Source organism: Dromiciops gliroides, chromosome 2, assembly GCF_019393635.1.
Source record: "Dromiciops gliroides isolate mDroGli1 chromosome 2, mDroGli1.pri, whole genome shotgun sequence".
Taxonomy (NCBI): Eukaryota; Metazoa; Chordata; class Mammalia; order Microbiotheria; family Microbiotheriidae; genus Dromiciops; species Dromiciops gliroides.
Window position 1 is genome coordinate 352,614,583 of NC_057862.1, and position 137,505 is coordinate 352,752,087.

General features: G+C 37.4%; 3 protein-coding genes and 1 pseudogene across 3 annotated transcripts; 1 reads left to right on the plus strand and 3 right to left on the minus strand.

Moving 5' to 3' along the window:
* Positions 1-16,116: 16,116 nt before the first annotated feature.
* Positions 16,117-36,368, minus strand: LOC122738869 (double-headed protease inhibitor, submandibular gland-like). The gene is made up of 6 exons (XM_043980759.1): positions 36,311-36,368; positions 34,645-34,749; positions 31,906-31,994; positions 23,327-23,448; positions 21,717-21,759; positions 16,117-16,230 (listed from the first exon to the last, which is right to left on the minus strand). Exons 1-6 carry the CDS (start codon positions 36,366-36,368, stop codon positions 16,117-16,119), a joined length of 531 nt encoding a protein of 176 aa, XP_043836694.1.
* Positions 36,369-43,921: 7,553 nt separating this feature from the next.
* Positions 43,922-58,694, minus strand: LOC122742930 (double-headed protease inhibitor, submandibular gland-like). The gene is made up of 6 exons (XM_043987533.1): positions 58,593-58,694; positions 54,127-54,149; positions 48,440-48,558; positions 47,850-47,892; positions 45,502-45,611; positions 43,922-44,081 (listed from the first exon to the last, which is right to left on the minus strand). Exons 1-6 carry the CDS (start codon positions 58,657-58,659, stop codon positions 44,036-44,038), a joined length of 408 nt encoding a protein of 135 aa, XP_043843468.1. The 5' UTR covers positions 58,660-58,694; the 3' UTR covers positions 43,922-44,035.
* Positions 58,695-73,583: 14,889 nt separating this feature from the next.
* LOC122742931 (double-headed protease inhibitor, submandibular gland-like) lies at positions 73,584-88,400 on the minus strand. The gene is made up of 5 exons (XM_043987534.1): positions 88,243-88,400; positions 85,831-85,868; positions 84,206-84,330; positions 83,580-83,622; positions 73,584-73,782 (listed from the first exon to the last, which is right to left on the minus strand). The coding sequence occupies exons 1-5, from the start codon at positions 88,307-88,309 to the stop codon at positions 73,774-73,776; spliced, it is 282 nt and encodes a 93-aa protein (XP_043843469.1). The 5' UTR covers positions 88,310-88,400; the 3' UTR covers positions 73,584-73,773.
* Positions 88,401-94,801: 6,401 nt separating this feature from the next.
* On the plus strand, positions 94,802-95,792 carry LOC122744327 (annotated as a pseudogene).
* Positions 95,793-137,505: the final 41,713 nt, after the last annotated feature.

Below are 137,505 nucleotides of genomic sequence, written 5' to 3' on the forward strand. Positions count from 1 at the left end.
CTCTGATGAGTTTAGGTCTTTGAGCTAATTCTGTGTTCCAAACTTTCTACCTCCCTTTCTCCTCAACCCTCCCTATGAAATCAAGCAATCCAATATGTCATACTTGTGCAGTTATGCAGAACATCTTTACCTTCCTCGAAAGTATTTTGCTTTTTACTGCTCTGTCCCCCAATCTGCCCTTCCCTCCTTCCCCTCTTCCCCGCCCCTTATCTCCCTCCCCTCCCTCAGGGCAAAAATATATTACTATATCCACTTGAGTATGTATGTTAGTCCTTCTTTGAGTCAGTTCTGATATTAAGGTTCACTCACTCCCCAATTCCTTCCCCCTCTTCCCCTCCCCTCCATAAGCTTTTTTCTCATTTCCTTCATGTGAACAACCTCTCTCCAGACCATCTCTCCCCTTCCCCCTTCCCCAGTCTATTTCTTCTACACCTCAACCCTATTTTAAAGATGTCATTATGGGTTAGTTAGGTGGTACAGTGGACAATGTACCAGCCCTGGACCCAGGAGTCCCCAATCCCAAATCTGGCCCAAGACATAAGACACCCCACAAAAAACAAAACATAAATGCTTTACAGATATCATCCCTTTGAATTTAGTTCAGGCCTGTGTCCTCTGTTAATTCCTTACTGAGATTGAAGTATTCCTTATGAGTTTGAAGTATTATCTTCCCATGTATAAATATAAAGTTTGATCTTTTAATATCCCTCATGAAGTCTTTTTCCTGTTTATCTTTTTATGCTTCTCCAGGGTCTTGTATTTGAAAGTCAAATTTTCTATTCAGTTCAGGTCTTTTCATAACAAATGCCTGAAAATCTTCTTTCTCATTGAAATTCCATGTTTTCCTCTGTAAGATGATGCTTAGTTTTGCTGGGTACATGATTTTTGTCTGTACTCCCAGTTCCTTTGCCCTCTGGAATATCATATTCCATGCCCTCCGGTCCTTTAATGTAGAAACTGCTAGATCTTGCTTTATCCTTATTGGAGCTCCACAGTTTTTGAATCCCTTTTTTCTAGCTGCTTGCAATATTTTCTCCTTGACCTGGGAGTTCTGGAATTTGGATATAATATTCCTGGAGGTTTTCCTTTTGGGATCTCTTTCAGGAGGTTATCGGTGGATTCTTTCCATTTCTATTTTAGCTTCTGTTTCTAGAATATCAGGGCAATTTTCCCTCACAATCTCTTGGAGGATGGTGTCTAAGCTCTTGTTTTGGTCATGGTTTTCAGGTAGTCCAATGATTTTCAAATTATCTCTCCTAGATTTATTTTCCAGGTCAGCTGTCTTTCCAAGGAGATATTTCACATTGCCTTCTATTTTTTCATTCAATTGGATTTGCTTTACTGTGTCTTGGTTTCTCATAAGGTCACTAGCTTCCATTTATTCAATCCTAATTCTTAGGCAATTATTTTCAGCAGACAGTTTTTTAATCTCCTTTTCCATTTGGTTTTTCAAACTGTTGACTTTTTTCTCATGACTCTCCTGCATTGCTCTCAATTCTCTTTCCATTCCTTCCTATCTTTCTCTACATCTTCATTCTATCTCTCCTTTCTCTTCAAAGTCCCTTTTGAGAGCTTCCATGGCCTGAGACCAGTTCATATTTTTCTCGGAAGCTTTGGATGTTGGAGCTTTGACCCTGTTATTATCTTCTTCTTCTGAGGATGTATTGTGGTCTACCTTTCCCCCAAAGAAGTTTTCGATGGTTTTCTGCTTTCTCTGCCTACTCATCCTGGCTTACTATTTCTTGGCTTTTTACTCCTTCTTAAAGTGCATTGCTGCTTCCAGGACACACTGTTCGTGTTACAGCATGGCCCAGGGGGTGATTGGGCTTCTTCTCAGCCTGCCTGGCTTGTGAGTAATCACAGCCGCTTTCTCTTTGACCCAGAAACAGAAATCTGATCGAACTCTGATTCTCTATGGTTCGGAAGCTTGGTATGCTTTTGCCCCTTCCCCACTCAGCCACCACCACTCAATTCAGCCCACTGGTTCAGACCCAGGGCGCTTTGCCCCAACTCCAGTAGATACTGCCTCCACTTCACTGCAACCTACTGCCGAACCCTCCCACCAGTCCGTGATTGGAGCCTCAGAAGCTGCTGGTGCTGAAGACTCTGACATGCGCTGGAAGCAATGTCCCTGGCTGGGTCCAGACTGTGTGGTGAACTGTTCAGCCTGATCAGTAGATGATCAGAATTGCCCTCTTTTGCGGAGAAATAGTCTCACTCTGTTCTTATGTGCATTAGGCTGTTCTGGGTTTTGATTTTTTACCACATTATTTGGGTGTGAATGGACGGATTTATCTGGAGCTTGTGGGAGTCACAGCCTGTCCTCCGCCATCTTGGCTCTGCCCCCTCTTCCTCAACTTTTTAAACATTTTCTTTATTGTTCTTAAGAATTGATCTTATTGGGGGCAGCTAGGTGGCACAGTGGATAAAGCACCAGCCTTAGATTCAGAAGGACCTAAGTTCAAATGCAGCATCAAACACTTGACACTTACTAGCTGTGTGACCCTGGACAAGCCACTTAACCCTCATTGCCCCACAAAAAAAAAAAAAAGATGATCTTATCTTCTTCGTACTTTTCATTTTATCTATTCTAAAACTTCCTTCTTTGATTCATAGTCCTTATTCTTACTTATTCTATCTTCCTTATGGATTCAAAGCTTCTAAAGTTCTGAGTTCCCTTTTGTAAACAATTTCTATATAATTGCCTCATGGTTATTGTTTCTTCTTTTCTTTTTTGTCATGTCTCACTCTTAGAAATATCAGTCCTGCAAGAAATAGACATGATAGAAATATTGGATCATGGCAAAAGATTTTCCGCATCTCATCATTATATAAATAAATTCTGCCCCCTCCCCTTCCTATCATGCTTTTCTTTCCAGAAAATCACCTCTCCCTTCTAGATGCCAGTTTCCCAAAGCTCTAATTCCTCTTCTCCTGAAACAGGATGCTATCCATGAAAGCACAACATGATCTCAGAGGTAGTTGTCTCTTTGAGTACTAATTCCTTATAGATATAATTGTTTATTAATCACTTTTGTCTTACAGATTTTCCAAAATTGTAGTGGAAAGATGTAGAACTAAGGGTCATTTCCCCTAGGCTAGAACAAAGTTCTTTGCCATAGATGTAAGTTCCTTTAAATGTGGGTAGCTTTAGGTAATCTTCTACCTTGAATGTGAGTGAAGTGAATCAAAGGCAAGGTCACTCATTAGAACTGGACTCATCACAGGGACACAGGCAGGCTGAGAGAAATCAACCTGTTTCTATTAGGAAAAGAAAATTTAAAGCAGAGTGCCCAGCCAGGCAACTTTGCTCCATAGTGACATCTGCTGGCTACATGTAAACTGAAGGTGTCTAATCAAAGGATGTATAAAACCCCAGCCAATTAAATATTCTGTAATTCATTAATAGGGGGTCACATATCCATGTATGGGTTTTGTATGTACAGTAGAATTGTTTTCAGAAGACCTGTGTTTTAATCCCAGTGCTCTCATTTACCTGTTGTGTTAACTTTAGTATATTTCCTCTCTCTGGACCTCTGTTTCCTTCTCTAGAAAACAGTTTTAACAAAGCTTATAAAGCTCTAACCTCATAGAACTAAAATAGTTTTTAACATCCCTTTCAGATCAAATTCTATGATTCAATGATCCTTTAAAATTCTTATGGTGATGTAGAAGGGACAATATAAAATATAAAATGAGAGCATTTGATCAAATAATTTCTTATTTCTTTTTCTTTGAACACCCATAATCCTAGTATTATCTAGTCTAATTCTGTTTTTTGTTTTATACATGAAAGAAGTTTCATATACAAAACCCAGAGAGTGAGTTTTACACGAGGTCCAGAGAAAGTAACTTGCCCAAAGTCAAATAAGTGAAAGAATAAAAATTTTAAACTAGATCCTGCCTCCAAATTCAGTTCCCTTTGGTTGTGACTGAAAAGCACTTTGTGACAATGAAGAGTTTGATTTTTTGTATTTTTGTGATTATTTCCTGAGATATGACCTGTTCACCTCTTAAAAATTAGAAAATGATGACTTTTGATTATGATGAATTGTGCTAAGTACATTGATAGAAGAAAAATATCCAACTCTGAGAACTCCTGCAGAGAATTATTTATTGAAGAAGAAAATCAACAAGCAGATCTCAGGTTACCATTATTTGCAGCTCAGACTAATGCTAGAGGGTGACCCATGGTGTATATATCAGTCCTATGCTGGAAAAATGATTGCAGACAGGAATCTGTAGCTACTGTCCCGAGTGGAGATTCAGCATTTTCCAAGATTCTTTAAGGTCAGTGTACCATGACTTCTCCTAAAAGAGAAGCATGTGATTAGGAAAGGAATACTTAAATACATGTTATTTATGGAAAGGATTGGGATATCTTTGTAACTGTAGGGTGGCAGTATGGTAATGAGAAATTATCTATATTATCATATGGGTACAATTATAGAATTATAGGCTACATTCTATGATATCAATTTTGTCAGATATTGACTGTGTTCCCTATTACCACACTGGTACAAATACAGACAAATATGATAAAGGAGAACAGACAATCTCCTTTACTATATTGGCCAAACATAGGCTACAATATCTATTAAGTATTATTGAACTTTAGTAAGATAACATATTAAACCAAATAAGCCGGACTTCCCCTTAAACATCCAAAGCATAGCTTGTATAAAACTTTATCACAGTTTATGATGAATACTTTTTTTAGTGTATACCCATATTAATTTTCTGTTTAAACTATCCATTTAGGAAATTGGTTTCTATTCAAGGATTGTCTATATCCAGAGCAACAGAGTAATTGTACTACCATGTATTTTTATTATAAGTAAGTTTTCAATCATCAAGTAAATAGGTAAATAATGATCATTCTTGATTGGTCTGAGATGTGATATAGATTTTAAAAGGATAAATAGTTTAATATGTAAGTAGTAAGAAGCCAACCCTACACTAGGAAGGAACATCAAGAATATTCGAATAAGTCTGAACAAAATGGCAGACACCTTATAGTTAGGGAACAAAATGATTATCCAGCAATCAATCAGTAGCCATTTATTAAGGGCCTATTATGTGCTAAGTTCTGGGGATATAAAAAATAGGCAAGGCAAAGTCAAGATGGCAAAGAACATTTGCCTGAACTTTCTCAAATTCCACTCCAAATTACTTTACAATAATTCTGAAAAATGATTTCTAGAGTGGCAGAACCAACAAAAGGATGTGCTGAAACAATTTTTGAGCCCAAGACAACTCAAAACGGTCATTGGTAAAGATATGTTTCACATGGATGAGAATGGAGCTCAGTCCAGCAGAGGCCCTGCTTGCCAAGCCGGCAAGCTGCTTTGGGGGCAGCTTCCAGAACTCACAGGTGATAGATGGTAAGGGGTGGGGGGGGTATTCAAACAACTGGTCAGAAAGATTTTAGACCCTTTGCTGGCATTGAATGTAGGACTCTGTTGCAGTGACCATACAGAGTTCTAGTTGCAGTCCCAAGACAAAAAGAACCATTAACACACTAGAGGAGGTGCCATGGTCACAGTTTCAAGGAAGAAAAGAGTGCTTGGTGGTTGTTCACAAACTACAGCACAGTCCAGGAGAGCAGTGACCACACCTCTCATACTAACTTGGAAGAACTGAAAACTTAGAGACCCTCATCACGAACTATGAAAACAGCAGCATAAAAATCCAAACCTTGGAACAGTAGCAATTCCACCCTAGGAGCAGAGCTCAACTTTAACATAAAGTTAAAAGTAATAATAATAATAATAACAACAACAATAACAACAGTAACAACAACAACAAAATCAATAATAAATAGGCTGAGAAATGAGCAACTAACAACAACAACAACAACAATAAATAGGCTGGGAAATGAGCAAGAAAGCAAGCAACAACAACAAAAAGAACCTTACTATAGAAAGTTACTATGGTGACAGAGAATATTGACAAACTCAAAAGACATCAAAGTCAAAAGAGTTACATCCAGAGCCTCACAGAAAAAATATTAAATTGTTTCAGGAGCAAAAATGATTTCTGGAAGAGTTCAAAAAAGATTTTAAAGATCAAATAAGACAAATAAAGGAAAAAATTGAGAAATAAAATGACAGTTATGCAAGAAAATCATGAAAAAAGAATCAACAGCTTGGTAATAGAGATATGCACACAAATAGTAAAGAAAATAACTTAAAAATAGAATAGTTCAAATGATAAAAATCTTCTGAATGATAAAATGATTAAATCTACTGAAGAGAGGAACTCCTTAAAAAGCATAATTGATCAAATTGAAAAACATGTACAAAAATTCACTGAAGAAAAGAACAACTTAAAAAGCAGAATTAGCCACACTGAAAAGGTCTAAAAGCTCACTGAAGAAAATAATTCCTTAAAAATTAGAATTGAGCAAGTGGAATCTAGTGACTCCATGAGAGATCAAAAAACAATTAAACAAAATCAAAACAACAAAAATAAAGAAAATGTGAAATATCTTATTGGGAAAACAAATGACCTCAGAAATAGACTGAGGTGAGATAATTTAAGGATTATTGGACTACGTGAAAGCTGTGTTAAAAAAATCTAGGCATCATTTCTCAAGAAATTATCAAGGAAGCCTATCCTGATATCCTAGAACTAGAAGGAGAAATAGAAATTGAAAGAATCAATACATCATCTCCTAAAAGATTCCAAAATGAAAACGCCTAGGAATACTAAAACCAAATTATAGAGCTCCCAAGTCAAAGAAAACTACTGCAAGTAACCAAAAATAAAAAATTCAAATATCATGGATCCACAATCAGGATTTCACAGGATTTAGTAGCTTCTCCATTAAAGGATCAGAGGGCTTGGAATATGATATTACAGAAGATAAAGGAGGTAGGATTACAACCAGGAATCACCTACCCAGAAAAAATATGAATATAATCCTCTAGGGGGAAATGAATATTTAATTATTTAATACTATAATTAAAATAATATATATAATAAAATATAATATAAAATACTCTATTTAGAGTATTTTCAAGCATTCCTGATGAAAAGGCCACAGCTGAAAAGAAATTTTGGCTTTCAAATTCAAGATTCAAGAGAATCATAAAAAGGTAAACATGAAAGAGAAATCATAAGCTATTAAAAAAATCTATACCATTTACATTCCTACTTGGGAAAATGATACTTGTAACTTCTAAGAACTTTATCTTTGTTGGGGCAATAAGAAAGAGAATACATAGTTAAAGGACACAGGTATGAACTGACTATGATGGGATAATATCTTAAAAAATAAAATTAAGAAATGAAAAAGAGAGATGATTATGATGGGATGCTGTATAAAATTAAGAGGTGAGGAAGAGGAATATTCTGGGAGAAGTGGAGAGATAGAATGGAATAAATTATCTCACATAAAAGAGGCACAAAAACTTTTACTGTGGAGAGGAAGATGGAGGGGGTGGACAACAGCTGAACCTTACTCTTATTGGAATTAGTTCAAAGAGGGAAGAACATACACACTAAATTAAGTATAGAAATCTTTCTTATCCCTAGAAGAATGGGAAAAGAGAAAGGAGGAAAGGCAGATAGAAGGGAGGGTGGATTGGGGGAGATGATGGCCAGAAATACAAAAAAGAGGAAGATAAGGATAAGCAGGGGGGAAATAAAATAGAGAAAAGTAAAGAGTAATCACAAGAGTGAAAAAAATTACAGAATTTTTCTGAAAAAGACCTCATTTCTCAAATATATAAAGAACTAAGTCCAATTTATAAGAATATAGTTAAGGGATATGAATAAGCAGTTTTCAGATGAAGAAATCAAAGTTGTCTATAGTCATATAAAAATGCTCTAAATCACTATTAATTAAAAGAAAGGGAAATTCAAACAACTCTGAGGTACCACTTCACATCTATCAGATTGACTAATGTGACAGAAAAGGAAAATTACAAATGTTAGAGTGGATAGAAAAATAAGGACACTGATGCATTGTTGATGAAGTTGTGAAATGAGCCAACCATTCTTTTTTTTTTTTTTTTTTGGTGAGGCAATTGGGGTTAAGTGACTTGCCCAGGGTCACACAGCTAATAAGTGTTAAGTGTCTAAGGCCAGATTTGAACTCAGGTCCTCCTGACTCCAGGGCCGTTGCTCTATCCACTGTACCACCTAGCTGCCCCTGAGCCAACCATTCTGAAGAGCAATTTGGGACTATGCCAAAAGGTTATAAAACTGTGCATATCCTTTGGCCCAGCAATACCACTATTAGGTCTATATCCCAAAGAGATTTTTAAAGGGACATATATGTACAAAAATATCCATAGCTGCTTTTTTCTGGTAGCTAAGAGTTCAAAATTGAGGGGATGCCCATCAATTGGGGAATGACTAAGCAAAATCTGGAATGTGATTTTGGTGGAATACTATTGTGCTATAAGAAATGACAAGCAAGATATTTTCAAAAAACCTGGAAAAACATACATGAACTGGTACAAATCAAAGTGAGCAGAACCAGAAGACCATTGTACACAATAACAGCAATATTGTACTATGATCAATTGTGAATAGCATAGCTATTTTGATTAATACAATGACCCACGACAATTCCAAAGAACTTGTGAAAAAAAAAATAAATGCTAGCCACATCCAGAGAAAGAACTGACAGTGTCTGAATGCAGAATGAAGCAAACTTAAAAAAAATTTCTTTTGTTTTTTGTCTGTTTTATATCACAATATAACTAATATGGAAATATTTTATATTATTATGAATGTATAACCTGTATCAAATTGTTTTCCTTCTCAGAGAGGAGTAGGGAAGGGAGTAATGGAGGAGAAAATTTGGAACTCACAATTTAAAATAAAAAATAACCACTAAATATTAAAGATTGTTTTACATGTAATTGGGAAAAATGTTCTTTAAAAAAGTGGCAAAAAGATAGTCCCTACCATCAAGGAGTTTACAATTTAATAGGGAAGATGATGTGCAAATAAATATATACAAAGTGAGATAAATACAGCATCAGCAAGAAATAATTAAAAGCCAGAAAGCACTGGAATTAAGAGGTGTTGAGGATATCTTCCTATAAAATGTTTGACTTTATTTGGGACTTAAAATAAGGCAGGGAGGGGGAGCTAGGTGGTGCAGTGGATAAAGCACCAGCCATGAATTCAGAAGGACCTGAGTTCAAATCTGGCCTCAGACACTTGACACTTACTAGCTGTGTGACCCTGGGCAAGTCACTTAACCCTCATTGCCCTGCAAAAGAAGAAGAAGAACAAGAAGAAAAAGAAGAACAAGAACAAGAACAAGAAGAAACAGCAGTCAAGGAAGTCAATAATCAGATTTGTGGAGGGAGAGCATTCCAGGTATGAGGAACACCTAGAAAAAATGCTCAGGGTTGAAGGACGGAGTGTCTTGTTTCTGGGACAGCCAGGAAATCAGAATCACTAGATCAAAATGTACATGTTGGAGTGTAAGGTATAAGAAAACTGGAAATACAGAATTAAGTTATAAAGGGCTTTGAATGACAAACAAGCATTTTTAACTTGCTCCTGGAAGCAATAGGAAGCTACTGGAATTTACTGAGTGGGGAACAGGAGTGGTGACATAATCTGGACCATGCTTTAGGAAAAACACTTCAGTGGTTGAATGGAGAATGGATTGGAGTGGGGAAAGCCTTGAGGTTGCCAGACAAACCAGGAGGCTATTGCAATGATTAAGGCATGAGATGATGGGGTCTATATTAGAGTAGTGGCAGTGTCAGAGAAGAGAAGAGGGCACATTTGAGATATGTTGCAAAGGTGAAATTGGCAGGCCTTGGTAACAGCTCAGATATGGGGCATAACAGATTGTGAGGAATCCAGGATGACTTTTAAATTGTAAACCTGTGGGACTGAGAAGACCTGTTGTCCTCTATATAATGAAAAGGTAGGAGAGGGGTGGGAGGTTTAGCGGGAAAGATAATGAGTTATGTCTTGGACATATGAAGTGTAAAATGTCTACTGGCCATTCAGTTTGAGATGTCTGAAAGGCAGTGAGAGATGTGAGACTGGAGGTCAGCAGAGAGATTGTGGCAAGAAAGGTGGATTTTAGAATCATCAGCATAGAAAGAATAATTAAATGCATGGGAGCTGATGAGATCACCATGTGAAGTAATATAGAGGGAGAAGAAAAGGAAGCCCAAGACAGAACCCTGAGGAACATCTATAGTTACAAGGTGTGATGTGGAAGAAGATCCATCAGAGGAGACAGAGAAAGAGCAGTCAGATAAGTAGGAGGAAAACCAGGAGAGAGTAGTATCTCAAAAATCTAGAGAAAAGTCTCAAGAAGAAGAGAATGACCAATGGTGTCAAAGAGAGGTCAAGGAGAATGAAGATTGGGAAAAGGCAATTGAATATGGCAACTAAAAGGTTATTAGTAACTTTGGAGAGAACATGTTTGGTGAACTAATTAGGTCAGAAGCCAGATGATATGAGAAAGACTGATTATCTGTGGAATCAAGATGGGGAAAAGAGGAGAGTGGCTATTGTAAAGAGATGACCTGAACTGGAAAGATTTAGCTATTCTCAGCAATACAATGATCGAAGACAATCCCAAAGAACTAATGATGAAGCATACTATCCACCTCCAAAGAACTTATATTGATTGAACACAGACTGAAGCATGCTATTTTTCATTTTCATTCTTTCATTTTTCCCTTTTATTTTTCTTATACAAAGTGACAAATATGGTAATGTCTTACATAATTGCACATGTATAACTTATATCTTATTGTTTATCACCTCAGAGAGAGGGGATGGGAAAGAGGGATATAATTTGGAACTCAAAACTTTAAATAAAACTGTTTATTAAAAATAGAGTGCTCGGGGGCAGCTGGGTGGTGCAGTGGATAGAGCACTGGCCCTGGAGTCAGGAGGACTGAGTTTAAATATGACCTCAGACACTTAATACTAGCTGTGTGTGACCCTGGGCAAGTCACTTAACCCCAATTGCCTCACAAAACAAAACAAAACAAAAAATAGAGTGCCCTATAAGTAAATGAATGAATGAATGGATTGATGGATAAATGAATGAATGAATGAATGAATGAATGAGAGATGGCCTGGGAGAAAATTGAGAGGTCCAGGGATTGGAAGTCATGACGCAGATGAAGAATAGGGTTATATAAGAGAAGGCAGAGGGAACTGTGAAGAGTCAATAGATTATATTCAGATAAAGAGATTTCAGAATTCTTGGAGATGGTACTTTTTTGGGTGATGGCAAAATCAAGAGTAAAACCATCTTTCTCTATGGCTGTGGTGAGATGGAGTACTTCATAGAAGGTGAGTAGGCTGAGAAACTGAGTGCTTAGGGAGTTTGAGGGAGAATCAATATGTAAGTTCAAATACCCTAGTATGAGGGCAGGAGTTGGGGAGGAAAAAATTTGTAATCTGGGGCAGCTAGGTTACACAGTGGATAGAGTACTGGCCCTGGATTCAGGAGCACCTGAGTTCAAATCTGGCCTCAAACACTTAATACTTACTAGCTGTGTGACCCTGGGCAAGTCACTTAACCCCAATTGCCTCACAAAAAAAAACCCAAAAAACAAAAACAAAATTTGTAATCAAGGTATGATCCTAGAGGGGAAAGAAATGAATCTTTATTGAAATAGAGGACGTTTAAGCATTCCTGATGAAAAGACAAGAGCTTAATCAAGAATGTGACATTCAAACATAGGACTCAAGAGAAACATTAAAAAGTGTTTATGAGTAAGAAATCATAAGGGATTAAACAAAATTTAACTGTTTACATTCTTATTTGTGGAAATAATATTCTTAACCCCTCAGAATTTTATCATCATCAAAGAGTCTTAGAGGGAGTGTAAATAGACAGAGAGCCAGAGTGCAATTCTATTCTGTTTAGATGATCTCAAAAAAGGAAGAGAAGAATGTGAAGAGGAGTGCACTTGGGCACGGGGGTGGGAGTGGGGCAGTTTAAAGGGAGAGGAAAAACAGAAAACTATTTCACATAATTAGTGTCCACAAGGAAAAGTTTAAACAATGGAAGGAGCCAATGGAATAGAGAGTGGATGACACTTGAATCTCACTCTTATCTGAACTGCTTAAAGAAGGGAGGAATAAATAAGCAAAACAAGTTTGGCACAGAAATTCATCTTACCCAACAAAAAAGTAGATCAAGAACATCAAGGGAATCTGTAAAAATGAAAGGGGAGGGGTGGGGGGCTATCACTACCAGATTTCAAACTATATTACAAAGCGGTAATCATTACAACAATTTGTTACTGGGTAGGAAATATAGAAGTTGATCAGTGGAAGAGATCAGGTGAACAAAATATAGAAGCAAAGGAGCAAAGTAAACTAAAGTGTGATAAACCCAAAGATTTTAGCTATTACAGCAATAACTTTTTTGTTGTTCAGTAGTTTCAGTCATGTCTAGCTCTTTGTGATCTCATTCTGATGTTTTCTTGACAAAGATACTAGAGTGATTTGTCTTTTCCTTCTCCAATTCATTTTACAAATCAAGAACTGAGACAAACAGGGTGAAGAGATTTGACAAAGGTCACACAGCTAGTAAGTATCTGAGGCCCAATTTGAACTCAGGAAGACAAGTCTTCCCAGCCCAGCATTCTATCCACTGTGCCAACTAGCTGCCCTTGACAAAATTTACTTGGAAAATTGGGAAGTAGACTGACATAAATTAGAATATCAAAGGAAACCATGAAAAACAATGTGAAAGGTGACCTAGAAGTACCAGAACTCAACTTATACTACAAAGCTGTAATTATCTAAACAATTGGGTAGTTCAGGAGTTGTTCAGTCATTTTTCTGTTATGTCTGGTGCTTTGTGTCCTGATTTGGACTTTCCTTGGCAAAGATACTGAAATGGTTTGCCATTTCCTTCTCCAGCTTAATTTACAGATAAGGAAACTGAGGCAAACAGGGTTAAGTGAATTGGTCACACAGCTAAAAGTATCCGAGATCAGAGTTGAACTTAGATCTTCCTGACTCTAGACCTGGCCCTCTATCCACTTCACCACCTTTGGCATTGGATAATAAATTAAAAATAAGAAATATAGTGAATGATCAAAAGAATATATTAGACACACAATACCCAGAAACAAATGAACATGGTAACATAGCATTTGATAAACCCAAAGGTCACAGGTATTAGGGCAAACATGCACCATTTGACAAAAATTGCTGGGAAAACTTAGAAAGTAGTCTGGCAGAAACCAGGCATAGATCAACATATCATGCCCTATACCGAGATAAACTCAAAATGGGTACATAAACAAAAAAGTAATTTAATAAGCAAATTAGTAGAGTGCAAAAGAAATTACCTTTTCAATCTATGGATAGGGAAAGAGTTTATGACCAAACATGAGGGGAATAGATGTTCATAGTAAGTAAAATGGATAATTTTTATTAAATAAAAATTTAAAGTTTTGACACAAATAAAGCAAAAGCAACTAAAATTAGAATAAAAACAAACTGGATAAAACATTTTCAAGTTTCTCTGTTAGAGGCATCATTTTGAAGGTATATAGAAAATTAAGCCAAATTTATAAGAAAAAAGAGCCATTCTCCAAATGATAAATGGTCAAAAGATATGATGAGGAAATTTTCAGAGGAAGAAATCCAAACTATCATTAGACATATGAAGAAATGGTCTAAATAATTAATCATTAGAAAAATCCAAATTAAAACAACTCTGTGTTCCCACCTCATATATTGGATAAAATGACAAAAAAGGGAAAATGACACATGACAGAGGTGATATAAGAAAATAGGTAAACTAAAATACTCTTGGTAGAGATATGAACTAGTCTACCCATTCTAGAAAGAAATGTGGAATCATGCCCCAAAAGCCATTAAATTGACTCAGAAATACTATTAGGTTTATACCCCAAAGTGATCAAAGAAAAAAGGAAAAAGAACCATATGTAAAATATATGCATGTATACACACATAATTTCCTTTTGGGGTGGTGAAGAATTGGAAATGGATGAGATGTCGAATAACTGGGAGATAGCTGAACAAGTTATGGTATAAGAATGTGGTAGAATTATATTATAATATAAGAAATGATGAAGGGGATGTTTTCAGAAAAACATAGGAAGATATATGAACTGAGCTGAAGAGAAATAAGCAGAACCAAGAGAACTTTTTTTACAGGAATAACAACATGATGATATTAATCACCTTTGAAAGACTTAATAACTCCAATTAATTCAATGACCAATCATAGTTCCAAAGTACTCATGATAATACATGTGTGATAAAATAATGGAATTTGGCAGATGCCCAGGGGTCCCACCTGATGGATTTAGTATTGTTTCAGAAACTAAATACCTACTTGGGATGACTAGATATAGGCCACACCTGGCCTGCCCTGAGTGATATATTCTACTGACGTCAGCAGGAAGACCACTCTCAGCCATTCAACTTGAAGGACCTCCCTTTTGGGTGAGGGAGAGAAAAGGTAGAAAAGAGAACACTGAGGCTGGGAGCTATCTCTTTCCTGTTGGTGAGCTTCTGAGAACAGACTGGAGAAGGGCTGCATAGCTGACTCCCATACATACTATGGACCCCAGGTGGTGAGTTAATAGAAACGAGGCCAACTCTTTGAATTAGCTGAGCTGGAAGCAAGTTTGGGGATTGAGTCAGTCTTTGCTAGAGCCAGGGAGCTTATCTATTTTTCTCTTCCCCTATTCCCTTGTCCCTGGCTTTATTAACTTCACCTTTGTTGTATGTTTTATTCCCATTAATAAAACCTTATTTGTTTGTGGAAAAGAGGCTGCTAATCTCCTTGGAAGGGAGGAAACTTTGGACCTAGAGGTCCCTCATCATTTTCTGAACTCCAATATTATGGTGAGTCACCCAATTAACTCTTCCCATATTAAATTTGGTCCTTACACATGCTTTCCACCATCAGAAATAATGCTAATTAATTCATAATGAAGATTAAAATATATTTTCTTCTCTTTCTTTTTTTGGATATGGCTAATAATGTAGTTTTCTTTTCATGACCATATATCCATATATATGTACATATATGTATGTATGTATGTATTTGTAAGGAGGTTTGCTTTTCTTGACTTCTAAATATGTGGAGGAGGGGAGAATTCATAGCTGAAAATAAAATGAAATTTGATTTATTATTAAACCAGACCAGAAAGAAAAGAACGACATGGTCTTATCAAGGTATACAGTCATGTAAAATGCAGTGGAGAGAGAATTTGTTAGTATTCAGAAATGCCTGGTAATTGTTATTTCTTTATTCTGAGTAAAATATAGATTACTCCCTTAAAATATCATTTCTTTAAAAGAGAAAGGAGTATAACTATACATTGATAAATAATGATTTAGTAGGAAAGTTGGAAAGTTGAAGGTCTCAGGAGCAGCGAAGTAGACAGAAGCTGCATACCAACATTGTGGCAAGAGGCACTACTAGCAAATTCACAGATGATTAGAGGAATGGAAAAATAATTCAGTGTCAACAGACCTCAAATTTTACACTCAATTTCTGCCTCTTATGGATGGAGTCTAAAATAGGATGGAAAGAAGTCAATCCCAGGGGGATTATATTATACTTAGATTTTGTATGAGCCAATTGGGGGAGGGGGGAAGGGGAAGTACATATATTTATGCATTAATTATTCCCTCATAATAAATCCACAGAAAGTTAACTTAATCTGAAACATTTAAAAAGGAGGAACTAGTAAGAGAAGGCAATGTAGAAGCTGAGAAAAAAGCAGCAGGTGATGGCAGTCATTTTAGGACTGCTGAGAGCTTAAATTATAAGTGAGGGCAGTAGGTGGTGAGGTCAGTAAAGCAAACATATCTTTAGGACATTTATTCCTCCACTGAGATGGATGGGCTCTTAATTCAGGGTTTTCTTCAAAGGTACCTTCTTGCGTTCTCACAATTCTGTACTGATGAAATTAAACTCTCTGCTTAAGGAACAGATACAAAGATGGTGAACCTCAGAGAAAACCCACAGTGAGATCCCATGGTGGAAAAGCTAGCATTTCATCAGCTTCCTCTAGAATTGGGGAGCTAAGCAGGTGGCCCAGCCCTAGCCCAATGCAAGCCCTATAAGAAGGGGTCTCACTAACAACAATGTTTTCATCTCAGTACTCACACAACAGCATTGCAGAAGGCACATTTGTTTGCATAAGTACGACCATCAGAGCCACAGTGGGGCATATATTCCATGGTACAAGCAGTCTGTTCTTGTCTTGGGCACTCAATCTGCATGTTCCTCCCCCAGGAAAAAACAACAACAACAACAATTTATTAGAGACTTATAGACACATAGAATTAAGAAAAGATATCAAAGGATATCAGAGGTCAACCCTCCCACCAAAGTAATCCACTTTATAAGATCCTCAACATGTGGTTATTCACAATCTGCTTAAACACTGTAGTGATGACAAGCTAACTATACCTCTAGGCATCTAGCTCCCCACTACTGGATAGTTTTAATTATTAGGAAACTCTTCCTTGTATTAAGCCAGAATCTTACTCCCTGTAACTGCTAAAAATTGCTCTGTGACCAAGTAGAGAAAGCATTAGCATCATTACAAACACACACACACACACACACACACACACACACACACCCCACCACCACCACCATCACTAAACAAATATTTATATTGTTCTTACTATTGCTAGGTTCTATGCTAAGCACTTGATAAAAATTAACTCATTTGATCCTCACAACAAATCTTAAAGGTAGGTACTATTATAATCCCTATTTCAAAGTGAAGAAACTGAGGCAAATGGAGATCCTATGGCTTGTCAAAGATCACACAAGTAGTAAGGGTACAATGCCAGATTTGAGCTCAGGTCCTCCTGACTCTAGACCTGGCACCCTACTCACTGTTCCACCTCACTGTAACAAGTATTTATATAGCACTTTAAGATTTGCAAATAGGGCCTATTACTATCCTTATTTTACAGATGAGAAAACTGAGGCAAACAGAGGTTAAGACCAAGGTCTCACTGCTAGTGAGTGTCTAGAACAGTATTTAAACTCAGGTATTCCTGATGCCAGGTCTATTGTCTCTTTCTTCCATATAAAGGCTTTTTGAACGTATGGAGATAATCATAACATACCAAGTAAGTCATCTCTTCTCTAGGCTAACTATCTCCCATTCTTTCAGATAAGTCTTATGACATAAGTCTTATGAGTCCTAGTTTAACTATTCCACAACTTACTTATTTACTTACTACATGATATAATCCTATGCTAAATAAGTTAGGCTGATGCTCAGGCAACAGACTACATTTATTGCTGGTTCATATTGAAAGAACTCTACTTTTTCCAGATTGGCACTACTTGCAAGACCATATGTGGGGGCAGCTAGGTGGCGCAGTGGATAGAGCACCAGCCCTGGAGTCGGGAGGACCTGAGTTCAAATCTGGCCTCAGACACTTGACACTTACTAGCTGTGTGACCCTGGGCAAGTCACTTAACCCCAATTGCCTCACTAAAAAAAAAAAAAAAAAAAAAAGACCATATGTGAACCCATAAGTGTGCTATAATGAGACACTGAAGAATCACAGCAATAACAAGAGAAGAAACAGAATTTTCTTGAACCAGAGCGTAAAATAGAAATTGAAAGAATCCACCAATCACCTCCTGAAAGAGATCCCAAAAGGAAAACCTCCAGGAATATTATACCCAAATTCCAGAGCTCCCAGGTCAAGGGGAAAATAATTCAAACAGGTAGAAAAAAGGAATTCAAATACCATGGAGCTACAGTAAGGATAAAACAATATCTAGTAGCATCTACATTAAAAAACCGGAGGGCATGGAATATGATATTACAGAGGGTAAAGGGACTGGGACTATAGCCAAGAATTGCTTACAGAGCAAAACTGATTATAATCTTTCAGGGGGAAATGAGAATTCAATGAAAAAAAGGACTTTCAGGAATTCATGATGAAAAGACCTGAACTGAATATAAATTTTTACTTTCAAATACAAGACCATAGAGAAGCATAAAAAGGTAAACAGGAAAAAGAAATCATGAGGGATATTAAAAGATTAAACTATTTACATTCCTACATGGGAAGATGATACTCCTAACTCATGAGATCTTTCTCAGTATTAAGGCAGCTGAAAGGAGTATACTTAAAGGGCACAGGTGTGAATTGTATATGAAGGGATGATATCTGTAAAGCATTTTTTGTTTATCCTTATTTATTTATTCTTTTGTGGAGCAGGCAGTTTGGGGTAGCTTCTGTCTGTGGACAGATGTGGGCTTAGGGCCTCCTGGGTCCAGGGCTAGTGCTTTTTTCACTGTGTCACCTAGCTGACCCATGATGACATCTTCAAAATAAAGTTAAGGGGTAAGAGGAATGTACTGGAAGGGAAAGGGAGAGGGGGATTGGGGAAAAGTAATTCACATAAAAGATATAAGAAAAAGCTTATGAAGTAGAGGGGAAAATAGGGAAGGAACAGGGGAGTGAATGATCCTAAATCTCATTATAATTGGCTCAAAGAAGAAATAATTTACACACTCAAGAGGGGATAGTATTATATCTTGCCATGTGGGAAAGTGGGAGGGGAAGGGGATGGGGGGGGTGAGGCAATGGAAGGAAGAGCAGAATGGGGGAGGGTGCAGTAAGAAGCAAAACAATTTCAAGGAGAGAGAGGGTGAAAGAAGATAGATAATAGAGTAAATATCAAGGGGAGGGATTAAGATGGAGGGTAATATAGTTAAGTATGAAAGAAATGATCAGGATGCTATCAGAAGGACATATGAAAAATGCAAACCATCAACAGAGATAGAACTGATGGTATCTGAATACAGACTGAATTATAATTTTATTTGTTAGCTCTGCTTTCTAAAGATATTTTGTCTATTTTCTTTCATAACCTGACAAATGAGATGTTTTGCATAACTGCACATGTATGACTTATATTGAATTGCTAGATTTCATAGGGAGGAATGAGGAGGGAAGGAAGAAAAATATCTAGAACACAAAGTTTTTAAAAATCAATGTGAAAAGTAATGATGAGCAGGGGGATTTTGGAAAGATCTGAAAGGACTTACATGAACTGATGCTGATTAAGAGGAGCAGAACCAGGAGAACAGTGTTTACAGTAACAACAGCATTGTGTGATGAACAATGGTGACAGACTTTGCTCTTTTTAGCAATGCAATGATCCAAAACAATTTCAAAGAACTTCATAATAGAAGATGTTCTCAATATCCAGAAAAAAAAAAGAACTATGGTTTAGGAATGCAGATTGAACAATACTGTTTCTACTTTTGGGATATTTTTTTTTATTCTTTTTTGAGGTATCCCTTGTGCTCTGACTCTTCTGTCAAAATATGACTAATGTAGAAATATGTTTAATGTGATTGCACATATATAGCCTATATTAGATTGCTTTTTGTCCTGGAGAAGAGGGAAGGGAGGGTGGGAGAAAAATTTGGAACTGAAAATCCTATGAAAACAAATGTTGAAAACTATCCTTATATGTAACTGGAAAATAATAAAATACTGAACAAAAATAAAATAAAATAAAATAAATAATTGATGAGTTATTTAGGACTTCATTCCAGACTTTTGTAAAATTTATTTCATTGTGAAAATAAAGCCACTACAAGGCTTAGAATTTTAAAGGGTGGGGTTTTACCCTGGCAGCAATTTGTATATTTGATCAATATTTTTTCTGTTTCTATACATATTTTGGTTATAGAATTTTCCTGCTTTATTGGATGCAAGTTTTGTTTGGTTGGTTGATTTTTGGTTTGGTTTGGTTTTAGGTATTTCATTTTTCTGGGAAGTTTATAATATGAATTCCATTAAATTCAGTTGCTTTGGCTTGTGATTAACTGATTTATACTTTTAATGTTCAGATTTTTACTTATTTATCTTCTCAGATTTTCTCCAGTTTCTGTGTTTTTGTGTTATAAATTTGTCATTCTCTCAGAATCATTGCTACTGTAACGATTGGAATGATGCCACCTGCTGGAGACTTACTGTAGAAAAGCTCCACCATGAGGTGAAGGTCTCTGAGGGCAAGACCATGCATCTTTTCTCTGGTGTCAGGAAGTGACGTTTGCTAGTGGGAGGAAGAAGGGGGAGCCTGGCACTCTGACTCAGGCTCTTTCCTGAGGACTCTGGTGGAGAAGGGAACTAGAAATGCATTCTCGCTTTAATAGATGAATGTAGGCCTTTCTTTCTCTCTTTACCAAATTCTTATTTTCCTTAATAAATGCTTAAAAGTCTATCTCTTGCTAAAGCTTATAATTGATTGGTGACCACTCATTAGATATTTTAGACAGACTAGCTAGAATTTTAGCCTTAACACTACTCTGAAGAGATTCTCCATTGTGTATTCCCTATATTTTCTTTTTAAATTTGGTGCCGGAAGCTCTTGTTTTTTTTTACCTAATTTCACACATGCTTCTTTAAAAGTTTTATTTCTCTTTTGAACTATTTAGTGGTTTCTTGCTGTTGTGTGATATTTGGACAGTCTGAAGATTTTTTTTTTTCATTAGGGACAACTTGGTTCAATTTCTTTCATAGTTTAATGCATTATTATGGTTTTTGTCTCTCTGTATTTTTACTAACTTTCCCTGTATTTTTTAGTCTTTTTCTTTTTAATCTGTTTATGAGATAACTTTATATTCAGTCTTTCTCCCTTGAACTAGTTTTAATTTTTCTTTCTTTTGGTCCTAAGAATTTGTCTCTGGTTTCTCACTTCATCCTTTAACCCCTCTGCCAACCACTGCTTCACATATTTTTCCCTTAGCCAAATTCTGAGAGAAGAGAACTGATCCTCATTAGCCAGACACTTTTGTGCATATTCAGAAGTCCTTTACCCTTTTGACAACTCTGGGCTTCACTCTGTGCAGCTTACATACATTTTTTAACCCCAAACCCTCAAGTTTCTTTCCATTTTCTTCACTTAGTTTGGTAGAACCAGAGTATAATGCATCTTATTGTTGGTTGATAAGGAGACAGGAAGTGGGGGAGGGGAGGGTAAGAAGATGGGTTTCATTCTATGTCATTTGTAGAAGGGAAATATGCAGGAAGCTCTGCCCCCCACCCCAGCTGAACCCTAGATGAGGGTGAGGTTTTATTTGGTGAGATTTAAGGGTGAGATTATTTGCAGAGTTCACCATCTTGTTACATGTGTGGTAACCTTTAATGAGAGCTCAAAGTACTTAGGCTCTCCAATATTATTTAATAAGGTCTTTACATTTACATTATTTTTGTCTTCTTGTCTCATTTATTCAGTTTTAGTTACTTTATGCATGACTTGATTCCTTTTGCTGATGTTTTTGAATTGGAGAACATTCTGGTAATCAACTATTGGTAATCTCCATCTTATACTGGGGAGGTTGAAGGCAATTTTGCATTTATACCAATCACATTTAGCCTTCTTAGACTTGGCTAATTATTTTAAGATTGTAACTCTATTATCGTAACTGAGCTATTTTAAGACTGTGACTCTATAAGTCATTGTGGTATTATATTAGCATTATATCACACTGCTTCTTACAGTCGTATTGAAAGTAAAAGTAACTAGATTTGAGTAGGTTGTTTCACGTTCTCAACGAATGCATCTGCATTTTTCTGTTTTGTTTTGTTTTATTTTCTGAGTCCTAGGTATTTTCTGCCTCATTGGAAGACTGTAGTGTAGTGACCTTCAGATAAACAAATCAACTATGCCAAGGTTAATTCACAAAACTAATATATGTACTTACACATTCCCCATTATGCAGCTTCTTGATATTCAACCCTTTTTCTCTGAAGGAAAAGAAGTTCACGATCAGTAAACCTTGTTAGAGAATATGTACTAATGCAGTTGACTCTACTTTGTCCCACAGATCTGAGATATGATGTGTATGGAAACATAATATATCCTGGTTGATCACTAAAGATGGAAGAGACCTTAGAGATCACCTAGTTCCACGTTTTCAAGTAATGGTCCCAAGGACATCCATAATATTAATAGTACAGCCCTGAGCTCCAACCATAATCTCTTGATTCCCTGAACAGTATTCTTTCTACTGCTTTGACTGTTAGCTTCGAGGAGGCATATCTTATTCCAATATGAGGAAGAACTTCATAGAAACTTGAGTGGCAGAGCAATGGAATAAGATGCTTCAGGATGTAGTACGCTCACTGTTACCAGAAGTGCCCAAAGAAAGGTTAAAGACAAGGTTGTGAAAGGGTCCCTGAAAGGTGTTTCTAATTCTAGGTAAGCATTGGACTAGATGCATTCAGCTGTCTTTTGAAATTAGGAGATTTTTGTGATTCCAGACTTTTTAGTTTCTTGTTGGCCTCCTTACCTCATGTCTCTCTCCATTTTGATCCATCTTCCACACAAATGCCCAAGCAAATTTTTCTAATGCTCAAGTCAGACCATGGCATCCTCTACTCAAGAAACTCCATTAGTTCCCTATCACCTTGAGGATAAAATTTTGACTCATCTGTTTGGCATTTTAAGTTCTCCATAACTTGGTGACTTTTTATATTGTCAAACTTCTAACAGTTTACTGCCTTCCTTCAATAATGCCATTAACTAGTGACATGGACTTATTTGTTGCTCACATACGATGCTCTGTTTCCTGCCCCATGTCTTTGTACTGACTGTTAGCCATTCATGGCACACTCTCCACCTCCACCTCTTAAAATCCTTGGCCTCCTTCAAGACCTAAGCACCATGCAGTCCATGAAGCCTTCCCCGGTCTCTCAAATTGCTAGTGCCTTCCACTCCTAAATTGCTTTGTGTTTTCTTTTATTCACTGTGATGGGGCTATATTTGTACATGGTCTCTTCCTCATTAGAATATAATGATGATATTGGCAGTGAAAGAGCTGGTAATGACAGTGGTTGTGATGATGGTAGTGTGGTGTTGGTGATAACTAGTTTTTAATATAGTGCTTTAAGGTTTTAAAAGTGCTTTACACATATTTTATTTTATCCTCACAACAACACTTGGAAATAGAGGCTATTATTACCCCCATTTTACAGATGAAGAAACCTAGGCAAACCAAGGCTTAATGGCTTGCCTAAGGCCATATGGGTAGTAACTGGGTGAAAAAGGATTTGGACTCAGTCTTCTTGACTCCATGTCCAAGACAGTATCCACTGTGCCTCCTACATGTCTAATGTATGTTCTTTAAGGACAGGGACTATATTCCCTTTTTCTTTGTATCCCCAGTGATTAACAAAGTATCTGGCAAATAGTGTTAAATAAATACTTACTGACAGACTGATTCATTGGCTTTTGAATCTGAGGATGAGAAGTAGCTCTCTTGAGGATTTAAACTAAGTAAGCCTGAGCTAGCTATTTTAACTTTGTACTCACGCATTAGCAGCACAGAGTGAACATTCATTCACATAAGTTTTCTTATCAGTACCACAGATTGGTTTGAAGTCATCAGAGCATATTACACTCTTGCTGGTGCTGGGATACATGGAGCAATCAACCTGCAGGTAAAAGAGAGGGTAAAGATGGTCCTCTACTTCCATTATACTTCTTTTTCAAACTCTCAAGCTAATGTAGAAAAGCCCCATTAAATCACTGATCATTTTTGTGACCTGGGATGAGTCTGTATGATATGATTATGGATTTGAGTCAGATTAAACTCTGAGGATGGGGTTTGGAAGGTACCCAGCCCTGCCCCAGTATAGTTCGTTTAGAAGTTTATTGCTTGCCAAATTCTCACTGTCTCCTTTAAGTTTTATTGCCAATTAACAGTATTTTTACTTCTGCTCAGTCTCCCCACTTGTCAGCTACATCTTAGTTTTATCTGGAATCCATCATGTGTCAGAACCTCAGTCCCTGTTGAGTGGGTCAGGGAGTTTGCCCACCAATTGAATACTCAGGACTCAAGAAGAAAGGACAAGGATCAGCACAGGATGTGGCAATTAAGTTGAGACCAGATGTTAAGTGACATTGTCTCTTTTTCTCAGAGCAGAATCCCCTTGGCCCTGGGGTCCCAACAATGGATTATTCTTTTCTTCCCAACATAGCCAAAGATAAATTTTAACCCTGTCATCCTTCTAGAATTAACACAACTACAAAACAATGCTAAAGCACCTGAGTGACTCTTCCTGTTATTCAGGTTGAATATTTTCAGAGACAGGGGCTGGGAGAGAGGAGTCAGTGGGAACTGTGAGATCTGAAACATCTGACTGTCACTCCCCTGTTTCCTCTTCCTTTGGTTTGACCTTGTTCCCCCTCCCCTTTTCCCCCTTGCTCCTGGAACACATATGCATGTCTCCGTACATTGATCACGAGCTGAACACGCACCCTGGGTGAGACAGGATTGGATGTTAGATTGTAAGCTCGACCTAGTGTGCATGCGGACTTCCCCTCTGACCAACATTCCTATATAAGGTCAAGGCATGTATTAGCTGGCGCGGTTCAGGTATTGAGCTTGCCCATTCCTATGGGAATGTAATAAATCTGTGTCTGCTTGACTTGGTGGTCTCCTCGAGTTATTTGGGTAAACTGAGGCAGTTTGCTCCATACAAGTCCCTTTCTCCCTCCTTCCCTCCCATTAGAATGGTGGTGATTATAGTTCTAAACTTGGAGTCAGGAAGACTGCCTCTGAGACTGACTTTCTGCGTGTTCAGTAGCAAGTCACAGCTTCTCACTTTCAACATCTGAAAAGAAGGAAGTTGTAATAGAAAGTCTCCAAAGTGCTTTTCAGCTCTATATCTATAAAATTGTTCTCTCTCTCTCTCTCTCTCTCTCTCTCTCTCTCTCTCTCTCTCTCTCTCTCTCTCTCTCTCTCTCTCTCTTTCTGTCTGTCTCTCTGTCTCTGTCTCTCTGTCTCTGTCTTCCCATCCCCCTGAGTTTCTTAGTCTGTAAAAATAACTATATAGTATTTCAGGATTGGACAAAGGATGTGAGAACTGAGCAGGAACCCTGAGAGACTATCTAGTACAATTCTCTCTTTTTACAGATGAGGAATGTGATGATGTCAAGAGAGATCAAGAGATCAAGGGGGGGTTGCCCAATATCACATGTTAAGTAACAAAGCCAAGACTAAGAAATATTTGCCTTCTGACAGCCAGGCTAAGGCTCTTTCTAATGCATTGTGCTACCCCCTGGAGACTATATTTATCAAAAAATCCTTACTTTTCATTGATCTGATAACAAGCACAGAACATTGTACTCACTTTTTGCCCCTTTGCATCATCTCCTGAGAAAGAAGAGAAAAAATAATTACAAAGAATTAGAAGTTGAAGAGATTGTATTTAAGAACAGAAATGTATTTCCTAATCTTATTAAATCCTAAAATGTAGCAAGTAAGGCTTCTCTTTCTTTACTAACTTCCTGGGCAAGGGTAGGGTCATAAAGGAAGGGAAAAGGAACACTTGTGCATAAAACTACCTTATTCAGGGGAAAGCTGGCATTTTCCCTAGCAGTCAATCAGACTCCTAGGTTGTTTTGGCATGCCTACTAGAAACAAGTATTTATGAGTTCTTTTACTTATCAAGTTTAGAAACTCTGCCCATAATTAGCCATTAATCTTAAGCCCTGCCCACCCTGTGATATTATTGCTCCCATACACAATACCCATCCCTCATGACATCATTGACCCTTCGCCAAGATTTTCCCACCCTGTGCCATCCCACATCTTGACCCTCAGATGCCCATGTAAGTCATTCATCCAATTAGTTCCTACCAATGCTAACATCTTTATGTTACTACTGTGACCCTGAAACCAACTTAACCTGTCTTCTAAGTTGCCATATTTTTTCAGAAACACTGGACCCAAGGTATGCAAGAAGCCCAGAACAAGTCAAGATTAAAGCCCCCTCTGAGCTGAGATAATTTGCTACTTTCAATCCTAACTGAATTCTCAGTGGGCCCTTGAAAGTCAAGCCAGACACAAGACAAGCACCAGTCAGTTTGCTCCAGACTGATAAACTGTTTGTGCATCTAGGAACCTTTTGGATAAGCAGACCCTCCTGTTTCATGGTCTGGCAGTTCCCAAGGAGGAGGGAAAAGAGACTGGTGTGTCTCCTCCTGCCCTTCTACTCACCTCTTGCTCCCCGTCTCCTTCTCTGCTTTTTTCTTCATTTGGGGAGGGGACTGGTACTTTCCCCTCCCATATGACTTTTTTTTTTTTTGCTGTAACCCTTAATTACCCAAAACTGTGCCTGCATTACTGGGCTCCTTTGTACTAAGTATAAGGAGCTCTGACATGCATGTACTTTTGCTTTCTTTTGAAATAAAATAAGTTATTGCTCATATATTTTGGAGTCATGACTATTGGTTGACACCATGCTTTCCCCACATTCTTTACAGTCTGTTGTCTCCACACATTTAAACTATGCACTTCATTCCTTATGGCACAAAAGAAAAAAAACACCTCTACTATATACCACAAAGAATATTATAACTAGAAAGGGACTAAAAGATCAAGTTCGCGTGCCACCACCCCTTCCTTCCACTTATGTTACATATGAGGAAACTGGAATCCAGAGAGCTTATGAAAGATTTAGGATATATACTCAGGGCTTCTCATGCTCAGTCCATTTCTCTTTCCATTTTGCCATGCTGGTTTGAGAGTTGACTTTAGACAAATAAAATGGAATATTGGTGCTGGAATGATCATTTTAAGACTAAGTATGAAATCTGGAAAGATTTTCATGAACTGATACAAAGTGAAGTGAGTAGAACCAAGAGAATATTTACATATAGATTAACATCAATAAAGCACAAAGAGGAATTATTAATGACTCAACTTTCCTCAGTAATACAATTATTGAAGACAGTCTCAAAGGACTAATGATGAAACATGCTGTCTGCCTCCAGGGAAAGAACTGATATCTGAATACAGACTGAAGCCTACCATTTTCCTTCTTTCCTTCCTTCCTTTTTTCCTTCAGTCTTTTTTTTTGTATAAAATGACTAATATGGACATTTTTGTTCATTATACATTTTACATTATGAATTATATATTTTTCATTATACATTTTTTCATTATACATGATTGTACATGTATAGTCCATATAAAATTGCTTACCATCTCAGGAGGGGGACAGAAGAGAGAATAAGGGAAGGATAGAATTTTGAATTTAATTTTTTAAATGTTTGTTTTAATATGTAATTGGGGAAAATAAAATGTTATTTAAAATGAAATTAAGTATGGAAAGGTGAAAATAGCATCTTTCAATGCCAGCCATCTGGCTAAGAGTGATAGGCCTAACCTTCTTATGCACACCACCTTCAGTGTTCCATTCCACAATTACTGGGAATCCTGCATTTGTTCTGTACCATTTTGGCAAGAAGTCATAGAAACTACAATGCATCTAACTTGTCACCTGTCTGTCTCTGTGAGAGCTGGGGGGGAGGGGGAGGTCTCCAATCTACATCACCCAATCAGGTATGAACAACATCACCCAAGCTGATATGTCTATGGGTCTCATCTAGGAAACATTGTATGTCTGCACTAACAGCCACAAAAATCTCAATGAAGTATTTTTTGTTTTCTATACGGATATACTAAAATTATGCATGGAGTTCTATAACATAGAAATACTTTATAGATGTTTTCCCCAGCCTTACTCTTTTTTGAGAGTTGGAGTAGTATTGTGAATTAGAGAGCTAACCTTAGAGGCAGAAAGAACTGAGTTCCAGTCCTGACTCTCACATATCCTGGCTGCATGACCCTGGACAAGCCAGTTAACTTCCCTATGCTCCAGGTAGCTTTATGCCTATAATTCTTAGAGATGTTGCTGACTTGCATTGGTATGGAGGGATGTCTCACTTATCATTTTTCTACACCAATGACATTACAGTTCTGCTCTGGTCCTTAGCCCCATTTCTCACTCTTACAAGAAAGACTTTATGTCTTGATCTTTACCAGGGATTACAGAGGCCTTAGTGTCAGAAGCTTGCTGCCTGGACTCCTGTGTCCCTGCATCTCTAGAAATATTTTCTCATCTTCAGAGGACTGGAATCAAGTTTCTCATCATTAGTTTCCAGGACCCATTTGTAATGTTCTGTGATAATGTGGTAGCCCATGACCCTTTTCCTTTAATGGCCTATGAAAAACCACTGTTACTTCCAGGAAAGGAGGAAGTGTTTTCAGGGAATCAATAATTACACTGGAACTAGGAACCATGACCTCTGTTAGATGCCCTCTCCATGCCTTCAACACCAGTTTGCTTAGTACTAATTATCAAGGCCAGAGCATGACTAGTTATCAGTGTTCACATAAATTATCTTGATTAATTCATGGTGACTAAGAATTAATATATAACCTATTTCAGAGGTCCTGGAGGTATTCAGTTGCTTGATTATAATCATTGAGTGTCCTATGGATTGGAACCAAGAATTTGTAATTGATGTGTTATAAATTCCCTGCAAAGCAATGGTCAGTTTGTTCTGTAAACTACACCCCCATACCCTTGTGGCCCTTTGTGACGTCCTTACAACTGAAGTTAGTTAATGGGTATAAGAGAATGATTATTTTGAAACACTTATTCACAGTGTTAGCCAATTCATAAAGGCTAATGATTTATTCTGAAAATTTGACCCCTTCACATGTAAACCATCTCTTCTGGAGAGTTTGAAGTTTATGAAAAATAGTACTGTGGATATGTCTCCAGGGTCTCTGTTGAGCACTTAAGAATAGGGTGTTTTATAGAATTTCTTATGATGCTGTGGTCAACCTTTCCAATTATTTGCTTATGTTCATTCATGGTATGACAATTCTCATCAAGGAACTATCTTGATACATGTTGGAAAGTCACCAGCTTCAGGGGCCTCCTAACATTTCTTTAGCCTTATTTAGTAAGGTTAGAAAGAGGATTGTTCCCTGTAGCTGCATTTGGTGTGCAAGGGGTGGGTTCTCCAAGATTTGGTGTCACGTGAAATTGTTTGTGTCAAAGATACTTAAAACAATGATCTAGATTTTTTTTTTACCAACGCACCCACAAACCAGAAGTCCCTGAAAATCCAGTCAACCTCACATTGTCCACACTTCACTTTTAAAGTCATTTTTCCTACTTAAATCAAGCCTATTATTCTCCATTCTCCTCGTCAACAGACAATATGGTCACAAACCAGCATAGTATAATGAAAGAGCAATGGATTTGGAACCAGAGGACCTGAGTTTGAATTTCTCAGTACCTCCATTTCATATCTGTATGACTTCAATAAGTCACTGTCTCTGAGCCTCAGTTTCCTCATCTACAAAATTAGGGGGTTGGACTAGACCTTTGAAGTGTTTTCCAGTTCTTTTACTGGACAGCTTGACAACAACAACAACAACAACAACAAACCACAATGTAGATTATTTGCAGCTAGGTGGCACAGTGGATAGAGTGCTGAGACTAAAGTAAGGAAGACTCATCTTCCTGAGTTCAAATATGTCCCCAGATACTTACTAGCTGTGTGACCCTAACTGAGTCACTTAACCATGTTTGCCTCAGTTTCCTCATCTATAAAATGAGATGGATAAGGAAAGGGAAAACTACTCCAATATCTTTGCCAAGAAAACCCCAAATGGTATAAAAAAGTAAGATGCAACTGAAATGACCAAACAACAACAAAGCTTACTTGCATTGGGTCTGTCTTCCATTCCTCAGCTTTGGTAAAGTCTGTGCAAATTGAATTTTACCAGATCCGCAGTATCTGTGCTTCAAATACCATTTCTTCAGCTTCAGTCTCCTTTTGAAAGACAGAAGGAGGAGAAAGGAGAACAGAGTTTGGGGGAGTTAGGTTGAAGAGGTAAGTTTTGTGTATATTGATCAAGATTGAGGGAGGGGACACATGGGTTTGGTTTTTTTTTGGTTTTTTGTTTTTTTTGCGGGGCAAATGGGGGTTAAGTGACTTGCCCAAGGTCACACAGCCAGTAAGTGTCAAGTGTCTGAGGCCGGATTTGAACTCAGGTCCTCCTGAATCCAGGGCTGGTGATTATCCACTGTGCCACCTAGCCACCCCCGACACATGGGTTTTTTAAAAGTGCTCTCAAAGAGATGGCGGCTGTAAGCTTCTTCCTGGGAGGTTCCTAGCAGTGTAGGCTCAGAATATTTTCCTTAGGTATGGCTTATTTCTTCTGACTGGCATTGGAAGATAAGGGAAATAGAGGCAGTAAGGAAGAGAAACATGACTCAAGGCATTCCTTAGAAATCTGGCCAAGGAAATTTGACTTGAAGCTGCTATGGGGTGGAAATCCAGGCCAAGGCATAGGACCTAAGCTTTCCTTAAGGTGGCATGGTCTAACATGGAAACTTAACAAGCAGAAAGACAGAAAGTCAACATAATAAAAGCTAAGCTAAAAACTACCCTTCCACCATGAGATGTCTTTGTACGGGTAAAAGGAAAAGAAATCAAGAATGACAACCTGGGTTTCAGGGCTTAAATATTTTTCACTTAATCTTTGAATATATTGGAACAATGGTGGAAATGTGTAAAACTTGGCAACCCCCTCTCCAAACTTTCTTTGTAGACATAAGGTAGAGGGGGAAAACTGGGAAACAGGCCCAAATTTCAAAGTGTGGTATGAACCAATTAGAGGAAGACTAAGAATCCTGTTGTGATATAGTAATATTGTCAGCGAAGCAATATTACCTTTGAAAATGGGACACAGAATCTCAGAGTTTGAAAGGGATCTTAGAACATTGATATCAATTTCTATCAACTTAGATTGTTTGTGTATACTTAAGATGTCAAAGGCAAGTGTGAATGAAGAAGAGTGCAAAAGCATGATGCAATGCTGTAATAGTGTCACTTAAGATCCCAAAGCTCATAATAACATGAGGAAGACGAGGATAACAAAGGACAACAAAAGAAGATTTTTAAAACTACATTGGAGGGGGGCAGCTAGGTGGTGGAGTGGATGGATTCAGGAGGACCTAAGTTCAAATCTGGCCTCAGACACTTGATACTTACTAGTTGTGTGACCCTCGGCAAGTCACTCAACCCTCATTTCCCCCAAAAAATTAAAAAAAAAAAAAAGACTACATTGGGAAAAACAGGAGTATTTCAAAAGGCATAATACAACCTCTGCTAAGTGTAGATAAGAAGATAATAAGTGACAAAAGAGAAAATAGAGTAACCTACCTCTTACTTTTCTGCCAAAGGAAAATGATCTTTGGATTATAATGGGCAGAATAAAATTTGTTCATCAGGAGTTCATACAGAAAATAATTAAAGCTAGAAAAATTAGAAATTTTTTACAAACTTAGTATGTGGCAGGCACTGTGATAATTGATATGGCTACAAAATAAAGGCAAAAATAATAGGATTTGGGGCAGCTAGGTGGTGCAGTGATAGAGCACTGGCCCTGAAGTCAGGAGGACCTGAGTTCAAATCCAGCCTCAGACACTTAACACTTACTAGCTGTGTGACCCTGAGCAAGTCACTTAACCCCAATTGCCTCACCAAAAAAAAAAAAAAATAATAATAATAATAATAATAGGACCTGTTCTCAAGGAACCCTGGAAAAGACCACATATAAAGCACTATACATTAAATATACATACATGTGAGCGTGCATACACATGTTCATATATGTACATGTGTATGTATGTTTATAGCCCTATGCCTATGCATATACATGTACATATACTTATACATATATGTATTCTCATGTGTGCATGTGTACAGTATAAATCTCTGAGGAATGGGTCTTGAGGGGTATGGAATGAAAGACCTCCAGGAGAAGGTGAGATCTGAGCTGAGTCTTAAAGGAAGCAAGGAAGCCAGAGTTGAGGAGAGGGTACCAGGAATGGGAGATAGCAAGTATAGTTGAATAGAGTTGGGAGATTGAGGGTCAATTTTTTTTTGGTGGTGCAATTGGGGTTAAGTCACTTGCCCAGGGTCACACAGCTAGTAAGTGTCAAGTGTATGAGGCTAGATTTGAACTCAGGACCTCCCGAATCCAGGGCCAGTGCTCTATCCACTGTGCCACTTACCTGCCCCCAAGGGTCATATCTGTACAACATCAAATAGGCCAGTGTGGATGGATTGTAGAGATTGTGGAGGGAAGTGAAGTATAAGAAACCTGGAAAGGCAGGAAGGGACCAGATTAAAAAGTAAAGGATTTGATATTTGATCATGGAGTTATAGGAGTCACAGAAATTTATTGAATTGGAAAAGTGTGGGGGATGATTCGTCAGACCCACGCTTCAGGAAAATTCTTTTGTCATTTGAATGGAGAATGGACTGCAGCTGGGAGAGACCTGAAGCAGGGAGACTAACCAACAGGCTATTGCAATAGTCCAGATGAACAGTGATGAAGGCCTAAATTTAAGTAGCTGCTGTAGGAATGTAAAGGGCAAATGTGAGTGATGTTGTGTGGGTAGAATCAGTAAGAGTTAGAAGCTAATCAAAAATGTGGATCATGTGTGAGTGATGAGTTAAGGCTGACGCTGAGGTGGTGTAATGATTGGAATGACACCACCTGCTAGAGATCTACTGTAGGAACGCTCCACCATGAGGAGAAGGCCTCTGAGGGCAAGCTATGAGGTCAAGATACTTGGCATCAGGAGGTGATATTTGCTCGTGGGTACTGTCTATCAAGGCTACCAATCAACTTGAGGAGCCTCCCATTTCTCAGAGGAGGACACAAAGTAGGAAGTGGGTGCTGGTAGAGGGCTTTTTTTCTTTTTTGGTTCCTGACCTTGCCATGGTGGGTCAGATGACGGGGTTTCTTAGAAATAGTTAGATTTTTACCTTTCTCTCTGATCCTAATGCTCTTTAATAAATACTTAAACACTTAAAGACTCTTGCTAAAGCTTATAATTTATTGGTGACCACTCATTAGATTTTAGATAGTATAGCTAAAATTTTAATCACTTACAGTGGTGAACCTTGATGACTGGGGGTATGGTGGTATCCTCAGTAACAAGAAAGTTGGCAAAAAGTGAGGGTTTGGGGAAAATTGTATTGAGTTTCATTTTGGATGTGCTGAGTTCGAGTTGCATTTAGGACATTTAGTTTGAGTTGTTCAAAAGGCAAGTGATGCATGTCTGCATGTCTAGAACTTGAGACAGAAACAGAGATAGACAGTTAGAGAGTTATGTTAGAGCTAGATATATAGATCTAGGAATCATCTGTCTAGAAATGATAATTTACCTCATAAAAGGAAAAGAGAAGACCCAAGAGAGAGCCTTGAAAGACACCTATGATGCATATGAATGAAAATGCAATTATTATTGGCAAGTGTCAATGTCATTAGGAGGAAGCCAAATCTAAAGTTCTGATGAAAGAAGGCATAGTTTACTAAGATTTTACTATGGTTTTAGCAAAGCATCAGTCAAAGGTCTCTCATGCTATTTATTTTTGGGGAAAAAAATGAATAGATATGTGCTATATGATAGCATAATTCATACATAAAGGGATTCAAAACAAGTTAAACTGAATCTACAGAACCAGATAATAGCCATGAATGGTTTAATGTTCTTTTGAGAAGAAATCTTTAGTGCAGTGCATCAAGATCCCCAAATATATTGACCATTAGGATGGATCTGAGAAGAACTTAAATTTAGACAAATTAACAAGTCTTAACTTTGAGTCAAAAAATGTACTTCGCAAGCTCAAGAAGGGAAGACATAGCTTCATATCTCTTTGAATTAAACAGATCTGGGGATTTTAGTGTACCACACACCCAACATGAATTAACAGTGTGTTGTAACTCATCAGACCACATTCAGTTCTAAGAATTATATTTGTGGAATTATTGACAAGGTAGAAAAAGTCATCAAATTTATATATTATGAAGATTAGTTGAAGGAACTTAGTTCACCTAGTTTGTCTCCAAGCTAAAATACATAGGAGAAATAACAGATATTTTCAAGTATTAGAAGGCTGTCACGTAGAAGAGGGAAATTAAAGGTATTTTTCTTGGCCTCAGAGGATAAAATCAATGGATATATGTGGAAGTTACAAAAAAAAAATCAAATTTAGACTTGAAGTTAGGAAAACTATCTGAACAATATGTACTTTTTCTAAAGTAAAATGAGTTGCTTAGGGATATAGCAGGTGCTCCCTCTTTGGAAGTCTTACAACAGTAGGTGGGCCATCTCCAGTATGCCTGATATATATATATATATATATATATATATATATATATATATATATATATATATATATATATATATTTCCACTGGACCCCAGATAGCTCTTGAGGAGAGAGTGAGTTTGGTGACTTTACATAGCCCTTCCTTTCCTAAATCCAATTCACTGCAAGTCATGATATTATCCTGATGTCACAGTCCTCTTCAAGAATGAAGGACAAATGGGGCAGCTAGGTGATGCAGTGGATAGAGCACCGGCCCTGGATTCAAGAGGACCTGAGTTCAAATCCGGCCTCAGACACTTAACACTTACTAGCTGTGTGACCCTGGGCATGTCACTTAACCTCAATTGCCTCATCAAAAAAAAAAAAAAAAGAAGAAAAGAAAAGAAAAAAAAAAGAATGAAGGACAAAAAACAACAATAGCTAAAGGATAACCTGCCAAGTGTTTATTAGTGATAGTGGGAATATACTTTTAAAGTCCCTATTGATTCTAGAATTCTGAATCCCTGAATCTCTGAATATTCTATATTTTATGTTCTAAGTTCTTTGTCAATTTTTAACATCCTATAATCCTATCCTTTTTTTATTAAGTTGTATACATAGTTTTAATTTTCATAGAGTGAACTCAACTTACCAGAGGCAAAGATAGCCCAGGTAGGAGCTTCAAGGGCAAGGAGAGCCAGGGATGTTGATGTCTTCATGGTGGTGGTGTCTATAACAGGTCTTGATGGTGACAATCCTTGAAGGTAAAAATATAGAAAGACAAGTAAAAGAGTTCTTCTTACCCCTTCCCCATAAATACAGTTGATGCCATATCCCTCTATAACAATGAAATATCCTTTGAGAAGCTTCAGAAATTAGAGACTGGTCCTTGTTTTAAGAAATGAAGAAAACTTTTTTGGGGGTTAGTAATGAAATGAGAGCAAATATTGGGAGTAATGTCCTGAAATAGCTCCAAAAGATTTTTTTTTTCCTGAAGTGCTCAGTAAATAAACAAGCTATTCACAAACAGGAGGGAATTGGGACATAATGCCATGGTAGCAACAAAATATTAAAAAATGATCACTAGATTTTTTAAAAATTTAAGTTTGGCTATCTTTTTTGCATTAATTCCCTAGGTGACTTTGGAAAAGACAACCTCTCTAGACCTCAGCTTCTTAATTTAAATGCAGAACCTCTTTACTTCCATATTCACTGTGGTCATTTCAGGGTCATCATTTATGTCATTCAGAGACTGCCCCCCTTTATACCTTTGCTAGAGCAAAGCTTCTTAAACTATGGGTCACGACACCATATAGGATCACATAACTGAATGTGGGGGTTGCAAAAAATTTGGCAATAAATGTTTGGTTTTGTATATTTATTTTATATATCTATGTATCCTGGGTCACATAACGATTTCTCAGGCAAAAAGGAGTAGTGAGTAAAAAAAGTTTAAAAAGCCCTGTGCTAAACTACACCATAATCACATAAAACTATCAATAAATTCAATTAGGACATGATACAAAGAAAATAACAAACATAGGGATCAAGTAATAAAACATTTTTGCACCCATATACAAAGGGATACAATCAGCCTATCAAAGACAGTTACAATACAGGGAATTCCAAAAGTCTTGGTGCAGTTATAAGCTATTAATGGTTTTGTGAAACCTTATATAATTCCAATTTAGAAAACCTATGCCCCAGAATGCCCAACAAGTAGGGAATGGCTAAACAAGTTGTAGTATATGAAAGTAATGGAATACTATTCTCCTGTAAGAAATGATGAGTAGGCAGATTTTAGAGAAACCTGGAAGGACTTATGTGAATTGTGCTAAGTGAGATGAGCAGGACCAGGATAACATTGTACACAGTATCAACAACATTGTGTATTGATCAACTGTGATAGACTTGACTCTTCTCAAAAATACAATGGTCCAAGATTGTTCCAAAGGACACATGATAGAAAAATGCTCTCCAAATCCAGAAGAACTGTGGAATCTAGATGCAGATTGAACCATACTACTTCTACTTTTCGTTTTTCTTTTTTTGAGGTTTTTCCCTTGTGCTCTGATTCTTCTTTCACAATATGACTAATGCAGAAATATGTTTAATGTAATTGTACATATGTAACCTATACCAGATTGCTTGCTCTCTTGGGGAGGGGGAAGGGAGGGAGAGAGGGAGAAAAATTTGAAACTAGAAATCTTATAAAAACAAATCTTGAAAACTATCTCTACATGTAACTAGAAAATAATAACATACTTTTATGTTAAAAAAGAAAACCTATGTCCCTAAGTAAATTATAATTTTATTACCTATGAGTCCTTCTAATTCCACACTATAGTGGGAAGACACAATAACTTGAAAATTCATAGGACAAACGGCAAATAAGGAGAATATAATATATGTTTCTTGGAACTTCTCTCCCGGAAATGCTATTTCACCTGTGGAGTCATGAGTCTACCAGCTACTCTATTCCATGTGGTCCTTGTCTGGTACCACATTCAATATTCAGGTCCACATATTTACTCTCTGGTAACCATGGCTTCTACTTCTTTGTCTGATCACATTCTAGTTTGTGCTGGCCCTTTGGAGGTAGCTATTTTTCACTTTTTTTTTTTAAGTGAGGCAGTTGGGATTAAGTGACTTGCCCAGGGTCACACAGCTAATAAGTGTTAAGTGTCTGAGGCCAGATTTCAACTCAGGCACTCCTGACTCCAGGGCTACTCTCACTAATGGGAATTCAAAAATTTTTTGACCTTTCAAAACTCACAAGATCAATGTGAATGGTGGAAAAGAATGAACTCAACTCTCCCTCACAGTCCCAAGGGCAGTTTCCTCAACCATCTTGAGACTGACCTGTTGATAGAATATCTTTCTGGGAGATTCAAGTTCCTAACTGGTTTGTTACAATTTAAAATTGCTCTAGAGTTGTGACTGATGCTTCAGGCCAATCCTAATACACTTCTGTGTTGCATCCTTTGTTTTCATTTAATGATCAAAGTACTTCACTATTCACAAACTAATTAAGGATTTTGTTTTGTTTTGATTTTTGTTGAGGCAATTGAGGTTAAGTGACTTGCCCAGGGTCACACAGCTAGTAAGTGACAAGTGTCTGAGGCTGGATTTGAACTCAGGTCCTCCCAAATCCAGGGCCTGTACTCTATCCACTGCTCCACCTAGTTGCCCCTAATTGAGGATTTTTTGCACTTATTTCGAACATTTGATTAATCAAAAAACTTGGGCCTTCTGTGTTTATATTTTTGTGTACTCCCACCTTGTACAAACTTACACAAAAATATAAAGAGAAAAGAATGCAATTTAATAAAACGTAGTTAAGTAGAGTTAGCACTATCAGTTGTAAGATCAGGGAAATCTCATACAAAATAATATTTGATCAGTGTTTTAAAGGAAGAAAGGGAAGTCCATTCCAACCATGGAGAAAAGCCAATACAAAATGAGCTCTAGCTACAAATCAAAATGTCATAACCTTCCAATTAAGTTGAATCATGAATGAAAAACATCGATGTGCAACAAAGAAGCATGTGAAGCTTTTCTTTCAAAATAAGGTAATTGATTTATCTTTCCTTAAAGTGATAGTAAATGTGTTGTAAGGAACAGAGAGAATAACAGTTTGATTAGATGACTGAATATTGGAGAAGGGAGGTAATAGAAAATTAGTCTGGAGAGATAGTTTGGGGCCACTTAACTAGATGACACAGTGGGATAAAGCAGCAGGCCTTGAGTCAGGAAAACTCATCTTCCTGAGTTCAAATCTGGCCTCAGACACTTCCTACTTGTATGACCCTGGGCAAATTACTTAACCATGTTTGCCTCAGTTCCCTCCTCTGTAAAATGAGTTGGAGAAGGAAATGGCAAGCCATTCCAGTAACTTTGCCAAGAAAACCACAAATTGGGTTGAGTAGAATTAGAGGTAGAAATGGCAAGATTTGGAAACTGATGGGTACATTTGGTAAAGATGATTGAGAAGTTGAGGATGAAGATGAGGTTTTGTAACTGAAAGACTAGAAGAATAATGGTGATTTCAATGGAAATAATAAAATTTCAAAGAACTATTTCAGACTGTTATAATATTCCATTGGGATATAGTACTTCAACCATACCACAATGCTGCTTAGGACTATATCAAAAGTAATAGAAAATAGAATCCAAGTATCTTATTTAGGATTCTCAGAGTAAATGTTTACATATTACACTTCATTGTCTGAGTTCTGGAGGACTGAAAATGCATTATAAGTGACTCTAAGATTTTTTAGAATGTATACTATGTTTGCTGTTAGCCCTAAGATCATTTATATTTACATATTTCCCATCATGCAACTTCCTGGTGTTCAGCCACCTTGAAATGGAAGGGAAAGCAGGATGTTGCAATGGAAAGAATGCTGCTGGATTCAGAGGTCCTAGGTTCAAATCCTAGTTCTCTCACTTACATGTGTGAAAGTAGCAAGTCATTTAAATTCTCTGGACTTCTGTTTCTTTATGTGGAGAATGAGGTTATAGGAATGACTTTTAAATTCCCTTATTGCCTTCAATCTAATGTTTCTAAGAAAGAAACATTGATGTTATTACATATATAATATAAAGTTAATGTTTTATGGCAAACTCAAATGCATGTCATTCCTCTCTGTTGCCCTAGATAGTTGGGGAATGTTGTATTTTTCTATACTTTTTATTACATATTATGGTTGAACATTGAACTGTTGAGCATTAGGTCTGGAAATGAACTGAGAGACAGTGTGGTCCCATTCTTTGCAGCAAAATAACTTGTTCTCAATTATATATAAAGTTAGTGGTAGAACCTGGACCTAAACCCTAATCTAGCTCTTAGAAAAATGCATTTTCCACTGCTTTTCATTGATTGTATTACCTACATGAAAGCAAGATTTTTTTTTAACCAGTTAAAGGTACTTAACAATATAATGGGCAGCCTCCTTAAGTAATGAATTCCTTGACACTGGGAGTGGCCAAGAAAGGATTAGAAGACCATTTATCAAGGATATTTTAGATAGATTTTCTGTCTTCAGGAATAGAGTGGCCTGTATGCCTGACCTCTGTAGACTCCTACTCTTATGGAATCTTTTCATTCTGAATATATCCATTTCCTTGACTATGGATTCCAGTGCTCATAAACTGTCTCTAGGGACATAAATTAGAAGATCACAAGGAAAGTGTTTCACATTCAGTACTCACATATCAGTGTCACAGAGTCCATATTTATTTGTTCATATAAATTTTCTCATCTATGCCATAGATTGGTTTGAGGGTATCCAGACATAATATAGCCTTACTTACACTAGGCCACCTATAGTAGCCAATTTTCAGACACCGATTCCTCAATCACTTTGGAGTCTTAGAAACCCCCCTTTATCTCTTACAATATTCATAGCTAAGTGAGGTGTCCCTGCTCCTACTGCTCAGGTCTTCTGACCTTGAGTGAATCACCTCCACTTTCTAAGCCTTCCTTTCTTATTTAAAAAAAATATATATGAATCACAAAATGCTGGAACCACAAGGGACCTTAAGAACACATAATATAGAATGGAAGCAAAGAGAAGGGACCCTAAGAATCCCTTTTATAGAATTTTAGCATAGTCATCTCATTTTATAACTGATGAAACTGTCACTCAGAGGGAGTAAGAGACTTGCTCAAATCACACAGTAAATCAATATCACCAAACAAAAGTTAATTACTTTTTTAGCATAAAATGTGGGTTCTTTCTAATGTATCAATATGGCCCTCCAGATCCCCACCACCACTAACTATTCAAATTCTCTGATGTCAAAAACAAAATATTAGACTCACCTATGTTCCTTTTAATTGATCATCTGAGAGAGAGAAAGAGAGAGAGAGAGAGAGAGAGAGAGAGAGAGAGAGAGAGAGAGAGAGAAGGAAGATTCCAAAGAATTAATTCGCTAAGTACCAGAAACACATTTTCTTAATCTTTGTAAACCCAAACATGAATTAAGTAAGGCTTTTATTCCTTCCTAATTTCATCCCAGACAAGTCTAGAGTCAGGAAAGGGGTACAAATATTAGTATAATTTTCATTAACAGTGCTAACGGCTGATACTCACAAGAGAGAGGGGTTGGACTTGGTTGTTCTAATACTTCCACTGGACAAATTCATATTCCAGAGGAAGTAGAATCATAGAGTGTGAGATCTAGAAGGATGCTAGAACATGGAACAGAAAATGTCAGAACTAAAAGGGCACTTAGAATATAGAACATTGGAGCCTGAGATTTAGTCGTATAAAAACATGAATTTAAAAAGATATACACAAGGTACAAGCAAGCTTAGATAATAGAGGATGATTACAAAAGTATAGGACATACCTAAAAGTACAGTATTGGAAATCCTAAAGATGGCAATGAACTAAAGTTAACGAGGAAAATAAGGAAAACAAAATGGTTTGTGTGAGTGTGTGGGGGGGTTTCTAAACTATATTGATTAAAAAAAAGAAGAGTCATATAAGTCAATCACTCAGTCAACTAGCATTTATTAAGTGCCCACAATGTGCCAGTTGGTGTCTCAGGGGATAGAGCACTGGGCATGTAATTAGGAAGATCTGACTTCAAATCTAGCCCCAGACAGTTCCTGTGTGATCCTGGGCAAGTCATTTGACTACTTTTTGCCTGACAAAAGGATCCACTGGAGAAGGAAATTGCAAACCACTTCAGTATCTTTGCCAAGAAAACAGCTATGATCCATGGGATCATGAAGAGTCAGACATGACTGGATGACTCAACAACAACAACGATGAATGCCAGGGTCTATGCTAAGCCTAGGGATAGAAAAAAGATAAAAGACAGTCCCTGGTCCTTTCCTCAGATGTCTGTGAGGGGATGATGATCAGTTGAGACCCACTGTTCAGAACAAAAGTCTGTTCCCCAGGTTCAGTCTTCATCACCTGTGTGTGGAATCCTATGAATAGAATCATAAGGAATCAATAATGTGGTCATTGTCACTGTACTCAAGTACCAGGGCAATATCCTTGCCTGTCCCCATCCCTTTTTCCTGATGCTACTTCAGGAAATAATAGTTTCTGTAGAACTAAGGCTACATGCTCACTACAAGTTCATTCAATATATGAAGGAATATTTAATCCACAATCTTAACATAATTTTGGTGTGACTCTCCAGTAATAAGAAGATGCAGGTATCTTCATATAAGTTCTCCACTGTAGCCATTATTAGTTCTTTACCTTTCCAAGGGGATCACTGATCCATCTTTTAATAGATCTTCTAATAAGGTCTTACCCCAACCTGTGACTAGGGAAAAATTAAACAAATTAACAAAGTTGAAGAAAGGAGATAAAAAAAAAAGAATGAGATCCCCTCCTTAGAAGGAACTGTTAGTCCCTAATGAGCTCCTAGAACTTGTGGCCCTTCTCCAAGAGGGATTAGGAACATGAGTTTAACTAGAAACTGCCCCATAACCTTTGGGTGAGAAACTAAATTTTCCTAGGTAACAATTCTTCCATGAGTATCTATGAAGTAGGGGAATTTGTACATTTCTTCAATGGATAAATTGCCAATTCCGAGGTCAATACAACTGAAGATATAAATTAAATCCCTCCAGGAGCCCCTGTAATACATAGGTATACCAAATAAAAACCCAAGCTTGGTTGACAAGAAAAGTAAGCTTAGTCCCAAAAGAAAGCAAATTCAGATAAGTCCTAAATATATGGGAGGCCCTCATGAAGAGACTAAACACTAAGGGTTGATTAGAATTAATCGTTTGGGTTTTATTTGAACCTTTATGTGCAATAGCACAATAATTCTGGCCTAAGGTGGCTAGAGCATTCATCTTTTCTTGCTAAGGGGTTGAAGCTCTAATATTATGTGGGTCTGGGTTCAATACTGGTAGAGAGCCCTACAAAGAGAGTCAACACTCTTTCTCACACTTTATAAAATTTTATATTCTCACCCCCATGAAAATCACCTAAAGAAAGCTTAGATTTGGCTTGTCTAAAACCTCACTAAAAGTTGAAAGGTACCCAAAGTAGAGGGTAAATCAATTATAGGACAGCTATTTATTTCTTTCACAGCAAAATAAATTCTTAAAACATAAAAGATTCCTAAGTGGGTATTGATAATGATTTAACACATGATATAGTAACCTATTACTATTATTATATTCTCCTGGGAAGGTCATACCTGGGACATTTACTGACTATTGAATAGGCATTTTAACTTCCTTGACTATTCTCTCTAAACAGTTTCCTTATGGTAAATATCTTCCACAAAACCAGGCCAGGGTTTAGGCTCATCCTGCTGTAAGTGGCCATTATCTCTTCTGAATAGCATTGTAGTAAGTGAGCTAGGTGGCTCAGTAGATAGAGTACTGGGCCCGGAGTCAGGAAGACCTGGAATCAAATGTGACCTCAGATACTTACTAGCTGTATGACTATGGGCAAGTCATTTAACCTCTTTGTTTTAATCCATTGGAGAGGGAAATGGAAAACCACTCCAGTATCTTTACTAAGAAAACCCCATGGACAATACTGACATGCTATAGTCTATGGGGTCACAACTGAATAACAATAACCACTGCAGGAAGCCAATTGTCCAGTGCAGCCAGCATTGATGAGGCCTAGGAATTCCTGACTTCTCCAACATATGAGGATTCTTCTAAACCTGGAGTGATACATTTCAGGGCAGTTGTCACTTATGTTCAGGAAAAGAAATACAAAGAAGAAAAGACCTTCAGGCCCTTGAGCTCCAGACTCGGTATCAGTTTAACACATACTCTAGCTCCCTTGGCCTTCATGTCCTCTTCCCCTACCCGGAGAGTCACAGAGAGTTCAAAGCCAAATTCAAGTGAAAGGAAGAAGAGACCAAGAGCAGAGATTCTCTCTCCCTTAGAGTCCTTCTCCCTCTCCCTTTTAAATAGATTTTATGGGAATACTTCAATAACTAAAATTCCAAGCCTTTTAGCACAGAGCATGTGTCACCAGAAGAAACTAATAGAACATAAGTTGGATCTATGCATGCTCATGGGATAATTCCTGAAGGTCCATCCCTACACATACTACATTGGGTGTACTCCAATTTAATCTTCGTCCCATCCCCACTGTACCAGCATTGTTTAGTGAACTATTTACTCACTTGGCAGAAAAAATAGGAACTAATCTCTCCCCAAAAAATTTACAAGGACCTATTTACATGCTGAACATAGGCCTAATAGAGAATTAGCATAAGAACATACAGCACAATATTGGAACCTGTTAGTGACTGACCAATGATCACCACACCAAATATTCTATCCTAGCCGATGATGACAGACACTTCTTCCTTTACAGACTCTAAAAGACATATTCATCAAAGAAGCAAACGGGGCAGATGGGTGGTATGGTGAATAGAGCACCAGCCATGGAGTCAGGAGGCCCTGAGTTCAAATATGACCTCAGTTACTAGCTGCGTGACCCTGGGCAAGTCAACTCCAAATGCCTCTGAAATAAATAGACAGAAGAAGAAGAAGAAGAAGAAGAAGAAGAAGAAGAAGAAGAAGAAGAAGAAGAAGAAGAAGAAGAAGAAGAAGAAGAAGAAGAAGAAGAAGAAGAAGAAGAAGAAGATTATTTATGTTTAGCTCAGGTACTAGATTCTTGCTATGTATCCTTTTGTAGGAAAATATATATATATATAAAGCACTTGCCATATCTTAACTCAGAATCTTCAGTCTTTCAATAAGAGTTGTAATGTCTTTTATAAGCATGATGAACTAAATGGATATGTACGTTGTGATTTTTCTCATCATTATGACCTATATGCCTTTTAGGAAATGAACAATAAATAATAGATATTAGGTTATAACTGCATCAGTAAAAGAGAAGAAAACAAAGCAAAATGAAACATTCTTTAGGGTTCTTGCAAAAAAAAATTTATTGATGAAGTATATCCATAAGCAAAGCTAAAGTGAAGAGGGACCACAGTCTACTCAAGTGAGGGATGCTCTAAAGATAATATATAGGGTCCCAACAAGGAAGTTTCTTGTAGAAAGAAATGTGTTGCCATCATCTTCAGCACAATCCATATTGCTGTAATGCCAGCTTACCCCGGCTTTTCCTGCAAGAGAAGCAAGTATTCATTGTTTTGTTCATTGTACCAGTTGTACACAGCTTGTGGCAAACAATAAGGTGAGGGAAGAATCAAGTTGGTAATGGGAAATTGTCCGAATTAGCATGTTATGTCCAAATATAGACCATACTCTACATAATGATCCAAAAAATGCTCTGTGTTACCAAACTAGTTTAAGTATATGGAGACTAGCACATTCACCATTACAATATTGCCAAAATGTAGGCCAAATTCTGCAATAGTAAATTGGTTCAAATATGCTTTTTGAACAATAATGTGCTTTGGTAGAATACTTTGGTATCAAAGCACCATAATGGTCCAAACATAGTTTATACTTGTTCCTCAAGTTGGACTTGCATAAAACCCAAGTGCAGATGATAATTAATGTATTTTTAGTGAATTTGTATTTTTTCCAAGGCTCTTTATTTTTAGGTTAAAAGAAATTAGGGTAAGTAGGATAAGGCAACTAGGTGGCACAGTGGATAGAGTGCCAAGCCCTAATGTCAAGATGACTTATCTTCATGAGTTCAAATCTGGTCTCAGATACCTAGCTGTGTGACCCTGGGCAAGACACTTAATCCTATTTACGTCAGTTATTCATCTATAAAATGAGCTAGAGAAAGAAATGACAAACCACTCCAGTATCTCTGCCAAGAAAACCCCATTGGTGTGACTTTTCAATGGAGCAATAGGCTAACACACCCAGATGAGAAAATCAATATTAATCACCTCAGCATAAAGAAAAAATTCAAGAAGTCTTAGGGCAGAGGGAGATAGAAATCCTATTCCTTCTGATAATCAAGGATTATCTACTTTAGAAAAAGAGGGATTAGGTAAGGTATGGTATTATGTTGTTAGCACTGGGAAGAAATTATTTTTAATGATTTAAAAATTATTATTTTAATTAAATTATTTAAAGCAACTTAAAACTTCCATGGTATTATATTGTTCTGAATATAGGTTGGTCCTCTATTATGAGATTTATTTGAAAGTTAAAAAAAATACAAATTTGCACCAATACATAGTTATATTGTGTATAGTACAAAGATCAATCTTTGTGCATTTGTCTTTGATCCCATCTCCAACTATTTTCTATAGCATATTGACCACACTACTATCTTACCCAATGTCTCTCTAATCTTCATTTCCCTTTGTCCACTAGTTCCTTCTCTGCAGTTTACAAACACTCAAAAGTCTCCCCCAATCCTTTAAAAAAAATTCTCCCTAGAACTTACCAACACTGTGATCTATCACCCTATATCTTTCTGCCATTTATCAGCCAAACTCCTTGAAAAATCCACTTTAGAACCCTAGAATTGGCAGATGCCACCAGCGGATCAATCATTAGCTGAAGGTTAATCTTTGGGAAAGGAGCTCTTACTCCCAAGTCACTGAATTCAGTACTTACACAACAGCATTGCAGAAGAGACATCTGTTGGAATATATTTGTCCATCAGAGCCACAATGTGGGTGGTATTCTAAAGTGCAAATGATCTGTTCTTCTTTTGGGCATTTAACCTGAAAAGCCCCAACCCCACCAAAAGAAAAAACGATTTATTTTTATTTCAGATACTTAAATCTCAGTTACTCTCTGAGATAATCAAAGCCACCCTCCCACTCAAAGTAGATGTCCCCATAGTCCCAACATGTGATTTATCAACCTTCTTCTTAAACACTCTTGTGATGAGTGATTCCCTATCTCCTCATGACAACCAGTTCATTTTTCTAGACAGCTTTAATTATTTCAAAGTCCTTTCTTATATGGATCCAAAACGTGTCTCCCTGTAACATTTACACCTGATCTCATTTTCTCCCAGAGCCAAGCTGAATGAGTCTAATCTGTCATCCTCATAAAGAGTCTCTAGGGGCATCTAGGTGGCCCAATGGATAGAGCAAATGCCATGGATTCAGGAGGACCTGAGTTCAAATGCAACCTCAGACACTTGACACTAGCTGTGTGACCCTGGGGGAATCACTTAACCCTCATTGCCCTGCAAAAATATATATATATATATATATATATATATATATATATATATATATATATATATATATATATATATATATATATATATATATATATATATATTTTAAATAAAATATAAAGAGTCTCTAAATAATAAAGTTTGCTACCAAATAATAAAATCATTGGATCAGAGTTTTAGACTTCCAAGGAATCTTAGAGGTCCTCTCCTCCAATTTTATGTTACGATTGAAAAAAAGAAGGGCAAGAGATGTTAAGTGACCTGCCCAAGGTAGTAAGGAACTATGTTGAAAACCAAACCATGGTCCTCCAATTCCATATCCCTCCTTAATGCCTTTTCAGCATGGAAGTATGTGCCAGATCTTTCAGGGAGCTGACATAGCCTTTGAGAATCCAGGGCCGTAGCTTTCATAACCTACTTTAGCAAGACATTTAAAATGTCATTTATTTTATCCAAATGATTATAGTGTAACTACTATGGCTCTTATATCATGGGATCATAAGATCACATAGCACACTGAGACCAACAGTTGAGAACTGAGACTAGGAAATAAATAGTGTTGGTTCAAATCCTGCTATAATAATAAGAGCAATGGCAAGACATATTTTGGGAGCATTTTAAGGTTTAAAAAAATTTCTTCTGCCCTTTACTACTTCTGTGCTTTACTATTATATAAGTAGCAAATGACCTTGGGGAAGTCATTGAAGCCTTCTGAGTGTCTTCTTCCTTGTTTGAAAAAAATCAGGCATCTTGACTAGATGCTCTCTCAGATCCCTTCAATGTCTAAATACAGTGTTACTTCAAATGGCCTTTTTGAGGTCTGGCCAGTCATTCTGGCCCATTGGGATATTTTTTTTTTTTTTTAGTGAGGCAATTGGGGTTAAGTGACTTGCCCAGGGTCACACAGCTAGTAAGTGTTAAGTGTCTGAGGTCGGATCTGAACTCAGGTCCTCCTGACTCCAGGGCCAGTGCTCTATCTACTGCGCCACCTAGTTGCCCCCTATTGGGATATTTTTAAGGTCCTGGTATTATCCTAAAATGGTGGAATGCTTCCACAATATGATATAGCTTCTCAGAAGAATATATAAAATTAAAGTAAATGAGCTCTAATTGACTGTGCTAAATTTTGGGTTCTCAGAGTATATTTGCACCTATTTCTTTATTGTCTGACTTCTGGAAGGATGAGGTTCAGTGGAAGTAACCTTCAGATAAGACAGGTCTTACTGTCACTGATCCTCTTTGGAATTCTTCCTTATCTGAAAAAATGAGATGAAACATCTTGACTAGCTGCTCTCTCAGATTCTGTCAAGATATAAATATCAGCCTATTTCAAAATCTGGGCTACTGAGATCTTCTTAGATCCTTCCTGTGTTGTTCAAGATGTTATGATCCTTCCACAATACGACATTGCTTCTTAGAGTAATATATAAAATAAAAGTATATTGGGGGGGGGGGGTGGCTAGGTGGCGCAGTGATAAAGCACCGGCCCTGGAGTCAGGGGTACCTGAGTTCAGATCCGGCCTCAGACACTTAACACTTACTAGCTGTGTGACCCTGGGCAAGTCACTTAACCCCAATTGCCTCACTAAAAAAAATATATATATATATATATATATGGGCTCTGAGTGAATGTCTATTTTGGGTTGCAGAGTCTGCGCTTATATATTTCTCTTTCTTGGCTGACCTTTGTAAAATTGAGGTTTGGTGTGAGTGACCTTCAGATGAGTCTTGCTGTATTTTACTTGAACCTAAAATAAATATCTATACTTACACATTTTCCATCATGCAGTTTTCTGATCTTCAAACCTTTTTCCCTGAAAGAGAGTATGTTCAGGATTAATAAACATTATCAAGAGGAAAACATGAATTGAGTTCCTTCTCTCTTGCCCCACATGGCTAGGGAGTGAGTGCACCAAATACCTTGGGAAAACAGAGACCAGAATAATGAACCTCAGAAAACACCACATCCCATCCTTAGCAGGGACGTAACTTGCCAAAGGCCAGACATTGAGTTAGTGGCAAAATCGAGGCTCAAACCCTCCCTACTCATGCTCAGGACAATACTCTTTCCACTACAACCTGCTGCTGCTTCTACCCACAGGGAGAAAGATTTTAGCTCAGGAAGAACTTCCCAACAATTAGAGCTGCTCATTGGTAGTGAGCTCCCTGTTCTTAGAATTATTTAAGCAATGCCTGGACCACCATTTGTAATTCATATAGAGAGGGATTTACTGCTTCGAACAGAGGTTGCATTGAGTAACCTTTGGAGCCTTTTCCAGTTCTGACATTCAGTGTTTCTCAGGTGCTCAGTTTCTTGGGTAATGAGGGTACTGGGGTCAGGGAAAAATATCCAGTACTCACAAGTTAGAGGCACAGAGTAAACATTCATTTTCATAAGTTATCTGATCAGTACCACAGATTGGTTGATAGTCCTTCTGACACATAACCTTGCCCTTGATAGAGGGCCTGGGGCAGTTAACCTGCAAGAGAAATAAGATAAAGGGGTATCTCCACCTTTTATTGGAAACTCAGATCATCTTTCTCCAGCCCCTACAACCACACTTAGGTGGATGTGCCCATTCACCTACTACTTTGTCTTGTGACCATGGGGTGAGTCACCTCACTTTTCTGAACCATAGTTTCCTCCCTTATAAAGTGCAAACCATGCATTTCATAACTGTCAGTCACCGAAGAGCACACACACACACACACACACACACACACACACATACACACACACACATCAGATGTAACTAGAAATTCCAGTTCCTGGTACACAATCAATGGGTTTAGGCATGTTAGGGTGGAGAAATAGGTGGTGGTGGGGGGTATTAATGTATTATTAATCCTTTAAGTAATTGAGGTAGACTAGAGATAGAGGTCATACAAGTTGAACAGTTTGAGAAAAAAGGAGACCAGGGTATTTGAAATTGAAAAAAGTTAGAATAGAGAACTAAATGGTAAATAAGAGACTAAACTTATTGGGGAGTAAAAGACATCTATAAACCCACTGATGATAGCAACAAGGGCCTGAACAAAATACAGTGAACTTGCAGTGAGGAGATATGGTTGCTGAGTGATATGATAAAGGGAGGAGCTGAAAGGAGAAGTGAGGGGCAAAGTCCTTCTCCCCTTGTATCTTGGTACCTTTGGAAAGACATGTGGCAGCTTCAGGAAAATGATGGTTTTTAGGGCCCAATAGAATATAAACAGATGAAGGAGTAAGAGATTTAGGATGATAGGGTATTGGTTAACAGAAGAGAAGGATTTCACAATGTTGGAGGAAAGAGAGGGAAAAGAAAAAGAGGCAAATACATGCCAAATGCATGAGTTGTATCTTTAAGTCCATTATAATCAATGGATATAGTCAATACCTAAAATGTGTAAACATCTCACACCACTCATTTCAGCATGGCCAACACCAACACTCTTTCTCTGGGTTTCTATTCATTTGCTCCAACATGTCCCGTTCTAAATTTCCAGATAGAGAACACCACCACACTGTTACATTCAAACTGACTAATATCCTAGGGCTAATGCTGTTAAGGGGAAATACACTTCCTCTATTCAATGATCAAATTCTTGAGGCCCCATCCAGTGTGTTTTCTAGTCATTCACAAAGCAACACATCTACACAATGTGCAATATTTACCCAACCAGATAAACACAACCATTTACTTAACAATAAAGTTTAAAAAGTAATATTTGTTATTGTATGACATGATTATGGATTTGAGTCAGATTAAACTCTGAGGATGGGGTGGGGAAGATACCCAGCCCCGCCCCAGTATAGTTCGTTTAGAAGTTTATTGCTTGTCAAATTCTCACTGTCTCCTTTAAGTTTTATTGCCAATTAACAGTATTTTTACTTCTGCTCAGTCTCCCCACTTGTCAGCTACATCTTAGTTTTATCTGGAATCCATCATGTGTCAGAACCTCAGTCCCTGTTGAGTGGGTCGGGGAGTTTGCCCACCAATTCAATACTCAGGACTCAAGAAGAAAGGACAAGGATCAGCACAGGATGCGGCAATTAAGTTGAGACCAGATGTTAAGTGACATGTCTCTTTTTCTCAGAGCAGAATCCCCTTGACCCTAGGGTCCCAACAATGGATTATTCTTTTATTCTTTATTCTATTTCTTTGATTTCCCAACGTAGCCAAAGATAAATTTTAACCCTGTCATCCTTCTAAAATTAACACGACTACAAAACAATGCTGAAACACATGAGTGACTTCCTGTTATTCAAACTGAATATCTTTAGAGATAGGGGCCTAGAGAGGGGAGTCAGTGGGAACTGTGAGAACTGAAACATTTGACTGTCACTCCCTCCCCCTCCCTTCTCTCTTCCTTTGGTTTGACCTTGTTCCCCCTCTCCTTTTCCCCCTTGTTCCTGGAACACGTATACATGTCTCCATACATTGATCACGAGCTAAACACACACCCTGGGTGAGACAGGATTGGATTTTAGATTGTGAGCTTGCCCTAGCATGGGTGGGGACTTCCCCCCTGACCAACATTCCTATAAAAGCTCAAGGCATGTATTAGCTATTGCGACTCAGTTATTGAGTTTGCCCATTCCTGCAGGAATGTAATAAATCTGTCTCTGCTTGACTTGGTGGTCTCCTCACGTTATTTGGGTAAACTGAGGCAGTTTGTCCCAAACATTATTATACTAAAAGTAACAATATTATAGATATTTACACATTAGACTATATAAACAATAAATTGTACCATAATACATGTATACATATGTACTAAAATATACATACACATGTGTGTATATAGACATGTATTGTACAAATATATCTTATATGCATTCTTTTCACCAATGTCCTCAATAACTATGGTGAAGAGTGAGCATTATCTTATAGGAACTTGGCAAGGAAGCTCATGCTGGAGCAGAACTCATGTGATTAAGATAACTTTTTTTTTTTTTTTTTTGGTGAGGCAATTGGGTTTAAGTGACTTGCTGTGTCAAGATAATGGAATGTGATAGATGAGATTTAGCAGATACTCAGGGGCCCACCTGGAGATTGGTTTAAACTGATTGAATTGGATAAAGCGACTGACTACTGACTGGATTACTGATTTACTTCCACTTAACTAGATTGTAAGCACATCTGGCTGGTACTTAAGGGTACTTAACAAAGTAATTGTTCTTAGAAGCTAAAAACTTTTAACTTTACATTGAGACCACCTTTGGGTCCAGTGAACCAATGAATTTGAATGACACTAGCCAATCAGCTTGAAGAATCTCCCATTTCTGGGAGGGGAACATGAAGCAGGAAGCAGACCCTGGGGAGAGAGGTTTTCCTCTTTGGCTGCAAGACATCTGCGTGGTGGCAGAGAACTTCAGAAGGGGGAGATTAGGAAGGCTAGATTTGCCAGGTTATAGGAAATCTATTCTCAATCTTTCTTTCTTTTACTATTTTTTCAATAAACCCTTAAAAAACCTAAACTTTTTTATCAGTGGTTTTAGTCAGTTTCCTCCCAAAACTGGGGGGACAGATTAGAACCCACATTTAGAATTTTAAATTACACATTGCCCAGGGTCACACAGCTAGTAAGTGTCAAGTGTCTGAGGCCAGATTTGAACTCAGGTCCTCTTGAATCCAGGGCAGACGCTTTATCTACTGCACCATCTAGCTGTTCCAGGGTAACACTTAATTCTGGTCTATAGGCTTCAATGTTATTGGTCCATTCAGGACCAATGTGCTCACTACATGACTATAAATCTTTACTGCTCTTTAGCTGGGGAAAGTCTCTTTTCTTATATGCTTATAGCCTTAAGCAAAGGCTTTTAATGAACTATACTCTCTAAAAGTGTGTCCTGAAACTATTATCTCTTGGAGCAGCAAAGTGGTGCAGTGGATAGAGCACCCTGGAGTTAGGAGAACCTAACTTCAAATCTGGCTTCTAATACTTACTAGCTGTGTGACACTGGGCAAGTCACTTAACTCTGATAGCAACCCTTTTTAAGCCAGAGAACAGCAAAGTTTATGAAAATGGCAGTCTCTGGACTTTATAACCTACCCTGGCTGGTTGTTTACTCACCCAGATACACTGTTCAATCTGAAAGGAGACCACAGAAAAACAGCTCCAGCTCACCAATTTATAAGTGATTGCTCAGGTCCCTCCACTTTTCCTTCTAAAGTTAGAGGTGGCAGCAGAGAGCAGCAAGTCTTTATCTTTATCTAACTTTAACTAGCTTCAACTCAAGGTGGTGCTAAATTACAATTGCTGTCCCTTGATCGATGAAGTCAAGAGTCGAGCTCTTGTTCGATGAAGTCAATTCTCCTCTACCAAAGGAATCAGGCACCTGAAACCTTTTTAACAGGTAATTGCATCTAACTTTCACAGCCATGAGAATGCAGCTTTTCAGCTATGCTACAACCTCAGTTCTCCTCAAGATCCTCTTCCCCCTCTACTGCAGTTGTGATCAATGGCTTAAAGAGGGTCTCCTGAATCTCTATAACTCCCCTTTTACTTAAAAAGTCAAGTCTCCCCAAATTTCTCCTATGAGATTGTAGTTATTTTTAAAGTCATACTTATCTCCAAATATTTGTGACTTAATTGTTTAGTCTCACCTTCTTTAGTCAAATGAAATATACATACTTTATATATGGCCAAAAGGTTATCTCCAATGCCCCTATAACTGTTTCTTCACGCTCACATTTGTATCCTTTTGATTAAATAAAATATCGTATCGAACTTCTATTTCACCAGTGAGGCATCACTCTTCTTGATAGCAAAGGTATCCAAGTCCTCATATCTATACTATAAACCATTTTCTTTCCAAAACTCTTCAAATCCCATCTGATAATTTTTCTTCATATATCTATATCATCAGTATGCATTTTTTATTTGTCTATTTGTGCTAGACATCAAAATGTTTATCCATAAAAGTAATAATGTGCCATACCATTTGACAATCATTATACATCTTCTTTTACACAAAACTTTTTTTTTTCCCTAGCGCTTTCATCATAAAATTTCTCCAGGTATCTTAAAGGTTCAATGTAACTTACCCTAAAGAGGGTTAGGGCTGTGTTTACTGTAGGGAAGGGGGAGTAGCAGATTTATGATATGTGCCCCACCCCCTTTGCTGCTGCTGAATTCCTGTTCATTCCAAACTTATCTTTGAATACCTTGTGGTGTGGCATCTCAAGCCAAGTGACACATTGGGGACAGCCCATTTTTTTTTTTTTTAGTGAGGCAATTGGGGTTAAGTGACTTGCCCAGGGTCACACAGCTAGTAAGTATTAAGTGTCTGAGGCCAGCTTTGAACTCAGGTCGTCCTGACTCCAGGGCCAGTGCTCTATCCACTGTGCCACCTAGCTGCCCCCGGGACAGCCCATTCTTGTGGGAAGCAGGGTCCCTGGGAGAGGTATGACTGGCTATTGAATTGTAGTAAATGACAATCCACAGGTCACTATACTTGTTTTTACTGTGTTTTAATGAGGAGGAAAGGGGAAAAGAAGCATGCCGGAAACTACCCTCCACCTAAATGTCAGCTATTGTTCCAAAGCTCAGGATTCCTCATACTGCTTTTGACTCTTCAGGACATTGAATGTTAGAATATAGAAGAAATCTTTACAGGGTTGTGCCACAGCCATTTCAGTCCAGCCTTCAAAAGACAATTTTTAAATTGCCAGTGTGGGCATTTACACTTTAGAAGTTAGCAGATGCTATGAAATAGGACTAATTTTTTATTGGTTTCTAGACAAAGTAATTTATTTAATACAGATAAAATTGATTTTACATATGTTTTATGTATACATTCTTTTTGCTGGTTGTCAAACACTTACCAGATTGTCCTTAACCATTGAGATCATCAAGGGAAACCTCCTCAGTTTATTCGTGAGAAAATCATGTCCCAGAGAGAAGGGATTTGACCAAAGTTACAGAGTAAATCAATGGAACATACCTCCTAGAACTCTTATCTTCTGACACCAGTCTAGACCTCTTTCCAATGCATTATGCTGCTCCATACCCACCCAAAATGTCTTTTTCGGCCTCTGATAGCTATTACAGAAAATTATGCTTACCTCTGTCCCTTTTATTTGATTACCTGAAAAAGAAAAGATTCCAAGTAATTAGAAAATAAAATTTGGGGCTTCAGTAACTGAAAAACATTTCCCAATCTTACAAGCCATCCAATGAAATAACTAAGATTTCTTTTCCTTTCCTAACTTCTACTGGGCAAAGATAGAATCAGGACAAAGAGAAGGAAGCTACAATGTTCAAACAATCTTCTTTAGCAGAGGAAAAAAAAGAGAACTCACACTGCACATGGATCAGGCTTATGGTTGCAGCAACACTCCCTCTGGCCAAACCCAGAAGCCAGGGGACTATGAGAGCTGGGAGAACCTTTAAATATACACTACAGATTTTCTAAGTTGGGAGGAACCTTGGAATATCAGAATTTGGAGAGATCTTAGAATATCAAATGTCAGAACAGAACCTGAAAACAGAGATCTCAAGTTCCAACAGCTTAGATTTCTAAACAAAATATACAGAAGAAGCAAGTAAGTCAAGCGAACATAGAAGATACAAAAGATCGTGTAAATACAGTATCAGGAAAGTTAATGGTCAAATGAAGCCGGCAAGGTATACTAAATTTTTTTTAAAAATGACTTTTTAAAGACATGCTGATGATAAACAGGAGGACACATATCTTTTACAGATTGGATGAAGTAGTAGAACAGAAACAGCTAAGTAAGACCTCTCCCCCACTCTACTCCCAGACCCCCTTCCCCCCCACACACAAAAACATAAGGAGCTAGAAACATAGTCAAAAGTAGCAGGGGTATGCTGCTAAATGTTTAACATCCAGCTCTCTGAAAAGGTATAACATACTTTTAAGTTTATTATGCATTATTTACATTTTCCCATGCTCTTTCACGTCTAAATAATCAACAAAACAATAAATCAAGCACTTATTTGTAGCATTTGCTGATTTCTGAACTATTTGAACTATTTGCTCTCCAGAACTAGTAAGAGCTGGTTCCAGCACAAGATAGAATGTAATCCATCTTTTGAATTCTACCCTTCAAGGCTTAACCACAGAGCAAGGGAGAGTTGGGGGCAGGGGATGGAGGTCTGCTTGTGGGCAGCTTTGTTTTAAATTTTCTCCTAAAAATTTGTCCTAGGGACAGACTACTGAGGATGGCACTGACCTAAAACTTGGGCAGAGTCTTGTTTGTAGGAATATATAGGGACCAAACAAGAAGAGGAAGAAAGGCAAGAGAGAAGGATGAAGCTGTAACAAGCTGAGAGACTCCATGAAGTGGCTGTGGAAAGATAGGCCTGCATGAGGGTAACTAATCCTGTGATACCTTCAACTTTCTTGCCAAGCCATTTGTCCACTTTGTAGTAATTAGTCAAAGTAAGCCCTATTCCATGCATCTCCATTTCTTATCAGTTGCTTTCAATTTAGATCCTCTTTGCCTGACATAAAAAAGACAAACAAACAAAAAAACTTGTAGGCTGGCAGAAATTCTTAACTGTATGTCTTATGGTATTTATTCCTCATTAATCTCGTTTCAGTTATGTCCCACTCTTCGGGGGTTTTCTTGGCAAAGATACTAGAATGATTTGCTATTTGTTTGTCTAGCTTATTTTACAGTGAGGAAACTGAGGCAAAGAAGGTTAAGTAACTCGTCCAGGGTCACCCATCTAGTAAGTTTCTGAGACCACATTTGAACTCAGGAAGATGACTCTTTCTAGCTATAGGCCCAGTACTCTATCTACTTCATCACCCAGCTGCCCTGTTTATTCACCTACATGAAAGAAAAGAACACATTCTCTGTTTTAGGAGAAAAATTGGGACCAAACACTCAGGTATGTAGCTCAGAGAGTAGAGCTGTTAAGGCAAAATTGTGGGGAATAGTATTGAACTGCTACAAGAAAGAAAGGAACCCCAAAACCCAGATGCCATGAGAAATAAAAAAACTGATTGATAATAGTTTCAGTCTGTGAACAAGCAAAAGAATGTTTCTCACCCCTTTCACACACACACACACACCCACTTTTGTTTTTAAAGTAATCATTTATTACAGCATATTTGAAAAGAAAGCCCCACAGTCACACAAAGGAAGATTGTTTGGAAAGTTAAAGCCACATCTCTGAATGAGGAAGTGACTTTACCTTGTTGTTTGTCCTTTGTTCTTGAAAAGAACTGTGACAGATGTCATGACTTGCAATATATTAGATTTAAGTAAGGAAGGGCTGTGCAGTTACCAGCTTCACTTTCTCCTCCAAAGCCATCTGGGTTCAGTGGTAAAATATGTATTAGGGCAACTGGAGATGGCGCTGTATGTTTAAGGCAATTGGGATAAAGTGACTTGCCCAGGATCACACAACTAGTAAGTGTTTCAAGTGAGATTTGAATTAAGGTCTTCCCAACTCCAGGGCCAGTGCTTTATCCACTGCACCTCCTAGCTGCTTAACACGGCTGCTTTACCTAGTCCAAAGAAGGGGGATGGATTGCTTGCATAGACTCAAAAAGGTACTGAGGATTATTAACAGTTTATCCTCCCTTGCTCTCCAAATGCCACTTATTACATATAGTAAGACCTGGCAGTTGTGACTTAAGTTATTGTCAGATCTGTGGATGACAAGGATCTGAGGATTTTAAAAACAAGAGAGTAGCCTCCACACTCTAAGTCAGTGAGCTTGGTTGGATTCCTTGCAAAATTCTAAAACACATTAAAAGAGTGTTTGGTGGACACATGAAACGAACGAGTAGTGGCAAAGAATCATCATGGCTTCATAAAAGTCAGACCATGCTAAACCAACCTCAGTTCTACTTTTGCCAATGTTCTTAGATGGGTACATTAAAGGACTAGAGATCTGAGTTATTGTTTAGATTTTAGCAAAAAATAAACTTGCAAAAGTCTCAACCAATTCTTATAGAAAAGTTGAAGAAAAGCAGGCTAGAAAACAGTTTAATGGCTTCAAAACATGTTGAATGGACAAACCAAAAAGATTGCCTTTAAATATTCAGTGTTAATTTGGAAGCTGTTTGGTGGGTTGTCCCAGAGATTTGTTTGGTCAGATTCTGCTCAATATTTTTTCAATAAATTTTGTCACTGATAAGTCTTTTTTCAGTCATATCTGACTCTTTTTGTGACCCCATTTGAGGTTTTCTTCACAAAGATACTGGAGTGGTTTGCCATTTCCTTCTCCAGCTTATTTTACAGATGAGGAAACTGAAACAAAGTTAAGTGGCTTGTCCAGGGTCAATCAATTAGTAAATGTGTGAGACCAAATTTGAACTCAGGAAAATGTCTTCCTGACTCTAGGCCCAGCAGTCTATCCACTTCACCACCTAGCTGCCCCTTATTTCAATAATTGGATAAAGTGGGCAGCTAGGTGACACAGTGGATAATGCACTGGCCCTGAATTCAGGAGGACCTGAGTTCAAAATCAAGCCTCAGACACTTGACACTTACTAGCTGTGTAACCCTGGGCAAGTCACTTAACCCTCATTGCTCCTCAAAAACCAAAATAATAATTGGATAAAGTAATTGATAACACATTTATCAAATCTGCATCTGACAGGAAGCCAGGCTATGATATTGAATAAAACAGTAAGAGCCAAAGAGATATTAGCAGGGTACAACATGGGCCTAAATCATATAATATTAAATATAATATAGTTAATTATAAAATCGTATACTTTGTTGAAATAAATGTCCTTCACAAATACAAGATAGGGAATGCCTAGATTGTAGTCTGTATTTTAAAGAACTTGATGCTTTAATAAACTGTAAACTTGATATAGTACAATGGAATGATTTTATAGCCAGAAAAGGTAATATAATCTTAGGATGCTATAAGAGATTTTATACCTAGAAATATGACAATCTCACTGACCTCTGTCCTGGTCAGAATATAGCTAGAAGATTATGTTGACTTTTGGACAACACATGCTATAAAGGCCATTGATAACCTAGAGAATATTCAAAAGAGAGTTCCAAACATAGTGAAAAAAAAGCATTTTGTGCCATAGGAACATTGGCTAAAGCAACTGGGGATGAATAAAAACACATATTAGAAAGTTGATTGCTTTCATCATGTATTTGAAGGGTTGCCACATGTATTATGCATATTCTTCAAAAGCCAGTGAGTAAAACAAGAGGAATGCATGTGAGTTAAATAGTAGCAGACATAGGCCTCAAATATATAAACATTTCCTAAAAAGTAAAGGAATCTTGAGGGGAATGGACAGAAATAGTGGGTTTTGCCCTTCACAAAAGAAGCAAAGCCTGGGTCCCTCTCAACAACTTTGTTACAGAGGTGATTCCTATTCAGGTACAGGGTTGAACTAAGTGGCCTTAGATGCCCCACCAGCTCTGGGATTCTATGATTCTGAATCTCTACTTGCCGATAGCCTGGAAAGTATTTTCTGTGTTGTAAGGTTCTTCTCTGTTCCAGCATTATGTTAGCCCATAGTCCCATTGCTAATTAATCTATGACACCTAGTTCCCTCACAAAGATCCTGACTCACCAGCAGCACAAAAAGCCCAGGTAGATGCGACCAGGGCCAGTAAGGCCAGAGCTGATGTATTCTTCATGGCAATGGAAGCTGGAATAGAAGATGGTGGTGATAGTCTTTGAAAGCAAAGGCAAGGGTAAGAGACCTTCCTTTGGCTTATAAATACAATGAAACCGGGAAGTGCCCTTTGAGAGTCATGGGTAATAAACATGTCTTTATTTCAACTGATAAGGAAAAATTCTTTGCTATCATGACTTAAAGAGACAGGACAAATATTTGAGAAAATTCATGAAACTTTTAATGCACAAAATAATCTCTTTTCTGTAAGGCTTAGAACACATAACTGGAACCAACACCCAGTAGGCAAGATGATAGAAGAGGTACATGAAAAATAGTGGGTTTTTGCATGGCAAAATTATCTTTAGATTTTGAGTCAGAGAGCACAGAATGTAGTCTTGACTCTTTATTCTACTTATACTCTCTGAGACTCTCTGAGAGATCATAAAATTTCTCCCATGGAGCGCTTATTCTATCTGCATTACTTCATGAGGTGATATTTCTAAGAATAACACACATACAATAACAACAGCAACAAAAACAGTGGGGCAAGATCTATAAAGGCAATAATATAGAAGTTGGTTAGAATAGGGAGCTCAAATATGGTACCATACTTCAGATGAATTAATTCTTTGAGGAACACAAATAGGAGCAAATAAATAAGCATACAGCCTATGAATCAGGGAATAAAATTTCAAAATAGACACAAATCATAAAACTAGAAAAAAAATTGAAAAAATTGAAATAGAGACACACTGGGAAAAAAAACAAACCTAACTCTCATAACTTTAAGTACAAATGGACTAAATAATAAAATAAAATTGTATCAAAATACTCAAGAAAAAACCCTAAAATTCATTGTTTAAAAGAAACAGATTTAAAAAGTACCATAAAAAATCAAGTAATGTCAAAAATCTTTATGGCAAGTTAATCTGATAAAGGTCTCTATTTTCAAATATACATGGAAGTGAGTCAGATTTATAAAAATAAGGGTGATTCCTTAATCGTTAAAGGGTCAAGAGATATGAAAAGGCAGTTTCTAGAAGAAGAAATCAAAGCCATCTATAGTGATATAAAAATTCACTATTAAAAATCACAATTAGTGAAATGTAAATTAAAATAATTCGTAATTATCAGAGATGAGAAATGTTGGAGGGGATGAAGGAAAATAAGTACACTAATGAACTGTTGGTGGAACAGAAACTCATTATTTGACAAAAACTGCTGGGAAAACAGTATGGCAGAAACTAGGTATAGATGAACATTTCATACTGTATACTAAAATAAGGTCATGATGGGTAAATGATTTACACATAAAGGGTGATACCATAAGCAAATTAAGAGAAAATAGAATTATCTGTCAGATTTATGGTTAGAGGAAGAATTTAGAACTAAAGAAGATATAGAGAATAAAACAAAATATAAAATAGATCATTTTGATTACATAAAATTAAAAAGTTTTTGCACAAACAAAACTAATGTAACCAAGATTACAAGGGAAGTAGAAAACTGGGTAAGAATTTTTTAAACAAATATCTCTGATAAGGGCCTCATTTCTCAAATATATCCAGAACCCAGTCAAATTTTAAAAATACAACTCATTCCCCAATTGACAAATGGTCAAAGGATATAAACAAGTGATTTTCAGACAAAGAAATCAAAGCTATCTATAATCATATGATAAAAAATTCTCTAGATCACTAATGGTCAGAGAAATGCAAATTAAAACAACTCTGAGGTGTCACCCCACACCTCTCAGAGTGGCAAATATAACAAAAATGGAAAATATTGGATGTTGGAGGGAATGCGGGAAAGCTAGGATGCTAATCCACTGTTGATGGAGTTGTAAAAAGATCCAACATTCTGGAGAGCAATTTGGAACTATGCCCAATGGGCTATAGAATGGTGCATACCCTTTGATCCCGCAATACCACTGCTAGGTTTATATCCCAAAGAAATCCCCAAAAAGAGAACAAGACATATATGTACAAAAATATTTATAGAATCTCTTTTTGTGGTGGCTAAGAATTGGAAATCTAAGGAATGCCCATCAATTGGGGAATGGCTAAACAAGCTGTGGTGTATGATGGTGATGGAATATTATTGTGCCATAAGAAATGACAAGCAGGATGATTTCAGAAAGGGCTAGAAAGACTTGTATAAACTGATGTATACTGAAGTGAACTATTCTCAGCACTACAATTATCTAAGAAAATCCCAAAGGACTATTGATGAAACATACTATCTACCTCCAAAAAACAAACAGATATTGATGGAACACAGACTGAAGCATGCTATTTCTATTTTCTTCCATTTTTGTCTTTTATTCATTTTCTTGTACAAAAGGACTAATATGGTAATGTTTTACATGATCATACATGTATAACCCATATCTGATTGCTTACAGCCTAAGTGGGGGGGGGCGGGGCAAAGGGGAGGGGAGGGAGAGGAGGAATAAAAATTGGAACTTAAAACTATAAATAAAAATGTCTATTACCTAATTTTTAAATGCTGGTTCAATTTGGAACACAAAGTTTTAAAAAATAAATGTTCCCTAACCCTAACCCTAATTCTTTTTACATATAATTGGAGAAAAAACAAAATTCTAAATAAATAGGATGTGTAATTTAAGATTCTAAATGTGGATTCTAATCTGTTCCCCCAGTTTTGGGGGAAACTGACTAAAATCACTGATAAAATGAGTTTAGGTTTTTAAGGGTTTATTGGAAAATAGAAAGAAAAAGATTGAGAATAGAATTCCAACAGCCTGGCATTCCTATCTTTGTTCAAATTTTCTGTGAAGTCCTCTGCCACCACCACCATCCAGTCAGGAACCCCAAAAAGCCCCAGAGCTCTCCGCGCAGGCTCCCTTTCCTCCTTCCTGTCTCCTCCCAGACCATAGGAGGCTCCTCAAGTTGATTGGCTGGTAGCCTTGATAGACAGCCCCCATGAGCAAACGTCATTTCCTGACACCAAGGAAAAGCCACAATGCCTCTGAGGCATTTTCCTCATGGTGGAGCTTTCCCACAGCAAGTCTCCAGTAGGTGGCATCATTCCAATCATTACAAGGAAAAACACTATAAATATAACTACAGGATGAGATGGCAAATGACCCCAGTATTTTGCCAAGTATAACATGGTGTCCAGTTTTCATCTAAGTTGGAGAACTTTGTTGATTTTATGTGAAGTGAAAGAATGGAAAAAAGTTAGAGCCCTTTATGAATCTAACAAAAACCCGTGTTGCAAGAGCATTGGATTTAGTGTCAAAGACCTAAATCCACTTCTGACTCTTACTATAACTTTTGGGATAACGAAGATAAAAATCTTCTTAAACATTTCAAGACTTTATTTCCTTTTAAAAAATTCTTTTTTAACCATCAATGAAAATCTCTTCTCTCTCCAACCCACCCCTCTCCCTCATTGGGGGGGAAAAGAAGAAGGAGGAGGAGGAGGAAAAGGACGAGAAGGAGAAGGAGGAAGAGACACTTGAAAAAATTGTGGATAGTCAAGCAAAACAAATTCCCTCAATTATTTATATAGATATAATTACATAGAGAGAGACACATATATATTATACTATATTCTTATATAATATATAATTATATATAATGAAATATACATAAAATATGTGAGTATGTATACACAGAGATACTAGAAATATATGTATTTATATATATATGTGTGTGTGTGTGTGTGTGTGATTTTGTATCAAGTCCATCATTCCTATTATAGAAAGTGAATAATATTTCATTACCTGTCCTCTGAAATCATATTTAGTTATTGTATGTATCAGTTCTTAATTCTTTTTTTTTTAGTGAGGCAATTGGGGTTAAGTGACTTGCCCAGGGTCACACAGCTAGTAAGTGTTAAGTGTCTGAGGCCGGATTTGAACTCAGGTACTCCTGACTCCAGGGCCGGTGCTCTATCCACTGCGCCACCTAGTTGCCCCCCCCATTTCTTAATTCTTTGAATCAGAGTTCAAAGTTTGTTGAATTGTTTTTATCATGTTCTTGTATAAATTGTTTCCAATGAGCACATTATAATAATTTTACTCTGTATCAGTTTATAAAAATTCTCTCAGGTTTCTCTATAATCTCTTCTATTGCTTCTTACAACATAATAATATTCCATTATATTGCTATACAATTCATTAACAATTTGACATTGGTGGGCAACCTCTTTAGTTTCCAATTCTTTAGGTTCCAATTTTCAAAAAAAGAACCACTATAACTATTTCACATATATGGATACTTTTCTTCTTTCTTTGATCTAGGCCTTCCTTTGATCTAGGCCTTCCTTTGATATAGGTCTAGTAAAACTATTCCTGGATCAGAGGGCATGGTCAGTTTAGTACATTTTCAGGGATAATTCCAAACTGCTTTCCTGAATAGCTATAGTAATTTATAACTCTATCCACAATGAATTAATATGCCTTTTTGGTGCACAGTCCCTCCCACATTAGACATGATTCTCTTTTTGTTATTTTTGCCAATCTGATGGGTATGGAAAGAACTTCGGAGATTCTTTCATTTATACTTCTCCAATTATTAGGGTATGGGATATTTTTTCATATGGCTTTTGATAGCTTTGATTTCTGTCCTTGAGAACTGACTTCATAACCTTTGATCATTTATCAATGTAAATGGCTCATTCTTATAAACATGAATAAATTGTTTGTATATCTTGGAAATGAGACCTGCAAACTTTCATCCCCTCATTTGCCTGCTTATAAAAAAATAGCTCCGTTGGTTTTGTTTGTGCAAAAACATTGTGATTTGATGTGATCAAATTTGCTCTTTCTTCTGTGATCCTATATAATATATCCCTTGTTTGGTCATAAACATTTCTTTATTCATAGATCAGACAGATAATTTTCCTTTACACCTCTAATTTATTTATGATGTCACCCTTTACATATAAATCATATTTCCATTTGAAGCTCTACTTTATATATGATTTTAGAAGCTGATCTATCCCTAGTTTCTAACAGACTGTAGTCATAGTTTCCAATTAGGTTTTATTGACTACTGAATTGTTGCAAGCTGTGGTTTGCGGGTTTATCAAACACTAGGCTATTACTGTGTTTGGTGGCTTCTGTTTGTTACATACCTAATATGTTCCACTAATCAACCTTTTGTTTTCAATTAATACCAAATTATTTAGAAGATTATGGCTTTGTAATGCAATTTGAAATCTAATACTATCTCCCACGTTTTTTATTGAATATGGATTTGTAAGTAAACAATGATAATATTTGCAAAAGGCCACAATCTTCTTTCCTTTTTTCTTATGTTTATTCCTGTCATTTCTTTTTCTTGCTTTATTGCCATAGTTATCTTTTCTAGCCACATATCAAATAATGGTGATAATAATTGACAACTTTGTTTTACCTTTGATGTTACTGAAAAGGATTCTAATTCATTCTCATTACATATAATGTTGAGTCATGGATTAAGGTAGCTACTACTTATAATATTAAGGGAAGATCCATTTTTCCCTTTTTCTAGTATTTTTTTTTTAACATAAATGGGTAATGTATGTTGTCCAAAGCTTTTCTCCTGTATCCATTGATACAATTACATTTTTATTATTATAATATATGGTAGCTTTTCTGCTATTAAAATATCCTTGCATTCCTGCCATAAATTCATCCCAATCATTTTATATAATATCTCTGATATCTTTCTGTAGCCACCTTACTAATAATTTATTTCAAAATTTTATATCTATTTTCATTAGAAATATTGGTTTAGGGGGCAGCTAGGTGATGCAGTGGATAGAGCACTGACCTTGGATTCAGGAGGACCTGAGTTCAAATTCGGTATCAGACATTTGACACTTACTAGCTGTGTGATTCTAGGCAAGTCACTTAACCCTCATTGCCCCACCAAAAAAAGAAAGAAAGAAAGGAAGGAAGGAAGGAAGGAAGGAAGGAAGGAAGGAAGGAAGGAAGGAAGGAAGGAAGGAAGGAAGGAAAGAAAGAAGGAAAGAAAGAAAGGAATATTGGTTTATAGCTTTCCTTTTCTATTTTTTCTTCTCTATGGTTTAAGTATAAAGACCATGTTTCAATTAAGAAGGAGAAATAGGAGAACACTCTCATTTTATGTAATATTGAAATGAATTTTTCTTTGAATGTTTTATAAAAATTTGTTTTAAATACCATTGAATCACAAGGAATTTTTTTCCTTGTGAACTTATGTTTTTTTAAAATTTCTTTTTCTGAGATTTGAGCTATTTAAATTCACTATTTCTTGTTCCGTTTAATCTGAACAAAGGGAGTGACCTTGTTGATTCTTCAGTGATTTTTCAGCTTAGAATCATGTCACTAATAAAATAAATCCTCTCCATTTGAACTTGGGGGTGTCAAGTCCTTAAATCAAATTCATAAGTGGAGAAATAAAGAGTCTTTAACTTGAGATAACAAGGTAGCAAACCTGCCACCCTGGGAGATGTCCCACCAGGAGATTCACAGGAAAGGATCTTATATTTTTACAAGAAAATGGGGTGGGGTCACATTAGGTAACAAGGCCTGGTCAGGAGATGCCAGCTGACCTCAGCAATCTAAGCAAGGATAAACCACTTCATTCTTGCTGTTTTGTCCTTCATTCCATGAATCCCAAAGGAAGGATTGAAGACATTAGAAGCTAATTTGGAAGCTGGTCTGGCTCAAGCTGGCTTTGTTTACAAGAAAAGGTGCAAGAGTGGGGGATTTAGGGTGTAGTTCAATGTTCAACTTAATCTCAAGGGCAGAAATGCAACGACATTACTGATACTCTTACATTATTAGGAGCCATTAAGTGGAAGTAGCCGGTAATATTAAACTTGGTATTAACAATTTTCTGTCATATTAACAATTTTTCTGTCAGGGGTAATTAAAAAAAACTTGAAAAATTATAACTTCAGTGGAACTTGGAAAAAGGTCAAATTCTTGTTTGAGATTATCAGAAAGACATATATAAAGAAAATGCAGCTCTTGCAATTATATCAGCAATAGCAGCTGCTAAGATGAACTAACAAATCTTGAAGAAGGTTTTAAAAAAGTAAATTATAAAATTATTACTAAATGTGTGAATCAAACTGAAAGAAAAGACTATATTTGGACTCTTCTCAGAGCCCTAAAGGCAGAGAATAAATCTGGTTTCGGGCCCTACAGCTTTGTTGCCTAAACCTCCCAATAGGGGGCCGCTCAGCACAGGAGGTTCTGAGGAGCAGAGGCTCCTGGGCCTTAGGCTTGAGCAGGGCCTGAAGAGGGCCTGGGTTTTGTGGGAGTCAGGCTGGGCTGGGAGTTCACGTTGAGGTGAACCAAGGTGATCCACATATGACCCCAATGTTCAAACCCTGACTTAAGTTTTATTTCTTGACAAGTTATGTATGGTTATGTGTGTTCACACAGCATTGTTCTAGTTAGGAATGGAGACATTCTTGCCCAGAATAAGGTTAAAGCCTCCAGCCACTATCTGATTGGTTCACCAGTGCAATCTGATTGGTTGTTAATGGGGCAGTCTGATTGGCCAACTGATACAATCTGATTGATCCTTACAGTTACTATATATGGGAGGTTGGTAACATATGCTGTGATTGGTTGTTTTTGTAATGCTGTATGTAAATGGACACTACAATGTGATTGGTCCACAGGGACCCTTGAGAGGTATAAATGGAGGTGAGGGACCTCACTTCAGTTCACTCTCTGGCACATTCAGAAGAGTGCCCATCTTCACGAAGATGAATAAAGAAGCCTTTACCCACCAACTGCTGCCTGCTTGGATTCTTTGAGTGGTGACCTGCTAGCAACACTAGAGCTGCCAACACTGGAGCTGCAACACTAGAGCTGCTAACACTAGAGCTGCACAACACTATTTGAGTGGTTAGCTGCATTTCTAACAAAACACATTCAAGTACAATTCTTTTAAAGCAACTTCCATTTCCTGCACAAAAGATAAATCCATTATCACCAGTTGACCTGCAATAGATTTAGTAGGTGATATGCATGAAACATATAGTTAAGAGAATTGTCTGACTTATCTATTAAAGACAAGCTAAACAGCATTAAATATGTTACCAAAATGAACTAGTTAGGTGGTGCAGTAGTTATAGCCTTGAGCCTGCAGTAAGAAAAACCTAAGTTCAAATTGGCTCCAAATATTTGCTAGGTCTGTGATCCTGGGCAAGTCCCTTAAACTCTGTTTGTTTCAGTTTCCTCATCTGTAAAACGGGGAAGAAAATACCTTACCTCCCAGAATTGTCATAAGAATCAAATGAGATATTAATTTTAAAGAGCTTAGCATAGGGCTTGGCAGATGGTGGGCACTATATAAATATAAGCTATTGCTATTATTATTACTATTACAAATATTAGTGCTTGGGCATTTGCTCTACCTGTCAGCTTGGGAGAAGTGAAGTCAAAGTTATGTTTCCATGCTTACTGGGTAAAGGGCTGAACAAAATGAAATAATTAAATAGATATTGTAATATTATACCATGCTAAATATATTGAATATTTTATAGAATTCTGGTTTGATGGGTATAAAATCAGAGATCATTTGTATGCATAGCAGTGGTTGTATATTCACTGATGAAATTTAGAATCTTGTTTCTGTGAGTTAGAATTTATCAGCCTTTCTTAGATAATATGATAATTTTGGTAATTGATAGCAATAGTTGAATGTGTTTTTTAATAATTGAATAATTTCATTTTCCCTTAATCATGCTTGGTTTGTTCTCTTTCATAATACAAAACAAATTCAATATACTATTTTAGGACTTACTGTGAAAATGTATTTTGACTTTTTAAATTAATTTTAATCATAAATGGATATAAAGATATATTTCATATTTCAATCTTGTTCTTTTTAATTCTTCCAAATATGTACAATAGTAGGTAAATTTGTCTTTTCCTATAAATTCCTATAATAACTAAAATTCAAAGTGATAATGTTGTTGATTAATATTAAACTTTTTGTAGGAGTATCTACAAAATTTGGATAAAACTAAATGAATATATCACATAAAACTAGTATTTTGTTCTCTTGTTTAAAAAGCTGTGGGTTTTTGCCTCAAAATTTAACCAAAATAAGAGTAGCAATATTTTACATATTATAGTTTCACATCATTGCATTAAACAATGTATAAATAAACCTGGCAGGATGTTATCGATAGCAGTATATATTGGACAAAAGATTTGAAGGATCTGGAATAGGAAAAATTATTTAAGCTAAACTGTTCACTTATCAACAAATATTAACTGAGGGGCTAGCATTGTTCATTATTTTGGATCTCGGGCATCTAGATATTTGTTTTAGGCATTCTACTAATTTAAATTCCCAATTGGTCATCTCCTGCCTCTTTCTTCCCAGGTTTTCTCGTGGCCAGAATTCAGTAAGGACAATAGATCCCATATACATTGACCTCATCTTGCAATGATTATGACTCACTCAGCAAACAAATTCTGTATGATTTAAAATGTACACACAAGTAATCTTCTTTTGCTGAAATAAAGAAGAACAAAGATAATATTAAATGTAAATACCTTCTCATGTTCTTTCACAGTGAAAATTATATCATACTGAGGCAGGTAGGTGGCGCAGTGGATAAAGCACTGGCCCTGGATTCAGGAGAACCTGAGTTCAAATCCAGCCTCAGACACTTGACACTTACTAGCTGTGTGATCCTGGGCAAGTCACTTAACCCTCATTGCCCTGGAACAATAAGTAAATAAATAAACAAATAAATGAATGAATTAATTAATTAAATAAAATATCATACTAATGAAAAAATAATTAAACAAAACAGATTTAGAATGAGAGTGCCTGTGATCACATCCCAGCTCATCTACTCACCAGTTGTGTAATTTTGGGGTAAGTCACTTAACCTTACTCAACCTCAGTTTCCTCACCTTAAAGGTGAGAAGATTGAATTATATTATGGTCTTTCTTGGCTCCCTCTATGATCCTAAGCTTACTATAAATCGGGATATATGGTTATTTTGTGTAACTTTCAGCTACCAATTGGATTAAACAGCTTCTGAACTTCCTATAAGCTTCCTTCAAAACCCCCAAAGCTGTGAAAAACAGTGAGTTGATGAATTGGACACAGCATCAAATTGGACACAGAAATCAGGAAGACCTATTGTGCAAATCTGGAGAAGTCATTTAATCTCTCTTAGCCTGAGTTTTCTCATCTGTAAAAGGAGGATAATAATGGCCCCCACCTCACAGATTGTTGTGAGGATCAAAGGAAATAACATGTAAAACACTAAAGGAGAAGCTACTTGACCTTGGAGTCAGGAGAACTTAAGTTCAAATCCAGCTTCAGATACTTCCAACCTGTGTAACTCTGGGCAAGTCACTTAACCCCAATTTCCTGCCCCCTCAAAAAAATTCAACATTAAAAGGCTACAATTATTAAAGGAAATTTTAAGTCAATCTATTTTTATGGTTGGTTAGTTGGTTGGCTGGCTGTTGCTGAAACCACTTAGAATTCCAAAGTTTCCATTTCTGCCTTCTGGTGCTGGTGCTAGTATAGCTATACAAAGCCATGTAACAAAAGTTTTTTTGCTTAAATTTCAATGAGAAAGAATAGACTGAATTTTCTCTTCTCTTTCACCAATTAATGTATATATGGGTGACAGGGAAAGAGAGAGTGTAGATTTCTTTGGAATAGCATATTTGCAATAAAGTGAGTTGCAAGTAAAATGTTGCATGATATTCTTATGCAAAAAAAATCTTTCATTTCATTTTCTATTGTTAAAATTTAGGTCTTTCCAATATGAAAAGCAAAAGATAGTCTCACAATGTGATCAAATTAAAATCGCATTTTAACTATGATAGTCAATTATGAACTTTATATCAATTGTGATATTTAAGTGTATTTTCTCTAAGACAAAATATATTTGGTATTAGGTTATATATGATTTTTTTTGCAGGCAATGAGGGTTAAGTGACTTGCCCAGGGTCACACAACCATTAAGTGTCAAGTGTCTGAGGCCAAATTTAAACTCAGAGCTTCCTTCAGGGCTGGTGCTTTATCCACTGCACCACCTAACTACCCAACTTAATATGATTTTTAAAAGAAAGACATAAATATCAGAGATAGAATGCCATATATGAGGAAGAGAAAAAATCACTGTGACTGGACTTCAAAATATGGAAAAAGAAATATATATATATATGTATATACATTATATATATATATATATATATATGAAGCTGGCAAGATATAGTGGGAACTGGTTTTGAAGAGCTTTACAAACTAAACAGAGGGGGGCAGCTAGGTGGCACAGTGGATAAAGGGATAAAGCACTGACCCTGGATTAAGCAGGACCTGAGTTCAAATCTCACTTCAGGCACTTGACACTTACTAGCTGTGTGACCCTGGACAAGTCACTTAACCCTCATTGTCCTGCAAAAAACAAAACCCAAACTAAACAGAGGAGTTTCTAATTTTATCTTTGAAGTAATATGGAGTTTACTTCCACTGGAGTTAATTGAGGATGGGAGTGATATAGTTAGATCTGCAGTTAAGGAAAATAACTTTCTCATCAATGTATAGGATGGAGTGAAGTGGACAGAGACTTGTGGCAGAGGCTTTAGCAATAATCAAGTTGAATGGTCTTTATGTCCTAAAGAAAGATGGCAGCAGAGTGAATACAATGAAGGGGCCAGACGCTAAAGATGTTGGGGAGGGCTATAAAAATAAGATTTGACAGCTGACTGGATAAGTGGAGTGAGAGAAATTGAAATCAAGGATAATACATAGGTTATGAACATTAGTCTGGAAAAATAGTGCCAAAATTGGTGATGTTGGATTTCAGTTCAGAGGATAGATTGGGGCTTAATGTATATATCTATGAGTCAGTTGCATAGACATCATGATCAAATCAATGAGAGGAAATAGGTTATAGAGAAAAAAGGAGAGAGAGAGGAAGGAAGGGAAAGGGAGAGAGACAGAGAGACAAAGAGAGAAAGAGAGCTCAGGACAGAACCTTGAGGAACAATTAGAGGGAATGATATTGATGAGCCAGCTCAGGAAATTGTGAAGTACTGGTCATCCACTAGGTAAAATGGGAACCAACAGAAACTAATGTCAGGAAACCCAAAGATAAAACATCCAAGAGGAAAGAGTAGTCAATAGTGCCAAATGGGACATTGTGGGAACCTTGTACTAGAAATGAAAATTCAAACAATTCTGAGGTACCACCTCAGTACTATCAGATTGGCTAATATGACACACACAAAAAAGGAAAATGACAAATGTTGGAGGGGATATGGGAAAACTGGGACACTAATGCACTATTGGTGGAGTTGTAAACTGATTCAATCATTCTGGAAAGTAATTTGAAACTATGTCCAAAGTGCTATAAAACTATGCATACTCTTTGATCCAGCAATATGCTACGTGTATATCTATATCTATATAGACACCTATTAAAAAGGAGGGGGCACAAAAATATTCATAGCAGCTCTTTTTGTGATGGCTAAGAATTGAAAATCAAAGGGATGTCCACCAATTAGGGAATGGCTAAATAAGCTGTGGTATATGAAATATTATTGTGCTATGAGAAATGATGAGCAGATGGATTTCAGAAATGACTTACATGAACTGATGCATAGTGAACCAGGAGAATATTGTACATAGTAGAATATTGTACACAGTAACAATAATGCTGTTTTGATGAAGCACTGTGAATAATTTAGTTATTCTCAGCAATACAATGATCCAAGACAATCCTAAAGGACTAATAATAAAGAATACTATCTACCCCCAGAGAAAGAACTGATATTGTTTGAATACAGACCGAATTATGCTATTTTCACTTTCATTTTTTTTTCTTTTATTCAAGTGTGTCATTTAAAATATTGGGAGGTAGGGCTTCTCTGCTTCTGCTTAAATTATTGGGGAACTAGACTGGGGTTTTCTAAAATATTGCTACTTGTAAATTAAAGGCTATTGCACCAGTTTTGGCAGTAAGCATTTATTATTAATTAAGATCACACATTACTAAAGTATTGACCACATGTCTGACTGACTTCCCCTTTAGTTCAAGCCTAAGTAATTACATACCCAACATGGAGTAAGAATCCCAGGAAGGAGAAGAGAGGATGCATGGCTAGTTCAAGAGGTCTCCAGCATGAGAGAGAGCATTGACTGCATTTAACACAAGTCAAAAAACCCCCAGCATCATATTGTCTCTAAGAGAGAGCACATAGCCCCAAGCAGAGTTCAAAAACTCTACATTACTTAGAGAGAGAGCTACCGGACAGCCTTCCTCACTTAGCCTGTGTCCCAGAATGGTGTTCAACTCATGATCCCAGTCTCTTTTCTTCTTCTGCTACAGGTTGCTCTTACACACTGATCAAAGCTAATTAATTAGCATCATTCAATTCCATTGGTTGACATGACCTGAGGGTGGTCCATATTAAAATGAGCTGTACCTTGCTGACCTCAGGGTCTAATGCAAAGACAAACCCCCTGAAGGAAAAGGCACTTTCAGATAGGTGTGGTTTTAATTTCTACTGAGTTAGTCTCATCTCTATTATACCTTTGGGCTGGCTCTGAAAGACATCAGCTAATGTTCCTGAGCTAAGCCTTCGAGTGTGGGGGGGTCCCCCCAAAGTCCTATTATTAATAATTATTTTCTCACAAAAGTCTTTTTGTATGAAATGACTAATGTGGAAATGTTTTACGTGATTGCACATGTATAACCTATATCTAATTACCATCTCAGGGAGAGGAGAGGGAAAGAAGTGAGAGAAGGAAAGAATTTGGAACTCAAAACTTTACATAATAATGTTTAAAAGGATTATAAATTGGAAAATAAGTATTGTGGGGTAGAGATTTTAAGTTTTAATAAGTAGTAAGAGAATGTATTTAAGAAAGACACATGAGCATAATGGGATATGACTGTGCCCAAAGAAATGACAAAAAAGTATAGAAAAACCTATGAAGTGCTGCAAATTACAGTATGCAAAACCATGAAAACATTGTACATAATAACTACAATGATGTTAATGGAAAGAAAAACAAGAGGTAAACAACTGAAACTGAATGATATCAAATAATAATGATTATGTTTGGCCCCAAAGAAGAGATATCAGAACATACATCTACCCACTTGTTAAAAGATGTTAGAAACCTGAAGTGTGTTTTATTGCACTCAATGTCACACTCTTTCAATGTTTGTTTTGCATTTTTTTTCTTTTTTTCTCATTCTTTTTTATTCTTTATTTTACAGGATGGTTATCTGAGAAGAGTCAAGGAAATGCAAGTGATTTAAAAAATAATAAAAATGCTTTGAAAAGATACAGAAGAAAACAAAACAGATGAATTCTCTTATTGCCTTGTTAAACTATACACACATAAATGTACATATATATAATAAAATTTATTTATAGAGGGTTTAATATTAGAAAGACCTTTATTAAAATGAAAGAAGCAAAGCAGATGATTCTTGGTCCTTTCCTTCTTTTGGGGGGGGAGTGGGAGGGGAGGTGGGCAATGGGGGTTAAGTGACTTGCCCAGCACCACACAGCTAGTAAATGTCAAGTGTCTGAGGTTGGATTTGAACTCAGGTCCTCTGGAATCCAGGGCTGGTGTTTTATCCACTGTGCCACCTAGCTGACCCCCCTTTCCTTCTTTTTAAACCCTAAAATCCTATTTCTTCATTTTGAAGAAAAGCATAGACCCAGAGAAGACGAATTCCTTATCTGAGTTCACATCAGTCACAGCACTAATATTTGAACATGTATCATGATTCCAAATTTCATACCCTTTCATAATGGATATAAAGCTTTTTTTGTGCCCATGATGAATTCATTTCATATGTACTTGATCATTATTCTCCTAGTGATGACCCATGTGTCGTTTGGGAAACAAACTTATTGTAAGGAATGATGTAATTTGTGAAATAATAGTTTTAACAGAGTAAAAAACACTCACACATCCCTTTAAGCTCATGCATAGAAGTATTTATTGTTGTAGTAAATCAGCAGTCAGGGATGTCAGTGACCAGAGTCTAATCCTGGTGAGAGGTAACTAAAAGATTATATTTGGGGTCCAACCAAGGAAGCTTCTTGTAAATCTGAACCATGCTGTTCCTAGTCCTCAGCATTCTCCATAATTACTAAGGGTCAAAAGACCCCTAATTTCCCTGCAAAAGAGACACATATTCAGGTAGATACTATTTTAAAGTATACAATATTTTTTTTTGCGGGAAAAGGGGGGTTAAGTAAGTTGCCCAGTGTCACATAGCTAGTAAGTGTCAAGTGTCTGGATCTGGATTTGAACTCAGATCCTCCTGAATCCAGGGCTGGGGCTTTATTCACTGCATCACCTAGGGGCCACCTAAAATATGAAATATCTAACAAACACTGTAGTGACTACATAAATCCTGAAGGTAGGAGGCAAGGTAGTAATGGGAAGTTGAAATAACATATGTGGTTTTAATACATCATCATAATAACAACCAATATTTATGGAATGCTCACTATGTGCCAAGCATTGTGCTTAACAATTATTATCTCATTTTATCCTCATGATAACCCTGGGAGGTGAATACTATTATTATAAAACATAGATGGGAAAACTTAGGCAAACCGAATTTGTGACTTGCCATGGATCACACAGCTAGTAAGCATCTGAGGACACACTTGAACCCAAGTCTTTCTGACTCAGGTTCTAGTGTTCCATCCACTGTGCCACATTGCTGCCTATAGTATGTATGATTACATGCCATACTTCATTTCATCAAATTGGTACAAAGGAATATAGACTAGGGGGCAGCTAGGTGATGCAGTGGATAAAGCACCAGCCCTGGATTCAGGAATACCTGAGTTCAAATCCGGCCTCAGACACTTTTCACATAAGTTATTAGCTGTGTGACCCTGGGCAAGTCACTTGACCCCCATTGCCCTACCAAAAAAAAAAAAGAATATAAGCTAGCACATTTTCTTGATCATATTATAAAAATGTCAACCACACTTTGTTTTAGCAAACTGGATCAAATATAGGTCACATTGAGTGCAGCTAGGTGGTGCAGTGGATAAAGCACTGGCCCTGAATTCAGAAGGACCTGAATTCAAATCTGGCCTCAGACACTTGATACTTACTAGCTGTGTAAGTGACTGAGCAAGTCACTTAACCCTCATTGTCCCCAAAACAAAAACAAAACCAAAAAAATACATAGGTAACTTTAAAGAAAAACTGTGTTTAGGTGGAATACCTTGGTACTAATGCATCATGTTAGCCCAAATGCAGGCTCTACTTTTTCCTCAAGCAAAAAGCTGGGCTTATATAAAACCCAAATAAAACTGAAAACTGATGCAATTTTTCAGTGAATCTTGATTTCATTTTCAAAGATATTTCAATCTAAGGTTATGGTTTCCATTCCTCTCCCAATGGTACTACTGACTCTCAGGACATTCTCTGTCATCCCATAGAAACCTCTTCATCCTAGAAATTCATTCCACCCTGGACTTCATAGATGGATATATCTTCTACCACTGCAGCATCTCCCTTGGACCAGTGGGTTTCTCCCAGAATCTCTGTTTAAAGAGGGGGGCCAAGCCAACCACATCTTCATTCCTGTCCAAGCTATATTTCTGACTTCAGGCTTTCTCTACAGTGCACCGCATGGATATCTTGATCTCTTCCACCCTCCCTTCACTTTGTGGCTTCCTTTTATGTTCTATTCCCCCCTGCATTAGACTGTTTCTTGAAACTATGGATTATCTTGCTTTCTTCTTGTGTTTGCACTGTGCTTAGCACAGTGATTGGCACATAGTAAGAGCTTAATAAATGCTTAATGACTTGATGATCTCTATATTCAGAGCAATAAGTAATTGTTGTATAGTATATTCATATTATAGGAAAGGTTGAAACCACTTATCATTAAATAGGGGCATGATGATTTATCTGATGGATGCAAGCTTTTAAAATGGAGCAATAGGAAACCCTGGATCAGGAAGAAGGATCAAGCTTCATTAGTTCAGCCTAGTGGGGAAATGATAGAAGTCTTGAAAAAGAAGGAAGAATTCCTATTCCCTCTGGTGATAAGGGATTATCCATCTTTGAATAGAAGAGATTTAGTAAGATACAGTCATGCAATGTATACAGAACAGAAAATTATTTTGCAAATCTGAAATGTCTTACTTCAAAAATCTTCAAAGCTATTGTATTAGTACAAAAACAGGCTACTACCCTACAATTAATTTAATTTGAAAGGCAAAAGACAAAGTTTACATCAATAGGGAGGAGCATTTATTGTGAAAGTTATTAACTGATGGGAAGAGGGCCATCTGAAGGCCAATCCCTCTGTGTACACCCCTGATTATCATTCTTTCCAATATCATATTAACTTTCTCTTTATTTTTCAATTGTTCCTTCTCTAATGGTTCCTTCACAAGTCTTCACATCTTTAAAATGTCCCCTATATCCTATCATTCCTATTATGTCATATCTTATGTCTTTCCTCAATTTATGACCCAAAATATCTGGGGGGGGGGATCTATACTTATTGTATACTTTCTTCTAATGCTTTCTCCCTTCAAGGGAAGGCCTCTTCAGTCTCACTTCTAGCCTCATCATGGCACTGATACTGTTCTCTCCAGTCACCAATGAAATCTTACCTGATCAATCTAATGGTCTCTTCTTTATCATTCTCCTTTACTTGTCTGCAATATTTGACACAATTGACTACCCATTATTCCTTAATGCTTTTTCTTTTATGGGATTTCTTGACATAACTCTTGCTGAATTCTATTTAAGACCATTCATTCTCAATCTTCTTTGCTTTCTCATCGTGTCATGGCCAGTGATTGTAGGTGTAACACAAAAATTTATCCTGGGCCTGCTTTTCTTTTTTCTATACTTTTTTCACAGGATGACCTCACTTTCTCCCATTATTTCTATGTAGAAGAAAATCAGCCTAGTCACTCTCCTCATCTTGGGCTCCCCTTCATTAATTAAGAATTGGACCCAAGCCTTTGGAGAGTGGGTCTCAAGCATCTGCAATTTGGGGTAGGGAGTATATAAGAAATGCATAGGTGGCAACTGGGCTAGAAGCACCAGATAGATGATGGCAATGGCTTGAGGACTATGAGAGTTTAAGTTATTAATGAAGGTATCTGGTTAGTACATACAACACAATTTTTGGTCAGGACTCTCTACACTAGCTTGGGTAGAGTTAGGATCTAGTTCAGGGGAAGGTGTGCCTTTTGACAAGGTCCCAATCCGTGTTCTATTACTCTGTTTGGATGAAGTCAAGCTTCTGATTAATGAAGAAACTCATGACCAATATCATAGAGAGGGACTGCATTAGGGATCTTACATTGAGAAGCTGTGAGGAAAGAGGCAGGAAAAACTCCATTCTTTGACCCTAGGGGACATTCTCTGACACTAGACAGATCATACACTAGCTAGTAGGGTCCATGTTCTGGGGAAAACGGATATCAATCCCAAACAGTCATATCTTCAATACTTACACAACTGCAATGCAGAAAAGACATTTGTTGGAATAAACATTATGATCAGAACCACAGTGAGGGATTTTTTTTTTTTTTGCTGGGCAATGAGGGTTAAGTGATTTGCCCAGGGTCACACAGCTAGTAAGGGTCAAGTGTCTGAGGCTGTATTTGAACACAGGTCCTCCTGAATCCAGGGCCAGTGCTTTATCCACTGTGCCACCTAGCTGCCCAGTGGGGGATATTTTCAAGGGTACACATTATCGTTTCTTTCTGGCATTGAATCTAACACCCCCACCACCACCACACACACACACACAAATAAAGATTCAGTATTTAAAATAATAGAATATCAGCTACTTAGAGTTGGGAGTTAGCACAGGTAAAATCCAGCACAGCTTCCCACCCACTGAAGGTATCATCTCTCCAAAACCCCCCAAATGCAGTCATTCACTGTCTTATTAGATAGTCATAAGTAGTTAACCATCCCTCAAGGTTTGCAATTCCATTGCTAGAGAGCTATAAGAGTTTTTAGAGAGGTAGAGGCAAGATGGCAGTATAAAGGCAGGTATTCATCTGAGCTTTCCTGAATTTTAAGTAATACTTCAAAATGAATTATGGAGCAGGAGAACGAACAAAAGGTTGGGATGAAACAATTTCCCAGACCAAGATAACTTACAAGTTCAGCAGGAAAAGTTTATTTATCTGGTGTAAGAGTAAAGTTCAATGAAGCCTAGGCTATACCCTGGCTTATGCCAATAGTAGACACTGGGGGTGGCTGGGGGTATCCCCCCCCAAATTCTCAGCCCATAGTTCAGTGATGGGGTCAGACACCTGGTCAGAAGGAAATAACAATGAACCTTTTGCTGTTGCTGGGTGCAAGACTCTGTTGTGTTATGTGTAGTTCTGGGTCATAGTCCTAGAGCAAGAAGGAGCATTGATACAATAATGCCTGTAGCCATAGAAGACTGGGGAGACCTGGTTACAATTCCAGGGCAGAAAAGTGATTGTGGTCACTCACAGACCAGCACACAATAACAGTGCTCTCCTGAGATCACAGACCTTGGAAGAACTGAAAACATACAGGCATCAATAATTAGCTCTAAAAATAAAAACATGAAAAAAACTGAAGCTTAGAACAGTGACCCCCTCCATCCCTGAAGTAGACCTGTCAACCTGAATTCAAGAGAAAATAGACAATATAGCAAAATTGAGGTCTTTAATTGGAGCAAGTGAGTTGCAGCTCAAGATGCCACACAGCAAGTGTTGGAGTACCTGAGGAGGGGTCTCTGAGCAGGGTTTATACAGGGTTCTAAGGCAGAATGTCCAAGCTGAAGGTTGGAGGAGTTAAAGGCATCTCACAGTTTCACAAGGTAAGTTGTTTTGCATAACAAATTAAAGTCCATAGAAAAGACTTAGAAATCTCTGGAGAAAAGATTTTGGGAGATTTACAAAATAATCAGAGGTTTTGAGTGATAATGTTTGGTCAGCCTTAAGAAATTCCTGGGTCTAGGAATGGGGAGAAGATCAGTTTCCCTAATCTCAGTTTGACAGAGCTCAAATTAATATAAGGTTAAAATCCAAGAATGGGCTATAAAAATGAAAGAACAAGAAAAAAGGAAGCTAACTATAGAAAATTACTACTAAAGTGACAGAGAAGATTTAGACACAAACCCAGAAGACAACAGAGTCAAAATAGCTTACATGCAAAGCCTCAGAAAAAAGTGTGAACTGACCACAAGTCCAAAAAAGAATTACTGGAAGAGTTCAAAAATGACTGTAAGCATCAACTAAGAGAGTTGAAGGGAAAAAAATTAAAAAGAAATGAGGGGCGGCTAGGTGGCACAGTGGATAGAGCACTGGCCCTGGATTCAGGAGGACCTGAGTTCAAACCCAGCCTCAGACACTTAACAATTACTAGCTGTGTGACCCTGGGCAAGTCACTTAACCCCAATTGCCCCACAAAAACCAAAAGAAAAAAAAGAAATAAGAGTCATAGAGGAAAATTATAAAAAGAGAGTTGACAACTTGGCAAAGCAGGCATAAAAAATACTGGGAAAATAAAAAGTTACACCTTAAAAATGGAATTGGCTAAATGGGGGAAAAAGAGGTAAAAATGTTAACTGAAGAAAATATTTCCTTAAAAATTAGAATTGGGCAAGTCAAAGCAAATGACTCCATGAGACAAAAGGAAACAAGAAAAAAAATCAAAACAATGAAAAAATGGAAGAAAATGTGAAGTATCTCATTGAAAAGAATAACTGACTTGCAAAATAGATCCAGGAGAGGTAATTTAAGAAGTATTGAGTTGGGCTGAGCCAAGATGACAGAGGAAGGGCAAAAACTTGCCAGAACACCTGACACAATGCATCTGCATACCTCCAAATAATGCTATAAGACAATTCTTGGAGCAGCAGAACCCACAAAAGAACAGAGTGAGATCATTTTCCAGCAAAAGACAGCTTAAAAGGGTGGCAGGGAATATCTGCTGTACTGGAGTGAAAGGGGAGCACAGCCACAACACACAGATTCAGCCCCAGGCAGGCTGTGCCTCCGGGGTCTCATAATTATCAGCATCAGTGGCTACTTCTGGAACTCAGCTCAAAGACCAGTGAGGGGGTCCAGCAGTTAGCTGGGGTAAGATAGCAGGGGTCTCTGTTGGAGCTGAGGTAGAAAGCTGTGGTGTCAACTGTTTTCAGAACCAGGAAGCAGACTTGAGGCAGCAGCCCTGTGGGAAAGGGCAACAGGCATGCATAGTTTGCAACCTCAGTGAACCAGATTTCTGCTTCTGTGTTAAAAAGCAAGTAGGCCCATGGTGACTTACAGACAAGAACACAGGCCAGGAGAGCTGAGAACGTGTCTCTCCTTAAATTCTACCACCTGGGACACCCTGAATCTTGCGAAAGTGCATCCTGGGAGCAATGACCCACTTTAAGAAGGAGTTAAAAGCCAAGAAATAGGATAGGATATTGAGCAGCCAGAAAAAGCTGCAGACCATGGAAAGTTTCTTTGGTGACAATGTAGATCAAAAATACACCCTCTGAAGAAGATAAGAAAGTCAAATCTCCTACAACCAAGGCTTCCAAGAAAAAATATGAATTGGTTTCAGGCCACAGAATGCTCAAAAAAGACTTTGAAGATAAAGAAAGAGAGGTAGAGGGGAAAGTAAGAGAAGTATAAAAAAAATGCAAAGAGAAATGAGAGTGATTCAGAAGGGTCAGGAAAAAAAGTCAACAGTTTGAAAAACCAAATTGGCCAAATTGAAAAGGAGGTACAAAAATCTCTGAAGAAAATAATTGCTAAAGAATTAGGATTGAGCAAATAGAAGCAAACGACTTTATGAGAAATCAAGACACAGTAAAATAAATCCAAATGAATAAACAATAGAGGGCAATGTGAAATATCTCCTTGGAAAAACAGATGACCTGGAAAATAGATCCAGGAGAGATAATTTGAAATTTATTGGACTACCTAAAAACCATAATTTTAAAAAATAAAAAGCTTAGACTTCTTCCAAGAGATGGTCCAGTACAATTGCCCTGATATTCTAGAAGCAGGAGGCAAAATAGAAATTGAAAGAATCCACTGATTATCCTCTGAAAGGGATCCCAAAATGAAAACTTCCAGGAATATTATAACCAAATTCCAAAGCTCCCAGGTCAAGGAGAAAATATTGTAAGCAGCAAAAAGAAGCAAATTGAGTACTGTGGAGCCATGGTCAGGATAACACAAGACCTAACAGTGTCTACATTAAAGAATCAGAGGGCATGGAAAATAATATTCCAGAGGGCAAAGGAACTAGGATTACAACCAAGAATCACTTGCCCAGCAAAACTGTGTATACTCTTTCAGGGGGAAACTGGGATTTCAATGAAAAATAGCACTTTCAGGCATTCATGATGAAAACACCCGAATTGAATAGAAAATTTGACTTTCAAATACAAGACCCTAGAGAAATATAAAAAGGGAAATAGGGAAAAGAAATCATGAGGGGTGTTAAAAGGTTAAACTGTTTACATTCCTACATAGAAAGATAATACATCTAACTCAAGAACTTTCTCAGTATTAGGGATTTTCTTTACTGTGTCTTGATTTCTCATAAAGTCATTTGCTTCTATTTGCTCAATCATGATTCTTAATACAATTAGATAGAAGACACAGGTCTGAACTAAAAATGAATGGATGAAATATGTAAAGCATTTATTTTTTGTTTAACCTTGTCTTTTGTGGGGCGGGCAGGGTGTGGTTGCTTATGTCTGAGGCAGGATTTGGGCTTAGGGCCTCTTGGGTGAAGGGCTGGTGCTTTGTCCCCTGTGTCACCTAGCTAACTCATGATGACATCTTTAAAATAAAATTAAGGTGTCAAAAGAATGCATTGGGAGAAAGGGAAAGGGAGAGGTAGAATGGAGTAAAGCAGCTCATATAAAAGAATCAAGAAAAAGTTTATGGAGTGAAGAGGAAGGTGGAGAAGGAGTGGAAGAGTAAGTGAGCCTTACTCTCATCAGAATTGGCTCAGAGAGGGAATCACATACAGACTCAAGTGGGTATAGTAATATAGCTTGCCCTGTGGACAAGTGGGAGGGGAAGGGGATAAGGGGGGAAGAGAAGGAAGGGAGGGCAGATTTGGGGAAGGGGAAGTAAAAAACAAAACACTTTTGAGCAGGGATAGGGTGAAAGAAGATAGAAAATGGAGTAAATATCAAGGGGATGGAATAGGATGGAGGGTAATACAGATAACAATAGTAACTGAAAGTAATGATGAGGAAGATGCTATCAAAAGGACTTACAAAAAATTCAATCCATCTATAGAGAAATAACTGATGGTAGCTGAATACAGGTGAAGTATATATATTTTTTGTTAGTTCCTCTTGCTAAAGTTATTTTGTCTGTTTTCTTTCACAACCTGGCTAATGTGGAGATGTTTTGCATGACTGCACATGTGTAATTTATATTGAATTGCTTGAGTTCTTAGGGAGGAAGAAAATTTGTTTTAAAAAAATCAACATGAGGGCATCTAGGTGGTGCAGTGGATAGGGCACTGGCCCTGGATTCAGGAGTACCTGAGTTCAAATCCGGCCTCAGACACTTAACACTTACTAGCTGTGTTAACCTGGGCAAGTCACTTAACCTCAATTGCCCTGCGAAAAAAAAATCAACGTGAAAAAAATTGTTTTTACATGTAACTTGGGGGGCAGCTAGGTGGTACAGTGGATAAAGCACTGGCCCTGGATTCAGGAGGACCTGAGTTCAAATCGAACCTCAGACACTTGACACTTACTAGCTGTGTGACCCTGGGCAAGTCACTTAACCCTCATTACCCTGCAAAAATAAAAAATAAAAATACATGTAACTGGGAAAATACAAAATAAATTAATAATTAAAAAAATATTTTTAAAAGAATTATTGGATTTCCTGAAAGCTATGATCAAAAAAAGCCTAGATATAATCTTTCAAAACACTATCAAGGAAAACTACCCTGATATTCTAAAACCAGAAGATAAAATAAAAATTGAAAGAATCCAATCACCTTCTCAAAGAGATCTGAAAACAAAAACTCCCAAGAATATTATAATCAAATTCCAGAGCTCTCAGGTCAAGGAGAAAATATTGCTAGCATCCAGAAAAAAAAATTATTGAAATATCATGGAACAAGAGTCAAGATAACCCGAGATTTAATAACTTCTACATTAAAGAATCAAAGCTATCCATTGTCCTATAAAAATGTTCTAAATCACTATATATTAGAGAACTATAAATTAGAAATCTGATGTTCAACCTCAAACCTAGCAGATTAGCTAATATGACAGAAAAGGAAAATTACTAATATTAGAAGAAATGTGGAAATCTTGGGACTCTAATGCATTCTTGGCTGAGTGGTGGAGTGATCCAGTTATTCTGGAGAGAAATGTGGAACTATGCCCAAGTATCAAACTATGCACACCCTTTAATCCAGAAATAATCACTACTAACTAGGTTTATATCCCAAAGACATGAAAACACAAAAAGGAAAAAGAACTACATGTGCACAAATATTTGTACCAGGCCTTTTAGTGGTAGCAAAGAAATGGAAATTGATACCTTTTAAGGTCCTGACCATGTTACCCACAGTGCCATAATGTTTTGCAATATAGCAATGTTAATTAGAGAAATATTTAAAATAAAAATAGACTGAAAGGCTTTCCTATTTTGACTTCCCAAATTCTGTGTCTGCATCTCTTTCCCTTCTTGCCTGACTTCTGAAGGAATGAGGTTCTGTGTAAGTAACTTTCAGATAAGACAGATTATCACTTTTATTATTTTATAACAAATCAACTATTTTTTTTGCTTTTAAAAAAATAATACAGTGGATAAAGCACTGGACCTGGATTCAGGAGGACCTGAGTTCAAATCTGACTTCAGACACTTGACACTTACTAGCTGTGTGACCCTGGGCAATTCACTTAACCCTCATTATCCCACAAACAACAAGAACAAAAACAATACTTACACATCTTCCATCATACAGCTTTCTAGTCCTCAATCCTTTCTCCCTAGAAAAGAGCATGTTCAGGCTTAATTATCATTGATGGAGAAACATGAATTGAGTCTCTTCCTCCCTTGTCTCACATAGCTGGTGACTGAGTATCCCAAATACACTGGGTCAACACAAACCCGTTAAACATTAGAGCTGGAGAGAACCTCAGAAAGCAACACAACCTAACCTTGTTTTAGAAGTAACTTGCCAAATACCATATATTGAGTTAGTGGCAAAATCTGTACTCAAACATTTTACCCCCTATCACAACAGTATTCCTTCCACTAAACCCTGATGCTTCTAGCCATAACGAAGTAGATTTTTAGACAAAAAGAAGGAAAACATTTGGAGTTGCTTAATAATGGAATGGGCTGCCTTTCATTCCTATAGTGAATTTCTTTTTCTTGGAAATATCACTGGATCACCACTTGTCTTTCATGCTAGAGTGTGATTTATCATGAAAGGATTAGATTAAGTGATACATCATATAGGAATTAGATTAAGTAATCTCTGGAGCTTCTTCCAACTCTGAAATTTTGATATGCTCCATTCTTTGACTGATCAAGGTGGAAGAGGAGGGTACTAAATTCAGTACTCACAAGTTAGAGTCACAGAGTAAGCATTCATTGGGGTAATTTCTTTGATCAGTACCACAGATCGGTTCATAGTTCCTTGGACATGCTAAACGGTTGTCCTTTGTACGAAGGTACCTACTGCAGTCAACCTGTAAGGAAAACAAGAGAAAGACCTTTCTGTGTTTCAATGGAAACATTAATTTTCCCTCTTTAGCTCCTATAACCACTTTGAGGTAGAGTGTGCCCCATCACCTACTAATTTTTCTTGTGACTTTGGGGACAATTACTCCTCTTTTTTATCCAGTTTTCTCCTCTCTAAAGTGAACATTCAATGCAAGAGTTATAAACTACATTAGAGCACAAAAAAATCAAAGCTATAACTAAACATTCTAGTATCTGGTATAAAATTGGTGTCGGGGTTAAGGGTAGGGAGCATCAAAGGTATGATCCATTCTGAGGGTAATTGAGAAAGAGGACTTAGCAGCTGAGGAGCTTAAAAAACCAAATTACTGGGGCAGCTAGGTGGCATGGTAGATAAAACACCGGCCCTGGATTCAGGAGAACCTGGGTTCAAATCTGACCTCAGACACTTGACACTTACTAGCTGTGTGACCCTGGGCAAATCACTTAACCCTCATTGCCCCTGCCCCCAAAAAATTACTTCAGATGGGCAGAGGTTTAGAGTAGAGAAAAAACTGTGAGCCAAATACAGAACGTTTTTAGGAGGGAAAGGCCCTAAAAACCACTGGGAAAGGAATTAACTTTCAATGAAGAGAGGTAGTTGCTGAGTGATGTGACTGAGGGAGGGTCTGAAAGTGCAGTGGGGAGGAAGATTTAATGATTCCTCCTCTTGTCCCTACATCTTAAGGGGTATCAGAGAAGGATGAGTTAACTCTGTAAAGGATTCCAAGTTATGTGGCATCTTCAGGAAAAGACAAGTTTTCAGGAAACAGGAAAAACATGGAAAGAATGAGAGAGTAAGAGGTTCAGAATGACAGGTGGTCAACAGGCACAGAAGAAAGAGATAGGAGAAGGGAATCAGGAATGAGGAAGACAAAAGCTAATTTTAATGTGGAAAGGGGAGTAACAGATATATAGCATGTTCCTTCTTTGCTACTGAACTTTTATTCATTCAAGACTGATTTTTAGTCACGTGACTTCTTTGCCATGTTAATTTTCAAGCTGTGATACTCCCCCCACTCCACACCAAGAGCAGCCCACCTCTGTGGGAAACAGGAAATTAAGGAAGGGTGTGATAACCATTGACTTTAGCAGGTAGCAGGCCATTCTCCTGAGCTGAATGTTTTAATAAAAAGGAAAGGGGTGAGGAAGGATGTCACATTCCATTAGATGCTCTGGCTGCTCCATGCTTTTTCTGACTCTGCAGGACATAGATTGTTAGGAATGGGAAGGAAACTTTAGACCCCAAAATTATTAATGCAGAAACTAAGACCCAGAGAGGAAAAGAAACTTGGCCAGTCAGACAGTAAATCAATGGTAAAACCATGACTAGGACTCTCTTCATGTGACACAAGAGAAAAACCTCTTTCAAGTACATAATACAGTCCCCAAAGCCCATAGCCACCAAAAAATCCTGAATTTCTATTTCTGTAATAGTCAGAACAACAACAACAACAAAATGCACTCACCTCTGTCCCTTTTACTTGATTTACCTTTACTTGATTATCTGAAAGAGAAAAAGGTTTTCAATAATTGATCTGTCTTACTATGAAATAACTAATGCTTCCTTTCCTTTTCTAACCTCTACTGGGCAAGGGCACAGTCAGGAAAGATGGCTGTAGACCTTTTTTAGCAGTACTAAAAATCGTGTTGGTGCTAGAATGCATTGGACTTTATGTCACTCCAGCACTCCCTCTGGACAAGCTCAGAAGCTACTGTACCTAAAGGACTATGGAACTTTTCCATCTAACTTATAGCTGAAATGTTCCATTTGTTATATCACATTAGAAATGATCACATTAGAAGGGGAGCAAAATTCTCTGTTTGGCATTCAAAATTCTTGATAACCTAGACCCCTCCTACCTATCCAGTATTTTTACACCTTATCCTCCCACCACATACTCTTATCCAGTGACACTGTTTTCCTAGCTGTTTCATAAACAAGACACTTCATCTTTTGTCTCTGGGCATTTTTTCTGTTTGCCCTCCATGTTCATCCTTATCATGATTGCCTTCTTTTATTTTCTCCTTCCTGGCTTCTTTTAAGTTCCAATTAAAATCTCATTGTTTACTGGAAACCTTCCCCAACCACTCTTAATTCTGGTCTCTTCCCTCTGTTAATTATTTCCTATTTATCCTGTACATATTTGTTTGCGAGTTTCTCATGCCGTTCATTAGATTGTAAGTTTCTTGAGGACAGGGGTTGTCTTTTGCCTTTTTTTTTCTTTTTATATCCCCAACACTTAGCACCATGCATGGAAAATAGTGGGCATTTAAAAATATTTACTTTTATTTATTGATTGATTATTTTAATGGACAACAATATAATATTATATTCAGAAAAGTCAACATGCTCTTAAGATTCTTTGAGAGATAGTGTCCTAACCAACTAGATAATAAACATTTTAAAATGACCATTATGTGCTAAGCATAAGGGATGCAAAGAAAGAAAAAGAAAATGAAAACATTTCCTGCTTTCTCACAGCCTGTTGAGGAACTAGAGATAAGTAAGGAGAAAGTTCCAGGTGTGACTAGGAGTATCCAGGGAAAATGCCTGGAGTGAGGAGATGGACTCTTGTATTGGAGGAACGGCAAGGAAGACAGTGTCACTGGGTCTCTGAGTACATGTAAGGAAGTCCACAGAAAGAAAACAGTAGGGAAGGAAGGAACAAAGCAATACAGTGCTTTAAAAACCAAACAAAGGATATTATATTTGATCTTGGAGATTGTAAGGAACCACTGGAGTTTATTGAATAGAAAAGTGACCTAGTCAGACCTGTAACTTTATGATGATCCCTTTGGTAGCTTCCTGGAGAATAGTCTGGAGTAAGGAGAGACTTAAAACCAACTAGAAACTATTTTCAGTAGTCCAGGAATGAGGGGATAACAGCTAGGACCAGAGTGGTGGTAGAGATAGAAGAGAGAAGGAAGATGGAAACAAGGATATGATGATCCCAACATCCTCTGCTATGGTCTGACATAGCAGAATGATTTTCATTCATCTTTAGACACCATATTTTATGAAGGTCATGCATAATCTTGAGAACATTGGAAGTGGACAAACTGTACCTAATCATGTCATATGAATCTTGGTTGAAACATCTGGTGATGATTAAGAAAACCTGAGTGAAAGATAACAGGATTTCTCATGTATTGGCAGAGGTGTCATATGGACTGTCCTTATTTTGCTTGATTCCATCGTGCAAAAATGGAGCAAGAAATAAGTAGAAGTTACATTAGGAGAAAGCTATGCTTGATGCAAGGAGAAACAGGTCAGTAAGGTGTTCCAGTGGTTAGAGCACTGGAGTTAGTAACACCTGAGTTAAAATCTGACTTCAAGCACTTACTAACCCTGTTACCTTGAGCAAGTCACTTAACCCTGTTTGCCTCAGTTTCCTCATCTTTTAAATGAGCTGGAGAAGGAAATGGCAAACCACTTCATTTTCTGTGCCAAGAAAACCCCAAATGGGCTCATGAAGAGTCAGACATGACTAAAAGTGACCAAATAACAGCAACCAACAAAGCAAAGAAGCATTCCTAAAAGTTAGATCAATCCAAAAGTGGAAGGTATATGTAATAAGGTAGTGGCTTTCCTCTCATACAAGATCTCCAAGCAAAGACTAGATGACGACTTAACAGTTATGTTTTAGATGAAATTCTTATTAAAGTAACACACTTTTGAGTGGATTCCTTTGAATTAAATAGTTTCTGAAATTGTTCCCAATTCTGAAACCCTCTTAATCTGTAACTCTGATTATATGTAGTTTGAAATCTATTTTCTATGTTGTAATGCTGCTACAGATTTTAACATTTTATCATCACATTACTCCATTAATAATAAACCTGTGTCACCAAATTCTTGTAACTAGATTCCAACTCACCGGCAGCAGAGACAATGTAGGTAGTAATGGCCAGGGCCCAAAAGGCCAGAACTACTGATTTCATCATGGAAACAGAAGCTGAAACCAGAGGTGATAATGACAGTCTTTGAAGGCAAAGGCTCAGGTAGGAGAGCTTTCTTTGTCTTATAAATAGAGCCAGCCCAGGTTCCTCCCTTCCCACAACAGGAAATGCCCTTTGGGAGTCACGGGAATCCTTTTCACAAGGTCCAAGAAAAACTTCCTTATTCATATGATTTAAAGACAGAGGAAATAAATCTTTGAGTCAGTCATTTAAATTTTATGTACACCTACTCCAAAATCAATATTATCCCAGAGAACTCAGAAAATCTAGCATTAGTCATAATCTACCAGGTAGTTAAATTTTTACCTTACATGTTATCTCCTGATTATCTCCTGATTCATAATCCTTTCACTCTTTCCTTTGCACTCTGATAAAAGTGAATGAAATGAAGGCATGATAAAATGGTGACATTGGATTGTAGAAAAATTATCACAGGATTAATGTCAAAAGGCACAGATATGCTTTTGGAGAAATAGCTCTGCTTAAAATGGAGGTACTTGATTAGGTCTTTAAACCCAAATCACTCTGGCTTTCATTGAATGGTCAATAACCCAGCTCAAACCTAAGGTGGCTCATTGTTTAGTTTTTAATGACTTAGAAAGGGTGTAAAGAGCAATTGTGTGTGTGTTTTTTTCTGTTCTGGCCAGAAACTTTGAGTCTTCCTCTACCAGATTTATGTTTTTCTGATGGCAAATTACTTCATGCATTGTTTCAATTCTTACATAGTCCTTAGTCAAAACTGAGGTCTAGGGGGCAGCTTGGTAGTGTAGTAGATAAAGCACTGGCCCTGGATTCAGGAGGACCTGAGTTCAAATCTGGCCTCAGACACTTAACACTTACTAGCTGTGTGACCCTGGGCAAGTCACTTAACCTTCATTGTCTCCCCCCCCCCCCCGCCCAAAAAAAAAAGAAAACAAAAAAACAAAAACTGAGGTCTAGGAATGACCTTAATTTAGAAAAGCCAAAGTCATCCATTGCTTCTTGCCATCGCCAGTTGTCTCGACATGTATTGCCGCTGGACTTTTATGAATCTGGAGGAATGACGGTGATAACTTTGTGCTGTTCTGCCTCACTTAGATCCAATTCATGACCAAGTCAAAATAGCACCCTTGTGATGTCAGTGGTCCTCTTTGAGAATGAAGGATGAAGTGGCAGAGCCAAGATGATGAAGAGAAGCCAGGAAGTTGACTGAGCTTTCCTGAATTACTCTCAAAAAAGTTAAATCAAGTCTAAATGAATTCTGGACCTACAGAATCTACAAAAAGACGGAGAGAAACAATTGTCCAACTTGAGATAATTCATAAGACTACAGGAAAGTTCACTTTCACTTGGGCGAAAGGGGAGTGCAGTGCAGCACAAAGGATTTCTGGGCAAGTCAGCTGGAGGCTCTTGGCCACAGCACAGATCAGCAGCTGAGGTTACTTGGTCCTGCCTCAGCAGGCTGGTGACTCAGAAGGTCATTTGTGAGACATGCCAGCGCTGGCTGAAAGTGAAAACTGATAACCAGAGAACCACCCATAGGACAGGTGCAACTAGACCAAGCCATTCCACTGAAGGGAGCAAGTCTAGGCTGGTGAGGAATATGCAATCCACAGAGGCCTCAGAGCAGAAAGCCAGTGACTAGGTCCTATCCCCAGCACAAGAAGCTTACAACAGTGGCCCCTGTGCCTGAGGAGCATATCTCAACTTTAAAACTCAAAAACCAGGCTACAATATGAGTAAGAAACAGAAGAGAGCCCTTTCCATTGAGAGCTTTTTTGGTGACAGCAAAGACCAAAACACAAACTCAGATGAGGACAATATCATCAAAATGCCTACATGTGAAGCCTTGATGGGAAGATGAATTGGTCTCAAGACCAAAAAGCCTTCTTGGAAGAGCTCAAAAAAGGATTTTAAAAATCAAATAAGAGAGGCAAAAGAAAAAATGGGAAAAGAAATGAGAGTTATGCAAGAAAATTATGAAAAGAATCAATAGCTTGGAAAAAGGAAGCACAAAAATTAAAGAAAACAATTACTTAAAAAATACAATTTACCAAATGGGAAAAAAAATCATGGAAGAAACCAACTTCTTCAAAAGTAAAATTGGCCATATGGAAAAGGAGGTGCAAAAGCTTACTGAAGAAAATAACGCCTTAAAAATTAGAATTTGGCAGATGGAAACTAATGACTCTGTGAGACACCAAGAATAAGGCAAACAGAATCAAAATAATAAAAATAGTAAAAGGAAATGTGAAATACCTCATTGGAAATACAACTGACCTAGAAAACAGATCCAGGAAGGATAATTTAAGAATTATTGGACTTACCTGAAAGCCATGATAAAAAAGTAAGAGTCTAGACAACATATTCCAGGAAATTATCAATAAGAACTGCCCTGGCATTGTAGAATCAGAGGATAAAATAGTCATTGAAAGAATCCACCAATCACCTCCTGAAAGAGACCTGAAAAGGAGAATGAAGTATGAACAACTCCACTCACTTTGTGACCTTGGGCAAGTGGCTTTAGTTTAATCATGTGTGAAAATGGGAGGTTAAACTAAGGTGATCTCTAATGCTTTTCCAGGTCTAAATCCTATAATTCCAGTTATAATATATGAACACTATCACAGGAGAGAGGTGGTGGTCCTTATGTATTCCTCAATAAAGAATTACACTCTTGAATACAGTCCAGTTAGAATTAAATTGGTCCCTTTTTTTGGTCCAAGGGAAAGTGACTGAGAGGGAAGTCAAAGAATTCACCCCCAGGGAGGAGGGCTTAGAAACAATCTCCTCCTTGCACAGAGGAAAGGCAAAAGCATTTATAAAGGATAGATGGGGTGTCCACTTGAAAATAGAAAGTTCCTTTTTGAGGTGGGGTGAGGAAAACTTGGATGCTCTTGTTGAGGTTTTTTTTTTTAATGATGATCCTGACCTTTGGGGTTATCTCTGTCTTCTAGCTCTGGTCAGGTAGTGGCCATGTCTACTTGACTTTCTTGCTATAGAATTTTAACTCCCTTTACTTTTTAGGTATGTCTTTCCTGGTATCTAGTTGGCCGATCTAATAATTTAATAGTCCCTTGATTCCTCAATAAGCCTGTCCTGTTATCTGGTCATCTTTGGTTTTGCTTCTCACAGAAGAAACTTCTGATTTATTCCAAGCCCATCTCAATACTAAGGGGCATACTGGATAGAGGCCTGGGGCTAGAATGAGTAATACCTTAGTTCGATTCTAAACTCAGATCCTTACTAGCTGTGTGGCCCTGGACAATTCACTTAATCTCATCTAGTTTCAGTTTCTTTATCTATAAAATGTGTGTAATATTAGTTCCTACCTCACAAGGTTGTTGTGATGATCAAATAAGATAACTTGCAAAGCACTTTACAATCCTTAAAATGTTATCTCCTGATTCTTAAATCACTCATTCTTTCCTTTGCACTCTGCTAATCATATAAGGGTAGATGAACAAAGGAGAGAGCATTCCAAAGAAAAAAGATAAAACTTGATTTTATGTGTCATTCTGATACTTGATAAGAATCTATCAAATAACATCTTGGTGATGAAAAGAGTGCTTGAGGGAGAATGAGAGGGCTTATTTTCAAATCTTGATTCTGTTATTTATTCATCTTTCTGTATGGTCCTCAGTTTTGTTTTGTTTTGTTTTGTTTTGTTTTAATTTGTTAAAAGAAGAGTTTAGACTCCATAATCTTTGTGGTCATTGCTAAGTAGATATCACTAACTGTAGATAGATGATCCCATGATCTTTATTTTTAAGAACATCTTAAGAGCAAAATCAGAGAGGCTTAAAATTATAGGATAATAATTTCATTGAGAAGAAATATAATTGAGAAGATAGAACAGTGTCCTGAAAGTCAGAAAAGCTCGGTCTGAGTCCTGGCTGGTTACCATGTTCGCCTGGGTTCTGAGTCAATCTAATTTCTCACTTTAAGCTTCAATTTCTTTCTATGTGAAAACTGGCAATGAGAAAGAGTGAATATAGAAGCCCAGGACTTAGGTTTGAATCCTGATCCTGCCATTTTTTTCTTATCAGTAAAATAAGAGAGTTGAACTAGATGATATCTAATGTCCCTTCCAGCCCTAGATCTGTGATCTTAAATCCTTTCCATCTCTTCTTCATTCATTCAACAAACACTAATTAAGAACTTAATGTATACAAAATCCAAGGTTCAATGCTAGGGGAAATAAAATTAGGTGAGACTTAATATGCTCTATGTAGGAGATTTCAGTCTATTTTGGGGGGTGGGGAGGGTAGTAGGATATGAGATACAAACTCAAATAATGATGTGGTACAAGTGATAAGTTCATTAGAGGACCATGAAACAAAGTGCAATTTCAGACATAAGAGGAAAAGACAATGAATATGATTATAAGAGGAAGCAAGGTTATTTGAAATGCTTGCATATGAGATTGTTTGCCATCTTATCTTATTGTTGTCCTGACCTTATAAATGAATTATTCATGAATTATTTTTATTACCTAAATGTGGTCAGCTAAGCTTCTTTCATATGGCAAAATGCCAACTTTTACTGGATTTATGATTATTTGGCCTGGATTGGGAAATTGCTTCTGCTACTTATTGAGTGGCTTCAGGCAAGTCATAAAGAATTTCTGAGACTCATCTTCCTTTTTGGTAAATCATAAAGATAGATTAGATAACTTCTAAGATCCCTTCTAATGGGAAATCATAGGATCCTATGAAGACTTGCCTTTATATCAAGTTTGACTCTGTGTGACCTATACTTACCTTTTAAGAAAATGTTTCAGTTGGGCACAGAATCCCAAGGAAAGCCAAATCTTGACCCTACTGGGCAGGGTTGAATCCTCATTGTAAATGTTAAAAGGAATCATGAAATATTGGAGTTTAGAAGATTTTAAAGATCATCTAGTCTAGGGAGGTCTTAGCTTTTTAATGTGTATCTCGATATGAAGAATTCTATAGACACTTTCTAAGAACAATGTTTTAAGTGTGAAAATGGATACCTTGATTTACTTGAGCCTTCCCCCTGACCCCCAAATTATCCAGGTAATCAGAACTGTATGAGGACTTGGCTTGACATACCAACAATAATTTGTAGTGACCAAGAGTAAACCCAGCTGAATGTGCAGAAAATCAGCAACTCTGAAGCTAATTAAGTTCATACAACCTTTGAAGCAGACACAGAGCCATTTGTTGATTTATGGACCTTCCAGAGATATCCTTATATGCAGAGACTCAGTGTTTTACATTCCCTTATCTTACTATATTTGCTCAAGCTTTGAACTATCAGGCTGATTTGTACATCAAAAAGCCACATATCTGAGACCTCTTAGATCAGTTCACAACTCCACCAACATTGCATTAGTGTCCCAATTTTCCCACATACCCTCCAACATTCATTACTCTCCTTTAATGTCACATCAGCCAATCTGATAGGTATAAGGTGGTACCTTTACCTGTATTTTAAACAATACAAATTGTTTTAATTTTCATTTCTCTAATCAATAGTGATTTAGGACATTTTTCCTATGAGTATAAATAGCTTTAATTTCTTCATCTGAAAACTATATAATCATAACCTTTGAACATTTATCAATTGGGGAATGATTTGTATTATAAATTTGATTCATTTCTCTATATGTTTGAAAAATGAGATCTTTATCTGAAACATTGTAAAAATTATTTCCCAGCTTTCTGCTTTCCTTCTAATATTAATTACATTGGTTTTGTTTCTGCAAAACCTTTTTAATTTGATGTAATCAAAATTATCCATTTTTCATTTCATAATGTTCTCTGTCTCGTATTTAGTTGCAAATTCTTCTCTCTATAGATCTGACAGGTAAACTATTCCTTCCTCTCCTAATTTGTCTATGGTATCACCCTTTATGTGTAATTCATATTGCCATCTTGAACTTATTTTGGTATACAGTGTGAGATGTTTGTCTTTGCCTGGTTTCTGTAATATTTTCCAGTTTTCCCAGGAGTTTTTGTCAAAGAGTTTTTATCACAAAAGCTTCAGTCTTTGAGTTTCTCAAACAGTAGATTACTAGGGTCATTTACTACTGTGTCTTGTGTACCTAACCTATTCCACTGATCCACCACTGTTTCTTAACCACTACAATAGTTTTGATGGTTGTCACTTTATAATATAGTTTTAGATCTGGTATGGCTAAGCCACTTTCCTTTGCATTTTTTTTTCATTAATTACCTTGATATTCCTTTATGTTCTTCCAGATTCATTTTGTTATTTTTTTTTACTGGTAATTTGATTGGTATAGTGCTGAATAAGTAATTTAGGTACAATTGTTATTTTTATTTTTTTAGCTTAACCTATTCATGAGCAGTTGATATTTTTCCAATTGTTTAGATCTGATTTTATTTGTGTGAAAAGTGTTTTATAATGGTGTTCATAAAGTTCCTGGGGCACAAGTCCAGGAGCAGCAGTCTCACATTTAACTCAGAACTTCTCATAGCCTGACCAGAAACCTATATTTCCCCCAAAATGGCAACTACTGTCAAGGATCAGCTGATGCTGAATGTCCTAAAGGAAAACCAGGTTACCCATGACAAGTTCACTGTTGTTGGGGTTGGTGTAGTTGGCAAGGCATGTACTGTCAGCATCTTAATGAAGGATTTGACTGATGAAATTGCTCTAGTTGTTATCGTAGAAGACAAACTAGAGGGAGAGATGATGAATCTCCAACATTGCATCCTTTCCCTCAACACACCAAAGATTGTTTCTGGCAAAGACTATAGTGTGACTGTAAACTCAAGGCTGATGGTTATTACTACTGGGGCATGGCAACAGGAGGGAGAAAGTAGTCTTACTTTGGTCCAGTGGAATGTGAATATCTTTAAATTTATCATTCCCAATATTGTTAAATACAGCCCTAATTGCAAGCTGCTTATTATTTCCAATCCAGTGGATATTATGACATATGTGGCCTGGAAGCTAAGTGGCTTCCCTAAAAACTGTGCTATTGGAAGTGGTTGCAATCTAGATTCTGCCTGCTTTCTTTATCTAATGGGGGAGAGTCTTGGCGTCCATTCTTCAAGTTGTCATGGATGGGTCCTCGGGGAACATGGAAACCCCCATGTTTCTGTATGGAGTGGTGTGAAAGTTGCTGGTGTGTCTCTGAAAAATATTTATCCTGCTTTGAGAACTGATGCTAATTCAGAGAATTGGAAAGAAGCTCATAAACAGGTGGTTGAAAGTGCTTATGAGGTGATCAAGCTGAAGGGCTACACTTCCTGGGCAATTAGAGTGTTTGTGGCAGATCTGGCAGAAAGCATTATGAAGAATCTTAGGAGAGTGCATCCAATTTCCACCACGATTAAGGGCCTATGTGGCATTAATGAAGATGTCTTCCTTAGTGTCCCATGTGTTTTGGGGGAGAATGGTGTTTTATATGTGGTCAAGATAACCCTGAATACAGAGGAGGAGGGCAATTTAAAGAAGAGTGCAGATACTCTGGGGAATCCAGAAGGAGCTGCTATTTTATTTTATTTATTTATTTATTTTTTTGTGGGGCAATGAGGGTTAAGTGACTTGCCCAGGGTCACACAACTAGTAAGTGTCAAGTGTCTGAGGCCGGATTTGAACTCAGGTACTCCAGAATCCAGGGCTGGTGCTTTAACCACTGTGCCATCTAGCTGCCCCAGGAGCTGCTATTTTAAAACCTTTTAATGTGCTGCCACTTTACTGTCTAGAGAACATGGCAGTGTTATTAGGTATACAGGAATTAGGTATGATGTGCTTTTCCTGTAGGTCAAATCTTTCCTCTGATTAGAGACACCAGAAATATAAAACCTAAGAACACATTCTTCCTAAACTTAGAAATGAGAGAATAATACAGTGTGGCTATTTGTTAAATGCTGTTTGCCTAATGATGCTGGATATGGCTTGTACAGTCTTGAAGCAGTTGCTGTTAAGCATAGCCAGCACTGACCACCCCCAAGGTACATAACTACCTGCCTTGTAGATGCTATAGGTTCCCATAGGTCCAGAAGACACAAAACACCATATATTGGTAAAACTTTGTTGAAGCATTGATTACCTTTGTGCTCCCCTCCATTAGGGTTCTCCAGCATGGCCCCATGTATCACCTTTCCAGAAGACCTGATTTTGTCTATGTGTGTGTGTGTGTGTGTCTGTGTGTATGTATGCATATATGCGTGTATATATATACATATATATATATCAATAGTTGTAAATTTCCATATTATATGAAAAAGACTATGTACAAAGATGCAACCAATTTCTCCAGTGTCATACTAACCCGAATACTGAATAAACAACAAAGAACTGATTAAAAATAAAATAAGGGGCAGCTAGGTGGCGCAGTGGATAGAGCACCGGCCCTGGATTCAGGAGGACCTGAGTTCAAATCCGGCCTCAGACACTTAACACTTAACTAGCTGTGTGACCCTAGGCAAATCACTTAACCCCAATTGCCTCACCAAAAAATAAAATAAAATAAAGTTCCTGGGTTTGACTTGGAAAGTAGATTCCCAAATATTGTATGTTGTCTACAGTTATTTTAAGTGGAATTTCTCTTTCTATCTGTTGCTGCTGGGCTTTGTTGGTCATATATAGAAATGCTGATGATTTATGTAGGTTTATTTTATATCCTGAGACTTTGCTGAAGTTGTTAATTGTTTTAAGTAGCTTTTCAATTAATTTTCTAAGTATAACCTCAAATTGTCTGCAAAGAGTTATAGTTTTGTTTCTTCATTGCATATTCTAATTCCTTTCATTTATTTTTCTTCTCTTATTGCTACAACTAACATCTCTAGTACAATATGAATTAATAGTGGTGATAATAGGCATTCTTGTTTCATCCCTGATCTTATTGGGAATGCTTCTAGCTTTTCCCCATTACATATAATGCTCACAAATGGTATTAGATAGATTCTGCTTATCATTTTAAGGAAAACTCCATTTATTCCTGTGCTCTATAGTGTTTTTAATAGTAATGGGTGTTGTATTTTGTCAAATAGGTTTTTTTTCGGTATCTATTGAGATAATCATATTATTTTTGTTAGTTTTGCTATTGGTGTGGTGAATTATGTTGATGGTTTTCCCAATATTGTACCAAATCTGAATTCCTGGTATAAATCCTACTTGGTCATAGTGTATTATCCTAATGATACATTTCTGTAATCTTTTCACTAATATTGTATTTAAATTTTTGCATAAATATTCATTAGAGAAATCGATCAATAATTCTCTTTCCCTATGTTGACTCTGGTTTAGGTATCAGCAACATATTTGTCTTATAAAAGGAATTCGGTAGGACTCTTTTGCCCATTTTTCCAAATAGTTTATATAGTATTGGAATTAATTATTCTTTAAATATTTCTTAGAATTCACTTGTAAATACATCTGGTCCTAGAGATTTTCCATAGGGAGTTCATTGATGGCTTGTTGATATTCTTTTGTCTAAAATAAGGGTCTTTAAGCATTCTGTTTCCTCTTCTGTTAATCTGATCAATTTATATTTCTTAAATATGTATCTATTTCATTTAGCTTGTCAGATTTATTGCATACAGTTAGGCAAAATAGCTCCTGATTTTTACTTTAATTTCCTCTTCATTGATGGTGAATTCTCCCTTACATTTTGATAATGGTAATTTGCTTTTTTTCTATCTTTTTTTAAATCAAATTAACCAAAGATGTATCTATTTTGTTGTGTGTTTTTTTCATAAAACCAGCTTTTATTTTTATTTATTAATTCAATAGTTTTCTTTAAATTTTATTAATCTCTTTTCATTTTCAGAATTTCTAATTTGGTATTTAATTGGGGATTGTTAATTTGTTCCTTTTCTAGATTTTTCAATTGCATACCCAATTCATTGATCTCCTCTTTCTCTGTTTTATTCATGTAAACATTAAGAGATATAAAATTTCCCCTAAGAACTGCTTTGGCTGCATCCCATAAGTTTTCGTATGTTATCTCCTTATACTGTTCTCTTTGATGAAATTAGTGATTGTTTCTATGATGCATTATTTGACCCACTCACTCTTACCATGAGATTATTTAGTTTCCAATTGCTTTTTAGTCTATCTTTCCATGGTCCTTTGTTACATGTAGTTTTTGTTGCATCATGATCTGAAAAGGATGCATTTACTATTTCTGCCTTTCTGCATTGACTGTGAGGTTTTTATGCCCTAATACATGGCCAGTTTTTGTGTAGGTATCATGTACCACTGAGAAAAAGGTGTATTCCTTTCTATCCCCATTTAATTTTCTCCAGAGGTCTATCATATCTAACTTTTCTAAAATTGTATTCACCTTAATTCTTTTTCTTATTTATTTTGTGGTTAGATTTATTTAGTTCTGAGAGGAGGAGGTTGAGGTCCTTCACTAGTATCATTTTTTCTGTGTATTTCTTCCTGTAACTCACTTAACTTCTCTAATAATATAGATGTTATACTACTTGGTGAATATATGTTTAATATTAATATTACTTCATTGTCTATTGTAACTTCCTTCCTTATCTCTTAATTAGATTTTTTGCTTTTGCTTTGTCTGAGATCAGAATTGTAGCAGTTCTACTTTTTTTTTTACTTTAACTGAAGCATAATGTATTCTGCTCCAGCTTTTTACCTTTACTCTGTATGTATCTCTGCTTCAAATATCTTTCTTGCAAACAATATACTGTAGGATTTTATTTTTTAATCTACTTTGCTATCTACTTCTATTTTACAGGAGAGTATCCAATTCACACTCACAGTTATGATTAATAACTGTGTATTTACTTCCATCCTATTTCATCCCTTGTTCATATTTTTCTTTCTCCTTTTACCCTGTCCCTCCTCACCAGTGTTTTGCTTCTGACCACTGGCTCCCTCAATCTGCCCTCCCTTCTATAATCCCACCCTTTCTTTTCTTTCTCCTTTCCCTTCCTACTTCTCCATGGGGTAATATAAATTTCCATATCTAACTAAGTATATATTTTATTTCCTCTTTTAGCCAAATCTGATAAGAGTAAGGTTCAAAAAGTGCTTACCCCTTTCCCTTCTTACCTTCTACTATAATACGTCTTTTTCATCTCTTCATGTGATATAATTTACCCTATTTTGGCTTCCTTTTCCCTCTTCTCCCAGGACAATTCTTTTTTCAACCCTTAATTTTTTTATATCATCACATCACAGTCAACATATACCTATATCCTTTATCCTTTGTCTATGAATATTCTTTCTATCTACCCTAATAGTGATATAGTTCTCAAGAGTTAGAAGTACCATCTTCCTATGTAGGGATGTAAATAGTTTAACCTTATTGAATGACATGGTTGTTTTTCCTGTTTACCTTTTTATGCTTCCCTTGAGTCTTGTATTTGAAGATCAGATTTTCTGTTCAGCTCTGGACTTTTCATCAGGAAAGTATAAAAGTCCCCTATTTTATTGTATGTCTATCTTTTCCCCCGAATTATTTTTCTGGGTAGTTGATTCTTGGTTGCTATCCAACTCCTTTGTCTTCTGGAATATCATATTCTAAGACTTACAGTCTTTTAATGTTGAAGTTGCTATGTTTTGTGTAATCCTGACTGTGGCTCCTTTATATTTAAATTGTTTCCTACACCTGATAATTCTGGAATTCAACTACAATATTCCTTAGAGTTTTCATTTTGGGATCTCTTTCAGGAGGTGATCAGTGAATTCTTTCACTGACTATTTTACCCTCTAGTTCTAGAATATCAGGTCAGTTGTCCTTGATAAATTCTTGTAAGATGCTGTCCAGGCTCTTTTTTTAATTATCTCTCCTGGATCTATTTTTAATGTCAGTTGTTTTTCCAATGAGGCATTTTATATTTTCTTCTATTTTTTTTCATTTTTTTCATTTTGTTTGACTGATTTTCAATGTCTCATAAAGTCATTGGCTTCTGTCTGCCCAATTGTAATTTTTAAGGAATTATTTCCCTCAATTAGTTTTTGTACCTCCTTTTCCATTTATCCAATTCTACTTTGAACGTAATTGTTTTCTTCAGTCCATTTTTGTGCTTCCTTTTTCAAGCTCTTGATTTTTTCATAATTCTCTTGCTTAACTCATTTATTTTCCCAATTTTTCTTCTATCTCTCTTATTTAATTTTTTAAATTCTCTTTGAGGTTTTCCAAGATGGCTTTTTAGTTCATCTTTCAATTCCATTCTTCCAATTTATCTTCTCCCACGAGGCTTTGCATTTAGGCACTTTGAAAGTGTTGAACTCTTCTGAGTTTGTGTTTTGGATTTCCCTATTACCTTAGTAGGTTTCTATGATCATGGGTCATCATTGTATCTTAGTCATTTTAGGCTATTTTGTGAACTTTAAGGTTGAGCTATTTGCCTAGAGCACAGGGGGTACTACCCCAAGCTTCTTGTGCTGGGGGCCAGGGGCATGATTATTGGCTTTTTGTGCCTAGGTCTCAGGGTATCATGGCTTGCCCACTGCATTGAGTGGTATGGCCCACTATTGTGGGGTGGGATGGCAAGGGTGCCCTGGCTGGCAGTTTAGGTACTGCCCCAGAGCTGGAGGCTTCACATGTGGGCTACTGTGCCACTAGTCTGCTGAGACAGGACTAATGAACCTTGGCTGCTAATCTGTGTTGTGGCTAAGAGCCTTCCACTGGCTTGCCTGGACACTGGCTTTACTGGGCTGCACTCCCTTTTATCCAAGTGAGATAGACCTTTCCTGAACTCCTTTCAAGTTGTCTGAACCTGGAAGATTATTTCACTCTGTCATTTTGTCCATTCTGTAGTTCCACAATCTCTTCAGAGACTTGATTTAATGTTATTTCTGAGGGAAACTGGGGAGAGCTCAGGCAACTTCCTGGCTTCTCTCTGCCATCTTGGTTCTACCTCCCTTATTTGATTTTTAAAATATTTTTGAGCTCTTCCAGGAATTGTTTTTGAGCATGAAACCAACTCCTTTTTTTCTTTAAGTCATTTGACAAAGCAGTTTTAACATTCTTTCCCTTCTGAGTTTGTAGTTTCTTCCTTCTCATTTTCTATAGTCAGATTCATTTTTTTGTTGTTTGCTTATTTCCCAGCCTATTTCTTGACTTTAACTTTACTGTGGGGCTCTTCTCTGGGGGTCTAGGGGCACTGTATAAATCTTCAGGTCTTTCCTGCCACTATCACAGAACTAATTCTACTTCTTCCAAAGTGGTAAGATACAAGGAAAGATGTGGTCATTGCTCTGTGTCTTGTACTCTGGTCTCTGAGTGACCCTAAGTATTCTTTTCTACCTTGGAACTGTGGTCAGCGTCCCTGCTCCCCTATGGCCACAAACTCTGGTATGCAAGTGCTCCTTATTGCCTTGGGACTGAAACCCAAGACTATGTCCCAGATTATATATGGACAGTGCAACAAACTCCCACACTCAGTGCTAGCAGAGGGACCCCTGTAATGTCTTTGGGCCAGTTGCAGACATCCTTACCATCTATGGATTCAGTGCTCTGGATGCTGCTCCCTCTTTGGCTCACTCAGTCTGGACTGTGCTCTGGTGCAGCCCAAACTAAAATGTACTTCACTCTGGGCCCAATGTGACAGACAATTTCTGCTGACCTTCTGAGTTCATCCTGTTATTTCGTGGGTTCTCCTGCTTCAAAATTCATTTTGAAGCATTATTTTTCATTGTTTGGAGAGAAATTTGGGAGAATTCAGGTAAGTCCCTGCCTTTTCTCCATCATCTTTGGTCTGCCTTCACCCCCAAACAAAATTTTTTTTTCAAATAAGTTTAAAGACCCTAAGTTAAGAACCCCTGATGTAATCAGTCTAACCAATTCAAGAATTTGTTCTGCAACATCCCTGAAAAGGGGAGCTAGATTTTGCCTGAACACATACAGTACGCCAGCATTTATGAAATGTCTATTCTCTGCCATGCAATGTACTAGCGACTTTGCAAACACAGAATATTAAATCTAGAATGGACTTTAGAATACTGACTATAAGATTTAGAAGTGACTCTTAGACCATCTAAACCAATTCATCCATTTGATAAATAAGCAAGCTAAGACTGACTACAGTTAAATGACCTGCTCAAATGGTAAAACATAAGGAGAACCAGGATTAGAACTTGGTCAAATAGCATTTAAGAGCTGTCTATTATATTCTAGGCACTGTGCTATGCACCAAGGATATGAAAAAGGCAAAAGACAATCCTGCTATCAAGGATCTCACAGTCTAATGGGGGAGACAGCATGCAAACAAACAAAACAATGTGCAAATACACACACACACACACACACACAAGATAAACTGGAGATGATTAACAGAGGGAAGGTATCAGTTTTAAGATAGATCAGGAAAGTCTCCTTACTGTCTTCCCCACTGTTCATTGCTGCCTCAAAAATAGGGCATATCACCATTGGCAGTCAGAGGTCTATCTTGTTAATACTAGAACACTTTAAAGGAAGTTATAATATGAGTTCTTGCCATTATCAATATAAAACCAATTCAACTTTGAGTCTGGGCTTCTCATTCCTTATGGTCTTTTAAGGAAATGAAGTCACCACAAGTACTACTGCCAAGTTACCCTGAAAAGAAATACTCATGGAACTGTGACCACAGAAAGTATTTGCCCAATCCCTTGGCAACTGCACTATAGAGCTTTGGAAACCAGCTGGGAACCTCCAAGTCACCCATTCAGTACTGGACACTTTCTTGGATAGAAAGTTGTTCCTAGGTGTCCTTAGCAAGTGACCTGGTTCTATGTTTTGGTTAGGATTCTATAATCTCTGAAGTGTTTCCCTACTCACATTATGCAGTCTTTCACAATTTTAAAGTGATGGACAAACAAATCTAACACCACAAATGTTTGAGGAGAAAAAAATGAATATTTTATTAAAGATTTTTTGTAATAGGAAGCACTAGAATATGTGTTCTCAGGCAGTCTGCAAGATGCTACAAATTCTCCTAAAATTTACCTTGTTTATGTACAAGTGTTTAAACAAAGAACAAGTGAGTGCAACACTCGTGCTGGTTCCTACTCATCTGCTGTTTTCTCTTTATCATGGTGCAATAAAAGATTAGGCAAAACATTCTGCTAGTTCTAGGAAATATGTCTGTATGATAAATGGAAGGGTTCAACTGGAGTTCAGGTTCCCAGGATCCAAAAAGTTGGAGCTGCTTTGAATAGTACTGATTCCATCTTGTATTGATTTTCTAACATTTTTTACCTTTTCAAGAGCCCCTCAGAATCATGTTCTGTAAAATAAAGCATATACCACTTATATACTATTTCCCTCTCTGGGCTGCTCTGAAGGTACATTGAAGTAATCTAAACACCTATTTCAAACAATTGTCCTTCTTAGGGTTCTACAAAGTAGGAATTCTTGGTCTTCCAAATAAGGGTATTTCTCTACCAATCCTTTCTGCAATAGCAACTATTTTTAGCTACATTTATGTGATGACGAGAACACAGCCATGCCCTTAAAGATCTCAAACTGTGATGTCAAGTCTTTTTAAAAGTATTTTAATATTTATTTTATTTTTATTTTTAATTTTTCTCAATTACATGTAAAGATATTTTTGAGTTCCTAATTTTTCTCACCTGCCCTTCCCTCCCACCTCCTGAGGCCAGCAAGCAATTTGATATAGGTTATACATTATTATCCTATTAAACACATTTCCTCATTAATCAGAACAGAAGAAAAATCAAGAAAGAATAAACAAGAACAATAACAAAAAAGCAACAACAAAAGGTGAAAATAGTATGCTTCAGTCTGCATTCTGACTCCATAAGTTTTTATTTTTTTCTTAATGTGGAGAGCATTTTTCACCATAAGACTTTTGGCATTGTCTTGGATAATTGTATTGCTGAGAAGAGTTAAGTCTATACTCTGTACAATATTCTCTTGGTTCTGCTCATTTTACTCAGCACCAATACACTTAGGTCTTTCCACATTTTTTCTGAAATCCATCAGCTTATCATTTATTACAGCACAATAGTATTCCATTAAATTCATATACCACAACTTGTTTAGCCATTCCCCAATTGATGGACATCCCCTCAGTTTCCAATTCTTTGCTACCACAGAAAAAAAGCTATGAATATTTTTGTCGATGAGGGTCCTTTTCCCTTTTTTTATGATCTCTATGAGATATAGACCTAGTCGTAACATTGCTGCATCAAAGGGTATGCACGGTTTTATAGCCTTTTGGGCATGGTTCCAAATTGCTCTCCAGAATGGTTGGATCAGTTCATAGCCCCATCAGCAGTGAATTAGTGTTCCAAAATTCCCACATGTTCTCCAACATTTATCTTTTCCCTTTTTTGTCATATTAGCCAACTGGATAGGTATGGGGTGGTACCTCAGAATAGTTTTAATTTACATTTCCCTAAGCAGTAGTGATTGAGAACATTTTTTGTATGACTATAAATAGTTTTTTATTGCATCATCAGAAAACTGCCTGTTCATATCCTTTGACCATTTCTCAATTGTGGAATGACTTGTATTCTTGTATATTTGATTCAGTTCTCTATATATTTTAGATATAAGGCCTTTATCAGGAACACTATCTGTAAAAATTGTTTTGCAGCTTCCTGCTTTCCATCTTATTTTGTTTGCATTGGTTTTGTTTGTGCAAAATCTTTTCAATTTAATGTAGTTAAAAATATCTACTCTTCATTTCATAATGTTCTCTATCCTATCTTTGGTAATAAATTCTTCCCTTCTCTACAGTTCTGACAAGTAAACTATTCCTTCCTTTTCTAATTTGCCTATGATATCATCCTTTATGTCTAGATCTTCTATCCATATTGACTTTACTTTGGTTTATGTTGCAAGATGTTGGTCTATGCCTAGTTTATGCCATACTATTTAAAGTTTTCCAAGCAGTTTTTGTCAAATAGTGAGTTATCTAGAACCTTTGGGTTTATCAAACAGGTGATTGCTGTTTTGTGTGCCTAACCTATTCTACTAACCCTCTTCTCTATTTCTTAGCAAGTACCAAATAGTTTTGATGATTCCTCCTTTATAATATAGTTTTAGATCTGGTACAGCTAGGCCACCTTTTTTGAATTTCTTTTTTCATTAATTCCCTTGATATTCTTGTGGTGTCAAGTCTTTAGCTGCCTCTTTGGATTTGTTTTTCTATCCCGGAGAAGAGTTCAATGAACAGTGTTCCTGAGATATGGGAGTGTCCTAAGAGATCAGATAGTCAGTGGCTACCTCAAAATTTGAAGAATTCTGTTGTCCTCCAGTTATCTGTCTGTTGCCCAGCAGAGGTACTTTCTGTAACTACCCTTGTCTAAGAGGATAAAATGACCATGACCAGACAAATGAATCCTGCCCTGCCTTCCAGACTCCTGGATTTTGAGTTACTGCTTTGGCTGTGCAGACTGAGCCCCAAATGAAATTTGTTTAGCTATTCCTTATTCATCCATGTTTCTCTTCTATTTTTAGAAGAGGTAATAAAGATAATAGATTATACATTACGTTTTAAATCTATGTTAATGTGCATACATGAGTGTTTTGTGTTTTAAGCATTACTTTTTAGGTGGAGCAAGTAGTTGTCTTTTACCACTTCATAAATTAAGTAACTTATTTTAGGACTATCTGGTGACACTTTAATTTTTCATCTAATATTTTATTTTTCCCAATTACATGTAAAATAATTTTTAACATTTGTTTTAAAAAAAATGAGTTCCAAATTGTCTTTGCCTCCCTCCCCCTTTCCTTAATGAGAAAGAAAGCAATGTGAGTATAATCATGCAAAATATTTCCATGCTAAACATGTGGTGAAAGAAAACAGACCCCCCCCACAAAAAAAAAAACAAGAAAAGGAAAATAAAGAAAAATTAGTCTTTGCTCTGCATTCAGATTCCATCAGTTCTTTCTCTGGAGATGGATAGCATTTTTCATCATAAGTCCTTGGGATTGCCTTGGATCATTGTATTGCTGAGAATAGCCAAGTCATTCACAGATGATCAACATGCAATATTCTGTTATGGTATACAATGTTTTTCTGGTTTTGCTCATTTCACTTTGCATCAGTATTTGGAGGGAAATTCAGGAGAGCTCAGGCAATTCTATTAACTTTTCTAGAAAGATCCTTGTTAACTCCAATTGGGGAAACTATCACAGACATGAGTCATACCAGAATTGTGTTTTATAATAAGCCAGAGAGAAATGGAAAAAAAAATTGAACCATTTCTCTGGGGGCAGCTAGGTGGCACAGTGGATAAAGTACCACCCCTGGATTCAAAAGGATCTGTGTTCAAATCTGGCCTCAGACACTTGACACTTACTAGCTGTGTGACCCTGGGCAAGTCACTTAATCCTCATTGCTCTTACCAAAAAAAAAAAAAATTAAAAAAAAAACACTTGAATCATTTCTCTCTGGAGTCAGGCTTTCTCCATAAGTGACCCTAATCCATGTGAATTCAGAGTTAGTCCTTTTTGTTAGTAGAATCCCCCTATTTTGGGGGATGACCTGCATATAAAGGCATATAGAAAATAAATACCAAGTAATTTTGAAAGAAAGTCACTAGCAGGGGCGGCTAGGTGGTGCAGTGGATAAAGCCCTGGATTCAGGAGTACCTGAGTTCAAATCTGCCCTCAGACACTTGACACTTACCAGCTGTGTGACCCTGGGCAAGTCACTTAACCCCCATTGCCCCACAAAAAAAAAAAAAAAAAGAAAGAAAGTCACTAGCAGGTAGGGTAGATCAGGAGAGGTTTCATATAGAAGATAATGTTTTGGCTCAGCTTTGAAGCTACATAAGGATACTAGGTGGTACAGTGAACAGAGCACTAGGCTTCACATCATGAAAACTCATCTGCATGAGTTCAAATCCAGCCTCAATCATTAATTGTCTGTATAATCCTGGTCAAGTCACGTGACTCTGCCTCACTTCCTCATCTATAAAATGAACTAGAGAGGGAAATGGCAAACTACTTCAGTATTTTTACCAAGAAAACCCCAAAACTGGGGTCACAAAGAGCCAGACAGCTGAAATGATTCAACAAGAAGAATGATGCTAGGGACTTATTTAGAAGAAAGAGCATATTCTAGGCATGGAGGATATCTAGTATAAAGACTGGATCATATAACGTCCTTTATGGGGAACACCTAGGTGACTAGTTTGGCCAGGCCAAAGAGTGCTTTAAGGGGTATAATATGTAATAAATCCTGAAAGAATATACTGGGGCCATGCTGTGAAGAGCTTTAAATACCAAACAAAAGACAATGATACACAAACCTAAAAGAAAGAGACTAACAAATGGAGAAATTATTCCAAAGGGAACCAGTGTTCCCAACTAGGATAGATATAAAGATACTGAGAAACAGACAGAGGGGGCAGGTTTCCCTATCATGTTTATCTTTATCTATGCAGTTGATTACTTCCAAAAATTCTATTTTACAGAGGGAAAATAATATCATAGTGAAGTTTCATCAAATAGATCTCAGCCTTCTTGGTGAGTTATTGGTCTCAGTCCTTTGAGAAGTGCTTCTAACAATTGGGTAAATCGAGCTATAGGAAAGCTCTCACAGATAAATCAAAGGAAATGGAAGACATCAAGAGACTGGTAGGCAAAGATTATGCAGTGAGGTGGCACAGCAGATAGAGTGATGAGCCTGGAGTCAGGAAGACCTGAGTTCAAATTCATCTTCAAATACTTAGTAGCCATGTGACACACTGACAGTGGCCAAGTCACTTAGCTGATGTTTGCCTCAGTTTTCTCTGGGGATACCAATAGTAACTTCCTCCCAAGATTATTGTAAGGATCAAATCAGATAATTACAAAATATTTACCATAGTGCTGGCACCGAAATGACACTACAAAAATGATAGCTATAATGTTATTGTTGTTATTAAAAGAGATACTTACTGGATCTAATTTCTGATTTTATCTCTGATTCTGCCAGCTGTCCAATAGCCATGGTAAAGATGGATACAGACCATATTCTCCATAGCCTGATCAGAAAATCATTCTCTCGTTGCAGTCAACTATGACCCATTAGGTGAAAAATTAGATCAGATGATAAATGCATATGCTCCTCTCAAAGAGGAATATAGCATCATTGCAACAATTTAAACAAATTAGGACTTCAAATCCAAGAAAAACAAGAAGGTGGCCCAAGAAAAAAATTCAAAACTCACTGCAGCTAAAGAAAATAGTTTAGAATCTGAGTAACTACCAATGGTGTCTTAAAAATTGCTCAGAAGACCTTAAAAACAGGCTGGGCAACATGATTTCGTGGAGGAGGAAAAAGAAGATTTGCAGTTGCCTTGTCAGTTTAAAAAAATTATTAAGCATCTATTATGTGCCAGGTATCATGCTAAGTGATGGAGATACAGAGAAATTTAAAAAAAAAAATACTTCCTGCTCTTAATAAGCTTATAATCTAAAGGGTGAGACAACAAGCAAACTATGTACAAAAAGATATAAACAGGAAAAACTGGAGAGGATATCAGAAGGATAGGACTAAGGCTATGGAAGACTGAGGAAGTCTTCTTATGGATCAGTTAATGGGGGAGATCCAGAACAAAAGAATACTCTGGGAAGAACCATTTATAAGCACCCACAATTCGGTGCTCCAATGTGGTGGCTGAAATATGCTTATCTCCATATAATAATAAAAAGAACAATTGTATATAACAATTATGTAGCACTTAGGGGCTTGCTTCAAGATATATTTTCTCATTTGATCATCACAACAACCCCATGAAATAAGTGCTATTATTACCTCCAATTTACAGATAAGGAAACTGAGGCTGAGAGTTTAAGTGACTTGCTTAGGATCACACAGTTAGTAAGTTGGGTTTGAACCCAGGTCTATCCTGATTATAAGTCTAGTACTCTTTGCACTGTGCCACATTGCTGTCTCCTTTATGTCAGACTATAGTTCATATGCTAAAATAAAGTGCCTCATTCCAATCAACCGTTTTTCCTAGGCTGGAACTCTGATAATTTGATTCTTTAAATAAGTTGAATGAATACTTTCTCACATACCTTGTTCTTCTTATCTACAAATAGTAAAATCCAGGTTCCATCTAGCCCTTAGTGTTTTTGTTTTTCTTTCTTAATAGCAGATTATGGTGCAGTGGTGGTGCAGTGGATAAAGCACTGGCCCTGGATTCAATAGGACCTGATTTCAAATCTGGCATCAGACATTTGACACTTACTATCTGTGTGGCCCTGGGCAAGTCATTTAACCCTCATTGCCCCACAAAAAATAAAATAGCAGATTAGATGCTGCAAATTAACACTGTGACAGCCAGGTATTATTACTGGTGCTTGTATGTAGAAACAAAAAATAAATTAAGAATATTGGCATTTACATGTAACGGAAAAAATAAAATATCTCATTAAAAAAAAAGAATATTGGCAAATTTGCTTTTGAATATAACAACCTTCTCAGAAAGGTGTGGATAGAGAGGTAGAAAGAAGCATTCTGAATCTTTCTCCACAACAGGCAGAAGGAGTGGCCTAGCCTTCAGTAGCCTCTAGGATTTGGAGTTTTTGCTTATCTATTGATGTAAGGAAGTATCATGCATTTGGGGACAGCGAGGGACTTGGAGAACCCAATGAAAAAGAGTAAGCATCCAAGGTGGTGCTCTTCCTTGGCAGTAACAGAGTGGACAAAATGCAATTGAGGTACAATTCACCAGGGACCTGGTTCTTCTGAACATTTGTGATGTACCCAAACACATGTATTTCCTTATGTTTTTTTGTTCACATTCTGAGTGTGCAACATGACAGCCCTGGACATTTTATGCTATGTTATGCTAGGCATGGAAATAGGAAGTTTTGGGTGATTGTTGTGGTTCGAGGTCTAGAACTGAAGTATCTGGTCTATTGTTAGAGAATTCTCTCTGTGAGTCTATGTTATCTAGCATTTATCCAGTGTTTTTACTAGTTCCATATTCTCCAAACTAGAAATGTGAAAGGAAGTTCAGAGCCATTCACTCACTCCTTCAGATACTAACAAATATTATTTCCATTGTAGACCCCCAGTTACCCAAAGGAAGGTTGAAGGAGGAGAGTAAGAAAAATAATTGTGATGCCCATTTCCCCTCTACTCTGATTTCCTTATTATATAATGATACCTACATTTCATAAAGGGCAAGTAGATGATATAGTGGATAGAGCATTGGGTGTGGAGTTAAGGAATACCTGAGTTCAAAATCCAGCCTTGGACCCCTATTTGCCTCAGATACACTGGAGAAAGAAATGGCAAATCACTCCAGTATCTCTGCCAAGAAAACCCCATGGACTTGTCCATGGGGTCATGAAGAGTTGGACAAATGCGACCCAACAGCAAGTTGTTGTCCTGAGTTCATATATCTTTCATCTTTTTCATTCCTTGCATTGGCTCCCATGGGTTCAATTATCACCTCTGTGTAGATAACCTCCACCTCTGTATATCCAGTCCTAATCTTTCCCTTGAACACCAGTCTCATCCTACAAACTAACTAATAGACATCTCCATTGATGTCCCATATGCATATCAAACTCCAAATCCCCAAATAGAATTTTGTTATTCCCTTTCTCTACCCTATTCCTCCTCTGAGGAGCAACTTCTTTTGTTATTGCTATTGTTGTTGTTGTCATTATTGTTGTTGCTATCCTCATCCTTCCATTCACCTAGGTTCACAATCTTGGAGTCATCCTTAACTTTAGCACTACCTTTGCTATTTATAGCCTTAGAAAGTTGTTTAGGGACATTGCTAGGTTAAGGGACTAGCCCAGGGTTACACAAATGGTACATATCAGGTGGGACTTGAATCTAGATCTTCCTGATTCTAGGGTCAGTTCACTGCACACCATGATCATTCAATTCCCTATTGTATATAACTATGATGAATATTATATGTATAAAATGTACCTGTTGTAGTTATTAAACAATGTTTCATATTTAAACTTGTTTTTAAAAGGAAAGTAGTTAAATATTTACTATTTCTCTTGTTAAGTGAAGCAGATACCTAAATTTTATTTCTTTATGTATAAAACAGTGTGGTATGGTCTAATAAAGTGATTATGGTGAACATGAGATAGGGTCTGGTCCAAGCTAGGTTATTATTTAGCTCTATGACTTTGGGGAAGTGTCTCTGGGCCTCAGCTTCTTTGCCTGTGAAACAAGGACTACGATATCCAAAAAGTGTGCTTGAGTAGGGTGGGTATGTCATGGGGCTGAAGTTAAATAGGAAGAAGCAGATTGATTAATTGTCTTAAGAAGTTCCACCAGTTTTGAGGGATTAGTGGGAAGAGAGAAGGAAGAGGAAATTGAGTCTCAAGTAGCTGGAAAATTTACATCTGGGCCCTAGGCACTTCTATTGGAACTGAACTGCTGAATTTGATATTTTTGAGATCTCTGTTACATCATCCACAAATATCAATGTTTGAGTTGGTTTCTCCTCAGCTCTCAAGTTACTTCCTTGAAACACTTAGGATCAATGCTTTCTGGTAAACTCATACACATTAGCAAAGCTGGGAACTGCTTCAAGCATTTTGGAAAGCAATTATCATTTATGCTTAAGAAAGTGGTGATCAGGGCTAGTTCAATATTAGGAAAACTATCAGCATAACTGACTATATCAATAACAAAACTAACAGAATCATATTGTTATCTCAATAGATGCAGAAAAATCATTTGACAAAATACAGCACCCACTCCTATTAAAAACACTAGAGAACAGAAGAATAAATGGAACTTACCTTAAAATGCTAAGTAATAGTTTTCTTTTTTTTTTTTTTTGAGGGACAATTAGGGTTAAGTGATTTGCCCAGGGTCACACAGCTAGTAAGTGTTAAGTGTCTGAGGCCGGATTTGAACTCAGGTACTCCTGAATCCAGGGCCGGTGCTCTATCCACTGCACCATCTAGCTGCCCCAAGTAATATTTTTCTAAGACCAGCAGCAAGCATTATCTGTAATGGGGATAAACTAGAAGCCTTCTCAATATAATCAGAGGTGAAGCAAGGATTTCCATTATCACTTCTATTATTGAATATTGTACTAGAAATGTTAGCTATAGCTATAAGAGAAGAAAAATAAATTAAAGGAATTAGAATGGGGACAGAGGAAACAAAACTATCACTCTTTGAGATGATATGATATTATACTTAGAAAATCCTAGATAATCAACTAAAAATTTACTTGAAATTATTGACAACTTTAGTAAAATTGCAGAATACAAAATAAACCCACATAAATCATCAGCATTTCTACATATTACCAACAAATTCCCAACAGCAAGAGACAGAAAGAGAAATTCCATTTAAAACAACTGTAGGCAAAATAAAATACTTGAGATCCTGCCTACCAAGACAAACCCTACTCACACAAATTAAGTCAGACCTAAACAATTAGAAATATATTAAATGCTCATGCATAGGTTGAACCAATATAATAAAAATGAAAATTATACATAAATGAATCTATTTATTCAGTACCATACCAATCAAACTATCAACAATTATTTCATAGAGCTAGAAAAAATAATAACAAAATTCCTCTGGAAGAACAAAATATCAAGTACATCAAGGGAACCAATAAAAAATGCAAAAGAGGGGTAATCTACTCACACTAGATCTCAAACTGTATTATAAGGTGGTAATTATCAAAACAAAAATCTAGTATTGTCTAAGAAATAGTATGGTGGATCAGTGGAATAGATTAGCTATGAATTACACCATAGTAAATGACCATAGTAATCTAGTATATGAGAAACCAAAAGATCCACGCTTTTGGAACAAAAGGTCATTATTTAACAAAAACTGCTAGGAAAACTGGAAAGCAGTATAGCTGAAACTAGGTATAGACCAACATCTCACACTGTATATCAAAAAGATCAAAATGGGTATATGATTTACAAATAAAGGGTGATACCATAAGCAAATTAAGAGAGCAAATAAGATACATAAAACAGTATAAAATGTAAAATAGATAATTTTAATCATATATAATTAATGTTTTTGGCACAAACAAAACCAATGCAACCAAGGTTATAAGGAAAGCAGAAAACTGGGAAAGAATTTTTGTAACAAGTATTTTTTATAAAGACTTCATTTATCAAATATATAGACCTGAGTTCAAATCTGGCTTCATACACTCGACACTTACTAACTGTGTGACCCTAGGAAAGTTACTTAACCCTCATTGCTCCGCCTCCCCCCCCCCAAACAAAAGAGTTTCAGAATTCTTTAAATCCTTAAATAGTCATTGTTCTCAAGGAAAGAAACATCAAGCAGGAAAAAAAGCAGCTAAGGATTTGATATCTAGCTTCAAAATAAAATAAGAGAAGCCAGTCTTCTCATTGCCATGTGTATGTAGCCACAAGTTTTGCAGAGGAAAGGAAGGGTAGAGAAATCCCCTTCCCTGTGCACTGGAAAGCCCAAGAAAGAATCAGAGTTGGCTGTGTTCCCCTTCCAAAAAAGGCTGCATCAAAAAGATTCTGTAAGCTCTCTCTTCTATAATTATAGACAGTAGTGTGGGCTACAACTCTTGGCTCAGTCATTCATCATTTTTACCTTTCTTCACCAACTTTAGGGGATATGCATGTTCTTTAAAAAGGAGTCAGAGCATAAATCCCAATGGAAGGGTCACAAATGCATACCAAGTTCTATGGGAAATATTGTAATCCAACTTTATCTACCTATCATCTACACCAACATAATGTAAACTCCATGAGGCCAGGTGCTACATTTCATGTATGTCTTTGTATCCTCAGGGCCTATCACATTGTCTGGCACACAGAAAATAGTTAATAAATGTTTGCTAATTCATGAATTGGTTTTCACCTTCCTCCATCCCACTGATCCTAGTATCCTGGCCTGGTTATTCCCAGTAGCCACTTCATTGGGTCCTGAATATCAAAATCACTTTGTGAACCTTGTTGGTGACAACAGTCTTCACTACATCTAGCAAGTCCTGCTACTGATCAGGTCACTACAGTCCCTCACTCAGTCTGCATTTTTGTCTACTTCCACCATTATCCCGTCCTTGGAGGGAGACAGAGAAGGACAAGAGAGACAACAGCTTATCACACTGACACTGCTACTGTGGGGAAAAAAGGCATTGCTTCTGCCAGAAACCAGACATGCTAAGAGTAGGGTCATCTCGAAGAGGTCTTTCCACTAGATTTTCTTTCTATTCCCCCACTGAATGTCTAATGTACCCTCTGAGACATGTAGTCCCAACTTGATGTACCTATGGAATAGAAAATGAACCCAAAATGTTTTTAAGATTCTTAATATAATCTTGGGTTATTCAATTACTTCATTTTAACTCCTCAGCAGTCCTGTGAAGGAGCTTGTAGGAGAAGTACATTCTTTGTTTTAAGGAGCATGATGCTAAGGGACTCTCACATAGTGAAGCTGACTACATATCGTGGGATAAGGGAAACACTTCAGACAAAGGTCATGGACTCATTTGCTAAGTATGCCTAGGGACAATGTGGTGTACAAGAGTGTCCAGTGCAAAATGCAGTGACTTAAGTTTCCCCAGACTGTCATCAAAGCACTAAAATGCATTGTTGCCAAGAAATTGGGCAAACCCTTTCTGTGGTTAGCTTCATGAAAGTTGTTTTCAGGGTAACTTCACAGTGGAATTTATAGAATGTCATGCCCTTAAAGGGTTATGAACAATGAGAAGCCCAGAAACTTGGCTGAATTTGTCTCATATTGATAATGGCAAGAATTCATGTTATTACTTCTTCGAGGTTGTTTTTTTTTAGTATTAAGATAGAACATTGCTATGCCCTATTTTTGAGATAGCTGAGAACAATGGGAATGACAGGAAACTCCTTGTTCTACTTAATGCCAATGCCTTTCCTTTCTTGTTTGTATCCAATTAATTTATATATATATATATATACACATATATACATATATACACACATATATGTGTGTATATGTGTATCTACAATGTACATGTATATATGTGTGGATATGTATGTATATAATACACACGTCTATTTTTGCACATTTATATTTATATGCATTTATCAATACAAATATGTGTACATAGAAATATAAGTATCTATATCTTGTTTGTTCATTTTTTTTGGCATACTGTCTCCTCCTTTAGACTGTGAGTTCCCTGAGAACAGGGATCATTCTTTGGCTTTCTTTGTATGTCCAGGTTTTAGTATATTGCCAGACATAAAGCAGGCTATTAATAAATGTCTATTGACTCACTGAGTTCTATGGACTTGCCACAACTTCTGTGGGCCTAAGCTTCTTCGTTTGTAAAATGGATGGATTCACAGATGGTCTCTAAATGTCCCTTCCAAATCTCCTAGACAATGTTCTAAGGTTCCTTCCAGCTTCTACCGCCTGTTACCACTGCATCTAGTATATTGCTTGGGAGAGAGAAGGCATTTAACAAATATTGGAATTAGTGATTGTTTACATTGCTTAGCAGAGAGTAGGCATTTAATATAAATGCTTGTTGTTTGATTTATTAACTATTTATGTTCTAAGTTTTCTGCCATCTTTGAATTCTATATTCTAATGTCCTTTCCAGCTGCAACAATCAGAAGTGAACAAGAATGCCTCGGGCTTCCTTTGGAAATGGTGAGTACCTCACAACAATGGAAGTGTTCAGGCAAAGTATGGCTTCTACATCCGGAATGCCTCAGAAGAGATTCCTATGTTAGTGGGATGTTGGACTACGTCAAGAGTTCTTAACATGGGGTATGTGAACATTTTGATAACAATATAAGCAAAATTGTTTTCCTTTGTAATCTTATGCATTTTATTTTACACATTTAAAAATATTATTTGGAGAAAGGGTCTATAGGCTTCACCACATCATGACACACACACACAAAAGCTAAGAATCCATGTACTAGATGCGCCATAGAATTCATCCAAACTCCAAAATTCTATATTTTCATATCTTACTTACTAGGAAGATTGAAATCTGTTTGTTGGAGGCAAGATTTGTCTTTCTTTGGAATTCAGTACCTAGTAACTGAAGCTGGATTTTCTTAAAAGTTAGACATGGGGGCAGCTAGGTCGCACAGTGGATAAAGCACCAATCCTGGATTCAGAAGGACCTGAGTTCAAATCTGGCCTCAGATACTTGACACTAGCTGTGTGACCCTGGGCAAGTCACTTAACCCTCATCACCCCACCAAAAAAAAAAAAAGTTAGATATAGGTCACAGAGTGTGTGAGGAAGTAAGTATTAATAATGAATTTCTTGGAGGGATCCAGAGATCTGTTTAAGCCTCCCCACACACACACACTCCAGAAAGTTCAGTTCTTGAGGAATTTCAGCAAAACTTGTCTAGGAAAAACTCAAGGCAACAAAAGAAATGGATATTGATTCTTTTCTTTAGCTAAGTGAAGGACTACACCTAGATGCTGGAACTTTCCCTTCTTTTGAGTTCATTTTTAATTTAGACCACCTTCAAGTCATATTAATAAATGGAAATCAATGATGCCAAGCAATTAGCTTAGTTCAATGTATAATGAATGACCCACCTCTTTCTAAAGAGGATAAAACCCTTGGACACTCCAGGGTTGTGCTCCCTTTACCCATTCCCTTGGCTCAGAATGCTTTCACTTGGCACTTGCTCTTCCTCTTAGGATAATGTAGGTCTGAAGGCCTAAGACCATGAGAAGTTAGGGAAACATGCAGTCAATACTTTACTGATATCCAATATCAATTAATATTAAATGCTTACTATCAAAACTGGTGTAATAGCAATTAATAAATAAATAACAATAAAATAATTCATAAAATACAGAAGCAGAAATAATTTTTAAAAAATACAAGAGAGCCAAACCTGATCAAAAGGTATGTCTTCATATTATCACATGATTCTCCATTGGATTAGATCCTAGATGTCATCTAATCTATCTCTAAGATTTATAGAAAAGGAAATCAAGACTCAGACATGCTCTGCCTAAAGCCATATGGTAAGTAGCAGAACAAAACTTCAAATCCCAACCTTCTGAACCCATTGAAAGCTGGTGTTTTGTCAAATAATAGAACATTAGCTGTCCACATATAAATTATTGAAATAATCTATAAGTATTTCATAAGGACAGCAAACACTTTCACATACTTGCTTAAGTAGGAAATTCATATTTGGGAAATTTCATTACATGGCAAGATTTAATCTACCTGATACTCAGATCTCATTAGTACTCTCTTTCCTCCTGATTGGAACCTTTGGCCGGAGGGCAGAGCCTTGGGTTCTAGAACCTGTACTTAAGAAGGTGGGTTTTTTCTCCACTTTTCCCATCAGCTACACTGCTTTTAGATTTCTTTGGAATTCACCATCAGGTTCCTGTGTCAGGAACCCCACCAACACACACACTTTTCAGCTTCATTTTATCTACTCTCTTCTTCTCCAAGATTTTAAGCTACTTTTCTGTAAAGATGTTACTGTCTTTGTTTTTATTTGTATTTGCACCCTACCCCTTAGCACAGTCCCTGGAACATAATAGGTGCTTAATAAATCTTTACTGACTTAGTGACACTCTGAAAATAAACATATTGGTTAATGCCTTAGAGGTCATCCCGCTCATCCCTTTTATGACACTTTTACCTTAGTTATGCAAAGCAAGATCCCTAGAAATTGTCACCTGTCCAAAGTCACAAAGGTAAGAAATGACAGGATCAGAATTCAAATCCAAATCTTGTGAATCTAAGTTTAGCATATGTTTTTTCTTTTCACTGAAACTCACTGCTTGCATCAACATAGAAGAAAATTGAAACCTAATGTGCGAAACTAGCTTGATTGAGAGCTTAGACTTTCAGCCAGAACTCGAACATAGTTCTCCTCTGAAGATAATTTTCTACCCTTTCCACTACATGGTTTCTCTGTAAAATTATTTTCCTAATTATATATATATATATATATATATATACATACATATACATACACACACACACACATATATAGTGTGTGTGTGTATTTTGAAATTTTAAGACTCTCTGATTTTACTCTTAAGATGCTCTTAAGATATTATTGAATCATATTTTGCTTTAGGAGGTACCACAAAGATCACAAAGTCCAAAACCTTCCCTTTAACAAATAAGGAAATGGAGAAAGATTCAGAAAGTCAAATAAATCACAGAATCTAAAATTTGAAATCAGGCTCTGTGACTCCAGCTCCAACACTCTTTTCATCACCAAGATATTACTTAGTAGCTGATTGTTGTTCAGTTATGTCCAACTCTTTGTGACCCCTTCTGTTTTGTTTGGTTTTTTTTGGTAAAGATACTGGAATAGTTTGCCATTTCCTTTTTCAACTTATTTTACAGATAAGGAAACTGAGGCAAACAGGGTTAAGTGACCTACCCAGGGTCACACAGTGACCTGAGTCTGAGTATGATTAAGTGTCTGAGGCCAGATTTGAACTCAGGAAAAGAAGTCTTCCTGATTTCAAGCCCAGTGCTCTATCCACTGCACCACCCAGCTGTCCTCTAAGTATCAGATAGAGAGACCCAAAGCAAACTCCCAGAATGTTCCATCGGAGTGCCTTCTCCTTAGTGACTAATTGGTTCATCCACCCTTATGATTAGCAAAATTCAAAGGTAAGCACTCAGGGTTTAGGAGTCAGAAGAAAATAACTGCTAGCATTTATATAGCACTTCAAGGGTTTAGAGGGCACTATAAATATGTTTTCTCATTTGATCCTCACAGCAGCCTTGTGAGGTAGGTGCTAATATGCCCATTTTATAGATGCCAACCTCAGGATGAGAGAAATTAAGAGACACAGCTAATAAATGTTTGGAGCAGGATTTGAACAGAGGTGTTTCTGACATCAAGACCACTTTTATTTTTTTGGAATAGAATTTTATTTTCCAAAATATATGTAAAAACAAAATTTTAACATCATTGTTTTTAAATCTTTGTGTTCCACATGTAATGGAAAAAATAAAATACCTTATATGTAAAAAAAACATCTTTGTGTTCCAACTTTTCTTCCCCCCTCCATCTCTACCGCCCACCCACAAGAACTCAAGGAATTCAAAATAAGTTATACATTAGTAGTCATGGAAAAATTCCCATATTAGCTAGTTGTGAGAGGAAATGGCCAAAAAAACCCAAAACTTCAGATTAAGGAATTGTCAAAGAGGAAAAGAAAATATTTTAAAAAAAATGTGTTTCCATCTCTTTTCAGATACTATCAGTTCTTTCTCTGCAGATGGGCTGCAATCGTCATAAGTCCTTCAGGGTTATATTGGATCATTGCCTCGCTGAAAATAACCACATGCTTCCCAGCAGATCCCCACTATTGCTGTTATTTTGTATACAGTATATTTCACTCTGCTTCAGTACATGTAGGTCTTTCCAGGTTTTTCTGATAGTATACTGTTCATTATAACCTGTATATAGTACCTTAAGCTTGACAGAGAATTTTCTTTATAAAAGCCCAGCAAAGTAGGTACCATACGTTTTGCCATTATAATCAATCATCATAAGTATTTCCCTCCATCCCACTCCCTTCCCATGACATTTACTCTATCTTCTTTTTACCTATTCCTCCTCAAAAGTGTTTTACTTCTGACTATCCTCTCCCCCACTCTGCACTCCCTTTTTTCACCCTTCCTTCCATATCCTCTTCCCCTCCTACTTTCTGGCAGGGTTAAATAGATTACTCCTCCCAATTGAGCATGAAAGCTATTCCCTCCAATGAGATCAGGGTCCCTTAGCTAATTCTGTGTTCTAAATTTTTCTTCCTCCCTCCTTCCTTAACCCTCCCTATGAGATCAAGCAATTCAATTATGTCATACTTGTGCAGTAATACAGAACATCTTCATCTTCCTTGAAAGTGTTTTGCTTTTTACTGCTCTGTCCCCCCATCTGTTCTTTCCTCCTTCCCTTCTTCCCCCCTCCCCTTTTCTCCCTCCCCTCCCTCAGGGCAAAAAATATATTACTATACCTGCTTGAGTATATATGTTAGTCCTTCTTTGACTCAATTCTGATGATATTAAAGTTCACTCACTCCCCAACTCCTTCCCCCTCTTCTATTCTCCTCCATAAGCTTTTTTCTTGTTTCCTTCATGTGAACTACCTCTCCCCAGACCATCTCTCCCTTTCTACCTCCCCCAGTTTATTCCTCCTACACCTCAACGCTATTTTAATGATGTCATCATGGATTAATGAGGTGGCACAGTGGACAAAGCACCAGCCCTGGACCCAGGTGGCCCCAAGCCCAAATCCAGCCCCTGACATAAGACACCCCACCCTGTCTGCCCCTCAAAGAACAAATCATAAATGCTTTACAGATATCATCCCTTCATATTCAGTTCAGACCTGTGTTTTATGTGAATTCCTTACTGAGATCGTTCTTATGATTTTGAAGTATTATCTTCCCATGTAGGAATATAAACAATTTGATCTTTTAATATCCCTCATGAAGTTTTTTTTTTTTCCTGTTTACCTTTTTATGCTTGTCCAGGGTCTTGTATTTGAAAGTCAAATTTTCTATTCACTTCAGGTCTTTTCATCACAAATGCTTAAAAGACCTCTTTCTCATTAAAATTCCATTTTTGCCACTGAAAGATTATACTCAGTTTTGCTGGGTACGTGATTTTTGGCTATAGTCCCAGTTCCTTTGCCTTTTGGAATATCATATTCCATGCCCTTTGGTCCTTTAATGTAGAAGCTGCGAAATCTTGCTTTATCCTTATTGGAGCTCCACAGAATTTGAATTTTTTTTTTCTAGCTGCTTGCAATATTTTCTCTTTCACCTGGGAGTTCTGGAATTTGGCTATAATATTCCTGGAGGTTTTCCTTTTGGGATCTCTTTCAGGAGGCGATCAGTGGATTCTTTCAATTTCTATTTTAGCTTCTGCTTCTAGAATATCAGGGCAATTTTCCCTCACAATCTCTTGGAGGATGGTGTCTAAGATCTTGTTTTGGTCATGGTTTTCAGATAGTCCAATGATTTTCAAATTATCTCTCCTAGATTTATTTTCTAGGTCAGCTGTTTTTCCAAGGAGATATTTCACATTGCCCTCTATTTTTTCCTTCAATTGGATTTGCTTTAATGAGTCTTGGTTTCTCATAAGGCCACTAGCTTCCATTTGTTCAATCCTAATTCTTAGGCAGTTATTTTCATCAGAAAGTTTTTTAATCTCCTTTTCCATTTGGCTTTTCAAACTGTTGACTTTTTTCTCATGATCCTCCTGCATTTCTCTCATTTCCCTTTCCATTCTTTCCTCCCTTTCTCTACATCTTCTATTTCTTCTACTTTCTCTTCAAAGTCCCTTTTGAGAGCTTCCATGGCCTGAGACCAGTTCATATTTTTCTTGGAAGCTTTGGATGTTGGAGCTTTGACCCTGTTATTATCTTCTTCTTCTGAGGTTGTATTGTGGTCTACCTTACCCTCAAAGAAGTTTTCAATGGTCTTCTGCTTTCTCTGCCTACTCATCCTGGCTTACTATTTCTTGACTTTTAACTCTTTCTTAGAGTGTGATGCTGCTTCCAGGACACACTGTTCAAGCTACAGCATGGCCCTGGGAGATGGTTGGGCTTCTTCTCAGCCTGCCTGGCCTTGCTTTCATTTGATTTTAAACTCTCCACTGTGGGGTGGGGTGGGGTGAGGTGGAGGTGGGGCTGCTTCTTGGCTCTGCTCCTGTTCCCAGCTTCAGAGGGTCCCAGGTGTTTTGGGTTGAGGGGGGGGGCAGGTTTTAATCTCACCTGACCTGTTCTCAGGTCCAGAGATATCCTCAGGCCTACTTACTAAGCAACCAACCAGCAAAGCTTTTTATGGTGTGGTTTTTAGCTTCTGTGAGCTTGCCTGCTCCCCTCCCCAACCTGGGTCTTCAGCTGTTCAGGATTTCTTCCTGGTTGCCCGCTAGGGTGGGACAATCAAATTCTTCCTCCCAGTCCACTGGTTCCCCTGCACTTAAACCCCCTGGGCCAGCCATTCAGCCGGACCTCGCACTTGGTTCTGGAAGATGCAGGTGTTGCAGCTGATTCAAAGGCACTTGGGCAAATTCCTCTTGTGGGTGTTTGGTGTGTCAGCCCGATTGCGGGGTTAAGCTTTATTCATGGCCCAGCATGGCCCCCTGAAATCTATATATAGCTGGAGAAAACTCTCAGCTGGAGAAAACTCTCAGCCTATATTTTTGTGTTTTTCTGCCCCAAGGGTTCTTTTATTGCTATTTTTGGGGTGATTGTATCAGGAGCCCTGTGCATTTAATGTCTTTCCTCCACCATCTTGGCCATCAAATCCTCTTTTGAAAGACACACTGAAGGTTTTAAGTGGTAGGAATGAAAGTGAATCAGAATTCATGTCAGTGGCCAGGAGATTAAAAGCCAAATCCTTCCATTACAAATCTAGAGTGTTTTTCACAATACCATCTAGTCACAGGTAAGGGGAGGGGGAACATTTATTAAGTGCCTACTGTGAGTCAAGTACTGTGCTATGCTCTTTACTAATATTTAAAAGTGAAGTAGATGCAATTATTAACTCAATTTTGTGGCTGAGGAAACTCAAGCATATAGGTTTAGTGATTTGGCAAGGGTCTTAAATGTTTAAAGTTGGATTTGAACTCAAGACTTCCTGACTTAGCTCTCTTATAAATGTAGTGAAAAAGAGCTCTAGGCTTGCAGTCAGGAAGACTTGATTTCAAATACAGCTTTAGACCCTTACTAGCTGTGTGACCTCAAGCATGTAACTTAACCTCTGTTTGCCTCAGTTTTTTCATCTGAAAAATGGGAATAATATAGCACCTACCTCACAAGGTTGTTGTGAGGATCAAATGAAATAATAATTATGAAGTGCATAGTGCCTGGAACTTAGTAAGTACTATATAAATATTAGCTATTAGTACTGCTGTTGTTGTTGTTATCTGGGAAAATAGGGATAATAACAGCACCTACCTCACATGGTTGCTGTGAGAATCAAATATGTATGTATATATGTGTGTGTGTGTGTGTGTGTGTGTGTGTGCGCGTGTTAACTATCGTAACTTGAATGACAGAATTTATACCTGGAAGTGTCATCTGAGGTCAAATTAACTCCCTCATTTTTTCACACATGATTAAAAAAGAGCCTAGAGAAGGTAAGCTACTTGCTCAAGGTCACCAGCTGAGTAAGCAGAATCAGGGATATGCTTCTACCCCAGGCCTTTGGACACCCAATGCTGTGATAAATTTCCTACATTCCAATGCCCCCGTTTTATCATGCCTCAATATTCTTCATTTTCCTCTAAGATTATGGCTGAGATTGGATTTTCTGAGCTTCTGAAAAGAGAGGCAAGCCCATGAGTCTCTTACCTCTTGATGAGTTTCCACTGAGGACAGGCTGCTAGGGGCTGGAAGGATGACACTTCCATCTGCCACAACACAAGGTTTTCACCACTAACTGCATCTACCCACCTGATCTCTGGCATCTTCCATATCAAGAGCTTCTGGTAGGAAGAAAATCAACCTTCTCTTTGTAAACCTTCCACCTCCTGTTGCAGCTGTTCTCCAAAGGAAGAAGAGGAAAGTCACTAGGGAGCAGGATTTCAATCTCATGCTAGACTGTCTCCTGCCTGATCTCCAGACTGTGAGGGAAGAGAAGGAAAATAGGGCTTCCAATGTCACCATATGCCTTCTTTCTTGTGTTGCCCTTTTCTCTTGCCTATTCTCCAGTCTCCACTGGAAAGCGAAGTGATGTCTTTCATACAATAATTAATTTACTCAAACCTGGCCATACTCTACCCATGCCAGTGATTATTAGCCTTCTAGGTTATTATCTACACCTCATTCTCCATAACCCATTATTTGATTCCTTATTCTCATCCCCCTCAACCCTCACACTCCAAAATCCCAACCAAGCTGTTATCCACCCCATCCAATGCGCTCTCTGAAACGTCTGTTTCATAGCAACAAATTTTACCTCATCCTAAATCTTTTCTTCTCCTACTCCTCCCATCTTCTAGCAATCATTGAGATCTGGATCCCTGGGTGACACGATCTTCCTGTCCACCTTTTCCATTACTAACTGCATTTTCACCCATTCCCCTTGGCTAATTGGTTGATGCAGGGAAATTGGACTTCTCCTTGCTCCTCATTGCCATTTCCACATTTTCCCCCTATTTCTATCAGTCAGTCACCTCTCCTTCTTTGAGATTAATGCAATCCATATATACCACTCCATCAAAATCCTTGTAGCTGTTTGTAATCTATAGAACTCTAGGTCACTCCCTTTCCTTGCTCAACAAGTTCACTAGTCGACTCGAAATTTTTCTCTCCTCCCCAACTTTTGCCCTCATACCAAGGGACTTCATCATACATATTGACTCATCCTAAAACACACTAATCACTCACTCAGTTTTTCAATTTACTCACTTCTCAGGACCTACTTCACCCCACTTCAGTCACACACAAAGCTGGTTATACCCTTCATATGTTCATCACCACAAATACACTAGCTCTATGTTCAAGAATTCTGAAATCCTTTTATCTGACCAATATCTATTCTTTTCATCTGTCATTCTGACTTCCCTTACTAAACCCTATAGTTCATCCATACTGTGATGATATGGTTCACCACCTCACTCTGCATCTTCTGCCCTGCCTGGTTTCAACTCCATAAAACAAAGATTTCCCTCACAAGATAAGCTCCTCATCCCAAACTCACCACCATGCTGCTAACTCAAACCTTGACTGATTCTACTTCCCTTAGTCTCTTGTCCTCTCTGTTTGGAGGGCTAGAACACAGAGTATCAAACTCTTCCCCATGACTTCTTTTAGAGAGGGCAGAAACTGAACTCTCAGTCATTTCACTTTACATCTGCTATCCTGCTTTCTTTCTTTTTGTTTTGTTTTTAGTGAGGTAATTGGGGTTAAGTGACTTGTCCAGGGTCACACAGCTAGTAAGTGTTAAGTGTCTGAGGTCAGATTTGAACTCAGGTACTCCTGACTCCACTGTCCATGCTCTATCCACTGCATCATCTAGCTGCCCCTTCCTGCTTGCTTTGAACTACATGGAAAAAGACATCCCTTTATGGGCTACCCCCATCCCACCCTTCTTTTCCTATCTCATTTGTTGTGTTGTCTCCCCCTTTAGATTGTAAGCTACTTGAAGTCAGGGACTGTCCTTCCTTTTATTATGTCCCTATCTCTTAGCAGAATGCCTAAGACATCTAGGCACTTAACAAATGTTTATTGGATACGATTTATTGGATTGTATTGTGATTTCTAATCCTTTGATGCTTCTCCCAGCCCATCACCCCTACACTAGCCACTTTCTATTTTCCCCATCTCAATCCCATTGTGAACTACTTCAAGTCTAAACTATTCTCTTCTCTTGAGTTCCTGGCCCCCTAATCACACCACTGCAAAGCCTTAGCTATGGATCACTCTGACTATCTGCTACCATTACTCCTACAAATATGCGTGTAAACCAAGGTATATAAAAACACACATCTGGTCTGACTGGGTCCACTACATATTTATATTGCACATGTTCAAGTGGGCCCTCGTTGTTGCTAGGCAATTCTTTTATACCTCCTGTATTGAATCACTATTCCACTCTCCACAGTAAGTCTTCTAAAGTTTTTATCCCTCCTCAAATCTCTTATGACTTCCTCTCACCCTCACAAGTGAAAAATCTTGTTTCATATTTTACATATATGTATATACATATATACATACACATATATATATGCATATAGAGAGAGATGTATATGCCATTTCCCATGATCTCTTTCTTCTACCTTCTTCCTCACCTCATATCACTCACCTAACTTTTGCCACTATCTCCCTGTCTCACAAGAAGAGTCAGTCTTATTTCTTACCAAGGCAAAGACCTCTACCTGCACAAATGATCCTATTCCATCCTGTGTCCTTCAACATGTTGCCTCCTCTGTCATCTCCACTCTATCACTTATCTTCAATCTCTCCCTATACTGGCTCCTTCCCTGCTACCTACAAATATTGCCATCTCTCCCCCATCTTCAAAAGACACTCACTTAGTCCTTCTCTTCTCCAGTAATTATTAGACATCTCTTCTGCTCTTGTGGCTAAGCTCCTTGAGAAGGCTGTCTATAGAAAGTGCTTCTATTTCCTCTTCTCTCGCTTTCTTCCTAACTTCTTACTATCCAACTTTCAACCTCATCATTCCACCAGAACTACTCTCTCTGAAATTACCTATGATCTCTCGGTTGTTAAATCCAATGACATCTCCCCAGTTATCATTTTTCTTGATCTCTCTGCAGCCGTTGACAATGTTGATCACTCTCTCCTCCTTGATTCTTTATTCTCTCCAGGTTTTGGGAATGCCACTCTCTCCCATTTCTCCTCCTCCCTATCTGACCACTCCACATGCTCCTTTATTGTGTCCTCATCCAGAACACACCCTCTAACCATAAGTGACACACAAGGCCCTGTCATGAAGCCTCTTCTCTTCTCCCTCAGCTCCCATTGAGTTAGTTATTATCTCTCCATTGAAGTTTCTCAAATCTACCTTTCCTCCCCATTCTCTCTGCTGACTTCCAATCTTGCCTCTCCAGCTACTTTTCACACATCTTGAATCAAATGTTCAGCAGATATCTTAAACTCAAAATGTCCAAAACAGAACTCATTCTCTTTCCCTTTAAACTCTCCCCTTTCCAAATTTCCCTATTATTGTCAATGTTACCACCATCCTCACAGTCCCCAGGCTTGAAACTGAGGCATCATCCTTAACTCCTCACTATCTCTCACAGTGCTCTACCCATTGTGCCACAGGGGCAGCTAGGTGACTGGCCTTGAAGTTGGGAGAATCTGAGTTCAAATCTGACCTTAGGCACTTACTTGCTGTGTGATCCTGAACAAGCCACTTAACCCCAATTTCCTCAAACATCCAGAGCCATCTCCAGTCATCCTGATATATATCACACCACTGGACCCAGATGGCTCTGGAAGAAAGAGTGATGCTGGTGACTTTGCACAGCCTTCCTTCCCTTACTTAAATCCAGTTCACTGCAAGTCATTACATCACCCCAATTTCATGGTACTTTTTTAGAATGAAGGACAAACAAAAATAACAACAACAATTCTAGTTCCTTCCTTAATTTTTTAATTATTCCTTATTTTTCTTGTGCATAGATTGTATACATTTATTATTTTTTGTATACTCCAATAGATTGTGATCTCCTTGAGGGTAAGAATTGTCTTTTGCCTCTTTTTGTATCTGTAGTCCTTAGCACAGTGACAGGCACATAGTAGGTAATTAATAAATTCTTATTGACTGATTTCTGGAGAAAGTTTTTTTGATGGCTAGGTAGGACTTAGAGTTTCAAAGGATTGACTCAAATATGTGCACTGTGTCTTTAAAACATATTAACAAGGAAGTTTTTCTTGGACTTTGGGGAAAGAAGTCTTTTGTCACCCTCAAAGGTCATTTCCTGGTTCAGGAAAAGAGATTCTGGGATAGGTCCATTTATGGAACAGAGAGAGCTCTTAATAAATTTTATCTTTAAAAATTCAGTCTTATACTCTAGCCTGTCAAGAACTCTTTGGATCCAACTTTGCTACTGGATTTGCTAATTATCCATTCAAGCCTTTTATTCTCTGAGCATTTGATAAGCATGACACTCTAGCTTCATCCAAGTCATAAACTACTGAACAGGACAAAACTGGAGGGTCCTTAGGATGCAGTTACAAAACATAAGGCAATACCTCCTCTTTAATTTCCACTTATAAAAATTATATCAGTTTCTGATGCTAAACCACTGGACAGTGCAAAAGACTTGGGTGGCAAGAATATCCTTTTTGGGTCTTATATAACTGTTATTATAACACTCACAGAAGTAGTCACTATATCCTATCTCCATACAAAGTGTTCCCTGGGTTAATATTAGGCTACCTGGTCTAGGCTGGGATGGGATTAGTGTTATGAGGGTTGTCGCCTCACCAAAGGTCTTGGGTTTAACTGTCAGGCAATGGTGGTTGGTCAATAGTTGTTGTTGATGGTAAGAAAAGTGGGATCCTCCACAATTATTGCTCTTCTAAATAATGACAATGATACCTGGGTTATAAACAGAGTCAGTAGTCTAAGTGGCACTGCCATTCCCAAGGTTCTTGGATTCAACATCCGAGGCTGTTTCCATCTAGGTCAGAGGGGAGTCACTATTTTCTTGGACAAGGTAGAATTTAATTTGAGCTTTAATGGATGCATGGGTAGGAATTCGTAAGATAAAGAGGGAAAGTAATGTATTCCAGGTTTAGAGAACAGTGTGAGTAAATGGACAGAGGCAGGATAGTCCAGGGTACACAGGCACAGGAAAAGCTGCCAAATTTAATGGAAGCACAGAGTATATGGAAATAACATAAGGTTGTAAGGTGTGGTAACATTAGAAAGTGGAGGGCCTTGAGCTTCAAGCAGAGAACTTAGAATACTACTTGGGAGGCAATAGAGAGCCACTTAAAATTTTTGAGCAGAGATATTGCCAAATAGCTGCAAGAATGGGAAGGGAGTGTGGAGAGGACTGGAGAAGACTTCTCTGACATTCCTTAGCTTGCCTTCCCTCCCACATCTCATGCATATAAAGAATGAACAGAAAATTGAAAGCTAGGTCTCTTTATCTTTCTTTTTCAGGCACTGTGAATTGCAGGATCAGAAGAGGGATGTCAGACTCTTCTGCAGTAGCAGAGAGGGACAGCAGGAGCTTCGACTTTGGCTCTCTGGGGAAGAGTTCCTTTGTATAAGACAAGCCTTTGTTCCCATTCTCTGATTTCTCATTTCCCTAGCTCTATTTTCTGCCAGGGGAAAGCAATTGTCTCCCAGGATTGATTGACTTTTTTTTTTAATAAGCACATATTGAGATCCCAAACTGTAGGCAATGTTTTGGTTCTATTGCAGGCCAGGACTCTGGACTAATATTCAAAGAACCTTAGAACCATAGATGCTCAGCCCTTTCATCTTTTCTTTAAATTTGTGTTGATAGTTTTTGTTTTTTATGCCACCTTCATTTCCAAATACAACCTTCCTACCCATTGCTCCATCCCTTGCATAGGGAATAAAAGTTAGAAAGGGACAAAAGTGCTTCAGAAAAAACAACCAACACATCAACCAAGACTGACAGTATATGCAATATTCTTGAATATTCTGCAAAGAAAGAAAAGAAGTACATGTTCTAAATTCTTATCCAAGATTAAGCTTCTTTTTCATTAAAATTACAATAGCAGTGAAGTTTTTCTTATTGTTCTTTCCATTTGCATTATTGTACTGATATTATGTACTTTTCTTGGTTAAGTTCACTTCATTTTGCATTGGCTCACATGAGGCTTTTCACGCTTTTCAGATCCATACTATTACTAGAGAATACTATACATACACATCCTTTCACATCATATGGTGGGTTTTAAAAATATTTCTCTGTTCTAGATAATGGAACTCAGCATTGTGCTAACTCAAGTATTATGTCTCTTCTGGCTTTGTAATTATAGGCTCCAACGTTCCCACAGAGATAATTAGCTCCAGACCCAAATCTCTCAGTCACTCCAGCAATTATACACATGATTTGTTCACCTATTTCTTGTTAACCTGGAAATTAAGGAAACAATCAATATAGGAGAAATAAGGTCTTTAATTGGGGCAGAGGAACTATAACTTGCGGTATTGCAAAGCCAAAGCTAGGAATACCCAAAGATGGTGTATGGGACAATTTCCTCAGTTTACAAATAATTTGAGGAGACCACCAAGTCAAGCAGAGACAGATTTATTTCATTCTCATGAGAATGGGCAACCCCATGCAAGAGATGAGGAGTGGGCTGATGAGCTCATGAGTTGGGTTTTTATGCAAGTTTGAGGGGGCAGTCCCCTCATGCACAGGGTGAGTTTACAGTCTAACATCCAATTCTGTCTCACCCAGCATGCATGTTCAGTACGTGATCATGGTATGGATGCATGCTCAGCTACGTCCGAGAGCTGGGGGGCAGGGAAGGGGGAAAGGGTGAAACCACTCCACCCATGTAAGGAAGGGGGAAGGGGGAAGAAGGGAGAAATAGTACCAGGAGCTAGTACCAGGAGCTAGGACTTAGGTATGCAAGAAGGGAGAGGTAGTATCAGGGTGGGTCTTCGCTATCAGGAAACTGCGGCTCTCCTGCTTGGCCTCAGAATAAGGGGGAGAAGAGGTGTGTTTTAACAATGGGATGGAATATGGACAGAGTGGTCTAACAATAACAGGGACTGGGGGCTGGGTACTTTCCAGATTCCAGCCTCAGAGTCTGAACTGACTCAAGTCCACCATATCCCACTCAGTGGGAACCAAGGACAGGGTTTTTATGGGGTAACAGAACAGAAGGGAACCAAAAGATTGCTCCAGAGTCATGTACAACTACTTAATGTAAATGAACCTTTAACAAAAGAAACAATAGAGTTGCTCTTGAGTTAAGAATGGATGCTACTAATTCTAAATAGAAACTACTTAATGTAGATGGACCCTATTTACATAATAACATAAAGTCCAGGGAGTAAGGCAGGGATCATTTTGCTTGGGGAAAGATCCATAAGTCAATCAAGAGTCTAGAATTGACAAAAGATTGGTTAGTTCCAGGTAATTCACCTGTCTGGGTAGGGGGGACTGGGTGGGGAATTAGTTCTCAGTAAATTTTGTAGTTATTATTCTAGACCTATCCTTTTCTGTCCTCAGACCATGTTCCCACAGTATGGGACTCAAGATCCACATTCTGGTGATCACCCACTGACAGACTGCAGACTGTCCACCATCTCAATTTGACTTGAGCCCATTCAAATAAATCCTACCAGAATCCTCTGGTGTACTGAGTGGGTAGGTAAATGGTCTCTGAGATTTGCCCAAGGGAAGCTCAAGAAATATTTGATCTAGAACTGGAAAGGACTTTAGGCCAACTTCCTCAAACTGAGGCCCGGAGATGTGAAGTGATGGGCCCCACTGGCCACAGAGAGCTAGAAGACATAGAATTCAAACCTAGGCCCTGTGATGCCACAATGAGGTGTTTTTCTATTGTACCATATTCCTCCCTTTGCAGGAGCTAATGCCCCTTCTCCCCCTCTTTCTTACATAGAAAAGGAAGCTCCAGACAAGAAATGCAGTGAAGAAAAAAGCAGCAAGGAGAAGGTAAGAGGCAGCCCACTGTGATATAGTGACTCAGTGACCAACCTGAGAGTGGCTAGTATAACAAACAAACAAACCAAAACAAAACAAAAAACCCGAAAATATATACATACATATTTGCATGCATGCATGTATGTATGTGTACAAACATATAAAGCAGCTAGGAGGCACAGTGGATAGAGCACTGGGCTTGAAATCAGGAAGACTCATCTTCCTGAGTTCAAATCCAGCCTCAGACACTTACTATGTGGTCCTGAAAAGTCATTTAACCTTGTTTGTCATGGAGAAAGCACCGGCCCTGGATTGAGGAGTACCTGAGTTCAAATCTGGCCTTAGACACTTGACACTTACTAGCTGTGTGACCTGGGGCAAGTCACTTAACCCTCATTGCCCCACCAAAACAAACAAACAAACAAACAAATAACTTGTTTGTCTCAATTTCCTCAGCTATAAAATGAGCTGGAGAAGGATATGGAAAATTTCTTTAATATCTTTGCAAGAAAACCCCAAAAAGGATCACAAAGAGTTGGAAAGAATGGAAAATTATTGAACACATATGTATGTATGTATGTATGTATGTATGTATGTATGTATGTATGTATGTATGCATACATATATTATGTATGTGTGTATTATGTATGTCTTCAACCCATTCATTTGGACACAAGCTTCCTGCCAAAGGTTGGCACACACCCACTTCAGTGACTCAGTGGTAGTTTCTGAAGGAAAAAGGAAGTTCAGTAGCTTAATCCAAACTATTAGCTCTATCATGGTTAACTAACAGAGACACTGATTACTGGGACAGGCTGGTATCATTAAAGAAAACTGTGGAGATCTGAACTCAGTTCTGGCATGATTGCTAATTACATCCCTTTTCCTAAAGTCAGAGCTGAAAGGGATGTTAGGGATTATTTAATTTAATAGCTTTATTTCATAGATAAGGAAAATGAGGCCCAGAGAAATGTGAAGACTTATCCCTAAGATTCTGAAACTAGGTAGAAGACCTCGGTTTGAATTATGACTCTGTCAATAAGTCCTAGTTAAGTGTTTTTCAACTTTCCATAGGGGTAGCTAGGTGGCGCAGTGGATAGAGCACCGGCCCTGGAGTCAGGAGTACCTGAGTTCAAATCTGGTCTCAGACACTTAACACTTACTAGCTGTGTGACCCTGGGCAAGTCACTTAACCCCAATTGCCTCACCAAAAAAAAAAAAAAAACCCAACAAAAACAAACAAACAAAACTTTCCATGGTGATGACTTAGCCTGAATACAAATATTATTCTCCTCATTTTGTCAGTGAGGAAATTATCATTATGAAGATGGAACTTATTAAGCTATTTAGCACTTTATAAATGTAAGTAATTACAACAGCCTTGAATCCAAGAGACAGCATGCTGTCACAGAAGGTGTGAATTTGGAGTCTGAGACCCTGTGTTAGAATCCTGGCTTGCTGTTCACTGTGTGAGCCTGGAGAAAGTCTCTTCATCTCTTTGGACCTGAGTTTCCTCTAATGTAAAATGTCTGGGTTGAACTAGATGAATCCTAAGATCCCTTTGGTGCTCTCCTATAAGTAGAATCTGAAACTGAGCCTTTTTACTCAGGGCATGAGTGACATCTAGTGTTCAATGTGGAGTAGAACAAACAAAGGTTGGCTAGTTTGTGATTGTAATTGCAATATTTACAACTCATGTTTGTAAAAAACTGAGGTAACAAATCATTTTCTGTTCAACAATACAGAAAACTGAAGTGAAAAATAAGGTGAAAAATATTTCATTTATTTTTATCCTCTTGAGGCCAGCATAGGAAGATGGTTGCTTCCCCCAGTATACACTTCATCCTGTCAATAGAAAAGGCTAGAGTACATTATGTACCAAGTGGAGTGGAAAGAACATTCTATAATATGTTGGGAGAATTGGGTTCTTGTCTTGGTTCTTCTACCAACTTCTGTGACCAGGAACAAGGTTTTGCCTCTCTCAGAGCTTCAGTTTCCTTATCTATAAAATGAGGCACCTGGACTAGACAATCTTGGAGAAAGCTTTCTGCTCAGATATTCTGTTTTCTAAATTCTGACATCCTCCCTTGGAAACAGAGAGATATAGCCAATGCTCCAAGTGCTGGACGTATAGTCAAGAAGACCCGAGTTCAAATCTTTATCAGCCTTATAACTATGAACAAGACATCAACCTTCTGAACCTAAGTTTTTTCCTCTTTAAAATTAAGATAATAATACTTCTAGAACTACCATTCAGAGTTATTGTAAGGCTTAACTAAAATGATACATGGAAAAAGTTTTGTGTATATGTAGGTATATTTGCACCTATAATATCTACGTATCTACATATATGTATATTTCAAAGCTATCTAGAGTCTTGAATTTTTGGAGATCCTGGAGGGAGATAGCTATATCTATATCTATCTACATCTATATCACTATATACATCTGTATGTCATCTATATCTCCCAGAGTGTCTACAGATATCTATATAAATCCAGATATCTTCCCCAAATGTGTCTCATTCCAAAAATCTTAATGTGGTCTTTATGTACATCTATCTAGATAGGTATGTATATGAATGTATATATATATATATATATATATATGCATATGTATATGTATCTATTAATCTAACCAGCTAGAGAAATAGCTAGGTATCTCTCCTCTAGGCATATATTTGTTATTATTATTGTGTTATATAAAAGACGTATACAAGTTACACACACACACACACATATATATATATATATTATGCTCTAAAAATATACTAATCATATTTGAACAATTTAAACTAACCCAGAATTATAACATCTTTTCTTACATCAAAAGAATCAGTGCAGTGAGTACTGTAGTCTGATGAGTAATGAAAAATATGTCTGCACCACAGAGAACAACCCCATTCAGGGTCCAGATGGCACAATCATATCAATAAATGGGCCATGTGTCATTCTTTATTGTGAGTGATGTGGTATGTAAGTGGGTTGATTATATAGTACCAAAGTTACTACATTGGGCAAATCTCTATTTTTCTGGGCCTCCTTTCCATCTGTAAAAGATAAAATAGGACTAGATAATCTTTAAGGTCCCTTCCAGTTCTGTATCAGTGATTCTGTGTACCTTTGTTACACTCAAACATGCTGGCTACAGGATTTGCACCCATGACTGTGTATCTACAAAAGTCAAATGTTTAATAAAAATTGAATTTCAGTAAGAATTTCTAAAGTGACTATGGATTTGGAAGGGTCTTTCCTTTTTGTTGTAATTATATTAAAACTATGTCTCGACAAGTTATCTAGAGAATTGAAACTACTACTATCCACACTAATCAATCACAAATGTCATGAGTCTAGGTTGATTGTATTCTATACATTGCTTTTATTTACCAGATGAGAGCTTAATTTGAAGAAGTAGACATGGGTTTCAATAATGTATAGGTAGCTACCAGAAGTTTTAACGTATAAATCTGTCAACCCATTTGATATTGTCAACCTTTCTTCTGCGTTTGATATTGATATTACTTCATTGTCTATGGTAACTTTTAGCAAAATGTAGTTTCTCTGATTGTCTCTTTTAATTAGGTCTAATTTGCCTTTGCTTTGTCTGAAATTATGATTGCTACCTCTGCCTTTTTTACCTCAGCTGAAGCTTAACAGATTTTGCTCCAGACTCTTATTTTTACTCTATGTGTCTCTCTGTTTCAAATGTGTTTATTGTGGGAAAAATTATATTTGAATTCTGGTTTCTAATATATACAGGTGGGTTTAACCCTTTCACATTCACAGTTATAATTACTACCTGTGTATTTCCCTCCATCCAATTTTCCCCAATTTATCTCTCTCCTTCCTGTTCTTACTCAAAAGTCTGCCCCCCTCAATCTATTCTTCTTTTATCAGTCCCCTTAAACTGTCCTCCCTTTATCACTCTCCTGTCCTCTTCCCCTGCTACTTCCTTGTTGGATAAGGTAGATCTTTATACCTAATTGCGTGGGTATGTTATTCCCTCTTTGAACTAAATCTGATGAGAGTGATGTTCAAGCATTTCCTACCATCACCCCCATTTCCCCCTTCACTATACGAACTCTTCTTTGTGCATTTTTTATGTACAAATATTTCCCTATTCTACCTCTTCTTTCCCCCTTCTCCCAGTATTTCTCTTTTTTCACCCCTTAATTTTTTTGGATATCATTCCATCATAGTCAACTCAGACTCATACCGTCTGTCTATGTAAACTCCTTCTAACTACCCTAATAATAATAAAGTTCTTAGAAGTTACCAGTATCATCTTCCAATGAAGGAATGTACACCATTTAACCTTTTTTAAATCCCATGATTTATCTTTCATAATTACTTTTTTATGCTTTTCTTGAGTCCTCTATTTTCAAATCAAATTTTCTATTCAACTCATGTCTTTTCATCAGGAATGCTTGAAAGTCCTCTATTTCATTAAATACCTATTTAATGATAATACCTCCTGAAAGATTATATTCAGTTTGTCAGTATTAGTCGATTAAATTTTATAGGCCTCAATATCTTCATCTGCAAAATGAGGCAGAGATTCTAGATCAGTGGTGTCAAACATAAATAGACATGGAGGGGGAGGGACTAAACCATACATGAGGATCTCTACAGGACATGTATTGACTTGTTTTTAAAATGTAATGTCATCTATGTTTATTACCTACATTGTGTTTCATTGTATTTGTTATATTTGTATTTATTTCATTAAATATTTTCCAATTACATTTTAATCTAGCTCAGTTTGTGAGTGTTGTGGCCTACACCAGCACATAGGCTATATATTAAAAATTTCTGGTCTAGATGATGTCTAAGGCCACCCTACCTCACCCCACCCTGCCATAAATTCTATAATTTGATAGCTGACTATTTTCTTCATGGTCACACAATTGACTGAAAGACAGAAAATACAAGATTTCACCTATTTTTTTAATGGATTCAGAACAAAATGTGCCTTTATAGAGTCTTCTCGAACTAGATGTCTCCCCTGAGTATAATGAGATCACACATAATTCCTTGACAGATGTAACTACAGAAAACTTTGTTCAGTGATCCTCTGAAAAGCATCAACCTGGAAGATCTATGCTCTTCAAAGATATTCAATATTTCATAGAGGGTGTCCTACAGAGCCTAAATAGAAAGATTTTTTCTATAGATGTTGAGGTTCTCTTTATACTCCTGCTGGTGGTTTGTTTGGGTCAATCACATTAAGACCCAGGATAATGCAGGGAATCTTTAATAAGAGCCCTAATTATTCCAAAGGTATCAGTCCAATAAGCAATAGAGGAAAATTAGGAATCTATTAGAAATTCCATTTTGGATAGGTTGTTGTATATGGACAATGAATAGGGTCCAGAATTAAATAGAGTCAGACTGAATTGGATTTGAAAAGTTGTACATCATTTTTAGTGACCACAGTTTGCCCCTTCATATAGACACACACACACACATGCACATGTACACATGTACACAAGATCATTTTTTAGCTCATTCTATTTTTTTCATATTTTTTAGCTCTAAATCCTGGAGTACCATAAGTTCTGAAGATTCAAAATGGCAGATTACCTAGATTACACCACAGAGAGACAATATTAGGCCTCTGCTCTATCCTATTTCTTCCCACCTCCTCTGGAACAACTCATTAATAAACTATCCCTTCCCATCCTCTCATGTATCTCCAGTGTCTTAGTTGCCACTTATTCCTATTCATTTGCCTACAAACCTTCTCAAGTTTGAGAAATGGTAAGAATGACTTCCCTTGAGTTTTTTATTCCACTTAATTAATATAATTCCTCTTTAACAATAACTTTTTTTTTCATCTTTGTCCTCCTGGCCCTCTCTTTACCTTTTGAAATTTGTGGCCACTCACTACTACTGGGTGATCTTTCCTCTTTAGTTTCAGAGACAATATTTTCTTCATTGTCCTACTCCCTGTCTGACCTTTCCTTTTCTATCTTTTAATTAGTCCTCTACACATATTTCCAGAGTAACTTCTTTTATTCTTGCTGTTGCCTAACATAGCTAGGGCATAAGGAAGGGAATAATGTAAAGAAAGAAAACTGCTTTGTTAATTCTTTAAAAGGGTGAATCAGAAGGTACAAAATCTAATGCAACTGAAGGCCATTTTAATAGCAACATTGTATACTGAAAGAGGAAAGAATGAGTCTGGCTGTGTCTATGTGGGATGGAAGGTGGTGGATACCATTTTGTCTCT

What these genes read in the sequence shown, in the direction of transcription:
- LOC122738869 (XM_043980759.1), bottom strand. Translation starts at nt 36,368, where the DNA reads ATGAATTTTCAAGTTATTGTGTCTTCCCACTATAGTGTGGAATTAGAA. An exon ending in GGAATTAGAAGGACTCATAG is followed by an intron (nt 34,750 to 36,310) that starts GTAATAAAATTA and finishes TTTACCTTCAAG; the next exon opens with GATTGTCACCATCAAGACCT. An exon ending in AGCTGCATAATGGGGAATGT is followed by an intron (nt 16,231 to 21,716) that starts GTAAGTACATAT and finishes AGGAACATGCAG; the next exon opens with ATTGAGTGCCCAAGACAAGA.
- LOC122742930 (XM_043987533.1), bottom strand. Translation starts at nt 58,659, where the DNA reads ATGAAGAATACATCAGCTCTGGCCTTACTGGCCCTGGTCGCATCTACC. An exon ending in TTACTCTGTGCCTCTAACTT is followed by an intron (nt 47,893 to 48,439) that starts GTGAGTACTGGA and finishes ACTCTCTTTCAG; the next exon opens with GGAAAAAGGTTTGAAGATCA. An exon ending in AACTGCATGATGGAAAATGT is followed by an intron (nt 45,612 to 47,849) that starts GTAAGTATAGAT and finishes GGGGCTTTTCAG; the next exon opens with GTTAAATGCCCAAAAGAAGA.
- LOC122742931 (XM_043987534.1), bottom strand. Translation starts at nt 88,309, where the DNA reads ATGATGAAATCAGTAGTTCTGGCCTTTTGGGCCCTGGCCATTACTACC. An exon ending in CTACATTGTCTCTGCTGCCG is followed by an intron (nt 85,869 to 88,242) that starts GTGAGTTGGAAT and finishes TTTCTCTTTCAG; the next exon opens with ATAATCAAGTAAAGGTAAAT. An exon ending in ATCAAGTAAAAGGGACAGAG is followed by an intron (nt 84,331 to 85,830) that starts GTGAGTGCATTT and finishes TTTTCCTTACAG; the next exon opens with GTTGACTGCAGTAGGTACCT.